This window comes from Salvelinus fontinalis, chromosome 22 (assembly GCF_029448725.1).
Source record: "Salvelinus fontinalis isolate EN_2023a chromosome 22, ASM2944872v1, whole genome shotgun sequence".
In the NCBI taxonomy this organism is placed as follows: Eukaryota; Metazoa; Chordata; class Actinopteri; order Salmoniformes; family Salmonidae; genus Salvelinus; species Salvelinus fontinalis.
In genome coordinates, this window is record NC_074686.1 from 11,561,818 (window position 1) to 11,705,996 (window position 144,179).

At 42.9% G+C, this 144,179-nt stretch overlaps 4 protein-coding genes across 7 annotated transcripts; 3 read left to right on the plus strand and 1 right to left on the minus strand.

The window, feature by feature from the left end:
* Window positions 1–18,191: 18,191 nt before the first annotated feature.
* LOC129819805 (retinol dehydrogenase 12-like) lies at window positions 18,192–24,006 on the plus strand. Its single transcript, XM_055876405.1, has 7 exons — window positions 18,192–18,717; window positions 19,703–19,837; window positions 20,135–20,326; window positions 20,505–20,666; window positions 20,758–20,877; window positions 21,557–21,761; window positions 23,592–24,006. Exons 1-7 carry the CDS (start codon window positions 18,651–18,653, stop codon window positions 23,686–23,688), a joined length of 978 nt encoding a protein of 325 aa, XP_055732380.1. The 5' UTR covers window positions 18,192–18,650; the 3' UTR covers window positions 23,689–24,006.
* Window positions 24,007–24,400: 394 nt separating this feature from the next.
* LOC129819808 (vacuolar protein sorting-associated protein 45-like) lies at window positions 24,401–51,443 on the plus strand. Of its 2 annotated transcripts, XM_055876409.1 has the most exons (15): window positions 24,402–24,685; window positions 26,280–26,414; window positions 27,089–27,149; window positions 29,280–29,359; window positions 29,608–29,676; window positions 29,852–29,989; window positions 30,066–30,176; window positions 32,335–32,469; window positions 33,044–33,157; window positions 33,403–33,570; window positions 35,897–36,055; window positions 36,322–36,429; window positions 36,546–36,667; window positions 38,737–38,868; window positions 50,752–51,443. In XM_055876409.1, exons 1-15 carry the CDS (start codon window positions 24,593–24,595, stop codon window positions 50,834–50,836), a joined length of 1,710 nt encoding a protein of 569 aa, XP_055732384.1. In that variant the 5' UTR covers window positions 24,402–24,592; the 3' UTR covers window positions 50,837–51,443. The 2 variants fall into 2 exon arrangements, with proteins under 2 accessions (XP_055732385.1, XP_055732384.1); XM_055876410.1 differs by lacking the exon at window positions 26,280–26,414 and having other exon boundaries at window positions 24,401–24,685.
* A 1,625-nt stretch (window positions 51,444–53,068) lies between these two features.
* Window positions 53,069–70,022, plus strand: LOC129819807 (pleckstrin homology domain-containing family O member 1-A-like). Its single transcript, XM_055876408.1, has 6 exons — window positions 53,069–53,355; window positions 53,975–54,121; window positions 63,619–63,759; window positions 65,651–65,755; window positions 66,474–66,575; window positions 66,726–70,022. Exons 1-6 carry the CDS (start codon window positions 53,329–53,331, stop codon window positions 68,034–68,036), a joined length of 1,833 nt encoding a protein of 610 aa, XP_055732383.1. The 5' UTR covers window positions 53,069–53,328; the 3' UTR covers window positions 68,037–70,022.
* A 13,500-nt stretch (window positions 70,023–83,522) lies between these two features.
* LOC129819809 (acidic leucine-rich nuclear phosphoprotein 32 family member E) lies at window positions 83,523–106,554 on the minus strand. Of its 3 annotated transcripts, none has more exons than XM_055876413.1 (7): window positions 106,428–106,554; window positions 93,975–94,124; window positions 93,696–93,818; window positions 89,616–89,778; window positions 89,416–89,537; window positions 89,259–89,301; window positions 83,523–86,639 (listed from the first exon to the last, which is right to left on the minus strand). In XM_055876413.1, exons 2-7 carry the CDS (start codon window positions 94,032–94,034, stop codon window positions 86,557–86,559), a joined length of 594 nt encoding a protein of 197 aa, XP_055732388.1. In that variant the 5' UTR covers window positions 94,035–94,124; window positions 106,428–106,554; the 3' UTR covers window positions 83,523–86,556. The 3 variants fall into 3 exon arrangements, with proteins under 3 accessions (XP_055732388.1, XP_055732387.1, XP_055732386.1); XM_055876412.1 differs by lacking the exon at window positions 106,428–106,554 and adding an exon at window positions 102,497–102,890; XM_055876411.1 differs by lacking the exon at window positions 106,428–106,554 and adding an exon at window positions 102,497–102,941 and having other exon boundaries at window positions 89,416–89,778.
* Window positions 106,555–144,179: the final 37,625 nt, after the last annotated feature.

A 144,179-nucleotide genomic window follows, 5' to 3' on the forward strand; every position in this document is an offset into this window, starting at 1 on the left:
GTTATTTACAAAGTCTTTAGTCTACAGTGTTGATGGAAAGAGACTGATTAATTGCATAAAACAGGTTAGTCATATTTAATATGATTTAACGTTAGGGTTACACGTAAGACAAAAACGTGTACCACAGCAGCTTGTGATATCCAAAAACACTTTCATTATGTGAATGTTCCACCCACAAAATAGCAAAAGTTACCTCACCTTCCCAAGAGAAAGGAATGAATGTGTGCACACAGTTAACAGGGGTTAGGTCAAGTCTCCAGAGCTATACCATCTCTGCTTCAAATGTCATGATTCCCTTGGTTTGAAACTGTGTTGAATGATCCATGTCAGTAGTCTCTACTGTGAGTTGCGAGTCCGCAAATGATCAATCTCAGTTTCCTCAAAGCCATGGAAAGATTCCAGATCGCTGTCCTTCTCAAACACCTGTTTAAGAGCTTGAGGGTTGGGTGTCGGCGAGGGCAAGGTGTACTCAGACGTAGTGTCCGAAACCACCCCTTTGTCCTCTGGCTCCACTTTCATTAGCACTTCAGAGCTCCTCTTTGCCGACTTTGCTTGAGAAAGCCCGACTAGAGCCTCGGTCAGGCTCTGCGCCAGTTCAGCTGGACCTTCCTCTCCTTCCTCCTGTGGCGGTGTGCTGACCATCATGAAGGACTGCTGGAGGATCTTGGGTTGCGTGGCCAAGCACGAGACCACGTCACCCAGACATTCCACCAGAAGTAGAGCCAGGTCGCCCGGCCCCAGAGCCACAGCTCCTTCATTCTGGGTGTACATCTCGCACCAGCGGGCCTGCAGGAACTCCTTCATAACAGGCACTACGCACAGCTCCAGGGGCTGCAGGCGACAGGAGCAGCCGATGGGGATCACTGCTGGCAGGGTGTTGCTGCTGTTGAGAGCGGCTAGGAAGTCATTGGCCAGGTGGCCGTGGTGGGTGTCCATGATCAACAGACCTTTCCCCCCCGCCTGGGGGTTAACGTGCTTCTGCCACACCTTAGAGAGCCACAACTGGAGCCGCTCGTTGTCCGTAAAGCCCTCTGGGCGCGCCTCCAGGAAGACAGAGTCCGGGATGGCCTTGTGAAGGTGTGGAGGGTTGCCTTTGAGGAACACCATGGTGGGCAGCATGGTGCCATCGGCCAGCCCTGCTAGGACCACCTCTATCAGGGGCTCCCCGGTGCCGATCAACTGGAACGCCTCAGGGCTCATCTTGAGCTTATCCAGGTCCAGGAATACAGAGAGCTCGTCGACGCATCCCATGGAGGGTGGCCGGAAACCGACATCTTTGACCTGCTTGCAGACAAAGCGAGTGAAGATGCGGACGCTCTCGTAGACGTTGCGCGGCAGCGGGCGCTTGGCCGAGCAGGTGGCCTGCAGGCTGAGGTTGTGGCGAAGCATGAACTCCACAGCCCACTCGTAGAACTCACCGATCTCGTGCGACTCCTCCAAGGCCTGCGTGGCTGTCTGGAGCAGGTTTTCCTCTGTGACTGGCATCTGCTGCTCCCGCTGGCACATCACCCACTCTGCGATGCGGTCTGTGCTCCAGATCCAGTCCTTCTGGAGGCGCTGGTTCTCCAGGTGCAGCATCCAGTCCTGGATGAGCTCTGGCTGGGTGCCAAAGCGCAGGGACGCCTGGGGGAAGCCGCTGCATAGGGCATAGAGCAACACCTTCAGCTGGCGCAGCGTCAATTTGGTTGCCCCTTCTTTCCTGGATTTGCCCATTCTGGCCTCTCCTCCATGGAACAGCTCTCCGTTGGACCCATGGGACTCCACTGCCTGGGGTTCCATCACATGGCCCAATCCTCCGACCTTGGGGGTTGTCCAGACACCATTGGATGCAGCAGTGGAGGGCATGGTTTTATTAGGACCAAGGACCGTGATAGTCATGCTGGACTTGGAGGATAGGAGCGGTTTGATAGAGAGCTGGGTGGAACTATTGCCAGCTGGCAGCAGATGGATAGGCACAAAGGACCCTCCTTGACCCGGGCTGATTTCCGTAATTACAAAGCTACAGGAGGAATGAAAACATGTTCATTATTACATTTTTCAGGAAGCTCAGTCAATGACACACACATTTGATAATGTAGCAATGGTGTCGAAGTGCAACCAAAGTGTAAATAGACTTGAGAGCCAACTCCAGGTCTGTCCAGCAGTAAGTAATTTCACTCAATATGTAAGAGGATATTAGATACCTTTGAGAAGCCTCCTCGGGAACTTCTGTATGGAAAAAATAAACATGAAAAAGGTTGTCATAGAAAAGTTTGACCTTATACAAAGATACTTAAATATCAGAAGGTGGAACTCAAAACAATGTCTGGTCTCGTGTGGCTCAGTTGGTAGAGCATGGCGCTAGGTTTGTGGATTTGATTCTCTGGATAAGAGCGTCTGCTATATGACTAAAATGTAATGTAATTACCTTCTACCTCCGGCTTGCTGAAGCTTGCAGCATCATGGTCTTGGTGATCCACCAGGTGGTTGGCCATCATATCTCCAACCTTGGTCTTGTAGTTACATGACGTGCACCTCATCTCATCCAGTCTGACCAACAGAGGGTTTAGAGCAGTCAGTATTAAATAAAAACACTACATTCAGTTAAATACTGTTCAACAAATTCAGACTAAATGATTGTTACCTTGGGTATGACTCGTACATGGCCAGGTATTGGGTGGTGCTCTTACGAGTCACGTGGTTACTGCAAGTGAAAAGAGACAGAACCTGTGTCATACACCTTTTTCCAAACCCACATATTTTCAATGACCCTCTATGATGGAAGAAATCATTTGGGAAATCTTGAGTTGACAAAATCTTGAGGTGTTGAGCGACATCACTCACTTGATCATGTGGTTTGCGTAGGCGCGGGAGCAGCATGTGCAATAACGACACAAGGAGCAGTGGACGTAGGTGGGGAAGTGGTTGGCAAAGTCAGGAATCTTAAAGGCGCACTCCATGCAGTTCTGTTGGGCCAGCGATGCACTGTGGGGAAGGAGGTGAAATGAAGGCAGAGGCAGGTTACCCATAGTGCACAGCGATGGAATGTCCAAGCTTATCCATTTTACACATTCAATTTCTAGTCTGCAGCATCCCAGAACACTGCTCCAAATTATAAACTGTCAACAGTTTTACTATACGACAAAGCTAAACACTGTTTACAGTATTTATTTAAACACAATGGAGTCTGAATAAAGCTTGGGAGTCAATTCCATTTCAAGTCAATCAAATGATGGGGGAAAAACATCAACCCTCTTCTACCTCATCTGGAACTTAGTGAGCAGCTCCATCAGGCTCTCGACAGGCTTCTTCTTGGGCTCAGGTGTTTGGGGAGCAGACGGAACGTCAATCACTTTGGAAGGCCGGAGGTCTCCTCGGCCAGAAGACTCCTGATGGAAGTACTGCTTACCCTGCAGCGCGTAGGCCCTGATGGTCACCTGGAACAGATAAATATTCTTAGACCACTCTATTAATATACATAACTAATATTCCCATTATGCACAGGGAAAATGCATACACCACAGCAATAGACTTTCCCATCACAGAGAAAGTACAGACAAAAATGACGATTATAAACTGGTGGGTCGAGCCCTTGAATGCTGATTGGCTGACTGCCATGGTATATCTGTCAATATACCACGGGTATGACAAAACATTTTTACTGCTCTAATTACGTTGGTAACCAGTTTATAATAGCAATAAGGCACCTCTGGGATATGTGGTATATGGCCAATATACCACGACAAAGGGCTGAATCCATCCTAATAACAGCCCTTAGTCGTGGTATATTGGCCATATACCACACCCCCTCGGGCCAAATTGCTTAAATATCCCACTCTAGCAATCACTCACACGTGCGCACATACATAGACAAACACACACTCCTCACCTTGGTCCCAGGCTTCAGGCCCTCCAGCTGCCGTGGCTTGAGGTGGGTCTTGTGGTACTGCACCTTGTGCTCTGCCCGGTCCTTGGCAAAGAGGAACTGCAGCCGGCACCGGTCGCATTGAAACACTGTTTTTTTCTGCACAAAAACACAAGGAGGGTTTCAGAAAGAAAATGGAGTGAATAGACTGGCTGCCAACGGCCATAGATGTAGCATGTCACCTCATTGGGTTTACCTGGTGGCGGCTGTAGTGGTTCTGGTAGTTGCTGCTGGAGCGGAACAACTTGAGGCAGTAGGGGCACAGCAGATTGGCCGTGCCGTTGTGGACCTCACGGAAGTGGGCGAAAACGTCCACATACAGGGACGAGCGGTAGTCGCACACCTTCACATGAAACCATGAGACTATTTTAAGGGTGAATTGCATTAGGGGACACTACATGTCGATATAGTGAGCTTTCCCCCAGGACAGGACATTGCATCTAAATATTTAGACTTGGTTTGGACATTTAGGCTTAGCCCTTAAGTGTTCACTCAAGTTGTGTAATAAAACAGCTCTCAAGTGATTAACGGTGAGTGAAAGTAAAAGAGAAAAGAGTGCAGAGAGATTCAGTGTGTGAAAGGAGGGCGAGTGGAAGAAACGGTACAAATATTGACCAAGTGGGCAACGTTTACCTGGCAAATGTAGGGCATCTCTCCTGGTTTGTGGGTACTCTTCATGTGCTGCAGGAAGACAGGCTCGCTCTCGTATGCCCACTCACAGATCTTACACTTAGCTGTGACGAACACAGAAAAAAGGCTGGCGTGTCACATAAGCATTCAAAGTTCTCAGTCCTCTTGCTGTATGGCCTTACTGAACGTCACGCTGAGTAAGAGTGACTGTTTACTAGAGTAGCAACGAAATGTCTTAAAATTCACCCAATTTCCAACAAGGTAATTCACCCAATACCCAACAAAGTGATATTTCAGCACCCAGTGCTGATTCAATGTGATTTCATTGTGGGTGCGTGTGGGAGAATGTTGGTGTGATGGCAAGTGCCGATAGATTCACTTTGTTTTAGCGACTGTATGTGGTAGGACAGTGGTTGGTGGGTGAGTGGGGAGCGAGTTAGTTCTCACCGGTAGACTCCAACTGGCTGTGGACGCTTTCCACGTGGCACTGCAGGCGGAAGGGCGTGGCCAAGTTGCGGAAGCAGTGCTGGCAGGCGGTGTGCGTGTCCACCTCGCCGTTCTGCTGCGCCGTCATCTCCACGTGGTGGCGCATGTGGTTCATCAGCCTGAAAGAGAGGAGAGGTGGAAAATGGAGGACAAAGAAAGCATACGATTTCAGTCAATTCAACAAAGCAGAATTGTTTAAGAACGTAACCTGAATTCTCGTTCCCCCACACTCTACCACTCACTTGATGTTAGTCTTCAGGGTCTTTTCGCAGTGGATGCACTTGAAGACGCCCGGCGGCTTCTCCACTGGTGCGCCACTCAGGCTGCGGCCCTTGTCTACGCCGTAGTAGAAGTCCTCCACCAGCATGATGAGCTTGCCCTGCTGGTCGGCCTCCAGGATGGGGCTGCCTTCCTCCTCCGGGCACACCGGTCGCACCGGCGTGGTGGGTGGCTCCTTGGAGGTCTTGGAGAAGGATGAAGAGGAGGTAGCTTTGGATGACTTGGACCTGGAAGATCTGGAGGGTTTGGAGGAGAGCTTGGCCGCGGCATTGATGGCATCCAGGCTCAGGGCGATCTGCTTGCTGCAGAGCTAGAAGGTAAGAGGGACCAGTGGGGTAAATATCAATATTCAGTCATCTCTATTACCATTATAAGAGTGTAATACTTCACAGGAAGGTTTTAGTCTAGATGTCATATCAGAGGATTTTGCCATATCAAGAGAAGCTTTTAACAACAGTCCTTCACGGTCAGGGCTAATAACATTAATACGTCACCCAAAAATCCACTAAATAAGTTCTATACGTTCCCCATAAGGAGAGTGTAAAGTACATCTAAGGCACACTTACACACATGAAGCCCCGGAGGGCGTTGACCAATTTGTACTCGGATCCACAGCGCTTGCACGTCTTTGGCTTGGCGGTGGCTGGTGCAATCACTGCAAAGGGAACACAACAGAACTCTGGATAAGAAGAAAAACTATTTAATGTGCCAAATCACAGAACACAACAGTGGGCTTGGTCAGTAGTAAATTACCTTTGACTTCAATAGGATGTTCTATTAGTATGGATCCTTTCTTGTTTGGAGTGATGAAAAAAACGATAGGCTACACAGTAGTAATATCTGAAAGATGAATGCAGTACCAACCTATTTCTATTAGCTGTTACAGGAAAGCGGTGTGTTCCTGGAGACTACTAACCTCTGAGGGGTGCACGAGGAGAGGGCGCCGTGCTCGGACCACTGGTAGCAGGGGAACTGGTAGAGCTGGGGGCTGGTTGCAGGGTTGGATACCGCTGTATTTTGGGGGTGACTGTGAGGGATGCAGTCCTCACAACATGGCTTCCTGCTGCACCTGAAGAACTGGCTGACACAATCCCTACACACACAAGAAAGCGGGATTAGTGTCCCAAGACAAAGCAATGATTCACCACAGATTACACAAATCAGAAGGTGGGTTTAAAAAAACTAAATAAAGATAGCCTTTACCCTCGGAGACTACACTTAAATTCATACTGACAATAATTAGCTGACACGGCAATTTAATTTATAATCCCTGTGTTCACTCGGGAGAGACTGATGGCCCACAAGGACTAGAGCCATCCTCACCTGTGACAGCCGCAGGGGAGGATGAGAGGGTGACCCCGCCGGAGGCCACAGTGCTGATGGTCTGGACTCCGTTGGTGGTGCGGATGGTGAGGGTGACAGGGATCCGCACTGTGGTGAAGCCGCTGGTGCCCGGCCCGCCCCTGGGCTGAGACAATACCTGCTGGGGCGGTAGCTGCAGCTGGGTTTCCTGAACTGGAGGAGACAGTAGTTAAGAGCCGCTCACAATAGACGGGTTTTCATTAACAGGTTTAATAGGCAACAGCAATGCCGCAAAAAAAAAAACAATGCGACAGGTAATGGAAACGGCAGATATAGGATAAATGTTCTCATGATCAACAACATTTGTATCTGTTTGACGGGTGGATTTTTATTTTATTAAACTGTCTCTATTTCTACAACTCATGACGGAAACCGTTTCCCCCGAATTCATTTGTATTGCCGAATAATTTTGATGGTATGTGGGGTACGTGATGTCATCACTAAGACCTACATTTGAAGTCGGAAGTTTACATACACTTAGGGTGGAGTCATTAAAACGCGTTTTTCAACCACTCCGCAAATTTCTTGTTAACAAACTATAGTTTTGGCAAGTCGGTTAGGACATCTACTTTGTGCATGACAAGTAATTGTTCCTACAATTGTTTACAGACAGATTATTTCACTTATAACTCACTGTATCACAATTCCAGTGGGTCAGAAGTTTACATGCACTATGTTGACTGTGCCTTTAAATAGCTTGGAAAATGTCATGGCTTTAGAAGCTTCTGATAGGCTAATTGACATTATTTGAGTCAACTGGAGGTGTACCTGTGGATGTATTTCAAGGCCTACCTTCAAACGCTGTGCCTCTTTGCTTGACATCATGGGAAAATCAAAAGAAATCAGCCAAGACCTCAGAAAACAAATCTGGTTCATCCTTGGGAGCAATTTCCAAACGCCTGAAGGTACCACGTTCATCTGTACAAACAATAGTATGCAAGTATAAACACCATGGGACCACGCATCCATCATACCGCTCAGGAAGGAGACGCGTTCTGTCTCCTAGAGATGAACGCACTTTGGTGCGAAAAGTGCAAATCAATCCCAGAACAACAGAAAAGGAACTTGTGAAGATGCTGGAGGAAACAGGTACAAAAGTATCTATATCCACAGTAAACAACGCCTATATCGACATAACCTGAAAGGCCGCTCAGCAAGGAAGAAGCCACTGCTCCAAAGCCACCATAAAAAAGCCAGACTACTGTTTGCAACTGCACATGGGGACAAAGATCGTACTTTTTGGAGAAATGTCCTCTGGTCTGATGAAACAGAAATGGAACTGTTTGGCCATAATGACCATCGTTATGTTTGGAGGAAAAAGGGGGAGGCTTGCAAGCAGAAGAACACCATCCCAACCGTGAAGCACGGGGGTGGCAGCATCATGTTGTGGGGGTGCTTTGTTGCAGGAGGGACTGGTGCACTTCACAAAATAGATGGCATCATGAGGGAGGCAAATTATGTGGATATATTGAAGCAATATCTCAAGACATCAGTCAGGAAGTTAAAGCTTGGTCGCAAATGGGTCTTCCAAATGGACAATGACCCCAAGCATATTTCCAAAGTTGTGGCAAAATGGACAACAAAGTCAAGGTATTGGAGTGGCCATGACAAAGCCCTGATCTCAATCCTATAGAAAATTTGTGGGAAGAACTGAAAAAGTGTGTGCGAGTAAGGAGGCCTACAAACCTGACTCAGTTACACCAGCTCTGTCAGGAGGAATGGGCCAAAATTCACCCAACTGATTGTGGGAAGCTTGTGGAAGGCTACCCGAAAAGTTTGACCCAAGTTAAACAATTTAAAGGCAATGCTACCAAATACTAATTGAGGGTATGTAAACTTCTGACCCACTGGGAATGTGATGAAAGAAATGAAAGCTGAAAGAAATAATTCACTCTACTATTATTCTGACATTTCACGTTCTTAAAATAAAGTGGTGATACTAACTGACCTAAGACAGGAAATTTTTACTAGGATTAAAATGTCAGGAATTGTGAAAAACTGAGTTTAAATGCATTTGGCTAAGGTGTATGTAAACTTCTGACTTCAACTGTATCTATAAAGCTCCACTACACATTTCATTCTAAATGCCAAAGCCGACTGCTTGCTAAATCTATATTTTCTATTATAACAATTATGTTTTTCTTTGCAGGAAAAGGATTGTCCTGACTTTTAAGAATGCCTAAAATTGCTACGCCTTGCTTTTCTGGGTTGGCTGGATGCAAGTTTCACCATCCAATTATTTCAGCTTTACAGGAGCGCAAGTTCCACCATGGCACGGACCGTGGCGATATGCTGGCACATGAGAATGATTAGAATATGGCAAAAATTAGTCCATTCTAGCATTCTATCAACGCTCTGAGGTCATTAAAGATCCCATGGCACTTATCGTAAGAGTAGGGGTGTTAACCCCGGTGTCCTGGCTAAATTCCCAATCTGGCCCTCAAACCATCATGGTCACCTAATAATCCCCAGTTTACAATTGGCTCATTCATCCCCCTCCTCTCCCCTGTAACTATTCCCCAGGTCGTTGCTGCAAATGAGAACGTGTTCTCAGTCAACTTACCTGGTAAAATAACGGTAAAATAAAATAAAATAAATTTTAAAAAACGGTGGCTTTTCCGGGCTACTGGAGACATGAAACAGTTAAGTGGGATGGCATACAGGCTGTTTCCAATTTATTAGTGTGCAAGGAACTCCATTTGTATTCAACACTAGGTTTTTGCGGGGGCCAACTGTTTTTATTGACACAAGACAGTTCATTGGAAACACACCATAGCAGGCAAGTGTAAGCATATTTTCTATGCATAAATTCTAAAATGTCAACAACAAAATTCACTGGAATAATAATGAAATCATACAGTAGCTATTGTCTATTTGCATTTTACAAAACACTACCCACGGATAAAATATACATTTCCGTTCTTTTATGACACAATAATAGAACAAACACATTTCTCTGGATCCCACTAAAGGTGGTTACTTCTAGGTTTCAGGTGGGCTGTGAACTACTTAGTTAGCCATCAGGACACTGATAAGATAACAAGAATAGACATGTCTAATGCAGTGGAGGCTGCTGAGGGGAGGACGGCCATCTACAATGGCTGGAATGGCGTGAATGGACTGGCATCAAACACATGGGAAACCATGTGTTTGATCTATTTGATACCATTCCACCTATTACGAGCCAGCCATTACCACAAGCCCGTCCTCCCCAATTAAACGTGCCACCAAACTCCTGTGGCTCTAATGTTAGCTACTTACCACCAGGCAGCACGGTAATGGGCTGGCCATTCAGGATATATCCTACTGGTTTGGCACTTATGGTCTGTCCCCCCCCTTGAATGTTCTGCACCACAAAAAGAGAACAATCACAGCAATGACTCGAGGCTCATTATTCCTGTAGCAAAACACAAGTCCATGAAGCGCTGCCCGGTCCACTATTGTCAATCTAAATGTTCGCTACTCAGCAGCAATCTAATGAGAACAATCAGGGCAGGGTTCAGATAGAAATATAGAATGAAGAACCAACACGTCTCTCACCTGTGTGGTGAATATGATGTTCTGCCCAGCGTTGCTGCCTGTGCTAGGCAACATAGTGGTCGGCATATGCAGCACCTGAGGCATGGAGGTCTGAAAAGGCTGCAGCACTTGAGTCATAGCCTGCGTCAAGACCATTGGTTTTGGTAGTAATGGTGCTGCAGAGATGGGCAAACGTCAATATACTCCCTATGAGGCTTACACCGATTGGTTACATGTGTCCATTGAACCGTGTTTTATTCTACTGTGACTACACGTCAGTAAGTAAAGAAATGAGTGAAATAATGGAAACATTTGAGTAAATGAGGGATACAAAGTATATTGAAAGCAGGCGCTTCCACACAGGTGTGGTTCCTGGGTTAATTAAGCAATTAGCATTGCATCATGCTAACGGTCATGTAGAAAAATGCTGGGAAATCCATTATTTTGGCTACCATGGCTATGCCCCCATAGGATGAAAATGGACCCAGCCTGAAAATGGACCCATCCACAAGGCCTGAGAATGAAAATGATGTAAACCATATGCCACGGCCGTCTCAGTCACCAGATCTAAACCTAATTTAACACTTATGGGAGATTCTGGAGCGGCGCCTGAGACATTTTATTTTGGAAGAATGGTGTCACATCCCTCCAATAGAGTTACAGAGTTACATGTAGAATCAATGCTAAGGTGCATTGAAGTGGTTCTGGCTTGTGATGGCCCAACGCCATATTAAGTCACTTATTTTGGCAGTTACCTCATATTCCTATATTTTTAAATACACTACATGACCAAAAGTATGTGGACACCTGCTCATTGAACATCTCATTTCAAAATGATGGGCATATATATGGAGTTGGTCCCCCCTTCGCTGCTTTAACAGCCACCACTCTCCTAGGAAGGCTTTCCACTTGATGTTGGAACATTGATTCGGGGACTTGCTTCCATTCAAACACATGAGCATTAGTAAGGTCGGGCACTGATGTTGGGCGATTAGGCATGGCTCGCAGTCGGCATTCCATTTCATCCCAAAGGCATTTGATGGGGTTTAGGTCAGGGCTCTGTACAGGCTAGTCAAGTTCTTCCACACTGATCTCAACAAACCATTTCTGTATGGACCTCGCTTTGTGCACCGGCGATGAATTGTCCTGCTCCTGAGTGGCGCAGCGGTCTAAGACACATGCAGTGTGTCCTGCTCCTGCGTGGCACAGCGGTCACTCAGGAGCAGGACAATTCATCGCCGGTGCACAAAGCGAGGTCCATACAGAAATGGTTTGTCAGTACATCTCAGTGCTAGAGGCGTCACTACAGACCCTGGTTCGATTCCAGGCTGTATCACAACTGGCCGTGATTGGGAGTCCCATAGGGCGACGCACAATTGGCCCAGCGTCATCCAGGTTAGGGTTTAGCCGTCATTGTAAACAATAATTTGTTATTAACTGACTTGCCTAGTTAAATAATCAAATGCTGAAACAGGAAAGGGCCTTCCCCAAAATGTTGCCACAAAGTTGGAAGCACAGAATCGTCTAGAATGTCATTGTATGCTGTAGCTTCAAGATTTCCTTTCACTGGAACTAAGGGGCCTAGCCCGAACCATGAAAAACAGCCCCAGACCATTATTCCTCCTCAACCAAACTTTACAGTTGGCACTATGCATTGGGGCAGGTAGCGTTCTCCTGGCATCCACCAAACCCAGATTCGTCCGTCGGACTGCCAGATGGTGAAGCGTGATTCATCACTCCAGAGAACTGGTTTCGACTGCTCCAGAATTCCATTGACGGCAAGCTTTACACCACTGTATCCGACGCTTGGCTTTATGCATGGTGATCTTAGGCTTGTGTGTGGCTGCTCAGCCATGGAAACCCATTTCATGAAGCTGGAGTTGCTTTGAGAAGCAGTTTGGTACTCAGTAGTGAATGTTGCAACCAAGGACAGACGATTGCTACGCACTTCAGCACTCGGAGGTCCCGTTCTGTGAGCTTGTGTGACCTACCACTTCGCGGCTCAGCCGTTGTTGCTCCTAGACGTTTCTGCTTCACAATACGAGCACTTACAGTTGACCAGGGCAGCTCTAGCAGGGCATAAATTTGACAGACTGACTTGTTGGAAAGGTGGCCACGTTGAAAGTCACTAAGCTCTTTAGTAAGGCCATTCTACTGCCAATGTTTGTCTATAGAGATTCCTTGGCGGTGTGCTCGATTTTATACACCTGTCAGCAGCGGCTTTGGCTGAAATAGCCAAATCCACTAATTTGAAGGGGTGTCCACATACTTTTGTATATATAGTGTACCATTCCAGAGCACTCACCAAGGGCAGACATAGGTTTGGTTGTGATGCTACTGCCGTCGCTGAGGGGTATCACTGAAGTGTCATCGGGAGGTGCTGGTACTGGGAAGGCGATTTAAAGAACCATGAACTGATGATAGAATATGACAATACAGACTCACCATTTACAGTTGTCTATTGTGAAACTGTTGCATGTGAGAATTGAGTCTCAAAACATACAAAATGACATGACCCAGGGAAGCAGGTTACAATGAGTCTGCAAACCGCACACTCACCTTTACTTGGGCCCTTGCTTGTTTCTTCCATTTCCTCTTCTGGTTGCTGTTGCCACGGCGCCAGATCCTCCTCCACACACTCCATGTGGAGCTCTGAGTCAGTCACATTGACATCAGAGTCTGTCATGTTGACATCTGAGTCCGCCATGCTCATAACTGTAGATTAGTTGATATAATAAGGACGTTATGATGATAATCTATGATCAAGTTTTAGGATATTGGCACATGATGTGGACAAGATGGTGCGGCAATCATCCAAAGTCAGAAAGTGGAGGATCAACTCTTGCTCCTTGTGTATGTTATTCACTGTGTATGTGTTGTCCAGTTTTAAAATGGACAGCCATTATGGTTGTAGTTAGAGGGGGGGGGGGGGGGGGGGGCGTAATTTTTATTGTCTTAACCAAATTGTATGCATAAACTGTGTGTATAAATTCCATTAATATAAGAATTAAAATATATTAAAGTTACAAATACACTAATAACAAATATTGAGGCATTCCAGTGAATATATATCTATATATTAAACATTCCAATTAAATAATGCACGGCCTAATAGAATAATGTTAAACAAAATGTACAGTATATTCTTTGTAATGCATCATTTAACATGATCAAAACGTAATCTCATTAGCATGACGCCACCATGTTTTCTGTAGAGGGCAAACAGCAAAGTTTTGATACTCCTGCTTGAATTATTCATAAGCAACGATCAAGTTTCAGTTATTAGCTACTAGCCGGCTACATTAGTTGGAAATAAAACATAGCTAGTTAGCAACGTTAAGCTAGCTACCAGTAACTCGAGGTGCGAGGAAAAAATGATGCTCATGCACGCCGGTCCAAGATCAGCTTACTGTCTTCTAATCTTCACCTTCCTTACAACAAGTAGTACAAAATAACTTGTCCTGGATCAGTAGTTAGTGACGTTCGGATATGTGCAGTGCGCGTGTGCATTGAATCCTGCAGAACACTCCGCAACATGGCTCCATGCAAATAGCAAGACGTGAGCTTGAGCTAACACAACTGCTAGCTAACTAGTTAGCAAGCAAGCTAACTGAGTTCAACAACTAGCAACATCTAAATCTATCCACGAAGCATGCCATGACTCTAACCTTGTTCACTCTTTTGCCAAAGTTAAATAAATAGGATGTAGTACAATAGAACGTGGATATACGTTACGTACCTCACCATGAAGTGAAAAACAGATCTGTAGAAGAATGGTGGCTGCTACCGTTTTTCCCTTTTCGGCTCGCTTAGGACGGAGCAAGCAAATGGCTACGTCACTTCCAGTTTTTGATGTAGACGCTCTGATTCGCTACAATCTTAAAAACAGGGGCGGGGTGCCCATCTCCATCCTGAAAAGCACACGATTATAACTTTGTTGATGTCTTCCAAAAATCTAATTTGCAACTCATAATACACCCGCAGATATATTTTGATAGATTGGTGTAAATTGTATGACTATTTCCACATTATGCATATTCACATTCGATGCGTTTCTTAGTACAAGTTGTCAGATTGTTTGTTACAATGTTGCAGCCAATGTAAAAGTCTCACCACTTTCGCTTTCAAAGTCGTAGAAACTGCGATTACCAGGATCAATAGTAGTATGGTAATATACCTTCTAACTAACGTTAATTTAGTCAATCTTCCATTTCAACATGTTTTGAAGAATGATCTGCATACTTGCACAATCATCTTAACCAGCACTGCTCTCAAACGCCAACCCGCGAGAACGTTTAGCTAGTTTATACTTCTGAATGTCTTTCCTAAAATGTTGGGGGATTTGTGTGTATTGTTAGGTATTACTGCACCGTTGCAGAAATACATATAAGCATTTCACTGCACCTGGGATAACATCTGCAAAATATGTTTTAAAATAACATTAGATTTGAGCTAGGCCAAACCAGAGACTTGGCGGAACAATTCAGACAAAACGTAGCTAGCTCGTGCTTGTGTGTGGGTTCATTGAAATAGACGACGACGTAGGTGTTGGCTAGCTAACTAATTTAGCTAGCTAACAATCTGTATGTAGCCTTGAACACCAGTCCAGCTGCCCGATATAAAACCAGGGTCGAGTGACAACTGGAGGTATTAGCAGTGGCTGACTAACGAAGCTAGTTAACTAACAAACCGACAAAGTTGGTTAGCAAACTGCTAGCTAGCTAACATCATTGCTAGCTAGCTAATAATTCACGCATCGAACTGGCTGGATAACGACAGTATAACTCAAGTTAGCTAGCTGAGCTATCTATCTAATATTGTTCTGTATGTGAACATGAACCATAGCTAGCGATATGGGCAACCGCCTAAAACAAATATAGCTTTACATGGCTAGGCAAAGCGAAAGCTAGCTAGTAGCTAGGTACCGGTAAGCGTAATTTTACGCGGTGGCGCCGGTATACGTACAGGAGCGCCACCCTCTGGTAGATGATGGGTTTAGCTCAGCTACCTAGCTATATAAACTAAATTACAAAATTCACGCGACCAACCATCAACCCCAGTAATTCAATCAAACAATGTTTACGCATATTTCCTCAATGTTGCATTTGATTAGATGATTTCCAAATGCACTACTAACTCGATATCAGTGTAGCTTGCCAATCAAATGTCAATAGTATGATTACCAGATGTTTACTTATAATAAAATAACTTAGATGAATTATGAATAATTAGCCAATGCAAAATCTAGCTATATCTTTTTGTCCATTTGCCTTGACTATCGCTCTTTTAAAATGGTAGCCCTACAATAGGCCAGTAGGTGGCACACTAGGTCCTACCCATTCCTCAGTGGGTCCTACCATGTGTCATAGCAAAAGTGGATTTAGTAGTAGTACACTCAAACACAGGTACTATGCCACTACTACTACCAATGTCGAAATTGAGGGGGAGCAGCTGGACCATGGTTAAATGGAATAGTAATTGAAATATGGAAACTGACTGTAGACCTAAACTCCGCAAAAAAAGAAACGTCCCTTTTTCAGGACCCTGTCAAAGATAATTCGTAAAAATCCAAATAACTTCACAGATTGTCATTGTAAAGGGTTTAAACACTGTTTCCCATGCTTGTAGAACAGTCGTTAAGACACTTACAGCTTACAGACGGTAGGCAATTAAGGTCACAGTTATGAAAACGTAGGACACTAAAGAGGCCTTTCTACTGACTCTGAAAAACACCAAAAGAAAGATGCCCATTATGCGTGAATGTGCCTTAGGCATGCTGCAAGGAGGCATGAGGACTGCAGATGTGGCCAGGGTAATAAATTGCAATGTCCATACTGTGAGACGCCTAAGACAGCGCGTCAGGGACCTGTTGGATCGGAGGGTGAGGGCTAGGGCCATTCCCCCCAGAAATGTCCAGGAACTTGCAGGTGCCTTGGTGGAAGAGTGGGGTAACATCTCACACCAAGAACAGGCAAATCTGGGGCAGTCCATGAGGAGATGCACCGCAGTACTTAATGCAGCTGGTGGCCACACCAGATATTGACTGTTACTTTTGATTTTGACCCCCCCCCTTTGTTCAGGGACACATTATTCCATTTCTGTTAGTCACATGTCTGGGGAACTTGTTCAGTTTATGTCTCAGTTGTTGAATCTTGTTATGTTCATACAAATATATACACATGTTAAGTTTGCTGAAAAAAAACACAGTTGACAGTGAGAGGATGTTTCTTATTTGCTGAGTTTATAACCTCTCACATGTAGTGTAATATAAGAACTCCTGCAGATTTATGCATTCTTTGCAGTTAAATGATACAACAAATATACATTTTGTCTCAGTAACAGCAGAGAATAAATATTATCTCTTGAGAAAATGCTAAGGTCGTGTAATGTGTGTTTTTGACACTGTTATACAAGTAGACAGTATTTCAACCACATAAAATAATAGTTGTAACGGTTGTCGTTGGTGGAAGGAGAAGAGGACCAAAGTGCAGCGTGGTACGTAGTCATAATAATTTAATAAAGAATGAATACTGAACAAAAACAACAAACCGACAAACGAACAGTTCTGTAAGGTGCAAACAAAAACACTAAACAGAAAATAACTACCCACAGTGGGAAAACAAGCTACCTAAGTATGATTCTCAATCAGAGACAACGATTGACACCTGCCTCTGATTGAGAACCATACTAGGCCAAACACATAGAAATATAACGACTAGAACAAAACATACAAAAACAACATAGAATGCCCACCGCAACTCACGCCCTGACCAAACTAAAATAAAGACATAAAAAAGGAACTAAGGTCAGAACGTGACAATAGTGCCCAAGACGAACTGAAGTCTAATCAGAAACGTGTTTCATTGTTTTCTCAGCTTTTCACTTCCTTAAAACCGGTCAAACTCATTACATTGGGAATTTTGCACATGATCTTTCCACTGTTTTGGAGTTATTGCGTTTTCTCCCGGTCCTTAAAGGAAACAGACAACTTTACCGGTGTTAACTCGATTGTTCCATTCATTCTATCAATGTAAGACATTATTCTGGTGAGCACTACTTCTAGGGCAACAAGTAATGACTGAAGAAAAGCTTCATGTATCTATACTGAACAAAAATATAAACACAACATGTAAAGTGTTGGTCCCATGTTTCATGAGCTGAAAAAAAAGATCCCAGAAACTTTCCATACGCACAAAAAGCTTAATTCCCTCAAATGTTCTGCACAAATTTGTTTAGATCTCTGTTTGTGAGCATTTCTCCTTTGCCAAGATAATCCATCCACCTGACAGGTGTGGCCTATCAATAAGCTGATTAAATGGCATGGTCATTACACAGGTGCACCTTGTGCTGGGGCCAATAAAAGGCCACTCTAAAATGTGCAGTTTTGTCACAACACAATGCCACAGATGTCTCAATTGTTGAGCGAGCGTGCAGTTGGCATGCTGACTGTAGGAATGTCCACCAGAGCTGTTGCCAGATAATTTAATATTCATTTCTCTACCATAAGCAACAACTCCAATGTTGTTTTAAAGAATATGGCAGTACAGTGTTTGAGGAGTATTTCTGTCTTTAATAAAGCCCTTTTTTTGGAGAAAAAATCATTCTGATTGGCTTGGCCTGGCTCCCAAGTGAGTGGGCATATGCCCTCCCAGGCCCACCCATGGCTGCGCCCATGCCCAGTCATGTGAAATCCATTGCTTAGGGTCTAATGAATTTATTTAAATTGACTGATTTCCTTATACGTACTGTAACTCGTTGATATTGTTTCATGTTGCGTTTATATTTCTGTTCAGTAAAAGTATAGTTGACAAACAAATGGCCTACCAAACGTCGGAAATTATAAGCAGAAACTTGAAAGTAGTCAGAATGCTATACGGTCCAGTCTGGAGTATCAGCAAAACAAAAGATTATGGTAGATCGAACTGTGCAGTTAGCCTACTTTTTGAAGTCATCACACAACACCATAGGCTGCACAACACCCATAATATGCGCGACTGAGCCTGCGCAGACAGCGAAAACAACATCAAACGGGATAAGATGTTTACATGCCACAGTATCCCATCTAAAATCAACATATCCCAGGCATCTTGTCCTGGTTTCACATAACCGGGATACACGCTTTTTCGGGTTATTGTAAACGGGATATGATGTTTATATGCATCAACTCAAAAACAGAATACTTAAGTATCCCGAATAATAACGGGATATTGGTGTGCATGTAAACGTGGTCACTGACTGGTCAAGGGAGTAGTCCTGGTTTAATCGGACTATAAGACTTTAAACCTCGTATGAAAGATAATTAGACCTATTAATAGCTACTCGATCTGTATTACTGCTTGTGCAATAACAACATTTAAAGCAACCAGTTCAAGAAGACGAGCCAGACTCGATAAGCTCATGATTTACCAGGCTAAAATGTAATTGTCTTGTCTGGGGTGGTCAAATTATTTTGGCAACAACAGCTGATAAGATGTGGAAAGAATTGAAGAAAAACCAGCTAGTCATGTACGGCGCTGTGACCACAGTGTCAACCATCAGTAAGTCACAGCTCTACTGCTTTGCAAGTTATCTTGATGTATTGTAGGTTTCAGACCTCATTTCAATTACTTGTACAGTTTTCTGTAATGGTAAAATAGTTTCTAACATTTCTACATGGACATATAGTCTCGGTAAATTGTAGCCTAATTTCAACAAAACCAGGTTAACACTAATAAACTACCCACAGAGAGTGTTGTATATCAAAACTGACCGTATGACATATGTTGTGACATACGGGATGTACAATTCTTCAGATTGTATTATACATTTATCTTGATTTACATGGAAATCAACAGAATCACTGAAGGATGACTGACCGTGGTATGTGGTTCATTTGTATTGTAGTGTCTATTTAAGGGTTGTGATTTTAAACGTGTTTATTCCCTGTAGCTCCAAGATCCTGATATATACTATTATGTGTGTAAATACTTTACAATTGCACATACAGTATATTCTACCGTGTCCATTAAGTATGTTAACAATTCCTACTCCCACAACAAAGGGTCTAAAATGTTTGAAAAATGTTAAACCTGGATTAAATCTCATTTGGTAGAGAGATTTTAATCGTGATAGATTAGGGTTTGTGAAATTCCTCCCTTGTGGAACCAGAGTCACTGTCTTTTGAACTGTTATCTCAACAGCACCTATTTAGATGCTGTCCCGTAACAAAGGTTGTGCCCTCAGTTGCCCTCAGTTGCTCGATCTTTCCCTGTCCATGGATTGATCACATTGGTGCGCCAAAATGAGGATGTTTTCTCTTCCACATATTCCATATATAGTTCCATGAGTAAAAGCGACAAGTAGCAAAAGCATTGTGGGCCAATGTGACCAATGACCATGCTTTCTATTCCCATGAGTTAGGCAGCTGACCTGTCTGTTCTCACACAATCAATAGTCATGGTGCCTCTAGTGCAAGGTTCATAGGTCAACATAAGAAGAAGTAAGAGTGATATTTTGTCTCCGTACCGTTTGTCTCCAAATCAGGCTATGTTTTACTGAGAAAGTGGATCGCCGGTGGGATATGCCGCAGCCGTGCCAAACTGCATGGAAGGACTGTGGTGATCACTGGTGCCAACACTGGTATCGGCAAGGAGACGGCCTGGGATATGGCCATGAGAGGTACAGTAGGCATATACCACTTCTTTATTGGACTGTAACTGTGTTGTGATTTGCATTACCTTTCATGGGATGTTGCTTTTGAACACAAACGAGTTACAATGCAATCTGAGGAAAATTGGGGTTTAAGGGCAATTGTGGAGGCTATTCAATGGGAAGGCATGAGTATAGGGGGTTTAGTGATGGGGTGTGGTACATTTGTGGATGTTGTTCAGCTGATGATAGGGCTGATCCTATATATTCTATTGGAAGGGAATGTGATGAGCGTGTTCTCAGACAGACAGTACTGCGTGTTCTCAGGAGCCCGGGTGATCATGGCTTGCCGAGACCTTACCAGGGGAGAGGCCGCTGCAACAGAGATCCGCAGTTCTACTGGAAATACTAACGTGGTGGTGCAACAACTAAACCTGGCCTCCCTCGGGTCAGTACGACAGTTTGCCAGGGAATTCATTGCCACGGAGACCCGTCTGGACATACTTATCAACAACGCAGGTGAAACTGATGCATTTACCCAACATGCTTTGAGAGCCTGAATTGTGTTGGTGTTGTCATCGAAGATCCTCCTTACTCTGGGTATGTTTTGAACTATAGTATGTTTTTTGTTGTCAAAGTTGTGGGCTTGATTTTTTTTATTTTATCCGTTAAATACTCAACCCTCTACTCCTCACAGGTATAATGCTATGTCCCAAAAGTTTCACAGTGGACGGGTTTGAGAGTCAATTTGCTGTCAATCACCTAGGTCACTTCCTATTGACCAATCTGCTCCTGGACATGCTGAAAGCCTCTACCCCCAGCCGCGTCGTCATTGTGTCTAGCATCGCTCATCAAGGCGGTAAGCCCATTCTGACCAGGTATTTTTGTAATAAAACAAATATCATCAATTGAGTTATAGCTTTATCTGGCTATACCTCATTCTCTTTCAGGGAAAATCCACTATGATGACCTTAACTTTGATAAGAAGGGGTACAACTCAGTAATTGCCTACAAGCAGAGCAAACTGGCCAACCTCCTCTTCTCTAGGGAGCTGGCACGAAGGACCAAAGGTGAGGGGTTGGCTTATTACACCTCTATTACGTATTTTTCCATTTCCACTACATATCCTGTTCAATGGCTAAATGTACTGTAATGGTAATGGACCCCAGTTAACCAATACATGGAAATACAATACCAATGGGCCATAACTTTGTGCGGGTTCAGAAAACACCATAATAAATGCTTCAACACATACACTGTTAGTTTACATTTATTGGTTAACAATCAATGTGGATTTTACCGTAGTTATGGATGGATTTTACTGTACTTTATGGTGGTTTAGCAATGCATGGCTAAAGATAAGGGAACTAATGTTTATTAGTGGATTCAAGCCCGTACCAGTTGGCTGAGAGGGGTGGTGTCAAGGCTAATCTTTTGTTTTTGTAATGTGCATTGGGGTGCGGAGTGATTTGAGGCCGTTGTTGCAGAGTATTCATCAAGTATCTTGGAGTTAACCGTAAAAATAATCGGACCTATGCAATTACTGTATTTAACGATTCTTTACCTATTAATGCTGTTTTCCCCCAGTCACAGTAGCAGTCTTAGTATGCACAACAAACATACAAACAAATCATGTTGCTTCAAAATCAGGTCATAACTCGTGTACAGTGCATTGCTCTCTGCCACATGATGTCTCTGAATGTCAACATTTTAAGGTTAGTGGCCCTATCCCTACACTCACCCCATCAGGTACTGGAGTGACGTCGTATTCCCTGCACCCCGGGGTTATCCGGACAGAGCTGTGGCGCCACTCTCAGTCAAAGTACCCCACGCTGAGTTCCATGCTGTCAGCCCCTGCCTGGCTCCTGATGAAGACCCCCAGGGAGGGGGCCCAGACCACCATCTACTGCGCCGTCACTGAGGGGCTGGAGGAGAAGAGCGGCTACTACTTCAGGTAGTAGCATCCCAGTGTGTAGAGTGAATTAGCCTAAATCAATCTCTCTCTTTGTGTGTGTGTGTTTGTGTGTTAATTGGAGGGGGATGATTTTCATTTACAGTGGGAGTGTATCTTGTGTGTGTGTATGTGTTTGTGATAGTTAAGCATCCCATCAAAAGTATGTGTGTACAATGCGGTATATATTCTGAGTGTAGACAATATACACTGAACAAAAATATAAACACAACATTTAAAGTGTTGGTCCCATATCATGAGCTGAAATAAAAGATCCCAGAAATGTTCGATACGCACAAATAGCTTGTTTCTGTCAAATTCGGTGCAAAAATGTGTTTACATCCTTTTTAGTGAGCATTTCTCCACCTGTTAAGTGTGGTATATCAAGAAGCTGATTAAACAGCATGATCATTACACAGGTTCACCTTGTGCTGTGGACAATAAAAGGCCACTCTAAAATGGGTTGTTTTGTCAAACAACACAATGCCACAGATTTCTCAAGTTTTGAGGGAGTGTGCAATTGGCATGCTGACTGCAGGAATGTCCACCAGAGCTGTTGCCAGATAATTTAATGTTAATTTCTCTACCATAAGCCAATGTTGTTTAAAAGAATATGGCAGTACGTCCAACCGACCTCACAACCGCAGACCACGTTTAACCACGGCAGCCCAGGACCTCCACATCCGCCTTCTTCACCTGCGGTATTGTCTGAGACCAGCCACCAGGAGAGCTGATGAAACTGTGGGTTTGCACAACTGCAGCATTTCTCCTCAAACTGTCAGAAACTGTCTCAGGGAAACTCATCTGCACGTCCTCATCAGGGTCTGGACCTGACTGCAGTTCCACTTCATAACCAACTTCAGTGGGAAAATGCTCACCTTCGATGGCCACTGTCATGCTGGAGAAGTGTGCTCTTCACAGATGAATCCCGGTTTCAACAGTATCGGGCATTGTGTGGGTGAGCGGTTTGCTGATGTCAACATTGTGAACAGAGTGCCACATGGTGATGGTGGGGTTATGGTATGGGCTGGCATAAGCTACGGACAATGAACACAATTGCATTTTATCGATGGCAATTTTAATGCACAGAGAAACCGCAACTAGATCCTGAGGCCCATTGTCATGCCATTCATCCGCCGCCATCAAATCAAATTTTATTTGTTACATGCGCCGAATACAATAGTGAAATGCTTACTTACAAGCCTTTAACCAATAACGCAGTTTTAAGAAAAATAAGTGTTAAGTAAAAAATAGATATGTAAAAAAAATTGAAATAAAATTAACAAATAATTAGAGAGCAGCAGTAAAATAACAATAGTGAGGCTATATACAGGGTGTACCAGTACAGAGTCATTGTGCGGGGGTACCGGTTAGTCGAGGTAATTGAGGTAATATGTACATGTAGGTAGAGTTAAAGTGACTATGCATAGATAATAAACAGAGAGTAGCAGCAGTGTAAAAATTTGCCATTGAAGAGGAGTGGGACAACATTCCACAGGCCACAGTCAGCAGCCTGATCAACTCTATACGAAGGAGATGTATCGCGCTGCATGAAGCAAATGGTGGTCACACCAGATACTGACTGGTTTTCTGATCCACGCCCCTAACATTTTTTTAAGGTTTCTGGGACAAACAGATGCAAATCTGTATTCCCAGTCAGTTGAAATCCATAGATTATGGGCTAATACTTTTATTTCAATTGACTGATTACTTTATATGAACTGTAAAGCAGTAAAATCTTTGAAATTGTTGCATGTTGCCTTTATTTTTTTGTTCAGTGTAAATAACTATGTGTTTAGGTGAGCTTTAAGTTAGGATGTGTTTGTTTCTCAGTGACTGTCAGGTAAAGGAGCCAGCTCTTGAGGGGAGAGATGATCTTGCAGCACTGAGACTATGGGGCGTTAGCGCCGGGCTTGTGGGACTCAATTAGAACAACTGAACAACTCGCCTGAACAACTTGCAACACGGTGCCACTCCCAACCCCACCTGCCAGAACACCCCGGATACTGACATTTTTTTTAACGTTGGGTCTTAACTTTCATATCAGAAGATATCCTGTATTCTATATATATCCTGTATTCTACACATTTTCTATATTCTATATTTTTTGATGTTGTATTATAATACAGTATGTTTTGATCAAAATTTTTTTCTGTATTTTATTGTATTGAAGCTTATTCTCGTTACAATGGTCTTCATGCTGAAATTCTGTATTTTTCATGTTTTCATAAAAAAAAATGGTATTTTGCTTCAGAATTCTTTGTGTGAGTAATAGTGTAGTTTTATTAATTGTAATTTTACACCCCAGTTATTTTATCAGTTTAGCTAAACTACCTTTAAAAAGTGTTACTTATTTTAAAGACTTGATAAATTATATGCTATTTGTACATCTCAATATTTAGCAATGTTTTCAGAAGTTGCTTGCATGCATGACATATTTCTCAAAATAACAAAATATATCTGTTTCATTTGAATGGTCTGCCCTTACCAAAATGGCGTCCTCGTCGTGCAACCATTAGCTGAGCATTGTGGGATATAACAAACACATGCTGACTTTGGGTCAGTGAAATGCATGCTCAGTTTATGCTTTTGCATGTGCTTTGCTCTACAAACTGGTCGTAGATCAGTCGTTACACTCTTCAGTTGACCAATTCTTCACCCGGAAATGTAACTCGGGTTCATTTCGAAGCTGAGCTGAATATTTGTCAACAATAGACTAATTTAACATAAAACGAATTGAAGCGTTGCCTGGTGCAAGAGATCTTTAGTTCATAGAATTCGGCCTTTGGGTATTTTTCAAGCTATCATTGCTAGAATTTCAGAACGTTGTCAAAATGAATGTGACACTTGCTGTCAAGCAGTATATCTCCAAAATGATAGAAAACAGCGGGCCAGGAATGAAGGTTCTGCTCATGGATAAAGAGACGGTAAGTAATGTAGATAGAATGGTTACAATGTAGTGTTTCAAACGATGGACAGTGGTTACAATGTATCAGGTTACTTTTGTTGTTACACTACATGCCCAAAAGTATGTGGACACCTACTCGTCAGACATCTCATTCCAAAATCATGGGCATTAATATGGAGTTGGTCACCCTTTGCTGCTATAACAGCCTCCATGGTGCAGGGACTTGTTTCCGTTTTGCCACATGAACATTAGTGAGGTCGGGCACTGATGTTGGTCGATTAGGCCTGGCTCGCAGTCAACGTTCTAATTCATCCCAAATATGTTCGATGGGTTTGAGATCAGGGCTCTGCAGCCTAGTCAAATTCTTCCACACTGATCTCAACATTTTTGTATGGACCTCGCTTTGTGCACGGGGGCATTGTCATGTTGAAACAGGAAGGGGCCAAACTGTTGCCACAAAGTTGGAAACACAGAATCGTCTAGAATGTCATTGTATGCTGTAGCGTTAAAATTTCCCTTCACTGGAACTTAGGCGCCTGGCCTGAACCATGAAAAACAGCCCCATTATTCCTCCTCCACCAAACTTTACAGTTGGCACTATTAATTCGGGTAGGTAGCATTCTCATGGCATCCGCCAATGCCAGATTTGTCCGTTGGAATGCCAGATGGTGAAGCGTGATTCATTACTCCAGAGAAAGCGTTTCCACTGCTCCAGAGTCCAATAGCGGCCAGCTTTACACCACTCCAGCCGACGATTGGCACTGCACATGGTGATCTTAGGCTTGTGTGCTGCTCGGCAATGGAAACCTATTTCATGAAGCTCCCGAAGAACAGTTCATGTGCTGTTGTTGCTTCCAGAGGCAGTTTGGAACTCGGTATGTTGTAATCGAGGACAGACGCATTTTACACGCAACAGCACTTGGCGGTCCCGTTCTGTGAGCTTGTGTGGCCTACCACTTCGCTGCTGAGCCATTGTCACTCCTAGACATTTCCACTTCACAATAACAGCACTTACAATTGACCAGGGCAGCTCTATCAGAGCAGAAATTGAATGAACCGACTTGTTGGGAAGGTGGCATCCTATGACGGTGCGAAGGTTGAAAGTCACTGAGCTCTTCAATACGGGCCATTCTACTGCCAATGTTTGTCTATTGAGATTTATACACCTGTCAGCAACGGGTGTGGCTGAAATAGCCTGAATATTTATATAAATTAGCCCCTTATTTGAAGGGATGTCCACATACTTTTGGCCATGTAGTGTATGTGTTGTCTATCTGAGACGGACACATTGAAGGAACAGAACCTTAATTTATTCAAAAATTCCCGATTTTAATTTATTTATTTATTTTTATTTTTTAAACATGTGAAATCACAAAAAAGTCTCTGGACCCGTCTCTAAAATGCCATTCATATCAAATGGAGAGATTAGGTTATAAAAAAGGAAACTTCTCCTTTTATAATATAGATACGAGAACCAAGCTTTTGATAAAGTCATACTGTCAGCAGCTCCTCCCATTGGAAGATGACAAATCTTTGGCTCATGTAGAAACAAATTTACTGCATTACAGTTGCGTTTTGTCATCATGCCTATTTGTTTGTGCTTGTCTCATCAGACCAGCATCGTCAGTGTGGTCTACACTCAATCCGAGATCCTACAGAAGGAGGTCTACTTGTTTGAAAGAATTGACTCACAGAATCGAGACAACATGAAGCACCTCAAAGCCATCTGCTTCCTCAGGCCAACCAAGGTGCCCCAGTCACTGTATAGACATTGCAGCCAGCCTTTGCTCTGCATTAAAGATCCAATGCAACCATTTTTATTTCTATATCAAACCATTTCTGGGTAACAACTGAGTACCTTACTGTGATTGTTTTCAATTAAAATGGTCAAAAAGAATGTTGCTAGGACATGAATGTTGATAGTACTGTCTTGGAGTGGTCTGAGTAGAGAGGATAAAACAACTGAAAATGTGCTGTTATTGGCAGAGGGGTTTGGAACTCTTTGTTATTGGTATATTAACTTAAATTATCTGCATGGCGATGTCAACATGGAAGGCCGAAACTCCATTCCACCAAAACAGACTGAAATTTACAAACAGCTGTTACACTAAAAACGATTATCATAATTTTCACAATTTCACAGTATTATTCCAACCTCATAGTGTGGAAATATAAATAAAACACAGGCAAATCATATTTTTGACTGCACTGGGCCTTTAAGACTTTGTTACTTACCATTTACACACATTGTATCTACTGGATTGTGTCCATCCACAACCTTATGAATGCATATGTCAACTACATTGTACCTATACTGAATATTGCATTGTATCACTATGCACTATTTGGAGGCAAGGTACTTTAGTCATGCTCAGTTTTGGATTTGTATGACACCCCGACTTTCTCTCTGTCCTCTTTACAGGAGAATGTGGAAAATCTGATACAGGAGCTCCGGCGACCAAAGTACAGTGTCTACTTCATCTGTAAGGAGTTCTGCGCTGTTGTTTAAATCGTATGGTTCTCTGTTCTGATTCTTGTGCAGGTTTTTAGACAGATCAAATACAGATAAAGTGAATTACGATGTTATGTCCCTGGCTCGTTTATATGGTTTAGACCTAAAAGACTCAAAATTGATTGACATTGCGATTGACCACACATCAACATTTCACGGTGGCGGCTATTGCCCATACAGAAAAATTATATATGGACATATATTTCAACAACATGTTTGTAAATTACAGATATCTAAATATTTAAATATACAAAAATATATGGACATATTCCAAAATTGTCCGTTTTCAAATACGATCAGTGGTCCGTTTGTTAGGTGCACCACCCCGTTCACGAAAATGGTTTTCTCCTATGGACAGTGAGTCATGTGGCTGTGGCTTGCTATATAAAGCATTGACGCATTCTGTTACGGTTCGATTGAACAATAGAATGGGCAAAACTATTGACCTTTTGAGTGTGGTATGATCATCGGTGCCAAGTGCGCCGGTTTCTCGATCTAAGAAACAGCCGTCCTCCTAGGCTTTTCACTCATTACAGTGTCTAGGACAGGGTACTCCAACCTTTTCTAGCATTAGAGCTACTTTTAAAAAAACTATACATTTCGTGAGCTACACATTTTTTTTCAAGCTTCCAAATAGGCACATTCTTCTCTTCTCCCCTGCAGCACTTCCCCGGGTACTTAGTGTACAAGAGAAAGTAGTGCACTATGTTTTCTGTCAATATACCTCATAAAATAATGGTTAATAAACAACTCTAAGGTGGGGGCCCTATAAAATTTCCTCCAAATTAGGTTCTCTGTTACCTTTTCCCTGGTTTTAGATTTAATCTTAAAATTACAATTTTTCCTAGAGAAAAAACTAAATAGGATGTTATGGGTCCATGTCAATGCTTAAATCACATCAGAAGACACATTTTATTTAGGTGTGTAAGTAAACATTAAGATGTGAGTGTAATTCCTCTTTAATTGTGCATCTAGCGAGTGAGGAAGAGTGAGGAATGTGCGTCTAATGCGCCGGTCTAGCGATTGTTCTGTACTGCTGCTGCTCATTTCATGGCAAAGTTTGCAAATAATAGATACAAATGAAATGCTTATATACATAATATACAGTGTCACTAACTAGAAAGCTAGCTAGGAGGCGGGTGCGACCGGTAGACAGTGTCCTTTGACCCCTGCCTGTCGGGCACTGTTTTCCAGCGGTTTTGTTAACAACAGTGAGGGCAGGTGGGAGCGAAAAACACTGTCTACTGCTAGCTAGGAAGGAGGAGTCTGGTAAGGCAGGGGTGAAAAAACTCAGATAATTCTTTAAACCCACCTGTCTTCAAGTATTGTGGTGGCAGCATCATGTTATGGGTATGCTTGTCATCAGCAGGGACTGGTGAATTTGTCAGGATCAAAAGAAATATGAAAGGAGTTAAGCACAGGAAAAAAAGTTGGAGGGAAACCCACCTCAGTCTTCTGAAAACCTAACCCTGCGATAGTTTTATTTTTCAGCTATGAAATTTAATACCAAAGACACAGCAGAATGGCTTTCCAAGAGGTGTTGAGTGTTCCTGAACGGTCTAGTCTCAGTCCTGACTTAAATCTGCTCAAAAAAAATCTGAGACACGGTTTAAATATCACTGTCCATAAATGATCCCCAACCAAATTTACGAAGCCTGAACATTTTTGACAAAAATGATTGAACATTACAAATTGTGATTGAGAGATCAGGAAAATATATTTTAATCTATTTAAAAAATATATTTACAGATATGGTCTACGTTCAAGTGTCTTTTCGAAATTAACCTCATTTAATTTTTTATATTTTTCATATAATATATTCAAGTGGCAGGTAGGCTATACCTCAATAGCTGCAGAATTAATTTTCAATTACAACTCAATGATCCAACTTTTGCATGCAAAATAACTCTTTGGGAACTTAATGCTAAGGTACCAGAGGTCAATAGAAACTCAACGTTGTCATTGGGGTAGAGAAGGTTGTGAGACGTGAGCGTGTATTTATTTTATATATTTGGTAAATACATTTTCCCAATATATTTAAATATATTCCAGTATATAATTTTTCCTTTATGGGTGACATCCTCCTCATAATCCTTTCTAGACTTCAGCAACGTCATCAGTAAGAGTGAGATAAAAGCCCTGGCTGAGGCGGATGAACAGGAGGTGGTTGCAGAAGTGCAGGTAAGTTAACTCTAAGGGCAGTACTGTAGGACAGTATCCATCAGTGAGGTACACAACTATTAGTATTTGTATACATTTATTTTTTTTGGTGGAAGGTTTTTCTTACTAGTCCTGAATCCACATTTTTCATAATTTCTATTTCTAGTCATAACCACTTTACAGTACACGTAGACTTGTAATAACCAGGTTATCCTTTGGCGTTTAAACTTTAAACTAATCATTCAAATTTCTCTCATATATGACTGCAGGAGTTCTATGGAGACTTCATTGCTGTGAACCCACACCTTTTCTCCCTCAACCTCAGTGGTGTGGCAAGGGTAGGACATGCAAATATGCCATGACGCTTTGGATATGTGACAATCTATAAAGGGGTTTATTATTCATCAGCATTGATTTTAGTTTAACGTTTTTTGTTTGTCTCTACACATTACATATTTCCTCTGTATTTTGGATCTGTTTACAGAGTGCATTCCCATCTCGTGTGTGTTGCAGGGTCGTAGCTGGGAGCCCACGCTCCTACCCCGTACCACCCAGGGTCTGACCTCGGTGCTGTTGGCCCTCAAGAAATGTCCCATGATCCGCTACCAGCTGTCCTCAGACATGGCCAAGAGACTGGGAGAAAGCGTGAAGGTGACTAATATCACATGAACAAATATCACACGCGCATACGCACGCACGCAATCTCACTACCCCTCTCCTCCTCCAGCAAATCATCACCAAGGAGTATGAGCTGTTTGACTTCAGGAAGACAGAGGTGCCTCCTCTCCTGCTCATCATGGACCGCAGCGATGACGCCATCACCCCACTACTCAACCAGGTCAGAACTACACTACCGTTCAAAAGTTTGGGGTCACTTAGAAATGTCAGTGTTTTTGAAAGAAAAGCACATTTCTTTGTCCATAAAAATAACATAAAATTGATCAGGAATACAGTGTAGACATTGTTAATGTTGTAAATGACTATTGTAGCTGGAAATGGCATATTTTTTTAATGGAATATCTACATAGGCGTACAGAGGTCCATTATCAGCAACCATCACTCCTGTGTTCCAATGGCACATTGTGTTAGCTAATCCAAGTTTATAATTTGAAGTCTTATTGATCATTAGAAAACCCTTTTGCAATTATGTTAGCACAGCTGAAAACTCTTGTTCTGATTTAAAGAAGCAATAAAACTGTCCTTCTTTACTTCTTATGGCTGGGGGCAGTATTGAGTAGCTTGGATGAATAAGGTGCCCAGAGTAAATGGCCTGCTACTCAGTCCCAGTTGCTAATATATGCATATTATTAGTATATTTGGATAGAAAACACTCTGAAGTTTCTAAAACTGTTTGAATGATGTCTGTGAGTATAACAGAACTCATATGGCAGGCAAAAACCTGAGAAAAAATCCAACCAGGAAGTGGGAAATCTGAGGTTGGTCGTTTTTCAACTCATTCCCTATTGAAGATACAGTGGGATATTGGTCATGTTGCACTTCCTAAGGCTTCCACTAGATGTCAACAGTCTTTAGAAACTTGTTTGAGCCTTCTACTGTAAAGGAGGGGCTCATAAGGGCTCTTTGAGTCAGTGGTCTGGCAGAGTGCCACAGGCTCGTGACGCTTGTTCACGTGAGAGGTAGCTCACATTCCATTGCTTTTCTACAGACAAACGAATTCTCCGGTTGGAACATTATTGAAGATTTATGTTAAAAACATCCTAAAGATTGATTCTATACATCGTTTGACATGTTTCTACGGACTGTAACGGAACTTTTTGACATTCCGTCTGCTCCTAGTGAACGTGCTTCGTGACTTTGGATTTGTTTACAAAACGCGCTAACAAAAGTAGCTATTTGGACATAAATTATGGACATTATCGAACAAAACAAACATTTATTGTAGAACTGGGATTCCTGGGAGTGCATTCTGATGAAGATCATCAAAGGTAAGTGAATGTTTATCATGTTATTTCTGACTTCTCTTGACTGCACAATATGGCGAATATCTTTTTGGCTGGTTTGGGCTCTGAGCGCCGTACTCAGATTATTGCATGGTTTGCTTTTTCCGTAAAGCTTTTTTGAAATCTGACACAGCGGTTGCATTAAGGAGAAGTGGATCTAAAATTCCATGTGTAACACTTGTATCTTTGATCAATGTTTATTATGAGTATTTCTGGAAATTGATGTGGCTCTCTGCAAAATCACTGGATGTTTTTGGAACTACTGAACATAACGCGCCAATGGATAATGAGATTTTTTGATATAAATATGAACTTTACCGAACAAAACATACATGTATTGTGTAACATGAAGTCCTATGAGCGTCATCTGATGAAGATCATCAAAGGTTAGTGATTTAATTTTATCTCTATTTCTGCTTTTTGTATCACCTGTCTTTGGCTGGAAAAATGACTGTGTTTTTCTGTGACTTGGCGGTGACCTAACATAATCGTTTGTGGTGCTTTCGCTGTAAAGTCTTTTTGAAATCGGACACTGTGGTGGGATTAACAGCAAGATTACCTTTAAAATGGTATAAGATACTTGTATGTTTGAGGAATTTTAATTATGAGATTTCTGTTGTTTGATTTTGGCGCCCTGCACTTTCACTGGCTGTTGTCATATCGATCCCGTTAGCGGGATCTCAGCCATAAGAAGTTAAAAAAGGTAGGCAATAACCAGGTCATCTAGTCAAACGACATACCTGTAGAATATTCACATCATTCTGATGTGTACTGCAGCCTCTGGTCACTTGGGGGCAGCAGCGTCTTATACATACCAGGCCTGCAACCTGCACACTAAACTAGGTCATGTACTCAAGGCCCTTTGTGTCACATGTAATGCACCAATCTTTAGCGCACATTAGAAAAGCTAATCAATTGGTGAAAACCTCATACACCCCTCATCGCTGAATGGAATTAGTAGAGATTAAATGTACTTTATTTGAATTGTGGGTTTCATTGTTTTGGGTTCATTGTTTGTTGCCCTGCTCCCTCTAGTGGACGTACCAGGCCATGGTGCACGAGCTGCTTGGCCTCAACAACAACCGTATTGACCTGTCCCGAGTCCCAGGGATCAGCAAGGAGCTGAAGGAGGTGGTGCTGTCTGCAGAGAACGATGAGTTCTATGCCAACGTGAGTCCCAGTCTCTAGGCCTGGTTCCAATTCTACACAAATGTTCCCTTCGGCATTGAGACAGTCTCATTTGAGCAGGCTGGCAGGTAGCGCAGTGCAGGGTTCTCCCACTGGCTGAATTTGTTTTCTTTTTGCTGGACATAAGACTGTAAAAAAGACAGCATTTCAGCACCAAGTGATTTTACTTTTGGAAATCTGTTCCAAAGTATTCCCACGCATAATAGAGAGATATGTGATTGTATACAAATGCAGGCAATATTTGAAAGGATTAATGTTATAATCAAATGTTATATCTATTTGGTCTTCTTGTGGTAAATTTGCAGTCTACAAATTATTTGTAATTATGTTCCGGCCCCCTGACCATTCGCTCAAGAAAAAAAAATCGTCCCGCGGCTGAATCTAGATGATGATTCCTGGCCTAGAGGTTAGGAAGGCGTCCAGCAACCCTCTGTAACAAGACTCTGAAGGAAAAAAGTCGGGCAGAATGTGGTGCAGTCGGTCAGTGAGGGAAGGTTAAAGAAATCCGACGGCCAGTCGTTAGCTGACAACTTCCAATTCACATTCTCTTATTCAGAATCTGTACCTGAACTTTGGAGAGATCGGCACAAACATCAAGAACCTGATGGAGGACTTTCAGAAGAAGAAGCCCAAGGAGCAACAGAAGCTGGAGTCCATCTCTGATATGAAGGTGAGAGCTGGGCACTGTAGGAACTCAATTTCCCAGTACAGGAACTCAATTTCCCAGCATGTCCTGTTGCAGTTGCTCATTTAGGACCACTAACACATCTCAGCCTCATTAGTTAATAACCACTCACAACTAGATGAATTATCTCTTAATTACAATAATGATACAAGCTATAAATAATTGCTGCAAGTTTAAGAAATCTCTTTCTGTTTTCTTTTTTTAATAATTCCCTCTGTTTTTCTCTGCAGGCGTTTGTGGACAACTACCCCCAGTTCAAAAAGATGTCTGGCACAGTGTCGAAGCATGTGACTGTGGTGGGCGAGCTGTCTCGCCTGGTGAGCGAGAGGCACCTGATGGAGGTGTCAGAGGTGGAGCAGGAGCTTGCCTGCCAGAATGACCACTCAAGCGCGTCACAGGTAAGACTCTGCTCTGGGGTTGAAGGGGTACTTCGGGATTTTGGCAACAAGGTTCTTTATCTACTTCCCCAGAGTCAGATGAACTAGTGGATACCGTTTTTATGTCTCGATGTCCAGTATGTAGGAAGTTAGAATTAGGTCTGCAACCCAATGCTAACTAGCGTTATTTTTACATTTACCGGTAGGAAACACATTTCTATTATTACCAATTGAATTTCTGTCTGAAATTAATCAACACTCCAATCCTGCTCTGCACTGACTTGATGCCAGAGACTGACTAGAAATACACTACTAGATACAGTGCATTCGGAAAGTATTCAGACCCCTTGACATTTTCCACATTGTTACGTTACAGCCTTATTCTGAAATGGTTAAATTGTTATTTTTCCTCATCAATCTCTACACACTACCCCATAATGACAAAGCAAAAACAAATTAGTGTACTTTTTTTTGAAATATCACTTACATAAGTATTCAGACCCTTTACTCAGTACTTTGTTGAAGCACCTTTGGCAGAGATTACAGCATGGAGTCTTCTTGGGTATGATGCTACATGCTTGGCACACCTGTATTTGGGGAGTTTCTCCCCATTCCTCTCAAGCTCTGTCAGGTTGGATGGGGAGCGTTGCTGCACAGCTAATTTCAGGTCTCCAGAGATGTTCGATCGGGTTCAAGTCCAGTCTCTGGCTGGGCCACTCAAGGATTTTCAGAGACTTGTCCTGAAGCTACTCCTGCGTTGTCTTGGCTGTATGCTTAGGGTCTTTGTCCTGTTGGAAGATAAACCTTTGGCCCAGTCTGAGGTCATGAGCGCTCTGGTGCAGGTTTTCATCAAGGATCTCTGTACATTGCTCCGTTCATATTTGCCTTGATCCTGAAAAGTCTCCCAGTCCATCCTGCTGAAAAAAATCCCCACAGCAAGATGCTGCCACCACCATACTTCACCGTAGGGATGGAGCCAGGTTTCCGCCAGACGTGACGCTTGGCATTCAGGCCAAAGCATTCAATCTTGGTTTCATCAGACCAGAGAATCTGGTTTCTCATGGTCTGAGAGTCTTTAGGTGCCTTTTGGCAAACTCCACGCGGGCTGTCATATGCCTTTTACAGAAGAGTGGCTTCCGTCTGGCCACTACTATAAAGGCCTGATTGGTGGAGTTTTGCAGAGATGGTTGTCCTTGTGGAAGGTTCTCCCATCTCCACAGAGGAACTCTAGAGCTCTGTCAGAGTGACCATCAGGTTCTTGGTCACCTCCCTGACCAAGGCCCTTCTCCCCCAATTGCTCAGTTTGGCCGGGCGGCCAGCTCTGGGAAGACTCTTGGTGGTTCCAAACTTCTTCCATTTAAGAATGATGGAGGCCACTGTGTTCTTGGGGACCTTCAATGCTGCAGACATTTTTTGGTACCCTTCAATTGATCTGTGCCTCAAAACAATCCTGTCTAGGAGCTCTAAGGACAATTCTTTCAACCTCATGGCTTGGTATTTTCTCTGATATGCACTCTCAACTGTGGGACCTTTTTATATAGACAGGTGTGTGCCTTTACAAATCATGTCCAGTCAATTGCATTTACCACAGGTGGACTCAAATCAAGTTGTAGAAACATCTCAAGGATGATCAATGGAAACAGGATGCACCTGAGCTCAATTTCGTGTCTCATAGCAAAGGGTCTGAATACTTATGTAAATAAGATATTTCATTTTTTTTGTTTTTTTTATTAGCAAAAATGTATAAAAACCTGTTTTTGCTTTGTCGTTATGGGTTATTGTGTGTAGATTGCTGAGAAAATATATATTTAATCAATTTTAGAATAAGGCCGTAACTTATCAAAATGTGGAAAAAGTCAAGGGGTCTGAATACTCTCCGAAGGCACTAGATAGATGGAAACACAAGTCAACTATGAACCAGACAGAGAAAAGACACTGACCAGACACAGTACTGAAATAGACATAACATGTGGTAGACAGGTAGACAAAGAGAAGACACCAGACAGAACTGCCCAATATGTAAATGTAGGGGTCCAATCACTGACACCAATGGAAATGTGACATGGGGGAGGGGCCTACAGCTCAATGTTCTATTATACAATGACACCAATAGTTCACATGAAAGCATTCAGAAAGACACAATATTATGAATATTAATATTGTGTTGGCTGAAGAAGAATACAACCCACTGCTGTATCGTATATCGAGTTGGCCACTTATAATAATAGTGACTTTCAGAGTACAATAAAACACTGCACATAGAAACCATAGTGAAGTAGCATTAAAACATAAAGAATTCAAGTCTGTATTAAAGTCTATATAAAATGTACTCCCTGTTTTTCCACAGAATGTGCGTCGGCTGCTGCAGAACCCGCGGGTGAGCGAGCTGGACGCGGTGCGCCTGGTGATGCTGTACGCACTGCGCTACGAGAGACACAGCAGCAGCATCCTGCCGGGCCTCATGGAGGAGCTCAACAGGAAGGGCGTGTCAGAGAGGCATCGCAGGGTAGGAAACATTCTATACTGTACCACTACTTGGCCCTTGGGGAAATATGAGGACTGTATACTGTTGTTGTACTCAACTTATATTATGTAGAAGATGTTATTATTTGGGGATTTTTCGATGCCCCTGTGAGTATAAATAAATATACAACTCAACAATGTCCATACGGTATGTTGGTATGTTTGATGCGTCTGTTTTATCAATCTAGACGGGGTTAGAAGAAGCAAAGGATGCCTTTTATCTTGTTTAACCGGCATCTTTTACCTCAGATGGTAACATCCATGGTGGAGTATGGAGGGAAGAGGGTGAGAGGAAGTGACCTCATCAACCCCCAAGACGCGGTCGCCATCACCAAACAGTTCTTCAAGGGGCTGAAGGTACACCATTCGCCTCACAATTTAGACAGATACTAGCTGTAGTTTTGTGTCCAACTAGCCATTCTCAACTAGATTCTAATAAAACACCTTTGTTTTGTATGCGTGCATGTTTCCAGGGAGTTGAGAATGTGTACACGCAGCATGCACCGTTACTGCAGGAGACATTGGACCAGCTGATCAAGGGGCGGCTGAAGGACAGTCAGTTCCCCTACCTAGGACCCAGCTCCCTTCGAGACAGGTAGGGTGATATATACACTGCTCAAAAAAATAAAGGGAACACTTAAACAACACAATGTAACTCCAAGTCAATCACACTTCTGTGAAATCAAACTGTCCACTTAAGAAGCAACACTGATTGACAATAAATTTCACATGCTGTTGTGCAAATGGAATAGACAAAAGGTGGAAATTATAGGCAATTAGCAAGACACCCCCCAAAACAGGAGTGATTCTGCAGGTGGTGACCACAGACCACTTCTCAGTTCCTATGCTTCCTGGCTGATGTTTTGGTCACTTTTGAATGCTGGCGGTGCTCTCACTCTAGTGGTAGCATGAGACGGAGTCTACAACCCACACAAGTGGCTCAGGTAGTGCATTTCATCCAGGATGGCACATCAATGCGAGCTGTGGCAAAAAGGTTTGCTGTGTCTGTCAGCGTAGTGTCCAGAGCATGCAGGCGCTACCAGGAGACAGGCCAGTACATCAGGAGACGTGGAGGAGCCCGTAGGAGGGCAACAACCCAGCAGCAGGACCGCTACCTCCGCCTTTGTGCAAGGAGGTGCACTGCCAGAGCCCTGCAAAATGACCTCCAGCAGGCCACAAATGTGCATGTGTCTGCTCAAACGGTCAGAAACAGACTCCATGAGGGTGGTATGAGGGCCCGACGTCCACAGGTGGGGGTTGTGCTTACAGCCCAACACCGTACAGGACGTTTGGCATTTGCCAGAGAACACCAAGATTGGCAAATTCGCCACTGGCGCCCTGTGCTCTTCACAGATGAAAGCAGGTTCACACTGAGCACATGAGCACATGTGACAGACGTGACAGAGTCTGGAGACGCCGTGGAGAACGTTCTGCTGCCTGCAACATCCTCCAGCATGACCGGTTTGGCGATGGGTCAGTCATGGTGTGGGGTGGCATTTCTTTGTTGGGCCGCACAGCCCTCCATGTGCTCGCCAGAGGTAGCCTGACTGCCATTAGGTACCGAGATGAGATCCTCAGACCCCTTGTGAGACCATATGCTGACACATACACATTTGTGGCCTGCTGAAGGTCATTTTGCAGGGCTCTGGCAGTGCACCTCCTTGCACTAAGGCGGAGGTAGCGGTCCTGCTGCTGGGTTGTTGCCCTCCTACAGCCTCCTCCACATCTCCTGATGTACTGGCCTGTCTCCTGGTAGCGCCTGCATGCTCTGGACACTACGCTGACAGACACAGCAAACCTTTTTGCCACAGTTCGCATTGATGTGCCATCCTGGATGAAATGCACTACCTGAGCCACTTGTGTGGGTTGTAGACTCCGTCTCATGCTACCACTAGAGTGAGAGCACCGCCAGCATTCAAAAGTGACCAAAACATCAGCCAGGAAGCATAGGAACTGAGAAGTGGTCTGTGGTCACCACCTGCAGAATCACTCCTGTTTTGGGGGGTGTCTTGCTAATTGCCTATAATTTCCACCTTTTGTCTATTCCATTTGCACAACAGCATGTGAAATTTATTGTCAATCAGTGTTGCTTCCTAAGTGGACAGTTTGATTTCACAGAAGTGTGATTGACTTGGAGTTACATTGTGTTGTTTAAGTGTTCCCTTTATTTTTTTTGAGCAGCATATATATATATATAGATATAGATATATATATATAGATATAGATATAGATAGATATATATATATATATATATATATATATAGATATATATATATATATAGATATATAGATATATATATATATATAGATATATATAGATATATAGATATATAGATATATATATAGATATATATATAGATATATAGATATATATATATATATATATATACACACACACACACACACACACACACACACACACACACACACACACACACACACACACACACACACACACAGTTAAAGACACAACCTCAGACCCTACACCTGAATAGCCAAACACACACACTTCTACACACTATCGATGATATGTAAAAAAAATAAAAATAAATAAATAAACATATTCTGTGTGTATAAGCACATAACCCCACAGTTCATCACCGTTATTGGATGAGCCCAACTGGATGTTAGCCTATCAGTGATTACCATGTATTTCCTCTTCAGGCCACAGGATATCATAGTGTTCGTCATCGGAGGGGCCACCTATGAGGAGGCGCTGGCAGTCTACAACCTGAACCGCACCATGCCAGGTGTTCGGATCGTACTGGGCGGCACCACCATCCACAACACCAAGAGGTCAGTATCATCATCCGCTCCTGGTGACCTACTGTAGTCGCCTCAGTCAAATTCCATCTAGACATAGCCACCAGACATCCATTGTCTGTTACCAGGTCAACACATATGATCAAAATGGCTTAACCCCCTAGAGTCGACGGCCACGTGGAAATCTAATTAGCATAATACAAAAATCCCCATTAAAAAAATCTGTTTAATCTAGAGATATCTGTTTTTGCATGGGCTGCGTCTCCAATCCACTACGTACGACAGTGGCGGCCTTCCGCATCGGCGAGGGGAGGTGGCTGAGCTACGGCGGTGTTTGTCAGATCATGAGTCTTCCCTAAAATCGGTCTTCTCACGAATATGTCTGTAGCGTCCGAACGGTTCGGGATAACTGGGGATAACTCCAATGGAATGATGAGACTCTCCCAAACACGATGGTGTTCTCCGTTTTGCTCTACAACCCCCTCAAGCGTCACAGGACTCGTCTGAAGTCGGCACCACCGATATGTCAACTTCTGTCTATAGCATTTGAACAGTTTAGGCTGCACACTGATATGACCCATCTATGAAAAGGTGAGACTCTCACAAACGCATACATGTCAGTGCTGTAGGGCCTCCACATGCCTCACTTGACCTGTCTGAAGGTAGCCCGGAACCAGTTTTAAAAAATGAATGGAAGTATACACGGGAGTATATAAAACATTAGGAACACCTTTCTTATATTGAATTGCAACCCCTTTTGCCCTCAGAACAGCCTCAATTTGTCGGGCATGGACTCTACAAGGTGTCAAGCGTTCCACAGTGATGTTGACTCCAGTGATTCCCACAGTTGTGTCAAGTTGGTTTGATGTCCTTTGGGTGGTGGACAATTCTTGATACACACAGGAAACCTTTTTTCACAGGAGAGTGAAAAACCCAGCAGCGTTGCAGTTCTTGAAACACTCAAACCGGTGTGCCTGGCACCTACTGCCATACACTGTTCAAAGGCACATAAATCTTTTGTCTTGCCTATTCACCCTCTGAATCATCACCTCATCATTGGGTGAGTCAGTGTTACTGTAAGTTTTATTTTCTAGCCTACTGTAGCCTATATTATATACGGTGCCTTCAGAAAGTATTCAGACCCCTTGACATTTTCCACATCTTGTTATCGTTCAGCCTTATTTTAAAATTGATTAAATAAAATAGAATCCTCAGCAATCTACACACAATACCTACCCCATAGTGACGAAGCAAAAACAGGTTTTTAGAAATTGGCAAATGTATAGAAAATGTGCACCTAAGCACGCTGTCATGTGCCTTTTACTGAAGAGTGGCTTCCGTCTGGCCACTCTACCATAAAGGTCTAATTGGCTGAGTTCTGCAGAGATGGTTGTCCTTGCGGAAGTTTCTCCCATCTCCACAGAGGAACTCTGGAGCTCTGTCAGAGTGACCATCGGGTTCTTGGTCACCTCCCTGACTAAGGCCCTTCTCGCCCGATTGCTCCGTTTGGCCAGACGGCCAGCTCTAAGAAGAGTCTTGGTGGTTCCAAACTTCTTCCATTTAAGACTGATGGAGGCCACAATGCTGCAGACATTTTTTTGGTACCCTTCCCCAGATCTGTGCCTCAACACAAGCCTGTCTCGGAGCTCTACAGACAATTCCTTCAACCTCATGGCTGTGGGACCTTATATAAACAGTTGTGTGCCTTTCCAAATCATGTCCAATCAATTGAATTTACCAAAGTTTGACTCCAATCAAGTTGTAGAAACATCTCAAGGAAGATCAATGGAATCAGGATGCACCTGAGCTCAATTTCGATTTTCATAGCGAAGGGTCTGAATACATACAGTACCAGTAAAAAGTACCCAATCGAGATGGTTTAGGATGAGTTGGACCGCAGAGTGAAGGAAAAGCAGCCAACAAGTGCTCAGCATATGTGGGAACACCTTCAAGACTGTTGGAAAAGCATTCCAGGTAAAGCTGGTTGAGAGAATGCCAAGAGTGTGCAAAATTGTCATCAAGGCAAAGGGTGGCTACTTTGAAGAATCTCAAATATAAAATTATATTTAGTATTGTTTAACACTTTTTTGGTTACTACATGATTCCATATGTGTTATTTCCTAGTTTTGATGTCTTCACTATTATTCTACAATGTAGAAAATAGTAAAAATAAAGAAAAACCCTTGAATGAGTAGGTGTGTCCAAGCTTTTGACTCGTACTGTATGTAAATGTTTTTTAATACATTCGATTTGTTATTATGGGGTATTGTGTGTAGATTTCTGAGGATTTTTATAAGGCTGTAAAATAGCAAAATTTGGAAAAAGTCAAGGGGTCTGAATACTTTCCGAAGACACTGTATATAATATAGGCTAAAGTAGGCTAGAAAATAAAGCTTCCAGTGACACTGACTCACCCAATGATGAAGATGAAGCATAGGCTACTCACCGGTGATGGGCGATGGGTTTGTGCCAATATGTCAAGATAAGCTACTTTGAAAAACAGTGCTGTTCACTCAAAAGTTGTTCAGAATAATCTTTTTAGCTTCTTTAGACAGATTACTCTTCTCTTTTTCAGCAGCAGGCATTTGCTTTTCAAACGGTAGGCCTAAATGTTTCTCGAGATTGTATTTAGAAATTTGGGAAAGGCAAACTGACAGCCGCAACCAATCATAGAAATATAATCCATAGATGGCAGTTCCCATTCAAGTCAGGACTGTCTGCCGATGCTAGTGTACCTATGAGTTTAACAGTAAAAGTAGGGGCGGCAGGTAGCCTCGTGGTTAGAGCGTTGGGCCAGTAACCGAAAGGTTGCTAGATCTTATCCCTGAGCTGACATGGTAAAAATCTGTCGTTCTGCCCCTGAACAAGGCAGTTAACCCACTGTTCCTAGGCCGTCATTGTAAATAAGAATTTGTTGTTAACTGACTTGTCTAGTTAAATAAAGGTTAAATAAAAATAAAAAGTGCCAGGGTTAGAGGTTCCAAAATCCTTCTATGGATTATATCTATGGCCACAACGCAACGAGCTGTTCTATATTTGGAGCGCTTTCTGCCCTAACTGCGGCTTTCTCGACTGTAAATGCTTGTGATTAAACTTAATCCACAGATATTTCTTAGAAGCTATTAATCCACTATCAAAATTATGCTTTCTGGTGTAGTATTTTGAATACTTTTATCTATGTCTGGTCAGACAGGAGTATTATAATGTTGGGGGGGAAAAAATGTTGCAGCACCCCTATTTCCCACGGCTATGGTCCCAGTCAGTATTAGATGGAATGTCATGGACCCGCATGCCTGTGGGGAAAACAACCTGTGGGTACCCGATCGGCTCACTGCAAACACTTAACCTTTTTCAAATGCAATTTTCTTCTTGTCTCTTGTTTTAGTCAATTACAAAACTGCATTTTAAGATAAGTACAACATGTCTAAAGATGACTCAACATTACCTGCTCCCGAGCGTTCTCAATACTCAATGTTATAAAGTCATATTGTAGGGCTTCCCTCATGGTCCTTTTCATGATGGTGCTAGCAGCCACGTGAGTGAATCCTAGCTACAGTACCTTCAGAAAGGATTCACACCCCTTGATTTTTTTCACATTTTGTTGTGTTACAGCCTGAATTCAAAATGGGATTCAATTTAGATTTTGTGCCACTGGCCAACACACAATACCCCATAATGTCTAAGTGGAATTATGTTTTTAGATTAAAAAGTTTTTTTAATTAAAAATGAAAAACTGAAATGTGTTGAGTCAATAAGTATTCAACCCCTTTGTTATGGCAAGCCTAAATAAGTTCAGGAGTAAAAATGTGTTTTACAAGTCACATAATAATTTGCATGGACTCACTCTGTGTGCAATAATAGTGTTTCCTAGAAAAAAATGATGACTACCCCATCTCTGTACCTCACGCATACAATTATCTCTAAGATCCCTCAGTCAAGCAGTGAATTTCAAACACATTCAACCACAAAGACCAGGGATGTTTTTCAATGGAATACAAAGAAGGGCACCTATTGGTAGATGGGAAAAAAAAAGAAGACACTGAATATCCCTTTGAGCATGGTGAATTACACTTTGGATGATGTATCAAGAATCCCACTCACTACAAAAGATACAGGCGTCCCTCCTAACTCAGTTGCCGGAGAGGAAGACAACCGCTCAGGGATTTTACCATGAAGCCAATGGTGACTTTAAAACAGTTAGAGTTTAATGGCTGTGATTGAGAATGGATCAACAACATTGTAATTACTCCACAATACTAACCTAAATGACAGAGTGGAAAAAAGGAAGCTTGTACAGAATAAATATATTCCAAAACGTGTCCTGTTTGCAACAAGGCACTAAAGTAATACTGCTAAAAGTTTGGCAAAGCAATTAACATTTTGTCCTGAATATAAAGTGTTATGTTTGGGGCAAATTCAATACAACACATTATTTAGTACCGCTCTCAGTATTTTCAAGCATGGTGGTGGCTGCATCATGTTATGGGTATGCTTGTAATCATCAAGGATAAAAAAAATAATACGGAATGGAGCTAAGCATAGGCCAAATCATAGAGGAAAACCTTGTTCAGTCTGCTTTCCATCAAACATTCGGAGATGAATTCACCTTTCAGCAAGACAATAACCGAAAACAAAAGCCAAATCTACACTAGTTGCTTAGACGACATTGAATGTTCCTGAGTGGCCGAATTACAGTTTTGACTTAAATCGGCATGAAAATCTATGGAAAGACCTGAAAATGGTTGTCTTGCAATGATCAAGAACCAACTTGAGAGCTTGAAGAATTTTGAAAATAATAATTTATCCAGGTGTGGAATGCTTTTGGAGACTAAACCAGAAAGACTCACAGCTGTAATCGCTGCCAAAGGGGCTTCTGCAAAGTATTGACTTGGGTGTGAATACTTATGTAAATTAGATATTTCTGTATTTAATTTAGATTAAATTGGCAAAAATGTCAAAAACATGTTTTCATGTTGTCATTATAGGATAGTGTGTTTAGATTGGTGCGTAATTTTTAAAAATTGAATCCATTTTGAATTCAGGCTGTAACACAACAAAATGTGGAATAAGTCAAGGGGTATGAATACTTTCTGAAGGCACTGTAGCTACCGATGGGAACATTAAGCTAGCCAAGACCAGCAACACAAACGGACTATACAGCTACAAATAGTACTCCTGGAATTACAAATGGCCTATATTAAACAAGTTAAATGTCTTACCTGTGAATATATGTTTTCCACACGTAAAGCTAAGTGTAGCCTACTTGGACACTTCCAACTCTCCCATGCCGAATAGCCTGAAGCCATAGGACTCTTCTCGCAGGCTCTATTTCCCTGCATGGGAGCATTGCAAACTGTAGGTTGGGATTTCTGACCTGGTTACAGGTACATTGAACAACACAGTAGCTTTCTGAAAAGTTTTGCAATTCATGTATAACAAAAAATCGACAACGAAGTTGGGAAAGAATGGTTTTGTTTTCCCCAATTTGTTGTAATGGTCGAGGGGGATTCCTTCTTATGACGTGAATATCGACTCGGAGTCAGCCTACACTTTACGTGCAGAACACTAAGTTTATATTCAATTTACTGAAATGACTTCACTAATGTTAAAGGGGCATTTACATTTTTATACAATTTACTGAGATAACTTCAACAATTTTAAAAGGGAATTTTACTTGATAAACATTTCACTCGTTACATTATAATTTTTTTGTTCAAATGTCCCTTTAATATCTAACTTTTCTGCTCATGGTGGTTCACTGTTCAGATGACGACTACGGATATTAGTTGTGATAGGTATGGTTTACCATGTTATCCCTAGCTTGAATGGAGTTACCTAAAGTAATTTAGCTTGCATACCTTCCTCTTTTGAACCTTAATAGTTATTTGTGTTGCTTTGTGAGGCCCTTCTTTGGAAAAGCAGTTTTTGGTTGACCAGGTATTTACCGAATCGCTACTCTCTCTCTCGTTCTCTCTCCCTTTCTCTCTGACTGTTTGCTGAATGAAGATTTTGTCTACTCATAGCCTTTCTTTCCCTCTCCCTCCATCTATCTGTCTGTCCGACTGACTGTGTTGGCTGAATAAATAATTGTTTATCTATCTATGCATATTTCTCTCTCTCAGGCTGAGCTGAATAGAACTTTGTGTGATCACGTGACACAGGGGTGCTCAGGAGATGCGTCAGCGCTCTTTTTGCAGTGCCGCTTCTGACACTCCTGTATGGGATCACCCCTGTTCTCTTTCGTCACTGGGTCTGGACATACACACCCACACACAGACGTCAAACCCTGACGTCAAACCATGCACTTCTCTGCCGGTTATATGACAACTTAGTGCTCCTCATCAGCCTTTTATGAGATTCCAACCTGAGCAGGCACGAGATTGACCAGGTCTTACACGACAAGGGATTTAGGCAAGAGAGACCAGTGCGATAACGTTGCCTGGGTTGCTAAGCAGCACCTATGTGCTGAGTGAGGATGCGCCTTTGACATTTATAGCACTTGCTGATGCAACTCAGGTGAAGTGTCTCTCGCTCTCGGTTATGCAACACCATCTAACAATGTCCACCTCTGGGAATTGAACTTGCAACTTTCTTTCTCTGATCCTGAGGCGTTTCGTGTTGTACTGCAGCACTCACTTTTGTGCTGCCGAAGATGATAGGTGCACCTGTGTGTGTTGTGAGGTTTATTTTTAGCGTGCTGTTGCCGTCCCATGCTAGGGAAATGCTGATACTCGCTATAAATGGGTTGTTTACATTTTAGTGTCTTGATGTTGTCTCTGTTTTGTCTGTCACAGGCAGGCTTGTTTATATAAGCTGACCTTGACATACTGTCACATGATCATATTTCAATTATCTGGTGCTAGCTGTATTTTAATTGTTATGTTTTCCAAGATTCAAAATTCTGGCAGTTTATATTTGAGCTCTTAGGGCAGATTCTAGTGACCCTAGACAGACGCAGTCTCCTGTCGTTGTGACATTAAGACACTTAACCCATAGGTTGCACAGGGTGGCAGGACAAGGTATTGCCCTCCTGACTGGTTGATCCTAGCTTCCAACTCTTCTGGGCATTGGTGTGTGTTGCTTGGAAGTTTGGGTTAAAAGCTTAAAAAAAAAACGAAATTCTATGATCGGAAAATGTTAATGCACATTGAAGTACTCTTCGAAACATCTACTTGCCCATTATTTATCCTTTTAATGTTGGCTGTGACGGCACGTCCCATGCTTTGTTTTTTAGCTCATAGCGCAGCGTGTGGGCATTTGAACCATGTTCTACCCCCTCACCCAGAGGCACTGTAAGCCAATAGGAATGGGGCTCTTGAATGCATCTTTAAGCTTCTCCTCTGTGTCTTTCCCCCCTTTTGTACTGCATGAGTTGCTCGCTGCCCATTTGGTACTCACTCACAAGTTGTTTCATGATAATGTTCCCTACAACCAGCCACACAAAGACACAGTAAACCCCTTTGGGAGATTGGTTCTAGGCCACCCTCTACTGCTGTGTACCGCCTCAGTGGGCCAAAAGCTGGAAATACAGTGCCTTCAGAAAGTATTCATACCCCATGACTTATTCCACATTTTGTTGTGTTACAGTGCAATTCAACATTTATTAAATATATTTTTTGAAATCTCACCCATCTACACACTATACTTCATAATGGCAAAGTGAAAACATGTTTTTATAATTTTTAGCAAATGTATTTACAATATTTGAACATTATTCTTTTTAAAGTTCTTCAGGCTCTGTCAAGTTGGTTGTTGATCATTGCTGGACAGACATTTTCAAGTCTTGCCATAGATTTTCAAGCTGATTTAAGTCAAAACTGTAACTCTGCCACTCAGGAACATTCACTGGCTTCTTGGTAAGCAACTACAGTGTATATGTTTCAGGTTATTGTCCTGTTGAAAGGTGAATTTGTCTCCCAGTGTCTGTTGGAAAGCAGACTGAACCAGGTTTTCTTGTAGAATTTTTCCTGTGCTTATCTCTGTTCCGTTTCTTTTTATCCCCCAAAAAACTTGCCATTCCTTGCCGATAACATGATGCAGCCACAACCATGCTTGGTAGTTTGAAGAGTGGTACTCAGTGATGTGTTGGATTTATCCCAATAATAATGCTTTGTATTCAGGACATGAAGTTAATTTCTTTGCCACCTTTTTTGCAGTTTTACTTTAGTGCGTTATACAAACCGGGTGCATGTTTTGGAGTTTTAAAAAAAATGATATACCGGCTTCCTTCTTTAAACTCTGTCATTTAGGTTAGTATTGTGGAGTAACTACAATGTTCCCTGATATATCCTCCGTTTTCTCTTATCAGGGCAATTATTCCAACAATTGTTTACAGACAGATAATTTCACTTATAATTCACTGTATCACAATTCCAGTAGGTCAGAAGTTTACATACACTAAGTTGACTGTGCCTTTAAACAGCTTAGAAAATTCCAGAAAATTATGTCATGGTTTTAGAAGCTTCTGATAGGCTATTGACATCATTTGAGCCAATTGGAGGTGTACCTGTGGATTTATTTCAAGGCATACCATCAAACTCAGTGCCTCTTTGCTTTGACATCATGGGAAAATCAAAAGAAATCAGCCAAGACCTCAGAAAAAAATTGTAGACCTCCAAAAGTCTGGTTCATCCTTGGGAGCAATTTCCAAATGCCTAAAGGTACCACGTTCATCTGTACAAACAATAGTACGCAAGTATAAACACCATGGGACCACGCAGCCATCATACCGCTCAGGAAGTAGACGAGTTCTGTCTCCTAGAGATGAACGTACTTTGGTGCGAAAAGTGCAAATCAATCCCAGAACTACAGCAAAATACCTTGTGAAGATGCTGGAGGAAACAGGTACAAAAGTATCTATATCCACAGTAAACCAAGTCCTATATCGATATAACCTGAAAGGCCGCTGAGCAAGGAAGAAGCCACTGCTCCAAAACCGCCATAAAAAAAGCCAGACTACGGTTTGCAACTGCACATGGGGACAAAGATTGTGCTTTTTGGAGAAATATCCTCTGGTTTGATGAAACAAAAATAGAGCTGTTTGTCCATAATGACCATCATTATATTTGGAGGAAAAAGGGTGAAGCTTGTAAGACGAAGAACACCATCCAAACAGTGAAACACGGGGTTGGCAGCATCATGTTGTGGGGGTGCTTTGCTGCAGGAGGGACTGGTGCACTTCACAAAATAGATGGCCTCATGAGGCAGGAAAATTATGTTGATATATTGAAGCAACATGTCAAGACATCTTTCAGGAAGTTAAAGCTTGGTTGCAAATGGGTCTTCCAAATGGATAATGACCCCAGCATACTTCCAAAGTTGTGGGAAAATGGCTTAAGACCAACAAAGTCAAGGTATTGGAGTGGCCATCACTAAGCCCTGACCTGAATCCTATAGAAAATTTGTGGGCAGAACTGAAAAAGCGTGTGCGAGCAAGGAGGCCTGCAACCTGACTCAGTTACACCAGCTCTGTCAGGAGGAATGGGCCAAAATTCACCCAACTTATTGTGGGAAGCTTGTGGAAGGCTACCCAAAACGTTTGACTCAAGTTAAACAATTTAAAGGCAACGCTACCAAATACTAATTGAGTGTATGTAAACTTCTGACCCACTGGGAATGTGATGAAAGAAATAAAAGCTGAAATAAATAATTCTCTCTAGTGTTATTCTTACATTTCACGTTCTTAAAATAAAGTGGTGATCCTAACTGACCTAAGACAGGTCATTTTTACTAATATTAAATGTCAGGAATTGTGATAAACTGAGTTTAAATGAATTTGGCTAAGGTGTATGTAAACTTCTGACTTATATATATATATATATATATATATATAATTTAAAACCTTTAACTAGGCAAGTCAGTTAAGAACAAATTCTTATTTTACAATGACGGCCTACCCCGGCCAAACCCTTCCCTAACCCGGATGACGCTGGGCCAATTGTGCACTGCCCTATGGGACTCCCAATCACGGACGGTTGTGATACAGCCGGGGATCGAACCAGGGTACTACTAAGCTATATGGAATTGTTTTAAGGTCATACCTATGATCATTTTGCTATTTAATTTAGAATTCTAAGACCCCTTGAGGTATATATATATATATATTTTTTTTTTTATTTTTTTTTTGAGGGGGGGTGATTACTGCTATTAACCCATACAAACGCATTGTATAACAGATTCCCAACATGGAATAACAGGTAGTGCCTCACAAAATATTTTGAAGTAAGTTTGTTCTGAAGTTTTGCATTTAACATTGTATTTTTGGCACTAAACAGTCTCCATATATACTGTACTTCCATTCATTTTTGTCTCATGGTCTGACAAACACCGCTCTAGCTCTGTCACCTTTGTTAAGTAGGCGTATGCGATGGATTGAGATGTATCCAATGCAAAAAAACAGATACAGTATCTCTAGCTTAAATGGACAGATTTTGATGGGGATTATTTTATTATGCTAATTTGATTTCCGCTGGGGTGCGGACATCGACCTTAGGGGGTTTTAAAGTCAAGGCGAAGAACGCCTGTATCTTTGTAGTGACTGGGTGTATTAATACACCATCCAAAGTGTAGTTAATAACTTCACCATGCTCAAAGGGATATTCAGTGTCTGCTTTTTTTATTTTTACACATCTACCAATAGGTGCCCTTTTTTGCGAGACATAGGTATACCTCCCTGGTCTTTGTGGTTGAATCTGTGTTTGAAATTCACTGCTTGGCGGAGGGACCTTACAGATAATTGTATTTGTGGGGTACAGAGATGAGGTAGTCATTAAAAAATCACGTTAAACACTATTATTGCACACAGAATGAGTCCATGCAACTTATGTGACTTGTTAAGCAAAGTTCTACTCCTGAACTTATTTAGGCATGCCTTAACAAAGGGGTCAAAAACTTACTGAGCTTTTCATTTTTTATTAATTTGGTAAAATTCCACTTTGACATTATGGGGTATTGTGTGTAGGACAGTGACACAAAATCTTTACATTTTTTCAATTTTAAATTCAGGCTGTAACACAACAAAATGTGTAAAAAGTTGAGGGGTGTGAATACTTTCTGAAGGCACCCATACAATATATGCCAACCGCTAAAATCATACCGCAGGGGTCTGAATCTGCCTTTTGATAACCAGGGCTGTTATTGAACTCTAATATGGCTGGTTGAATGAGACCCAATCTTGGCAACATTGTTCCAAAAACAGCATATTTATGACCTGAAGGTTGTAGGTTCAATACCATGTTGCTTTCTTGTGCCTTTTGAACTTAAACATCAGGATAAAAAAATCAATTTTTTTTCATAGTTGGGTGGATGGTAGGCTGACCTAGGTCCTAGACCATGTGTTTAGTCACTCATTGATATAGGCTAGTCACCCAGAGGAGGCTGCGTGAATGGAAACGGACTGCGAACAGATTAGCATTAACATCAGCAAATGTCACACTTATCTCTGATATATCACTATAGTACTCTGTAATTACTGCTCTATCAAAAGTCAACATTTTTGGTCTGTAAGAGAGACAAGATGGCTGCTCTTTAAAACCTTGCCTTTTGTTGACAGTAAGCCTAAGTCTCTCTTGTTTCAAATCTCAAATGTTTTGGGTTGATCAGCTAACAGAAATAGGTATTTTGACATTTCTCTAGAGGGTCTCTTATTTTTGTTGTTGCCATGTCTCAGCCCTATCCTTGCTTTACAGACCAAATGAAACACACACACTGACACAATAATTGTGTGTCTGTAACAAGGGGCTAGGACTGAGGTAATCGTGTCTGCAAGTATACTTCTGTCACATGGGCTTCTGTTTTTAGATGAAAATATATTTTGTGAGTCACAGAGATGATGCTGATGTACCGGCAATACTGCTCATGCTTCTCTCAGCCTCGTGAGGAATGATATCATAATGTCCCTTTTCTGACCTCTCACAGCTTCCTGGAGGAAGTGACATTGACGGCTGGTGCGGGCCAGGCCGAGAGGGTGCAGAGAGCGGGTGGTCATCCCAACAGACGCTGAATGTTTGTTGACACGCACACACTCTCACTATATATTGTGTCTGTTCCTTATTGTTATTACTAGCCCATGCTTTAATTAATGGATGTGTCCCACTAAAAACATTCCAGTGCTGTCAGCTTTCCCCACCACACAGCTGGACTCTTTATCGACCCCTTAAAAACTTGTTGTAACTAGGCCAATTAACTCCAGCCAAATGAACATGTGACCCAATTAGAAAGCCAGGTTACCTAACCCTGGGTACCAAAGCAAACTGACTTGTGACTGAACAGAGCACAACACTCTCAATGTTAGTGTCCAACATTTGAACATATTGCAGTGTAACATTTCCCCTTAAATTGGAGTTAAGTGGAAAACTCTAGTCTGCTCCTATATTAGACCTTTATTTAATTTCTGGAAACAGAAGTGACACATACTTTTGAGTCTTAAAAGTTCCTATTTGGGCCCAGCATATTAAAAAAATTATCTCTAAGATTACATGATGTACAGTGTATGTTCTCCTTCCTTGCCTATGTACATTTCCCCATGTTAAATACATGTCGTCCAAACCTACTGATTTTGAAATGACTGTGAATATTTTGTGGAAAATACCAATAAATGTAAAGAGTGATGTGTTGTGTTCCTTGTTTATCTTGTACACATTTCCTGTTATGTTGTAATTCTTTGCCATAACCCATTTATTGTTGCAGATAATGGAATTAGCCCTCAATGTTTTGATTTCATTCATGTGTATTGTTATTGTGCACGAATGTCCACCTTAGATCAATAATGATAACATCATCATCTTCCTCCATCCAAGTCCATTATGCCAAGCCACACTCTCTTTGAATATCTTTGAGAAATGACCCTCTGTTGTACTTTAATTTGAACAGTATTTCCTGCACCATGTTTCTGCTATGACTTGAAAGTACAGTTTGTTTGGTCTTTTTTTGTGGGCTAGTGTGATGGCTCTGGTTCCACTCAGAGATGTCATGTTTGGGTAAGAAATTGAATGCAGATTATCTAAATCCAAGGTGGAGTCTTTGGGTTCCCCCCCCCCCACACGACAAACAACCCAAATGTTTGGCAGCCCATGTTTGGCAGTTGATTGATTCTTTGCCAAGTGCCTACCCCCACTACCAGCCACATGGGCCACAGATATTCAGCCTGCCTCCCTATAAAACCTCTCCAAACCCCCCACCACCACCCCCAAATCAGATCCTCTAATCCTCTGCCACAACAACAACATTGCATGGGTTCATAAGGAATACAACAGAAAGTGTTTTTGATAGGTAATGGAAATGAATGTTTCTTATTGCAGCCTCGCCCTGTTTAAGTAAATGTTTTTCCGTTTGCTGCCTTAGGAACAAGACGCTGTTCACCATAACACAGCAGCAACTCCAGTCAGAGTGCATTCCCTGGAGATTGTGGGTGTGTGTTCTGAAAGATCAGGAAAAGGCTCAGAGTTTGTGCTCTGAGCAGCTTAAAGCCGAATACTTACACAACACTGCTTTTCTTATCGGACTTCCAGAAATGCGTGGTTCAGTCGTTTCAGTTTATTTAGAGGATAAGTAGATGGGAATATATGACTACTAGGAAAGTTGCCCCAGGATGTCTCTAATTTGCCAACAACCTCCATCTGAACCCAAGAGACATGAGTCTTAGGACAGGAGAATTTGCCCAATTTGTGTTTGTTTTCGAATGACCACGGTAACTCTGTGCAGTCATATGTACAGCATTTGTCTCTTCTTACTTGTGGATCCTGTTTGAGGAGAGGAGAGGGAATTGGCACAGCTGAAAATAGAGTGAAAACAATAGATGACAGAAAACCACTGTCTAGGGTGCATGCAACCGTCATTTAAAGGTCTCCATCACGAGACAAAATGTGGTCTCCTAGAAATATAATGGAAAGAATAAATTATATTTCTATGGTGGTCTCCAAATACTCACCTCCCCCTATGTAATATGATTTAAATTGAAATGTTGTATGGATAAATCTAGTAGGCCAATGCAAGAATGTATACAGGTTCTATTGAAAATCAATGATCATTATCATAATGATATCAATTGTGGATTTTAGTTTATTTTTCCCATATGGGCAGGTTATGGATTTGAGATGTATTACTCTCAACTGACCCTTGCTCTTCTATTTCCCAAACGTACTGTAAGAGCGCTTTGACTTCCTCGGTCTTGGTGACATCACGCCGACAGCGCAATAGATGGAGCTGTCGAGCGCTTTAATAACGGGAATGCCCTTTCAGCCCGCTTGTTTGAGATCAGTGTAGCCTACCTACCGAGGTGGAGGGACGATGCCACCGTCTCGTAATAACGGACAGTGCACGAACAGACCGCGTCATCGAAATTAAGAATATAAACCGTTATTGAAACAGATTGGGGAGAAAATAAAGGGAAAGACATTTTATGCAATTTAAAAAAATATCTTCTCCGAAAGAAAGGAAAATACTTAAAACTGTAGGAACTCCCTGGCTCACATCCACAAAAGTGATTCTGTCATTATGAAGAAGAACAATTTAGCCAAACGGGTGAGATATAGTTTTTTTTTTCAATTATTGGGTGAAAGTTTTTGGCCATGCATCTTTGCATTAGGCTATACATTTTCTAGGATATAACTGGCAATATGCCCATATAATCGGGCATTATGCGCGCTTTGACACGACAGCACACATTAGCCGCTAAATCACACACATTGTCTATATCACACTTGATAGCCTACAATTCCTAAATAATGGTCGTCTGGCACCTCCTTATGCGTTCCACATTCAATGTGTAGCCTATCAATTTCCTTGTGTGCCATTACACGGATTTCCTCAACATACGGCTTCAACCATCCAGTGAAGAGTACAATGTGTTGTCAGATGTCCGTTGCGCTGTATCGGTTGGTAGCTTTCAGATATTTTATTTGCCACACCCTGGATGTTATAAGACATGCACTTCAATTTTACGCACAGAAGAGCGCACCGTTATCCTTTTTGGGGGAAAAGACGCGAGGAGGCTGATAGTTGCCAGAGTGGACTTACTGAGGCTCAGATTGAAAAGTCATTTGCCTTTGAAAGAGCTCTTATTTTCTCTGTACTCTCGCGAACATCTTGTTACGTAAGCTAAACTAGGTTTTAACGGATTTATCCCACTTTTAACATGCAGGGTCCTCAAGATGTCAACCAGCTGTCATCGCAGCCAGACAAAGTAGGCTGGATCCGCAAGTTCTGTGGCAAAGGGATTTTCAGGGAAATATGGAAAAACCGTTTCGTGATACTGAGAGGAGACCATCTGTACATCTCTGAGAAAGAGGTATGCACTTCTCTTTCACCTCCACAGTGGAGGCTGCTGAGGGGAGGACGGCTCATAACAGTGGCTGGAATGGAACAAATGGAATGGCATCAAACCATGTGTTTGTTGTATTTGATACGTTCCACTAATTCCGCTCCAGCCATTACCATGAGCCCGTCCTCCCAGTTAAGGTGCCACCAACCTCCCGTGCTCCAATATTATGTGTAGGCCAGTGGAGGCTGCTGAGGAGAGGACGGCTCATAATAATGACTGGAATAGAGACGATGGAATGGCATCAAACACATCATATGTGGTTTCCATGTGGTTGATGTCACTCCATTGACTCCATTCCAGCCATTATTATGACTCATCCTCTCCTCAGCAGCCTCCACTGGTGAAGGCTATAATTGTGTCTACAGTGGGCGCACCTGTACTTGAAATTGTTAAACGGACAACCTGGCTGCCTGTGTGTGTGCATGCGTGTGCGTGTGTGCGGCCTGTACTGCTGTAGACATTTCAGGTTTCCTTTGTTGCATGCTCGCTCCCCTTGCTCAGTAGAGATGCTTTGTGTGTGTGTCTGTGTAGGTGTCTGTCTGAGCACCACACAGTTGAAAACCAATGAACCACAAATACCACACAGCCTGTTTAAGATGCACCTTTTAGATGACAGCTTTGACAGCAAACATGGATTTGACCTTTTGGCGTGTGGAAGGACATCTTGGGTTTCTCAAGTTTCAGAGTTCTGAGGAACTTGTTTTGTGAAATGTGAAATGCCTTTAATGTAAGCTACACCTGAGCTCTCAGCTCTTGGTCTGTTGTTTCCAGCAACACATTTAACCAAGAGTCCCCTGGTTTTGAATAGACAGATGTTGTTAGAAGTCTGGAAATCAAGGCCATGGAAATGGGACAAAATCTGATTGAATTTCCTTGGCTGTTGAAAATAAATATGCTCAATTGTCAAATCTAAGCACAAATCACCATGCAAGCCAAAAAAATGATGTGCTGAATTCAGATTACTTTCACTGACGCAAACGTTCCCACCTTCTGAGGTCAACAAAATGCCCACTGGGCACAGGCGTCAATTCAACGTCTATTTCACGTTGGTTCAACATAATTTCATTGAAATGACATGGAAACAACGTGGATTCAACCAGTGTGTACTACTATGGGCATTGGTGGCAGATGGTGACTCAGTATAATCGTTGGGCAGATTTAGAACACTGCCCATTACAATACAACAGGTTTTTGGCCATGGCATAGAAAGATAACTATTCTGTTTGACCGAAAGTAATGGCTTATGTCCAAGTGCTTTAATCACATGAAAGGTTCCAGTGAACAGCCTCATTATCAGTACAAGTTTCGAGATCAAATGGCCTCGGTGTTAAACCTTGAGATGTAGCGAATTCACACCCTTTCGTTCTGTGGAAAGGCACTGCACCATCATTTCTGGGGAGTAGCGCTGGTATCTTTTTGTTGTTGATAATGACCACACTATAGGGCATGGACAATCAGCCATCCATCTCTGTATTCTCTATTCTTTTCTGTCTTCTTTGTTTTTGAGGTCAGATTCTGTTTGATATCACTGTTTCAATACTCCCCCTCTCAAGCAGTAATCATGGAGGTAAACGCTACTGACAGCTGAGAGGGCACAGGTCTTTCTGAAAGTGGAATAATGCCCTTTAAATTATTCCTCTATGGGATTCTCAGAACAGCGAATTAAAGTTCCACATAAGGGTCTGCATTTCTCTATTGGTCTAATGAAAGACAAACATTTAAAGATAATAACTCCTCGACATGCACTTAGTTCATTTCAGGTTCAGTTAAGGCTAACCTTGTTCGTAAAATGTGTATCTGGTTCAGTTGTGGTTGTAGGTGTCACGCTTGCTAATGAAACAAACAAGCCAATGACAACATTGCAGGTTCACTTGACGATTCAGTCACATGCAATGCCTCTCTCGCCTTATCTTCAAGCCCCAAAGGCCTGACTGAGTGCTCCGCTGTCCATTCCAGAACCCCCGAATAAGACCGTGGACAATGCTCCAGCAGGGTACCCACAGGCTTCCCTTGAAGGGAGAGAGCGGGACTGAGGGCTCCATGCCAGTTTCCCTGATCATTTTAGAACCAAAGGTTGAAAAGTTTTTTTTTTTCTTCTGTGAACCTACTCCCTTACAGCCTGCTGGATGAGCAACAAACACGTGTCAGAATCTCATAAGACCGCGGCTGACGCAGCTGCGCCTCTCGCTGTGCCTGAGGATCCCCAAGCGCCCAATGCCCCTACCCCTCAACCCTACCCTATACACACAGACACAGAAACACACACACGCTGAAGCTGAGGTTCAGTTGCTGTGTAATGCCATCACCATCCTCACCTGTGGTACGGGACGCATCAATTCAGTGTAGTTAACGTTCTCTCTCTTTTTTAGTCTCTTTATCGTGTCTCACACATGCTCTCTAATTTCTTGGATGTTTTAGCTCTGTTATGTAATGCATCGATGACTCCTTTTACACTTAATACAATTCTATTTTTGATAAGGAGATATTTTTATATTAGGGTAATTGGTAAGTGGCATGCTAGCTATTTGTCAGGTGAAGGTAACTGCTCCCTCAGTGCTGTTTGACCTGCGTGTCATGTGCTCCGCTGCAACTTCTTAACCACAATTAATGGTGGTGCATTATTCAAATGTGAACTTTGAAAAGACAAGCACGCTGTTCATGAAGTAGGCCAGAAGGCTAAGATGAACACTAAGGCTTTTGTATCTCTGACACTCAGCGTAACTACAGCTGTACGGCCTCTTTGGGCCCGGAATAATCTTTTCATTTTCCTATAGAGTGCCCTCTTTGAGTTTGATTTAATGGCTTATCGACTTTGAGTGCCACCATTTTGTTAGCGAAGTTACAGCACAAATTACACTTTTGAACCACAATCACTGAATGAATTGCCTCAATCATTTCTATTAATCCCAGATGAAGGACACTCATACTGTGAGTTCACTCCAACACGTTATACTGTATTTCAAAGCAGGTCTGGTGTTGAATCAACATAATCAAGCGTCCACAAAATATACAACTTGCTTGTACTTGCTTAAATGTGTTAAAAACACTTGCGTTAAAACGTGACCAGCATTGTAGTTGAACTTTATCTGCAATTGATTGAATTGTGGCATGAGTGTGTGTGCAAGCTGGCCAATTGTCTGCTGCCTCATAAGATTAGCTACATAAGCTTGGGGAAGCAGAGTAAGCAGGTATACTGTTCTATTACCTCGAAGCATCTTCACACGGGGCACCGGTTCGATGTGTCAGAGATTCTCATAAGAGGATTTGCAGCCATGCAACTGGGAATCTGAGACGTCACCTGCTGGTGACATTACTCTGTACTTCCCCAGATTCAAACTTACTTCATCATTTGACCACTAATACAAACATGTATCTATCTGTTCTCTTGTCAATTTTTTCAATGTTTGATTGTGGGGGTGATACTGTATTTAGAGGGAAGTTCACAGAGAGAACTAAAGCGTAAGCTGAGATGAACTCTTGCCGCAGGAGGACATATAGTCCTACTCATTCAAGGGTTTTTCTTTATTTTTTATTATTTTTAACATTGAAGAATAATAATGAAGACATCAAAACTATGAAATAACACATATGGAATCATGTAGTAACCAAAAAAGTGTTAATCAAATCAAAATGTATTTTATATTTGAGATTCTTCAAATAGCCACCGTTGCATTGATGACAGCTTTGCACACTCTTGACATTCTCTCAACCAGCTTCATGAGGAATGGAAGACCTGGAATGAATTTCAATTAACAGGTGTGCATTCTTAAAAGTTAATTTGTGGAATTTCTTTCCTTCTTAATGCATTTTAGCCAATCAGTTGTGTTGTGACAAGGTAGGAGTGATATACAGAAGATAGCCCTATTTGGTGAAAGACCAAGTCCATATGGCAAGAACAGCTCAAATAACCAAAGAGAAACGAGTCCATCATTACTTTAAGACATGAGGGTCAGTCAATATGGAACATTTAAAAAACTTTGAAAGTTTATTCAAGTGCAGTCGCAAAAACCATCAAGCGTTATGATGACACTGGCTCTCATGAGGACTGCCACAGGAATGGAAGACCTAGAGTTATCTCTTGTGCAAAGGATAAGTTCATTAGAGTTACCAGCCTCAGAAATTTCAGCCCAAATAAATGCTTCACAGAGTTGAAGTAACAGACACATCTCAACATTAACTGTTCAGAGGAGACTGTGAATCAGGCCTTCATGGTCGAATTGCTGCAAAGAAACCACTACTAAAGGACACCAATAAAAAGCAGAGACTTGCTTGGGCCAAGAAACACGAGCAATGGACATTAGACCGGTGGAAATTTGTCATTTGGTCTGGAGTCCAAATTGGACATTTTTGGTTCCAACCGCCGTGTCTTTGTGAGCAGCGGTGTGGGTGAACGGATGATCTCCGCATGTGTATTTCCCACCGTAAAGCATGGAGGAGGAGGTGTTATGGTGTGGGGGTGCTTTGCTGGTGACACTGTCTGTGATTTATTTAGAATTCTTACCAGCATGTTTACCACGATATTCTGCAGCAATACGCCATCCCATCTGGGTTGGGCTTAGTGGGACTATCATTTGTTTTTCAGCAGGACAATAACCCAACACACCTCCAGGCTGTGTAAGGGCTATTTTACCAAGAAGGAGAGTGATTGAGTGCTGCATATGATGACCTGGCCTCCACAATCCCCTCAACCAAATTGAGATGGTTTGGGATGAGTCGGACCGCAAAGTGAAGGAAAAGCAGCCAACAATATTCAGCATATGTGGGAACTCCTTCAAGACTGTTGGAAAAGCATTCCAGGTGAAGCTGGTTGAAAGAATGCCAAGAGTGTGAAAAGCTGTCATCAAGACAAAGGGTGGCTATTTGAAGATTCTCAAATATAAAATATATATAGATTTGTTTAACACTTTTTTGGTTACTACATGATTCCATATGTGTTATTTCATAGTTGTGATGTCTTCACTATTATTCTACAATGTAGAAAATAGTAAAAATAACGAAAAAACTCTTGAATGAGTAGGTGTTCTAAAACTTTTGACCGGTAGTGTATATTGAGTGTACAAAACATTAGGAACACAACATGACATAGACTGACCAGGTGAATCCAGGTGAAAGCATTATCCTTTATTGATGTAACTTGTTAAATCCACTTCAATCAGTGTAGATGAAGGGGAGGAGACAGGATAAAGAAGGATTTTTAAGCCTTGAGACAATTGAGACATGGATTGTGTATGTGTGCCATTCGGAGGGTGAATGGGCAAGACAAAATATTTAAGTGCTTTTGAATGGGGTATGGTAGTAGGTGCCAGGCACACCGGTTTGTGTATGTCAATAACTGGGTTTTTCACACTCAACGGTTTTCCGTGTGTATCAAGAATGGTCTACCACCCAAAGGACATCCAGCCAATTTGACACAACTTTGGGAAGCATTGGAGTCAACATGGGCCAGCATCCCTGTGGAATGCTTTCGACACCTTTTAGAGTCCATGCCCCCAATGAATTGAGGCTGTTCTGAGGGCAAAAGGGGGTGCAACTCAATATTAGGAAGGTGTTTCTAATGTTTTGTACACTTAGTGTATTTTAAGACTATTGAATTTCATCACCTCCCTGTTACTTTGCAGTGTCAGGGGAAACTACTCAGGGAACAGCTCCAGTATTTTTGTGTTGAACATTTCAAGATATCATTAAAGGTTTCATCATCTCAAAGAGCCTGTTAACTGCGGTGTATCTTTCATATTATGCCCACTCAGCTACTGCTCAACGCAGGAGTTTGAATAATTTTGATCATCTTCCCATAATTCCCTGCAGAACCATAGCTCGGAGAGCCTCAATTGGCCAGACGGACATGCTGCTATAAGAACGTGTATTACACAGCACAGGAACTGCATAGATGCGTGTGTTACAGAGAGGTCTGGTCGTCCATAGAAGGCTGCTGTTGTGTGTGAAGTGTACAGTAGCGTATGCTGTCATAGTTGAGAATAAGATGTGTGGCTGTGTGCTGTGAGAGCAGGTTAAGGAGGTGCCTGTTCTCTGCTCCGACCATATCAACCCTGCGCATCGCTCTGTTCTTATCTTACAGCTGTGCTATTGGCTGCAGGTTACACACATCATACACCTTTCATAAGAGCACTCTCTGTTCTCTTCTGTAGTCTTGGCACGTGCAGACAGAGAGATGCTCCTGTAGAATGCTCAAAGTGCTTCCACTCGAGCACTCAATCTATGATCTCTGTGAATAATTGATGGGATTTCCGTCCATGTTTATATACTGTATATATAGAGTTATGGTTTTCAGTGGTGACTTGCACGACATATGAAAGAGGACACAAACAAAACAGGATTTTGTGAGAGAGAGTGAGGGAAGCTTGTATTCATCGGATACCAAGGGGTACCTGAGGTAAGATTTTAGGCCATGCATTGAAGAAATATGGTGACATAGTTGGACAAGTGTTTTGTAGTTGGTCAAGATCTTTGTGATTGACGTAGCTTACAGATACTGCAATGTGATTGGCTCAACATCTGTGACAGAAGGCGAATGTGTGACCAAGTTTAGTGGTTGAGAGAGAATCCCTCTGACTGGGGGAGCTTAGCATGACATTGGACTAACACACCTCTGAAATTGGTCAAGGACCAGACAAGTGTTGTTACTGGTCCGATGGATCAATGTGATCAGTGGAGAACTGGGTTATTGGTGGAAACCCGTATGTAATTGGAAATAGTGCAAGATGACAATTGGCTCAAGTTTACAATTGGCTCATTCATCCCCCTCCTCTCCCCTGTAACTATTCCCCAGGTCGTTGCTGCAAATGAGAACGTGTTCTCAGTCAACTTACCTGGTAAAATAATGGTAAATAAATAATGACTGGTCATCAAGCATATCATATGGTCAATGTAACAAAGCTATATGATTGGTGCAGGGAGGCCATGGTGGTTTAGCTTTCCATACTTGTTACACTAGTTATTTCAGGAAAGCCTCCTCGCCACTTCTGAGAATATTATATACGTATATGTAGTATTACATTATAAATAAACCAGCCTCTTTCAACTCCCCAGCTCTAAACTGCATTACATTTTCCAGAGTGATTGAAAAGATGCTTTTAATCCCTTTCTCCTTTTAATTCCAACCTGGTTTATATAAAATCCTCTCGGGCTTGATTACAGGATATTTCAGGCATGTCCACCAGATTTTGGAGTGTGACCAAAGGGACATCGCCTTTCCATTCGCTCTAGGGTTTCCCCTGCATTCTACTGTTGGATGGGCTGCGGCCGGCTAGTATAGACTTTCTGTATCTTTGCGTTTCAGGGCTGTATGTTACTGGGTTATTCTCAGTGGTTCAGTGCAGCATTTAACCCAGACTGACACCTCCAACTCTGCTTTTCCATATAGGGAGCAGGAGAGGTGCAGGAGGGCCACAGCAGGGGTGCAGGAGGGGCGCAGGAGCGGTACAGGAGGGGAGCAGGAGGGGGGCAGGAGGGGGGGCAAGAGGGGAGGGAAATATTGATGGGAGGGTGGGGTTCCAGAATGGATCCTCAGAGCTTCTTTTGCCCCATATTAGTCTCTCTCACACACACACACACACACAAACACACACAAACACACACACACACACACACACAAACACACACACACACACACACACACACACACACACACACACACACACACACACACACACACACACACACACACACACACACACACACACATACAAACACACACACACACACACACACACACACACACACACACACACACACACACACACACACACACACACACACACATACAAACACACACACACACACACACACACACACACACACACACACACACACACACACACACACACACACACACACACACACACAGCTCATGCTTATCTTCTACATTTTAAATGCAGTTCGGGTGGCTAATGTAGAGGTAGCAGCATGTGGGTGGGACACAGTTTGGATTTATGTTTTGTCAGGAAGAAATTGGACTACACTTTGATGTATGTATTGTGCTCATACAGTATACTGTATATCGCTAGGCATAATAGAGTTCCTCAATGAAATTAAAGACAAATATGGCCAAATGTAGCCCTAACAAGTGCATTTCAGGCTGCTAGTGGTTTAATAGTGGTTGATACTAGGCTGCGACACATTATGTAATGAGACCGTATGTGGTGGTTTCTTTGATCACAGAAGCTCTCAGTTGCTCCGTGTCTCGTTCGAACGTTGGCAGATTCCTCTGATGCAGGGCTCTGTTGCTGTGGAAAATCTCTATGCATCAAGATGAAAGTGGAACACCCCTGCCCCTTCCAAAAACACACTCACATCCACCCACACACACCATTGCTATGTGTTCCAATGACGTTCAACCTTTATTTCTCTGCGTCTCCTTTAGTTCTCACAAGAGGCCTACACACAGGCTTGTACCCATGTCAATAACCAACCCCCAACACCACCAAACACACACACCTGCCTTGACCCCCATTGAGCCCGTTGGTGTGTAGAATCTAATGGGGCTCTCTGGGAGGTCCCACCACCCCTGGGGTTGTATGTAATCACCTGTCAGTCAGGCTCAGTGCAGGGGTCGATGTCTCTGCCACCAGCGCTGTTGATTACAATTGATCTGTGTTTAAACAGACACTTTCCTGCGGGGCCACGAGACCAATAATGGGAGGCAGGGGAGTAACACAGGAACACCCGCTCCAAGACTACATTTTTCTACCAATTTGTCTGGCTATTGCTTTTTGACGGTATTGGGAAGCAGGTTTTGAAAATAAACACATTTTTCAATGCTCTGTGTAAAAGTATGATCATAACATGGTGACATTATGATGTCAGGCCTGTAATGGATTTTTTTATATAGACATTTGGACTTAAAAAGACCTTTGTTACACCTACAGACAGCTTCTGTATATGCATTTAAGGCCTGATATTTCAGAACCTGTCATTTGAAACCTCAATAACGTAATGGATGATACGAATGTGAGAAGTGGCTGATTTTTACCCAGGCACCGTGGTGTGTCTCTGTGCTGTTGAAAGCTGCTGGATAACAGAGAGTGGCAATTAAGCAATAAGGCATGGAGGGAGGTGTGGTTTATGGCCAATATACCACAGCTAAGGGCTGTTCTTAGGTACGACGCATCGCGGAAGTGCTTTATTGTTATTATAAACTGGTTACCAACGTAGTTAGAGCAGTAAAAATATACGATCTTATATACCACGGCTGTCAGCCAATCAGCATTCAGGGCTGGAACCACCCAGTTTATAATTAGTATTTTCCCTTGGGTTAAACTCAAGATGACCTGCTGTAATGCACAGTAGGTTGTTCTGTGTGTGTGTGTGCATATGTGTGCATTATTGTGGTAGACAGATGTTTTAAGGTTCAAAACAAATTGACAAAGCTAATTTGCCAGTGCCATCTTGCACATCTGTATAGACATGAGTTGTAACTACTTCCTGTTTTGTCTGTGTGTTTCCAGGTGAAGGATGAGAGGAAGGTCCAGGAGTTGTTTGACCTGGCTGACTACGAACGCTCTGAGGAGCTGCGCAAGGCCAAGAGTCGCAGTAAGAAGAACCACAGCAGGTTCACCCTGCTTCGCTGCAAGCAGCCTGGGAACATGGTGGGTCCTTCTGCCCAGGGAGAGTGAAGGAGTCAGGCAGGGAGGCTGCACAGGGCCTGGGGTCCGAAGGCCTCAGTAAGAAGCCCTTACTGCAGGTGTCAATTTTAGCTGAAAATGCACTTAGAAGTTTTATTTAGCTGAAAACTAAAATTTGAGCATAGTTTATCCTAAGACATATTTTGTGGTTTTCTGTGAAGAGAGAGTATTGTATATAGAGTACACGTTCAAATCAATGGGCCCTTTTCCAACTTATGGGCCCTTTTCCAACAATGCAGAATTAAAGATAACGGAGTGGCTACAGACACCGAGATTTTGTATCTCCATAGAGATAAATAGTAACAGCGTATTTTTTTAGGAACTATCTCTGCCATGGTTCGTTGGACAAAGCCTATGGGGAAATGAATAGCGTTTTGGGATAAACGCCAAAAATAAGGACGAAAAGGCTTCATAATTCATAAAGGTCACGTTAACATGACATATTATCTCATAGAAACCAAACGTATAACGTATCTCCTAAGCCTGTGTTAACCTCAGACCTTGTTTTCTGCTGTGTCTACTCCGCTACCTGCGTAGCTGCTGTGCTGACTGCTTCGCTGCCGGTCCCCCTCCTTGATGATCGCCTTTGTCCGGTAGCTGGTGTAGCCTACAAACTTCATGTTGTACACAAAACTGGTCGCACTATTGTATTCCCTCAGTCGGCTATTAAGCATAAGCGCAATTACCTACAAATGTCATGTTGTGCACCAAACTGTTCAAACTACTGCATTTCATGCCTCAGTAAGCATAAGCGGGATTTCCTGTTCTTTTTTGAGGGGAGTAGGCTACATGTAGCTATTTACATGTTTACACAAATACACTATCGACATGTACAAACTTTGTTGTCGGTATTGGTGTCAACGGTACAGGCTGGTGTCGGCGGTGGTGTAATGGTGTGGTGAATGTTTTCCTGGCACACGTTAGGTCCCTTGATACCAATTGAGCAACGTTTCCATGCCCTGAAGAATTCAGGCTGTTCTGGAGTCTGACCCGGTACTAGATAGTTGTACCTAATAAACTGGCCACTGAGTGTATGTGTTGAAAGTGTGTGTGTGTATGTGTGTTTTGGGGTGTCAGTGTGTGGGTAGAGTCCAGTGTGTGTGCATAGTCCGTTCAAGAGAGGTGCAAAGAATTTGTCTAGCTGATGGCATTTCTTCCATTTTCTCTCTGGGAGATGATATGGTTGTGTTGCCTCATTGGATTGAACACTAACACACCCCCACCACAGACCGGGATTGGTGGATTTCTCCAGAAAGACATAATCCACAGAATCCCATTACCACTCAAGAGGCATTCTCTATAACGGCCAAATCCTATAGAGATTCCACCCACAGTTGTCACTTCTGACCCACTGCAGTTCCTTTCGATCTCGGCACCAGCTGCTGGTTCATTTTACTTCATTGTTCTCTGTCTTAGTGTGATATTCTGTAACTTCGTTTCAGGAATGGAGTGTGTGTTTGAGAGAAGATTTTAATTATATACAAGAAGATGTAACTGGATTAAAGGCAGATGCTCAATTTACCTATTTGTGTCAAGCTTTGCAGAGATTCTTCCTCCAGTTTACAGCTTAGACCCTGCTTTAGATAAGAACCATCTTTAACATTTAGTGAGACGCAATCTCCTTTTCAAGGCGATTTAGGCAAAGCCGCCCCATTAAGCTTTCTGTCCCCCTTTCCATCTCCCACACACTGGCTACGTTTCCACTCTCCCTCCAGCCAATGCTTCCACTCATTTATTGCTTTTAAATCCACAATGAGAGTGTGCAAGTGCACACTTACTGTAGGAAGAAGGGTGAATATTGGGCGAATCCCTTTCTCTTCTTTCAACCACTCAATCGATTCTGTCCTTTCCTCAGGTGCCCAATCTTGTGTTTTTGGCCGTTAGCCCCGAGGACAAGGAGTCGTGGGTCAATGCCCTCAATACAGCCATCATCAAAGCCAAGAACCGCATCTTTGACGAGGTAGGTCAGTCACTCTTCTCCTCCCCTCCTCTGTCCCTATGTCGCCAGCTCTCACTTCTCCCCAGCTTTCTACAGCTTCACTTCTTTTTCTCTCTCATTAACATGTCTCTCATGCAACATTTATGATTTCAAATGAAACCACCGACACTCAAAACGCCCCCACGGCCAGCCTTAAAAAGTTTCCAGACAAATGTAGCCGTTGCAGTTGCTAAGCCCACTATGTAAAATTGGTGAATTTAGACAAAAGTGAAAGTAAGTGGCATCTCCCCAGGCGTGGATGAGAGATCAAAGTGTTTCCTCGCTGACTCATCCATCTCCGTCGGGAACAGTCCTCGTTAACACTCCGTCCCTGCCGACGCCCACCGGTTTTCCTCGTGCCTCTCGATCAAACAGTGTCTCCCTCCCCATCACACACTATAGGGTGAAAATCCATCTTCCGTATTTAGAGATCGTCGAGAAGTGAGAATGAACTCTGCAGCCACCATAGTGTGAAGTACCTGCTTCCGCACAGCAGGTTGAATTCCAACACCCAACAATGTACTCTACTCTAATGCCCTCTACTGTTTTCTACATTACATCCTCAGCTCAGGCTAAGGGGAAGTTACGTGTTGCTCCTATAACCTTATACTCTTTCATCCATTCCCAACTCTCCCTCCACAAATATACATTTATGTTATTCTGAATGTAAAAAAACATCTATTTCTGATTGTCTCCATAGGTCACAATTGAAGAGGACAGTGTCCTGGTGCACCCTACACGTGATCGTGCCAAGATTCCCCATGCACGGCGCTTGCCCACCCGGGGACACCTCATGGCTGTGGTGGGTGTTGCTACCGTGGCTAACACTGACATTTTAGTTCCAAGTCAATATTTTATTTGTGAAAGGCAAATAAGAAATTGTACTGTTTGTATTGTAAGGATTTATCATGGTCTGTTTCATTGAATGCTAAACTCTCGTTGCTCTCCCTAGGCATCCACCTCTTCAGACGGAATGTTGACCCTTGACCTTGTCCACGAGGAAGATGACTCCACCCCAGATGATGAGGAAGAAGGCTTCTGGGAAAATAACTTCCGGGTTGACCTAGACAAACGGACCACAGGTCGTCAGCGTTCTGGCACAGATGTCTCCAAACTCTGTGTCACCACAAGGGACCCAAGGGTACCCAAGACGGGCAGCCTGCCTCGCGGGAGCGAGCTCTCCTGGGGCCGGGCGCACCATCTTGAGGCTCAATCCCACACTCCTCAACCAGGGAAGAGGTTCAGTGCCCAGGGTAGGAGCCGCTGCGCCTCCATGGACGAGGTCCTTTCCTCACGGCCAGTCAGAGGTGTCCTTCGCCCTCGTCCCACAGATGAACCTGTCCAGCCTGTTGGACAACTGCAGAGTCTTATCGCCCAGAAAATGCAGAGGGCTCAGGAACTGCTGGAAGAAATGCGATTGGAGGAACTGCAACATGCAAAGGGCATTGACTCGCCCTATCTGAAGAGCATTGACTCGCCCCGCTTGCACCATCTGAGAGGGTCTGAGTCTCCTCACTCCAGGGCCTCAGGCTCACCTCGCAGTAAGAATAGTGACTCCCCACGTTTGAGGGTAAAAGACTCGCCTCGTTTGAAGGGGAAAGACTCACCTCGTATGAAGGGCAAGAAGTCCCGCTCAAAAGGTACAGACTCACTCCATTCAAAGAGTGATGACTCTCCTAATTTGAGGGGTAAGGACTCTCCCCGTCTCAGGGTTACTGACTCTCCCCGTCTCAGGGCTGCTGATTCTTCCCGTTTCATGGAAACACACTTGCCAAGTCTGAAGGGTTCTGACTCCCCACGTCTCAAGAACATTGGTTCACCCTTTTCAAAAAGTTTTGACTCATCTAGTCTGAAGGACTCTGTCTCGCCTCGCATCAAGGATACTGATTCTCCTGTTCTGAGGGGTAAGGACTCGCTAAATATAATTGGCAAGAATTCTCAGAGTCTGAAGAGTATCGGCTCAACTTATCCTAAGGGTGCTGACTCGCCCTGTCTGAAGGGTGCTGACTCGCCCCGTCTGAAGGGTAATGACTCGCTCCATAGTAAGAGTGCACACTCACTTATCAGTGACTGTGATTTGGAGAGTAGACGGGCAGAGGCGGAGCGTCTTCTGCAGGAAGCCGTCTCCTCCTGGCGTCAGGCTAAGGAGGTGCTGGAGGAGGTGAAGGAGCTGCAGACGCAGTCACTAAACCGCCGCTCCGAAAAGAAAACAGTAGAGAGGCCCCCAACACCGCCCCAGGACTATAGGCTGGAGGACCAGTGACTCTGTCGCCAACACAGCTGGAAAGCATGCTGCCTTCTCTCCAAACAAAGACAATTAGAAAGAGCACTAGGGGCATGGAGTACCTTCAGTACATTTTCTGTCACGGTTTTGTTGTCATTACTTGCCAGTGTTGAAGCACAAAGCTTTTAGGGTCTACTGCTCATTCTACACTGTTTTATATTGATCCTTGTTTCCATACCGTATACTAGTCAAATTAAGCTGAGCAAGTAATGACAGAAATATTTTATTAGCACTGCTGTTTCCTTGCTGGTGTGAATAGGTTAGATGGACCTTGACCCCATAATATGATTCTGGGCATTAGTTTTTGTTCCCTTTGTCAAAGGCTCTGTGGTCCACTCTGTGGATGGAGGGATGGGCGTCTGGGCTGTAGGAGCAGAGCAGAGCTTTATCCTGGTTTGTGGATGGGGGGTGACTCAGACTGAGAAGCATAAACAGGGCAAGAGTGGGGGCGCCGTGCCTCGGTGACACTGACACGCCCAAGGAAAGTCATGCTGTTCATGTATTTACATTTATTATCTGCCAGAGGTCGATTAGGTTTCATTGCAAAATGCTTTGTACTGTAAATATAAGCATGAAATGCTTTTTTATAATGGACAAATGGAATGAGAATTTTTGCGTGGAAACATTGTCTGAGGAGCATTATTTCAGTCTGAAATGCATATATGGAGAAGATGCCTGGGATTTCTCTCTTTCGGTTAGCTTCAGTTATTGACGACTTGCAGTCAAGTCCAATGACCTTGAAGCATCAAGATTTTCCCCAGTCAGAAACCTAGTATTGTAGTTGTTGGTCTTCTCAGAGACTGAATACAAAGGCAATCTTTCTCTTACTGTGAGCGTGTTATGTCCTCTTTCCCTCTGTGTCCTAAACTGAGCAATAATAATCCAGGGACAGATTCAAGATGCCTGTTAACATTATGCAATCAAACTGATTCATTTGACAAGTTGGATTCCTGACATGTTTAGCTAAAACTCACAGACCACTTTAATTGAAAGGATATCAAGTAACTAACTGCTTTGCTTTATTAAATGCACTTCTATTTTCGGGTCATGTAACATGGTCTCTTGCTTGTACTCAGAATTCCTCTATTGTTTTGGTTAATTGGGGTTCTGTGGTCTACCAAAGACTGCATGTGAGTGATTCAGCGGAAGCGAGCAAGAGAACATGCTCATTAACTCTGATCAGCATCTGAGGAGAAATGCTATTATGGGATTATAATTGCAGGCGTCATGTTGGGTCTCTGTAGTGTTTGTTGCTCTTCTAATCAGGTGGGAAGATGATTTTAACAGTTCTTCTGTTTCTCTTCCAAAAGGTGCACAGGGTAATCTCACAACAAGAGGATCAATGATTTAATGAGAGAGAGAGATGATGAAAGCTTCTGAAAGGTTTTCAGAGCACAAAGATGGGAGCACAAAACATTTGGAGATTTAAGGATGGGTTAGTTGCACTGCACTATTTCATACCAAAATAGGGTGGAAATCAATGTTCTTAGTGGCATGTCCTGGTTTAGTCACATGGTCAGTATTTCCCACCATGCCATTGGCTGACTGCCAAAATGTGACTCATAGGTCACTGAGTTGATATTAACATGCACAGTGCATCTAGGACAGGACAAACATCGCTCAATTACACCAGGCTCACCTCACATACGGTTACAATCACTCATGTGTGATTGCGGTTTATCAGTTTATTTGATTATGTGTACGTGTGTGTCCCTTCAGCAGCAATTATATGGCTTTGGTGCACATGACAACATGCAATACAGTAGGCCTAATGTTGATAACGAAAGAGATCTCCACCACTGCTTTGTAATCTGACCTAAGCCAAAGACCAGCGTATAGCAACTCCGCCAGAAAGAGGTGAAAAGTGGTTCAAATGTCTCAAGAAATCTGCATAAATAGATTTTATTTACAGCAATTGAGAAATTACTAATGTATGCATAAGTTAAATAAATAATTTACACCGAATTCCCTTTGTCTTTCATCACTTCCCTTTTAACTACTGATTTGCGTCCCTAGGGGCAGAATTGCAGTTTTATCATACTACCCATTAGGACTGAATTAAGTATTCAAATTTAATTATACATGATTACGAACGTGAAGCATGGCTCCATCTTTACTGCTGTGCATTCGCAACGAGGATTCAATTCATTTTGCACCCCATCCATTTTGAATTAGAGGAGTGTTACTGCATGTTCTTGCCAGTAGCCCTGTTTAAGCAGAGGGATTAACAGTTTAAAGGTTATATGGTTGAGCAGATGTGACTGTGTAGAAGATTCCTATCACCTGACTCCTCTGTTAGAGGGGAGGGAGGGAGAGAGAGAGAGTAGAGGAGTATGGGTTGAGGGGGGAGGGGCTGCTCCGTGCTCCATTGTGACTCAATAGCCTTGCAGCATCTGGCTATGGCGTGGCCCCACTGAATCAAATGGATTAATAAGGACGCTCCAGTGATGGCATTAGTAATACTGGAGCCTGGAGCAAAAATGCTACTGCCTGGCCCCCGTTTTCAGTGGTTTCTTTTATAGGAGAGGACTTCATAATGATAATAGCTAAATATGACCCAAATACATGTGAATGGATGAAAGATGACAACTACAGACAGGTAGTTACTGCACACTACTGTAACCAACAAGAGCGGGAATACTGAAGTACAACATCAGGTCATAGCATGTATAAAAGAACCCAATGACTACATTGGGATGCAGGAGAGAGAAAAATGATTTCCTCACTCACTGCTCCACGTTGCCATGCTTGCCTCGGAGGAGGAGAACTTGTTCATTTGGAGGGTGGTTGCTACTTGCTCCTTGTCATGGCCCAGCGAGGGACGTTAGCAACAGCACAAAAAATGCATCATACTTATTACAACCACGGCACAACAAACCAACGGCACGTTCAGAAGCTGTATAGGAGGAACCATGTCTCTGAAGCGAATGTGTCGTTCCTATGCAGATGAACGCACCGCGCACATGGTTGCTTAGAAAAATAACATGACAACGAAAGGCTTTTAGGGACACAAGAGACTGAATATTTCAGAAGCAGTAACGTGGGACTGCGGCGATATGATAGCATGCTATCTCTGCTGTTATAAACCCCTTGATGTGGCTAAGCTACGGGAATGCTCAGCTGGCCGGTCCACTCACTTCAGACGGGCTGGGCATGTTCTGTTGTGCATTGGCTGACACTAGGCCAAAGGCATATTTCAATTTGATTGTGTGTTTAACACTATTTTGTGGTTTATATGTTCATATCCTCGTTTTTGGTTAAAAGGACTCTGGTCATGGTTTTTATATTTTTGGTGTTATAACGACACTAAATGGATTAAACATACAACTCTCAGAGAGTTGCTTAAATGTAACTCAAATTGTCAATTGACTCTTTTCAGTGTCATTTTTAACCGACTCCCTTGCCATTTGACACTTTCCTGTGTTGTTTAAACATAACAATCAACTCCAGCAGAGTACATTTCTCTTTCAGTTTACTTCCTTTGAGTTACAAAGGTGTACAGCCTCATTCTATTTCTTAACGTGTCACATTATGGTGGTTTGCAATGTGATATTCAATCTCTGTTGGAAGCCAATTTACAGCAAGACATCCAGCCCTCACAACTTGCATTTAGAGTGGGGACTAATGCCAGTCAGAGTAGGGAAGAAAATACAGTACATGAAGACTACCTACATCATGTAAACTGGGACAACTATAAATCCAACCACTTACAGTGCCTTCAGAAAGTATTCACACCCCTAGACTTTTTCCACATGTTGCTGTATTACAAAGTGGGATTAAAAATTATGAAATATAATTTTGGGGGCTTCAATGATCTACACACAAATTATAGATTGTTTTTTAATCAAAAATAAAACACTAATTTATCTTCATTAGATAAGTATTCAACCCCCTGAGTCAATACATGTTGGAATCACCTTTCTGGGTAAGTCTCGATTTAAGTCAAAACTGTAACTAGGCCACTCAGGAACATTCAATGTCATCTTGGTAAGCAATCCCAGTGTATATTTGGCCTTGTGTTTTAGGTTATTGTCTTGCTGAAAGGTGAATTTGTCTCCCAGTATTTGTTGGAAAGCAGACAACCAGGATTTCCTCCAGCATTTTGCCTTTGCTTAGCTCTATTACATTTATTTTTATCCTTAAAAAAACTCCCAAGTCCTTGCTGATGACAAGCATACACATAACATGTTGCAACCACCACTATTCTTGAAAATATGAAGAGTGGTACTCAGTTATCTCCTCTCACAGCTATTAAACTGTTTTAATGATGAAATCCCTGAGCGGTTTTCTTCCTCTCCGGCAACTGAGTAAGGAAGGACTCCTGTATCTATGAAGTGACTGGCTATATTGATACACCATCCAACGTGTAAAATTAATAACTGCACCACGCTCAAAGGGATATTCAATGTCTTCTTTTTTTACCATCTATCTAACAATAGGTGCCCTTCTTTGCGAACCATAGGAACACCTCCCTGGACCTTGTGGTTGAATCAGTGCTTGAAATTCACTGCTGGACTTAGAAATCTTACAAGTGCGGGATACAGTGATGGTGTAGTCATTTAACAATCATGTTAAACACCATTATAGCGCACAGAGTGAGTCCATGCAACTTATTATGTAACTAATTAAGCACATTTTTACTCCTGAAGTTACTTAGGCTTTCCATAACAAAATAATTGAATACTTAATGACTCAAGACATTACAGCTTACATTTTTAAATTAATTTGTAAGGATTTCTAAAAACAGAATTCCACTTTGACATTATGGGGTATTGTGTGTAGATTAGTGACACACAATCTTAATTGAATTCATTTTAAATTCTTTCAGGCTGTAACGCAACAAAATGTGGAAAAAGTGAAGGGGGGTGAATACTTTCTGAAGGCGCAGTACAGTTTGGATTAGTATAGAAAACAAAAACAATCAATGTACATGTGAAAACACAGATATTGGAACAAACCATTTAAAAAAATCCACTTTCAACAGAGCATGCTGGGAAATATGACAAATATGACAAGCTGTATTGTTCAGATGGATTGATGTACATGAATGGGCATTTAGTCACAGGTGCATTTCTGGTGTACCTTTTAGAGCATGAATGAATATCAAGTCCCTTTTTGCGTTAACAGGCACCTTCTAATTTGTACTTCACATATTATGCTACATTGCCCTCACATGCAACACACCACACTATTTATTTCAAGTTTCACGTTTTTAATATCACTTGCACAAGAACAGTGAAATGACTTTCTTGCATTCTCAAAACCCAACAATACAATAATCAATAACAACGTAATACTAGAAAAATACACAATAAATAATAAGAAATATGAAGAACACAATAAGTAAGTAAGTAAGCATACTATATACAGGGTCAGATCAAAATCACATCACATTTTATTGGCCACGTACACATGTTTAGCAGATATTATTGCGGTTGTAGCGAAGTGCTTATTTACGATGTGCAGGGATACTGGAGTGATGGAGGTAGATACTGTATGTATAGAGGTAAGGTGACTAGGAAACAGGATATAAGATTAACAGAGTAGCAGCAGCTTGCATGTGAGTGGGTGTGCGGGTGTGTAGAGTCAGTATAAATGTATGTGCATATTATAGGGTCCTGTGAGTGTGTAGGGTCCTGTGAGTGTGTAGGGTCCTGTGAGTGTGTAAGGTCCTGTGAGTGTGTAGGGTCCTGTGAGTGTGTAGGGTCCTGTGAGTGTGTAGGGTCCTGTGAGTGTGTAGGGTCCTGTGAGTGTGTAGGGTCCTGTGAGTGTGTAGAGTCCTGTGAGTGTGTAAGGTCCTGTGAGTGTTTAGGGCCCTGTGAGTGTGTAGGGTCCTGTGAGTGTGTATATATGTAACAGTATAACTTTAGTACGTCCCCTCGCCCCGACCTCGGGCGCGAACCAGGGACCCTCTGCACACATCAACAACAGTCACCCACGAAGCAGCGTTACCCATCGCTCCACAAAAGCCGCGGCCCTTGCAGAGCAAGGGGCAACACTACTAATAGGTTTCAGAGCAAGTGACGTAACTGATTGAAACGCTACTAGCGCGTACCCGCTAACTAGCTAGCCATTTCACATCCGTTACATATAGACAATGCAAAAATAAAAATAAAAGGCCAAGAACGATACAAGGTTAACTCAGATAGTCCATGTAGCTATTTTGTTAGCTATTTATCAGTCTTATGAAGCTGTTGGTGTCAGACTTGATGTACCGGTAACACCTGCCGTGTGGAAGCAGAGAGAATAGTCTACAGCTTGGGTGCTTGAAGTCTTTAACAATTTTCCAGGCCTTCCTTCCACACCACCTGGTCCTGGATGGCAGGGAACTTGGCCCCATTGATGTACTGGGCTGTCCGCACCACCCTTTGTAGCGCCATGCGATCGAAGGCGGTGCTATTGCCATACCAGGCAGTGATGTAGTCAGTCAAGATGCTCTCAATGGTATAACTGTAGAACTTTTGGAGGATTTGAAGGCCCATGCCAAACTTTTCAACTTCCTGAGGGGGACATGCTCAACCCCCCCTGTAGTCCTGTGGTCCACGATCAGCTCCTCGGTCTTACTGACGTTAAAGGAGAGGTTGTTGCTCTTGCACCACACTGCCAGGACACTGACCTCCTCCCTGTAGGCTGAATCATCGTTGTGTCGTCAGCAAACCTGATGATAGTGTTGGAGTCGTGCGTGGCCGCGCAGACGGGGGTGAACAGGGAGTATAGGAGGGGACTTAGCACACACCCTTGTGGGCCCCTGTGTTGATCGTCTGCGTGGCAGAGGTGAGGTTGCCTACTCTCACCACCTGGAGTCGGCCCGTCAGGAAGTCCAGGATCCAGTTGCAGTGGGAGGTGCTCAGACCCAGAGTCCTAAGCTTCACACCATCCCTGCTCTTCTCCCCATCATCATAATCATCATATCATGTTCTCTCAGATTTCATTGAGGTTATTATGCTTCACAGGCTGATTTTCCCATCCATCACACCCGAATTGGAGCACATCCTCTATGCACTGAAATCTGTCGGCATGCACTCCAGAATCCACATTGACTCACAGAGAAATCAAGTGTGTGTCTGGAACGTGACAGTGGATCAATTGGTAATGAGAGACTGGCTGCAAGATTCCTTTAGATTCTTTAGGCTCCCCTCACATGGTGTCTCATCATTCACACAACATAAACCTATTTCATAGCACACAAGGAGGCACCCTCTTGCAATGGCTCCAGTGGCAAAAACCCTTGAGTTTTAAATTTCATATTACACCTTTGATACATAGGTTGAACTACGAGAGGACTTCTGGTGCTAGCCTTGACCTTTGTAGCACAGCGTTTGTCACTGAAATTTGTGGGCTTTAAGCTGAATCCTCTCCAGTCAGTTGAGGCCCTGTCTCCTCATGTAGTATTCATGAGCTACAGATTGCCTTGTCTGTAATTATAGGTTTACCATTGAGACAGAATTTAGCATCCCTTACTATTGGTAGTTGTTGACTGTCGGGACAGTTGCTATCACTTTTTAATCAGAAGTCATCACCTCACCCGATTTACCTACGTCAGTACGCTAATCTCTGATTGATGTTTTGGTAATGTCATTTGATGAGGCTGATAGTAGGGCTGGAGAGATACCAGGTGGGGTCCAGTGCAGTGATTGGGTGTGGGAGGGAGAAGGGCGTAGTGGGTTCCCAGGGGGATGGTGGCAGGGGACTCTTGAGGGTAGTAATGGAGGGGGATGGGGTGTCACAGCTGTTTGGCTTTTGTCCCTTAGTGCCTCGTTGGATCATTTATCTGGGGCAATTGTCGTCCATTTTGAAATCTGGGCTGTGATTAACATACCCTTAAGTGGTATCTCTAATAGCATGCTGCTTTCTTTGCATTGCTATAAGCATTATGTGTTAGAAGTCTTTTGATTTAATTAGCCATTATCTGCTTGAGTGCAGCTTGAGTGCAGTGTGCATTAGGGTACACTTATATGTACGTGTGTCCATATGAACAGTAATCTTCAGGATTAGTGAAAAAGGTTTCCTCCACACTGTTTAACAGGAAACCAGTGTTGTCTTAGTCTTGCTATGCTGTGCACATCACAATCAAAAATACTTTCTAATTTTCAACTGTAGGTCTATGGTGTGTGTGTGTATCTCTTGATACTGAAATAGAGATTATGTGATGTCCTCGTGGGAAGTGTGAAGAGAGACGCTGTGACACAACGGAAGCCAAAACGGCATGCTTTACCGCTTGAGCGATGCATTCCCATTACAACCTAGACTTTCAATATAAGGCGTAAAGAGGCCCTTGCTCCTAAAATAGTACCAAAGGGAAGGGTAGTGGAGGTAGATTGTAACATATGTGTATACGTGTTTGTCGTGTCAGACGTGCATAGACGAAATTATCACTCATTATTTCAGAGGTAAATCATTGAACATCTATTGTTTTAAGGTGGAAGAAAAGACAATAGTTAATTGTAAAGGGATTGGCTTGAATGTTGTTTTCAAAAAATATATTTGCATTCTGAAGTAGGCTTCTTAGGCTACGTTTAGACAGGCAGACCAATTCTGATATTTTTCCCACTAAATTGGTATTTTGACCAATCACATCAGATCTTTTCACGTCAGATCTTTTTCAGAGCTGATCTGATTGGTTGAAAGAATTTGATGAAGCCCTTCTTACATCAGCAGTTGTTACACAGGGCTTTACAGATACCCAGCCTAAAACCCCAAAGAGCAAGCGATGCAGAAGCACAATGCAGAGAGATATTGTGAGGTCTGGGGTCCACTCACCAACCAAGAATTCACAAAATGGGACAAACACCAAAAATATCCTCCGTGTACAACGTAAAACACCAAATAATGCACGCAGAGCAGAATTAAGCCGATACCCGCTATTGATCAAAATCCAGAAAAGAGACGTTAAATTCTACAACCACCTAAAAGGGAGCGAATCCCAAACCTTCCATAACAAAGCAACATCAGCAACACAATTAGACCCAACCAAATCGTGAGAAAATAAAAAGATAATTACTTGACATATTGGAATGAATATACAAAAAAACTGAACAAACTAGAATGCTATTTGGCTCTAAACAGAGAGTATACAGTGGCAGAATACCTGACCACTGTGACTGACCCAAACTTAAGGAAAGCTTTGACTATGTACAGACTATGTCAGTGAGCATAGACTTGCTAACGAGCCACAGACCTGGCTCTCAAGAGAAGGCAGACTATGTGCACACTGCCACAAAATGAGGTGGAAACTGAGCTGCACTTCCTAACCTCCTGCCAAATGTATGACCATATTAGAGACACATATTTCCCTCAGATTACACAGATCCACAAAGAATTCGAAAAACAAACCCAATTTTGATAAACTCCCATATCTACTGGGTGAAATACCACAGTGTGCCATCACAGCAGCAATATTTGTGACCTGTTGCCACAAGAAAAGTTGTTTTTGTTGTACTTTCCCCCCCCTTTTGTACTTTAGCTATTTGCACATCGTTACAACACTGTATATAGACATAATATGACATTGAAATGTCTTTATTCTTTTGGAACTTCTGTGAGTGTAATGTTTACTGTAAATTGTGTTGTTTATTTCACTTTTGTTTATAATATATTTCACTTGCTTTGGCAATGTTAACATATGTTTCCCATGCCAATAAAGCCCTTGAATTGAATTGAGAGAGAGAGACAGAGCCAGAGAGAGACAGGGAGAGAGAGAGAGAGAGAGAGAGAGAGAGAGAGAGAGAGAGAGAGAGAGAGAGAGAGAGACAGGGAGAGAGAGAGAGAGAGAGCGAGAGAGAGAGAGACACAGCGAGAGAGAGAGACAGGGAGAGACAGGGAGAGAGAGAGAGAGAGAGAGAGAGAGAGAGACAGTGAGAGAGAGAGAGACACAGCGAGAGAGAGAGACAGAGAGAGAGAGAGAGAGAGAGAGAGAGAGAGAGAGAGAGAGAGAGAGAGAGAGAGAGAGAGAGAGAGAGATTGAGAGAGAAAGTCGCAATTTGGTAAATGCCTGGCAGCTGTAGCAGATCAAAACAGCAGGTCTGGGACAAAGTAACACATCCGATGAAACAGATCAGGGTTCCATAGCCGCAAGGAGAACTGAATCGGCAGCACGACCGGATAGACTGGGGATTGTTGATGTATTTGGATTTCAAAATGTAGGTTTATTTAATGTCACATCATTTTAAAATAGAATTATTGTCGGAATATGGTCCAGTAATCGTCTGGACATATGTTGAGCTGACAAATACAAGGTCTCTAGTTTGATCCCAGCTGCTATCCCACAGATTTGCTACAGATTGAAGGAAGAATATCAAACCAGGACAAACCATCTATACCTGAACCTCAGGTGTTGAGTCTCTATCTCTCCCTCATCCAACAAACCCCAGGGTAAGAGAGATGGTAACAGAAGGGTTACAGTGCCCCCCATGGGTTAAGACAAGCACAAACACACAAGTGAGGTCAGGCTTCAATACACATCAATAAACATAAACTTCACACAAACAAACCTAGGCAATGACTATATACTGTTTAAAGCAACCCAACCAAAAATGTTTAACTTGTGAAAGTAATTAGGCCAGAAAACAACCTTTACCATAACAGTCAAAACTGGAATCAGACAACTGGATGAACAGATTTTTCTGTATAATTGTACATGCACACAGATGTAGGACCTTAATTTGATCCCCCGTTGCAGGAGAACTTTCCTGCAATGCAGGAAATGTTAAACTTGTAGTGTATATCCACTTTGATATTTCAACCCCTACAAAAATGTCCATTAAATATAATACACATAATAATTCACATTTCTTGTAGCTGCAGGATTATTTTCCTGCTGTAGCAAACTGTCTCAAATTAAGATCCCACATCTGTGCACAGAGAGGGGATGTTTCTCTGGATGCTTACGTTAGTTGGTAGGCATAAATTGAAGGAGTCTGACCTGTCAGCACAGCAGTGTATTCAACTGGCCTCTGGTTGTCTAATGCAGCAGCTGTGCCTTGCAGCTGCCCACTTATCGTCTGGATACCATTACAGAGAATATCAGGTTAGCCAGTGCGCCTAATATGCAGGAGGCTCCTATGTATTCCCATTCCATCTTCAGCTCCATAAAACTGGCTGAATGTGGTGTAGTTTGGTGATTAGTATAATGAGTGTGTATTTGTGTAAGTGTATTCGAGTGCATAGGTGTGATTGAGTGTGTGTGTGACATGCATGTGTGCTTTAGCGCACGTATGTGTGTACAGTAGTGACCAGGCACGTGTGAGTTGAATGTGGGTCAAAGCATCAACTAAACAGATGTTTTTCTTCCTCTGGACAGGCTGTTTTGTGTGTTTCTGACTTGTATTGAGAAAGAGGGATGAGGACTCCTGATCCCTTCAGACCCATTTCATCGAAGAGGCCGACTCCTCTGAGAGGTCTGGTAGGGTCAAAGGGTCAAGCTGTTGTTCCCCTGTTTTAGAAATAACAATCAGCCAACGGTGCTTAGGTTTAAGTAGTAACTAGTAGTAATTACAGTGTGTGTGCATTTATGAATGTGGGAATGTAATACAAGCTAATGTCTGAAAATGTTTTGGGCAATACTGGTGTGCGTGTGTGTCTGTGTGCGTACACGTGTGTGTGTGCGCGCATGTGTGCGTGTGTGTGTATGCGCACATGCAAGTGTGCTACAGCCTCTGTTACTCAACCAGATGTGGCTGATCTGAATATGGAAAGGCAATCATATTTTAGCCGCACGGTTTCCAATGAGCCAGTGCTGACTGACACAGTCATACCAAAACAAAGATTGGAGCTGAACATAATATGTGATTAAATAGCCTTAAAAGTTGGTATCTATAAACTTAAAATGTCCTTTGATGTGTAGTGCCAAATGAGAATCTAAGGTAATTAATGAATAAATGAATCTACATTTTAATAAATGTAACTGAAATAATATTTTAAGTGAAATATAGAAAACCTTATGTTAGGTTGTTAATCGCTACTGGTGGGATGCTATTAGAGCATTCACACTCGCCTCAGACAGTCCAAAGGGATAAAAAAAGTATACAAAAATGATGGTAACAACAGAACAAAATTACATCAAATAAATACATTTGGACTGGATAAATGAGAACCTGGGATGACCCACATAACCTTTCGTGTCAATATTCTCTATCAAGCCTGAGCAGCAAACACCAGCTCCTTTGACATCAGAAGTGGTAGCCATCGGTTACAGTACCGACAATATTGCCATCTAGTGGGACAGTGAAGACAGTGCTACATGCGCTTCATTCTGGATTCAGTTTCATTTGTTTTTTAACATGGCACTCACTCCACAGTTTTCAACATGATTTAATAGTATTGTATTTCACTTACTGTGATGCATTAGGGGAAATATTAAATCACACTGAACATAAATATGAACGCAACATGTAAAGTCTTAGTCCCATGTTTCATGACCTGAAATAAAAGATCCCAGAAATGTTCCATACGCACAAAAAGCTTATTTCTCTCAAATGTTGGGCACAAATTTGTTTACATCCTTGTTAGTGAGCATTTCTCCTTTGCCAAGATAATCCATCCACCTGACAAGTGTGGCATATCAAGAAGTTGATTAAACAGCATGATCATTACTCAAGTGCACCTTGTGTTGGGGAAAATAAAAGGCCACTCTAAAATGTGCAGTTTTGTCACACAACACAATGCCACAGATCTCTCAAGTTTTGAGGGAGTGTGCAATTGGCATACTGACTGTAGGAATGTCCACTAGAGCTTTTGCCAGATAATTGAATGTTAATTTCTCTACCATAAGCTGCCTCCAACATAATTTTATAGAATTTGGCAGTACGTCCAAACGGCCTCACAACCGCAGACCATGTGTAACCACGCCAGCCCGGGACCTCCACATCCAGCTTCTTCACCTGCGGGATCGTCTGAGACCAGCCACCCAGACAGCTGATGAAACCGAGTATTTATGTCTGTAATAAACCCCTTTTGTGGGGAAAAACTCATTCTGATTGCCTGCCTGGGCCTGGCTCCCCAGTGGGTGGGCCTTCCCAGGTCCACCCATGGCTGTGCCCTTGCCCAGTCATGTGAAATTCATAGATTAGGGCCTAATGCATTTATTTAAATTGACTGATTTCCTTATATGAACTGTAACAGTAAAATTGTTGAAATTGTTGCATGTTGCGTTTATATTTTTGTTCAGTATAAATATACTGTTACTGAAATGTATGTGAGACCATGCTAAAGTTGGTTTGATATTGGATAGCCTATCTCTGGGGCTAGTTAGGGGCCGTCAATAAATTACACTGTAAGGTTCTGTATTTATTTTCATAGTCAAACCTTGTGTTCTGTTTCGTTGTGTTCTTGAACGTAGCCCTGTTTCTTTCTGTTCTTGAACGTAGCCCTGTCTTTCATTTTTGTTCAATGATTGATTTCACCTGTGTTAGTTACTCATCTGGTCTCATCAGCTCCTTATTTAGTTCAGTTCATTCTGTTTGTGCCTTTGTGAGGTATTGTTTGTTTTGACTCTAGTAAGCCTTTTCCTAGCTCGTTTGTGAGAACCAGTTACAGCCTTCAGTCCTAGTTTTGATTCACCTGCCTGTTTGCCTACCTGTGTATGGCCATTGCCTGCCTGTGACCATGATTCCTGCCTTCTGCCAAGGTGTAATAAACACCTGCCACGATCTGCGTGGGAATCTACACCTTTTTCTCCCTGATTATTCATTACATGCACAACATAAATGAGACAATATTTTCATATTGCACATCTTTTTGTCTCATTAAATGCCTTCAATATTTGTATGTGAATTTCTACAATTTATAGTTGGTTTGAGGTTAAGTCATTGAAATTTGGAGCTATTGACATTGAAAAAATATTGTCCCATGTACATTGTGTAATTTACTGATCGTCCCTAACTAGCCCAAAAGAGATATTGAATGTCAAACCAAACTGACCATGGGCATTATAATCAGGTCTCATGCAGCTTCGCTCAGAATGGATGATTACGTGGATGCTGCCAGCTGTGGACATGTGGGTAGGATTGAAATAAACCCAACACGAGGAAAACTGTTACCCTTCATTTTGTGACATTCCATTTTCTTCTGTCATCTCTCAAATCCTATTTACACTTTGTAGTCGACTTTGATGCTCGAATATATGTTGCTGACTTATAATCGATGTCACATAGGCCGTTTTCAAGGCGAGAAGTTGCTTTCCAGGAACAATCACTCTAAGTTTTCTGTGGGTTTGGTTATTGATAGAGGAAAATCTGAGATGTTTCTTACCGTTAGCAGTAAAACAGCAATTCACCCCCCCATATGCAGATCAAATCAAACTTTATTGGTCACATACACATGGTTAGCAGATGTTAATGCGAGTGTAGCGAAATGCTTGTGCTTCTAGTTCTGACCGTGCAGTAATATCTAACAAGTAATCGAACAAATTCACAACAACTACCTTATGCACAGAAATGTAAAGGGATGTATAAGAATATGTACACATAAATATATGGATGAGCGATGGCGTGCTGCATAGGCAAGATGCATTAGATGGTGTAGAATACAGTATATACATATGCGATGAGTAACGTAGGATATGTAAACATTATTAAAGTGGTGTTATTTAAAATGACTAGTGATACCTCTATATAAACATTATTAAAGTGGCGTTATTTAAAGTGACTAGTGATACAGCCCGTCAGGCTGCTCTCGATTGTGCATCTGTAAAAGATTGTGAGTGTTTTAGATGACAAGCCGGATTTCTTCAGCCTCCTGAGGTTGAAGAGGCGCTGTTGCGCCTTCTTCACCACTGTGTGGGTGGACCATTTCAGTTTGTCCGTGATGTGTACGCAGAGGAACTTAAAAAATGTTCCACCTTCCCCACTACTGTCCCGTCGATGTGGATGGGGGGGGGGGGGGACTGACACCACACTCCGAGGGCCCTTACCTCCTCCCTGTAGGCCGTCTCGTCGTTGTTGGTAATCAAGCAGTCTACTGCTGTAGTGTTGTCTGCAAACATGATGGTGGAGTTGGAGGCGTGCATGGCCACACAGTCATGGGTGAACAGGGAGTACAGGAGGGGACTGAGAACGCACCCGTGTGGGGCCCCAGTGTCGAGGATCAGCGGGGTGGAGATGTTGTTTCCTACCTTCACCACCTGGGGGCGGTCCGTCAGAAAGTACAGGACCCAGTTGCACAGGGCGGGGTCGAGACCCAGGGTCTCGAGCTTAATGACGAGTTTGGAGGGTACTATGGTGTTAAATGCTGAGCTGTAGTCAATGAACAGCATTCTCAGGTATTCCTCTTGTCCAGATGGGATAGGGCAGTGTGCAGTGTGATGGCAATTGCATCGTCAGTGGACCTATTGGGGCGGTAAGCAAATTGGAGTGGGTCTAGGGTATCAGGTAGGGTGGAGGTGATATGGTCCTTAACTAGTCTTTCAAAGCACTCATATAATCGGGCCTGTGTGTAGCTGGTGTAGAGAGTCAGGCGCAGGATAGCAGATATGAGTAATCAACGTATTTACTCAAGTATTCACAAATACAACACAATATTCCCGATCCCACAATAACGGACCGTATACAAGACAAACAATCACTCAAAAATAACCATGGGGGAACAGAGGGTTAAATAATGAACAAGTAATTGGGGGATTGAAACCAGGTGTGTAAAACAAAGACAAAACAAATGGAAAATGAAAAGTGGATAGGCGATGGCTAGAAAGCTGGTGACGTCGACCGCCGAACGCCGCCCGAACAAGGATAGGGACCGGCTTCGGCGGAAGTCGTGACACTTCATGATGACAGAAGTGAGTGCAATGGGGCGATAGTCATTTAGTTCAGTTACCTTAGCTTTCTTGGGAACAGGAACAATGGTGGCCATCTTGAAGCGTGTGGGAACAACAGACTGGGATAGGGATGTGGCTAGGGATGCCGTCTGGGCCGGCAGCCTTGCAAGGGTTAACACGTTTAAATGTTTACCTCTCGTTGGCCACGGAGAAGGAGAGCCCACAAGCTTTGGTAGTGGGCCTTGTCAGTGGCACTGTATTGTCCTCAAAGCGCGCAAATAAGTTGTTTAATTTGTCTGGGAGCAAGACGTCGAATTCCGCGACGGGGCTGGTTTTCTTTTTGTAATCCGTGATTGACCGTAGACCCTGCCACATACATCTCGTGTCTGAGCCGTTGACTTGCAACTCTACTTTGTCTCTATACTGACGCTTTGCTTGTTTGATTGCCTTGCGGAGGGAATAGCTGCATGGCACTAAGCAACCTAAGACCAGTATAATAAATTGTTCATGGAATGTTCCAGTGGCACCACCCCTGCATCTCTGACATAACCCCACCCCCTTCATGTCCGATGTCCTCTAACTACCAAGACCTCCCTCATGAATTATTCATGCCTGTGACGCCCAGCAGATGGCACCTGTGTGTGGTATTAGACGCTGAGCCAGCAGACTGTTCGTGAGGAACTGTAACTCATAGGCCTTACGGGTCACATTACACTCCCACTCCTCACATCTCACTGAATACCTTTTTATAAACAGAGAAACAGTTTGGATGGTTTTGTGAAACATTTCTCATGCATGAATTGGTGACGGCCAAAGACGTTTGGTCTAGCCAATGTAATATAGTGAAATTCTCCCTCTTTTGGCCACTTGTTGGTAAATTGTACATCATTTGTACATAAATTGTTGCTACGTGTGATATAATGTCCCTCATACTGCCTAGCAGTGAATAACATTTGTGTAATTAGGTAATCATTTTCTGAAGACAAAAAACGATCCATTTATTTTAATTAAAGCATTCTCTTTTCTGTTTATATATTGTTTTATTCAAAATCCTTCTTTTAAGATGTTTACACCACACAAAACACGTGTCACAACAGCCAAGGATGGAAAATAATCTATATTGAGTGTGTTAGGTCAGAGTTTGGCCCCTTGACCTGTGCTTTATATTAAAACAAAATGACGAAAAATGTCATAAAAACCCCCACAAAAAAACCACATGAAACATCAAACTGTTGGAACTGAAACTATTTACATATTGCCTTACAAATAATAGATTAAAGTTCCTGCTATGTAAAATACCAGTACAATTATAAACTAACTTGCATCAACAGCAAGACAAAGGTAAAAATTTACTTCGGGATGCGGTTCATTCCTACACCGAAGCGGTTTGACCTTAACTTTTTCAATATAAACATTATGGCCGTGCCACTCTATCACCGCAACAACAACATTAATAGTCAGGTTACAGAATTTAAAGCTGTTAACAGATATGGCCTGTTGAACCAGAAGGAAATATATTGGTTTGCATCCGTTAAGGACAGATAAGGTTAAGGCCAAACCGCTAGGTTTGATTTAGAATACAGATTACCAGCCCCAGTCCTGGAAAGCCACAGCTCTATGGCCCTAACAAATGTTGTGGTCGGTTTGCAGGGCTAACGCTGGTATTGAAACTGCTAGAAACTGCTAACTACTTTTCTGGATCTCCCAACCTCCCACTATTTCAAATATTCCTAAAACAAGTCATGTACTGTGTGAGGGATCTAACACAGTCTTTGCTATGCTTACGGGAGACAGGACTTTCATTGATGGCTGGAAACTATCTGGTACAAATGAGTTGGGGGGGGGGAGAAAGAGGAGACTGCTTGTGGCAGACAGTGATGACGGTAGAGGTTCCTAAACTTCATGGTGCCTTTTATTCTAGCCTGGTATCCCTGGCCGCCTGAGTAGTGAGGGTGGTTCTGTGTAGAGTTTTGTCCTGTAGGGTGCATTCTCTTCTCACCGTGGCCCAGAGAGGTAGATGAGACTTGGCTGGGCCATAGAGAATGATAGAGGCCTCTAGTGGCCAAAAGGCCGTGTTAGCATTGGCAGCGCCATTGAGGGCTCCACCATTTTAATGTAGTCAACTGGGTAGGACTTTTAACTTCATTGGCTGATCCCTCCTGGTGACCCTGTTGCGAGTCATCAGGAGGGATCAGCCAATCGTGAAGAAAAATGACTGCTTCAAAATGGAGATTGCCTTAATGGCGCTGCCCATGCAGTCACAGATGCTATAATGGCACAGATACAAAGATGAGTCCTCTATCTCTTTGGGCTGGACTGGACTCTGGGTTGCCGGGCCTGTCATGGGTCTTGGAACGTCACTGGAGGTTTGTTGAACACTGATGTCAACGAGGGACAGCGCGGGCCACTTCTGTTGTGCGGATGGCTGGTCATTGCAGCGACAGCCCTTCTTAAATTAGCCCATAACATAAATCCAGCCCCACCCACTCCCCTACATCCATTTATTTTAACCTGCCTGCATATTGACAAGATTTTTGGAGTGGTAATTTAACTTAGAATGATGAACAAATTATTTGTCGATAAAATCTCCTTTTCGTATAGTATCTCATATATATATTTATATATAAAAGAAACAGCCTCTACAGTGATATCTATGGTATACAAAGAGAAACAATCTGCAAGATCACACTTTTTTTGTGGTTATTGTTCTACTTGGATCTGGATCCAGAGGTTCGCAGGGGAAAGACAAGCCTAGTCGTCGTCATCATCATCCTCCTCCCCTTCATCCTCAGCATCCCTCTTCCTCTTCTCCCCTTTGACTCCTGCCTTCTCCTCTGCACAGGGCACAAGCCAATCAAAAAGTCAGAATTTGTCGGATTGTAAAAAAGGTGGCAACAATCACTTCTAATCAGGACCAAGTAAAAACAACAGCAGCAATCAAATCCAATTGGCATTTCCCTTCATTCTGAAATCGGCATCCTTATGAAATTGTATCCACAGGCAATGTGGGAGTTGATACAAGAGCCACCGTATGTTCCGCCCAACGACAAGTCTCAAAAACACCAGAGGGGGAAAACAAAACACAGCACCACTAGTATACATCTTTTCAGTCAAGTAACAAAGGCCACTTTGTAGACTGAATTACCATTAGCGAAACAATGTAGAGGCTAAACCATTTTGGTTTAATGTTAATGCGGTTCTCTTACATCAAAGTCTACTTTCAAAGGATCCCCAAGACCTCAGATCTACTGCTTACGTATAATATAGTAGCTAAGTATTTCCCCTGGCATGTTATATAGGAAAGGGGTGATTTATACTCCTTGCACACACATACAAGTGCGCTGCTTACTGATGTCATCTCACAGTAGGCACAGCTTCCCACTCAGAGTCCTGAAGGAGTAGTTCACGTACAGTGCATTCGGAAAGTTTTCAGACCTCTTGACTTTTTCCACTTTGTTGCGTTACAGCCTTATTCTAAAATGGATTAAATACATACAAATGCTCATGAATCTACACATAATACACCATAATTACAAAGTGAAAACAGATTTTTAGACATTTTTGCAAATTGAAAAAAATAACTAAACTAAAATATTACATTTACATAAGTATTCAAACCATTTGCTATGAGACTCGAAATTGAGCTCAGCTCATCCTGTTTGATTCCATTGATCATCCTTGAGATGTTTCTACAACTTGGTTGGAGTCCAACTGTGGTAAATTCAATTGATTGGATATGATTTGGAAAGGCACACACCTGTCTATATAAGGTCCTACAGTTAACTTGACAGTGCATGTCAGAGCAAAAATCCAGAATTGTCCATAGAGCACAGAGACAGGACTGTGCAGAGGCACAGATCTGGGGAAGGCTACCAAAACATTTCTCCAGCATTGAAGGTCCCCAAGAACACAGTGGCCTCCATCAATCTTAACTGGAAGCTTGGAACCAACAAGACTCTTCCTAGAGCTGGCCACCCGGCCAAACTGAGCAATCGGGGGAGAAAGGCTTTGGTCGGGGAGGTGACCAAGAACCCGATGGTCACTGACAGAGCTCCAGAGTTCTTCTGTGGAGATGGGAAAACCTTCCAGAAGGAAGACCATCTCTGCAGCACTCCACCAATCAGGCCTTTATGGTAGAGTGGCCAGACCGAAGCCACTCCTCAGTAAAAAGGCACATGAAAGCCTATTTGGAGTTTGCCAAAAGGCACCTAAAGACTATCAGACCATGAGAAACAAGATTATCTGGTCTGATGAAACCAAGATTAAACTCTTTGGCCTGAATGCCAAGCATTACGTCTGGAGGAAACCTGACACCATCCCTACAGTGAAGCATGGTGGTGGCAGCATCAGCTGAGGGGATGTTTTTCAGTGGCAGGGACTGGGAGACTAGTCAGGATCGAGGGAAAGATGAACGGAGAAAAGTACAGAGAGATCCTTGATGAAAACCAGCTCAAGAGCACTCAGGACCTCAGACTGGGGTGAAGGTTCCCTTTCCAACAGCACAACGACCCTAAGCACACAACCAAGACAACACAGGAGTGGCTTTGGGACAAGTCTCTGAATATCCTTGAGTGGCCCAGCCAGAGCCCGGACTTGAACCCCATTGAACATCTCTGGAGAGACCTGAAAATAGCTGTGCAGCAACACTCTCCATCCATCCTGACAGAGCTTGAGAGGATCTACAGAGGAAAATGGGAGAAACTCTCCAAATACAGGTGTGCCAAGCTTGTAGCGTCATACCCAAGAAGACCTGAGGCTGTAATCGCTGCCAAAGGTGCTTCAACAAAGTACTGAGTAAAGGGTCTGAATACTGTCATATTTCAGTATAAAAAATAAAAAAAATCACTTGCAAAAATTACTAAAAACCTGTTTTTGCTTTGTCATTATGGGGTATTATGTGTAGATTGATGAGGGGAAAAAACAATGTAATCTATTTTAGATTAAGACTGCAACGCAACAAAATGTGGAAAAAATACTTTACTGAATACTTTACGAATGCACTGTATACACATGGGGACTTTGGCTGCATTCACAAGGTAACAACTAAATGGCCTGAACCATCTCTGGATTACATGTACACAACCTACGATACCTGTAAAGCCCAAAGGATTTATCTGCCTACTGTGTAGTGAGGACTCTAACCTTGTTTTAAGTGTTGAAGTTAGACCTAGCTTGGCTCCAAAACACAGATAAGTGACAAATGAACAGTCACACAGGGCTGAGGAACGGATCAATAGAAGTCAAACCCTCCTGGGTCAAAGAGCCAATGCCCCTTTTCACAGAGTCATTGCCACAAATTGAGTAACAGCCAGCATGGAGCCGATGTCAATAGAGATGTTGATGGTTGATTCCATCAGGAGATCTGTGACAGGCAAACATATCTGCCACTTCCAGGCTAGAGTACTTGGGTTTGATTACTAGTGACAGGTCAACACAACAATTCTTGTCCTCACCTTCTTCCTCCTCCTCTGCGTAGTCGTCATCATCTTCTTCGTCCTGTGTGTGGAGAGGGGGGTTAAGATTCTTTAAATGAAGTGTCGACTCGAGTCGGCGGAAGTAAAACATTATGAGGTTTTGGATAAAATATGACAGACATTTCAGTTGTCTCACCTGGATCTTTTCCTTCATCAGGTAGGAGAGCCCAACCTCTCCTCCTTCCGAGCCCTCCTCATCCTCATCTTCATCATCATAGTCCCCTGTGGGCCCGGCTCCGTCCTCCCCCTCATCATCATCTATGAATGAAGAAGTATTTTGTTCAAGAAAGTTAGGCTGAAATATCACCAACCCCACCATGTGGTAGCCATGCTCACCATCGTCGTCTGCCTCTGAGTCAGGGGCCTCGTTGTCCTCCTGGTCGAAGCCGTCCAGGTAGGTGACCTGAGGCAGCAGCTCAAAGATGCTCTCACGGTACTCCTCCAGTGTGGTAATCTCACAGTTAAACAGGTCCAGGCTCTTCAGGTTCTTCAGATTTTGCTGTGGTTTTAGAAAGCAGAGGTTAGAGTTTACCAGACAATCCTGATTAACAAATTCTCTCCATGCACAAGGCTGGCAAGCATAGCCACATATCTCCTTGTGAATGGGATGATTAGTTTACAAATATATATATATATCTTTTTTTAAAGCACTTATTTCAAAAAATGCAATTCTACAAATGTTGCCATGGGGCAGACAGATTTAATTTCAGTTTTAAAGAATTTCCTGCAATTCTACACATTTTGCCATGACTAATGTTATGTTAATGATATGAGTGGGTGACTAGCAAAATCAATAGAGGCCGCCTGGATGTCAGAGGCACTAGTAATGCGTGGGTTGACTCATAACCCGCAGTTCACGCCTTCATTTCCCCGGGGCGGACAGGTTTAGGGTCATTAAATATTGTGTGGATGAAGGGCGGGTGGATGGCGGACAGGCAGAATCAAGAGAAAACAATACTTGAAATTCATAATTGTATCATTTATTTTACCAGGTGACTGAAAACACATTCTCATGTACAGCAACGACCTGGGGAATAGGTACAGGGGAGACGAGGGGGGATGAATGAGCCAATTGGAAACTGGGGATGATTAGGTGGTGAAGGTAGAATGAGGGCCAGATTGGGAATTTAGCCAGGACACCAGGGTTAACACCTCTACTCTTACGATAAGTGCAATGGGTTGGTGAAGTGGTAAAAGAGGAGGATAGCAGTGCTGGCTATGTTATGTGTGATGATTGTGAGGCGCTATACAAATTCTATAGTCAAAAGACAGGGACTTCAAATAGGCTTATGACACGTCAAGGGAACTGTAGCCTACAGTTCAGACGGGTTACATGGAAACTGAAATCTGGACAATGACTATAGGTCTATAACCTCTCACATAGCCTTAATATTAACTCCTGCAGAATTAAGCATTTCTTGCAGCAAAATTATACACAAAATGTAGGCAAAATGTTTACTCGGGAACAGGAGTGGAGAAATAGGATTTCTTTCTCTCAGCATCTTGAGAGGATGCAAATGCTCAGATACCATCTGTAGAGGTGCCATCTTTATCAGCATCATAGAAGCTGCTATTATTTCAACCACATAAAATGTGCATCCAAGCCGAACTGAAATCTTATCAGAAACATGTTGGGTCATTTTCTACAGCTTTCTATTTCCTTACAACAGGTCAAACTAATGTCATTTGGAAATTTTTCACAAAAAATCTTTCCATTTCTTTTTTTACATTGCATTTTCTCCCCGGTGCCTAAATGTCTTTGCTCCGTGAAAGATGATGACAGAAAACTTTACTGATGTCAACTAGATTGAAGCATTCGTTCTCTGATTCATGACATTATTCTGGTGAGAAAAGGTTTATTTTGTCTTCTAGAGCAAAATATAATGACAGAAGAGAAGCTGCATGTAAGGTGCATTTGGAAAGTACTCAGACCCCTTCACATTTACCACATTTTCTTACAATACAGCCTTATTCTAAAATGTATTAAATTATTTTTCCCTCATTAATCTACACACAATACCCCATAATGACAAAGCAAAAACATGTTTTTAGAAATGTTCGCAAAATTAAAAATGAAAAAACAGAAATACCTTATTTAGATAAGTATTCAGAACCTTTGCTATGAGACTCGAAATTGAGCTCAAGTGCATCCTGTTTCAATTGACTATCCTTGAGATGTTTCTACAATTTGATTGAAGTCCACCTATGGTAAATTCAATTGCTTGGACATGATTTTAAAAGGCACACACCTGTCTATATAAAGGTCCCACAGTTGACAGTGCATGTCAGAGCAAAAACCAAGTCATGAGGTCGAAGGAATTGTCCATAGAGCTCCGAGACAAGATTGTGTCGAAGGTACAGATTTGGGGAAGGCTACCAAAACATTCCTGCAGCATTTAAGGTCCCCAAGAACACAGTGGCCTCCATCATTCTGAAATGTAAGAAGTTTGGAACCACCAAGACTCTTCCCAGAGCTGGCCACCCGGCCAAACTGAGCAATCGGGGGAGAAAGGCTTTGGTCAGGGAGGTGACCAAGATCCCGATGGTCACTCTGACAGAGCTCCAGAGTTCTTATGTGGAGATGGGAGAACCTTCCAGAATGACAACCATCTCTGCAGCACTCCATCAATCAGGCCTTTATGGTAGAGTGGACTGACGGAAGCCCTCCTCAGTAAAAGGCACATGACAGCCCGCTTGGAGTTTGCCAAAAGGCACATAAATGACTCTCAGACCATGAGAAACAAGATTCACATATGGAGGAAACCTGGCAACATCTCTGCGGTGAACCATGGTGATGGCAGCATCATGCTGTGAGGATGTTTTTCAGTGGCTAGTCAGGATCGAGGGAAAGATGAGCGGAGCAAAGTACAGAGAGATCCTTGATGAAAACTTGCTCCAGAGCGCGGCAACAGGACAACGACCCAAAGCACACAGCCAAGACAACGCAGGAATGGCTTGGACAAGTCTCTGAATATCCTTGAGTGGCCCAGCCAGAGCCCGGACTTGAACCCGATCGGACATCCCTGGAGAGACCTGAAAAGAACTGTGAAAAGATGCTCCCCATTCAACCTGACAGAGGTTGAGAGGATCTGCATAGAAGTATGGGAGAAACTCCCCAAATACAGGTGTGCCAAGCTTGTTAGCGTCATACCCAAGAAGACTTAAGGCTGTAATCGCTGCCAAAGTAGCTTCAACAAAGTACTGAGTAAGGGTCTGAATATATGTGATTTCAGTTTTTTTATTTTGAATAAATAAGCAAAAAATTCTAAAAACCTGTTTTTGCTTTGTCATTATGGGGTTGTGTGTGTTGATTGATGAAGGGAAAAATGATTTTGTCACGTTCTGACCATAGTTCTTTTGTGTTTTCTTTGTTTTAGTGTTGGTCAGGACGTGAGTTGAGTGGGCATTCTATGTTGTGTGTCTAGTTTTCTATGTTTGGCCTGATATGGTTCTCAATCAGAGGTAGGTGTTAGTCATTGTCTCTGATTGGGAACCATATTTAGGTAGCCTGTTTTGTGTTGGGGTTTGTGGGTGGTTGTCTTCTGTCTTTGTGTCTATGCACCAGATAGGACTGTTTCGGTTTTTCACATATTTTGTAGTGTTCACGTTTATTGTCTTAATTAAAGTCATGATGAACACTAACCACGCTGCGCTTTGGTCCGATCCCTGCTACACCTCCTCTTCAGACGAAGAGGAGGAAATCTGCCGTTACAGATTTAATACATCTTATAATTAGGCTGTAATGTAACAAAATGTAGAAAAAGTCAAGGGGTCTGAATGCACTGTATCTAACTATAGAAAAGTTGACTAACAAATAGCCTACCAAAATGTCAGAAATTATAAATAGAAACATATCTAAATCAGGCAACAACAAAAAAAACGCCACCCACTGTTAAAAAATTGTTCTGCCGTCTTTGACTGTAGCCTACAGTGCATTTTCTATATTAGTGGGTTAGGGTCGGGTGCAAGCCATATATTTTCACTTTATTACATATAGTCGGGCGGTTGAGGATGGGTTATTAGCAATTGCGGGTGAACAAACAGCTGACCCGCAACCACTACTGTGCAGGTGCTGTGCATGCCCGGTAAGATATTCGGCCATATTTACTACGAGTTTAGATATCTGGCTAGAATATCTTACCAATCTAAAAATGGTTAGCTGACATGGCTAATTGTGTGAATGATAAAAATTGCAGATCCACAACAACATTTCTAAATTGCACCTTGTGTATTCTACCTCAACAGTAAGTTGAGACCCTGACTGAATCCCAGAAGTAGCCTTAACGACCAGCCCAGAAGTAGCCTTAACGACCAGCCCTGAATAGCCTTAACGACCAGCCCAGAAGTAGCCTTAACGACCAGCCCAGAAGTAGCCTTAACGACCAGCCCAGAAGTAGCCTTAACGACTCAACTAACCAGGGCCTCAACGTTGTTCAGCCCCTTGATCTTGTTGCCACTCAGGTTTAGATACGTCAGGTTGGGGCACTTCTCTGAAAGTGTCTCCAAATGACCTGAGATGTTGTTGTCACTCAGCTCCAACTGTGAGGAAAGAACACACAATTTCCTGATGAATCGCTTGAAAAATGTAATCCTGCATATCAAAATAAAAAGCCAGAGTTTCTTATAATTTTGCAAACTTCAATTATTTTGATTGAGATAATCAATTGCTCAAAAGGATCCAGCTTCCCTATTCACCTTGCGCAGTTTGGGTAGTGAGGGTATTTTGGCCAGGGAGGTGAGTCCAACGTTGACCATGCTGAGGAATTCCAGCTCCTTGAAATCATCTGTCAGGCCCTCTACTTCACCATCACTGGTGCGGCAATTATCCACCACCAGTTCTTCCACCTGTAGGAACAGTAATCAAGATCAATTGGACACTTGACAATGAGGTGGTGCATCAAGAGATTTCATCCTGCACATGTTAATGAATGAAACCAAATGAAATGCATAGCTAGTTTGTTGCATTTCCCCCCCATTTGTTTGGGTTAATTCACCATGTAATTTTGTAATCTTATTACATGTTGATTGGAAAAGCTGATCCTTGACCTAAAGTCCGCTGTTTCCTGTGAGAGCACACGCCTTTCTCAATTATTCTCTGCTTGAATGCTTTGTAGTGTGGACACAAGACGGAGGACCTATGTCTGAAAAACGCCATGGCTGGAGTAGCTAAAAAGCTACAAGGCTTCAAAAGAGGTAACAAAATAAAGTGCATAAACCCTTGGGTGACTGACAGCCATCTTGGCACTCCTCCATTGTAGAAAAGAATTTGGAAGCTATAGCTATGCATTTATTAATGTCTAAATTCATTTTTTATACATATATTCTATTAGACATCTTAATGCATACTTTTTTATTATATTATGGAGCTATACATAAAACAATTATAAAAAGATATACACTGAGTTACAGTTGATTTATGGAAAGTCAATTGAAATAAATTCATTATGCTCTGGGTATACAGATTTGCATCTGTTGGTCACAGATACCTTCAAAAAATGATAAGGGTGTTGATCAGAAAACCAGTCAGTATCTGGTGTGAACACCATTTGCCTCATGCAACGAGACACATATGCTTTGCATAGAGTTGATCAGGCTGTTGATTGTGTTGATTCCTGACGTCAGCATGACAATTGTACATGACCTCAAAACTTGAGACATCTGTGGCATTGTGTTGCGTGACAAAACAACACATTTTAAAGTGGCCTTTTATTGTCCCCAGCACAAGGTGCACCTGTAATGATCATACTGTTTAATCAGCTTCTTGATATGCCACACCTGTCTGTTGGATGGATTATCTAGGCAATGGGGAAAGGCTTATTAACAAAGAGAAATAAGCTTGTTGTGCGTATGGATATGGAATATCTTATTTCAGCTCATGAAACATGGTACTAACACTTTAGATGTTGCGTTTATATTTTTATTAAGTGTATTATATATATATATATATATATATATATATATATATATATATATATATATATATATATATATATATATATATATATATATATATATATATATATATATATATATACACACAGTGGGGCAAAAAAAGTATTTAGTCAGCCACCAATTGTGCAATTTCTCCCACTTAAAAAGATGAGAGAGGTCTGTAATTTTCATCATAGGTACACTTCAACTATGACAGACAAAATGAGAAAAAAAATCCAGAAAATCACATTGTAGGATTTTTTATGAATTTATTTGCAAATTATGGTGGAAAATAAGTATTTGGTCACCTACAAACAAGCATGATTTCTGGCTCTCACAGACCTGTAACTTCTTCTTTAAGAGGCTCCTCTGTCCTCCACTCATTACCTGTATTAATGGCACATGTTTGAACTTGTTATCAGTATAAAAGACACCTGTCCACAACCTCAAACAGTCACACTCCAAACTCCACTATGGCCAAGACCAAAGAGCTGTCAAAGGAAACCAGAAACAAAATTGTAGACCTGCACCAGGCTGGGAAGACTGAATCTGCAATAGGTAAGCAGCTTGGTTTGAAGAAATCAACTGTGGGAGCAATTATTAGGAAATGGAAGACATACAAGACCACTGATAATCTCCCTCGATCTGGGGCTCCACGCAAGATCTCACCCCGTGGGGTCAAAATGATCACAAGAGCGGTGAGCAAAAATCCCAGAACCACACGGGGGGACCTAGTGAATGACCTGCAGAGAGCTGGGACCAAAGTAACAAAGCCTACCATCAGTAACACACTACGCCGCCAGGGACTCAAATCCTGCAGTGCCAGACGTGTCCCCCTGCTTAAGCCAGTACATGTCCAGGCCCGTCTGAAGTTTGCTAGAGAGCATTTGGATGATCCAGAAGAAGATTGGGAGAATGTCATATGGTCAGATGAAACCAAAATATAACTTTTTGGTAAAAACTCAACTCGTCGTGTTTGGAGGACAAAGAATGCTGAGTTGCATCCAAAGAACACCATACCTACTGTGAAGCATGGGGGTGGAAACATCATGCTTTGGGGCTGTTTTTCTGCAAAGGGACAAGGACGACTGATCCGTGTAAAGGAAAGAATGAATGGGGCCATGTATCGTGAGATTTTGAGTGAAAACCTCCTTCCATCAGCAAGGGCATTGAAGATGAAACGTGGCTGGGTCTTTCAGCATGACAATGATCCTAAACACACCGCCCGGACAACGAAGGAGTGGCTTCGTAAGAAGCATTTCAATGTCCTGGAGTGGCCTAGCCAGTCTCCAGATCTCAAACCCCATAGAAAATCTTTGGAGGGAGTTGAAAGTCTGTGTTGCCCAGCAACAGCCCCAAAACATCACTGCTCTAGAGGAGATCTGCATGGAGGAATGGGCCAAAATACCAGCAACAGTGTGTGAAAACCTTGTGAAGACTTACAGAAAACGTTTGACCTCTGTCATTGCCAACAAAGGATATATAACAAAGTATTGAGATAAACTTTTGTTCTTGACCAAATACTTATTTTCCACCATCATTTGCAAATAAATAAATTAAAAATCCTACAATGAACGCATGGCTTTCAACCTTCATCTCTCCCGAGCCCGTACGGGAGTTGTAGCGATGAGACAAGATAGTAATTACTAGCGATTGGATACCACGAAAATTGGGGAGAAAAGGGGGTAATTTAAAAAAATATAAAAAAATAAAATAAAAAAAAAAAATCCTACAATGTGATTTTCTGGATTTTTTTTTCTCATTTTGTCTGTCATAGTTGAAGTGTACCTATGAAAATTACAGGCCTCTCTCATCTTTTTAAGTGGGAGAACTCGCACAATTGGTGGCTGACTAAATACTTTTTTGCCCCACATATATATATATATATATATATATATATATATATATATATATATATATATATATATATATATATATATATATATGTTTTTTTTAGTATTAATGCTACGGTCACCACTAAAACAAATACATGTAATGGTGTCCTTAAAACATTTAATTGAAATAGTGTAAAATTACATTCATTCGTATGGCGGACTGTTCCTACTGGGGAGTGCCAATATGGCCGACCGGTGACTTCAAAGCCTCGCAATGGCCAATACATAACATCAACAATTAAGGGTTTATATACATAATTGGTGCTAACCCATAGCAAGCCCTAGTTATCGTCTAGCAGCTCAACATTTATTAATGACAGGTTAGCTAAGCTACAGTTAGCAAACGCACTAGCTCGCTAACAAGAGGTCTAGCTAGCTGGGGAGCAAAAAAAAAGTATTCCACATTTCCTAGTTTTTACCCAAGGGGTAAACATGTTTACTTAACACGACAGGTGGGAATATTTTGCTATTTAGTTAAGTTATTTGGACAGAAAACAGGAGACAGTGAGTCTGGAAGCCAACTACTAGCCAAGATGTCAGCTAGATAGTAGTCATGCTAACTAGTTAGCAAAAAACCAATTGTGACAATGATTGTCGTGGTTGACTCATTGTTAAGAAATTGAACGATGTTTTTTAATATTCGTACAAGCTACAATTTTTATATCAGCATGTGTGGGATATTTTGTTTTTACTGCGTTAGATCTTCTCGGTGTGATGGTTGGGATAACGGGACAATTCGGAGTACAACGCATTTCTCATCCCTGGATTGAGGTACACGTTTCCCGAGCCATATCTCGTGCCGGCTCTGCGGTGTCTTAATCTACACAGGAAACCTTTCCAACCTTAGTGCAGCTGTAAACCAGCGGGTTGGATCTGCTGGCTATAATTATCCCAGACCAACCCTGGGGTTTTTACCCATGCATTTTTACCAATGCTACTCTATAATGCATTAGATATTTAGTTTTTACTGCTGATACTGTATCAGGTAGCAAAACTGCTGGTGGCCTAGCGGTTAGAGCGTTGGGATGGTAACCAAACAGTTGCTGGTTTGAATCCACAATCCAAATAGGTGAAAAATCTGTCGATGTGCCCATGAGCAAGGTCCTTAACCCTAATTGCTCCTGTAAGTCGCTCTGGATAGGACAGTCTGCTAAATTACAAAAAAATGTTTTTTAAATTAATTGTCACAGAGACTCAGAGTCCGGGAATGTAATTGCGTGAATAGTGTAGGAATGGATAAACGACAGCCAGAAGGGCTACGAGACTGACGGACAGCTTGTCTCTCATCCCTGTTTAGCTAGCTAGCTACTTTTCATTGTCGCCAGAAGTTGTGATCACTGTGACATTGACAGGCATGAAACATCAAGTGCCAGTCTCTTCAGTAAAAAATACATTTTTTGTTTTAACAAATTTAACAGGATAATTCCAAAATGTGTATTCATAAAATGAGTCCCAGTTTTTTTGTGTACTATTTCATCCAATTGTGTACTATGACGTCCATTTCGTATGATACGTTACGTCCTGCTATTTTTTTTAATGTGTGTACAATTGGTACGATATGATACAAATCCAATTTGTACAAGATGTTACGAATTTGTTGTCCTTAAGATCCCGGACTACATCTTTAAGAGACTGATAACAAGAAACGTGTTATTGCAGTCGAGATAGGACAAGTATATATTGTCCTTTTACACCATCTCAGATATGCTATCCCAGACTGTACTAACAAGAAGATACTAGGAAGACAATCTCTTGCGGAAGGATCAAGTCCTTTTACTGCAGAGGAGCGGGAGTGTGGTCACCTTTGTTATTAATAGCCTATTTCCTACACCACCTGATGGGCACCTTTCGCGACTGTCAAAGCTGGAATTCAACGAGGTAAATTGCGCACAGCAACACCCTCTCATGGAAGCCCTCTGCTCTTAACTGAAACAAAAACTAGGTGACCAGTTGTCCAGTTATCCGTAAAATCAGATTGAGTAGTTCTCTTACTTAACAGTTGCTCTGTTATTGGCCCTGTAGGGGCCCCCTGTCCAGCATTGGGGAACAACCCCCCCCCACACTTTCTAAGGGCACAAGCACTGTACGAAAATTGTGCCGTTAAAGAGGGCAGCCGTGCTTCTAGCCCCTAGGCAACTTTATAGTGTTTTGTTTTTTTGTGTTATTTCTTACATTATTAGGCCAGAATGTGTTTTGTGTTATTACATACCGCCGGGAATAACAGCCGGGAATAACTTTATCACAAGCATTTTGCTACACCCGCAATAACATCTGCTAAACACGTGTATGCAACCAATCAAATTTGGTGGGGAGAATTTTGCAGGTTATTTCGTACAATATTTCGTACAATTCGGAGCAAATAGTAAGTCTGCTTCGTGTTTTCATTTTTGTCATACATACACAGCCCTAGTTGTTATCACTAATGCTGGCCAAATGAAATGTGGCTTTGGTCAGAGAAGAGGAAGAGAGAGGCCCAACTCGGCGGAAAATATTTCCCTCCAGCAGGTGGCGTTTTTTTATTGTTTCGCCCACCAAGCATGGAGTTTGGTGGACAACGACTCCCATTGTTAGGGCAGAGAAACCTCTCTCGTCGATATATCTATAATCTTTGCTATGGTGTGTTCCGCTTGCGACTAGCGACCTCAGTTCTTAGTGAGTGGGGAACTATTGTGGCAAAAATCTAAATAACACCCTTCTCATTGACTTCAGTACCAAGTACAAAATAATACAATACAGTGACTAATAAACGATTATTTATAATAACATGTTACAACTACAAATCATCTTGGCTTTTGATTCAGTTTGTAGCTTGACAGCCTTCAGGGCCGAGGTTCGCAAGTTTACGGCCCTCAATTTTTTAAATATATATATTTTTATTTAACCTTTATTTAACTGGGCAAGTCAGTTAAGAACAAATTCTTATTTACAATGACGGCCTACATTTCCAGCAGTATCATTATGATGTATATTCTTATTCAAAATAAGTAATGATACAAACAAAAAATACAAACAACCTCTAAAGCCTTTGTCATATTTCTTAAACGTTTTTAACGTGGTAGACAGGGTCTCAAATGCATTCTCAGAAGCATGTTTGTTTCAGCACCCTCTTACGGTACAAAACTCTGCTGCAACAAGGCCTTGAGATTATTGTGTAACCAGTATGTAGTTTCAGTTGTGGTAGTCAGTCATTTTTTCTATACTTGGCTGCACAGGGGCCTTGGAGAGTGATGGTTAGGAGGGATGGCTAAGTAAGTTGAAGTGTTACATTTAATATTGGCATCAGGGAAATTGACTCCAGTTGACTTGCACTTGTACAGCCTACATGTGATATGTGAGTTGTATTCAAGAAACACTGAATAATTCCAAGCATGATGCTACCCTTTTTGTCTATAGGCACTCATCAGGGTGGTTATTCGGATGTTGCACAAAGTAGCACTGTACTTGTACCAAACAGGGTTGTGGTCAATTCAGAAAGTACACTGGAATTCCAATTCCCTTCAATGCTTTTTAATTAGGAAAATGTGGAACTGGAATTTGGTTGACTTTCTGAATTGACTGGAATTTAAATGAATTGACCCTAACCCTGGTACCAAGTTATATATGGCAAAATGTTTTAATGTTTTAACAATGTTATTTATCATCAACAAAATGTGTATACAATGTGTATATAAATCGTACCACTAAGATATAAATAACACGCTCCTCAAAACCAGAGATGGCATTGTCACTGTTTTAGCCTGGTTTTATCTTCACGTAATACCTCGATTGTGAATGAACAGAGTTCTGTGCGCATCGTCTCGATATTGTGGTCGAGAGAGACATCGGTTGAGATGTAGCCTACATCCTATACAGACTTCACTGCCGAATGCACAGCAGAGTTCTGTAACTATAGAAATTGTAAGAGAAATGAGATTTGCCGAATGAAGGCTAGAGTCAGTGGCATGAATGAATGGGTTTTGTCAACCCTCAGACAAGCGCCGTCTCTGAGGGTTGGGGGGTTTACTGTAGCCTAATCTACTAAATAGGGGCGGAGGTCTGAGCCCCGCACGCCATCTGCCATATTACTTAAATTCGTAAAACGCAGAGCAGGACCACAAACTCTGCTACACTTGAATGCGTGTATATATATATACACACACACATATTTTACAAAGACGTCGTCGTTTCATACCGAGGAAAAGCCTGTTGTTACATAATCACTATAACATGGAGGCGAAAGACAACTTGCTTTTCGATCGGAGTACAGTAGGCTATGGCCGGCTGGGTGAGTCGTATAGGCTATCGGAAATTCGTTTGGAAGTTGACTTTCTACATTTGGATTTAGGCCTACTATAAAATACGCATCATTTATCAATTTGCGTGTGTCTAAATTTAGTTAAACCGGTTATAGCAGTCAAAATGGGCTCGTGTATAGATGCAACAAAATGACTTCCACTCCCCGCACGTCAGAAATAGGGCTCAAAAGCCTGCACTGTACAAAAAAAAACACACAAAAAAAACAGCTACACTGACGCCACCGTAGTCATTGCCTGCGCGTCTCGCTCCGAGAACGGTCAACTCGCGTGCGTGCTGGTTATAAATTGCGTATACATTCTTGCAGGCGTTGTTCATATAACATCGAAGTATTGATGTTTACATCCCGTGGACTTTAGAAAAATACTATGGTAAAAGAATTGGGTATTAGCTAAACCCATTCGATTAGTAAAATGTCCGCTCAGAGAAACCAACCAGCTCCTTGTGCCATTTGGTTAACCCGGTAAGACCGGTCAAAACGCTCGTTACGCATGGAAAGCTTACGTTTTTACATTCGACTTAAATAGTTATTTGCATCGGCATCCATATGGAATAACATCAGGGAACTTTCAAGACAAACCAATTAATCGCGTCTCAAAAGTTATTTCACATTTCCACGGCAGTCGTGAATTCTCTGTATTTGGATTAGCCTGCTATACTACAGGAGTCAACACGACGTCAGCAGAGCCTTATTACGATGTTATTGGCTTTTCACAATTGAATTACTCTCACAAAAATAGCATAATGTTCTTCATAAGTATGCCCGCTCCGCCACCTTGAACGTTCAATGGATCTCTGGCCGGGCGCAAGACAAGGAGGATGATGGCAAAGACAGTGTTAACATAAAATGTTATTAGAATCACAAAGCGATCAAAATTGCTTTGTGGATACTTGCAGTTCGTTTTTGTACAGCAACCAACATATATTGTGATAGGACGAATAATCAGAATCCCCCAAAACTAAAAAAAAAAAAAAAACTTGTACTCGTACTCGCATCCTCTCTTGTTGTCCATGTGCAGAGCGGAACCTCGCAAGAAGTCCGCTCTTCTCTGGGTTATCGGCTCGTATAGTTATCTCCTCATTTTTAAGATAACTTACCTCCGCTGGTGTCCTATTCCTCAATTCTAAACTGATCCTCTTCTTCATCTCCATTATTAATAAAATATAAAACACTACGTTAACGTAAAAAAAATGCCAATCAAATTTTCTGAAACTCCAGTGCTTGGACCCACAGCTCAGCTTTCTTGGATGGCCACAGTTCTCTTACTGATCCTCCATGATACTTCGCACACAGCCCCCTCTATCAAATCCCGCCCTGTGGAGTTCTTGATAGGCCAGTCCTGTCTTCCCTAATTTTAATCGGATGATCGACACACCAATCAAACAGATCATGCCGATCAACATAAGCCGCCGGAGGTGATTGGTTGTGATTGCGCGCGCAGTAGCTTTAGATGGGTCAATGCGAACGTCAATATCTTCTTTCAAACCGTCGGGGTCGTCACTAGTTAACACAGCCACAAAGTCATAATTATGGACAAGCCACGCCCATAATTATGGATAAACCACGCCCATTTCTAAAATGTATCGTCTTAAACCTAACCCTAACTTTAACCACACTGCTCACTGTAAGCCTAACATTAAAAAGGGCCAAATGCCTTATTTTTGTAGCCAATTTTGACTTTCTGACTGTGTCATCTGGCGGAAACCAAGATTAGAGTGGCTGCCGATCCGACTTTTCTCTGACCTTTTTCCCTCCGGACAAAAAATCCTGATGCTTCTGCACATGTGCGGTTCACGTTCTACGCATGTGTTTAAATTCTACTTTACGTACAGGCTGTGTTCGAGAGGATCAAAACCGTAATGTATCATGGGAAAATTGTGACTGATTGATCTACAAATAATAATGAGTACTAGTTATTTATAATACAAGGTTCTTTGTAGATTAGTCAATCGGAGGTCGCCTGTACTGTCGTCTACAAACAAGCCCATAGTCTCTGCTCTACCAGAAATCTGTAGCCTACAGACGTAATGATGAGATGCTCATGTCTCCACCCTAGCAATGGGAGTCGTTGTCCCATTGCGGGGAGGCAAAATAAGCACACAGAAACGTTTTGGTCTAATTTTGGACAGATTTTGGTACGAGTGAAACCTCTCGCTTCACCTCTTCCTCTCTGGCTCTACTCGTAGAGAACAGGCTACTCTGGCAATGGTGTTAATTTAATAAAGTTAGATCAAAGCTGAATCAATGGGCGCATTCGAGCAGACCACTTTTGTCAAATTGGTGACCCAATGATCACGCCTTGTGTTGCATTATGGGGATAGAAATTGTCCGATTTGCGACTACATGACAACTGCATGAACTTTACAAAAAAATATGTGATCAAAGGTCATTAAGTTTTGACTGCAGTCTACTGCAAATCTCTGCAGTTGCTCTTCACAACTTCATCATGCATCCATCTTTAAATATATATTTTATTATTAACAGCAAATCAATACAAAAAGTACATTGGGGAACACAAGTATATATAAAGAACATACAAAGGACAATTGGGCTAGGCGGTACAATAGCAGCCGTCACCTGCATAGAGTACCATAGTTTGAGTCATAATACCCATAAAACCTAGCGGTCAAACAAGGAAATTGTTCCAATTGGTTTTTCCACCATTCATTTTTCCCGTAGGGGATTTTAGAAACACTTACAATAAGGGCTGTGTTTTGTGTAGGCTTACCCTGGCGTGACGTTTTGATAACCATGTAAATCTCTTTAGGACAAGGTGACTTTTATCAAGATATTTGCCTGTATTTACCCCCTAAAAATGAAATGCTAATTAGCTCCTAATGTGGCTATCATAAAGAACTACAAATGTCATGATGATCTGGACTATCTAATGTTAGCTAAAGTTAGTCATTCATAAATTGGCTTTTCTTTTTTTGTTGACAATTCTGTGAACTGTCTTGTGCAAGTTTTAAATTGACACAATACCTGTTAGCAAAGGTGTCAGCTAGAGATATCTACGGGATTCATAGTCTTGCATTATGTCTACTTTGACGCTAATTAGCATTTTCGGATCTGAGCGTAGATAGAGCTGAATATATTGATTAAAGTCGCCTTGTCCGAAGAGATTGACATGGTTATCAAAACGTCATGCCACGGTAAGCTTACATGAAACACATCCCTTGTTTTTTTTTTTACACAGTTATCAAAACGTCACGGCAGGGTAAGCCTACACGAAACACAGCCATTAAATTCCCCATGGGAAAAATTAATGGTGTAAAAACGATTGGAATCATTTCCGTGTTTGACCGCTAGGTTTTGTGGGTATTATGACACCCCCACTGTGGGGCTCTACTGTCAACCACTCATTAGGGTGTTTTTGTTTGCTCACGTAAATGTGACCAAAGACATAACTGAAACAGGAACTAACTTCGCATGATTCATGTATACAGTGGGTATGTGAATGTGATATTTGAGTCTCTCCAATTGGTAGTACAACGTACACACATCAAATCAATTTATATAACCCTTCTTACATCAGCTGATATCTCAAAGTGCTGTACAGAAATACACACATGTATTTATATATTTATTTAAACACTACAAATAAAAACGTATAAACAATGGCAGCAATGCCATGTTGCACTGAGCCTTGCTGTTGGAAAACCACATCAGTGTCAGACTTTCGGCTGTCACAGATGCATACCCCCGACTTCACTCCTGGACTTTCGTATACTCTAGTCGGTTGCTTTTGCCTTACCATTCAAACGAGCCCACTGCAAGATCGAATCATAATACTATTCTACATAACAAAACCAAATATATATATATTTGGTTCTGTTATGTAGAATACTATTATATATATAACAGAACTGAATATAATAGCGTAGTATTACTTTACTGTAGGACAAAAACGCCACCGCACTTTCCCCTCGTGTGGCCAAAATTCAACAGCGCGCGTCACTAGGCAAAATACACAGGTAAACCATCTGCTCTAAAATTCGTTCACTGTACATCATTAAAAACAGCACTGAAGGCTACTTCGAAACAACAATGTACAACTCAAGAAGATCTAAATGCATATCTCCATGAAACTGATTGAGATCAAATGGTTGGTATGCAGATGCTGCATGGACGTTTTACCGGTAAAACTTGTAGAATTATAATTCACGATTAACAGTGGGAAATGTGAAGGGAAGGAGACCACAAAAAAAATGTTTGCGTAAAGTAGAGGTAAAGAAACATATGCTCAGAACCTGAAATATCTGACCCGCAGCCTTAAACCAGAACTCCACCCACTCTTTGTTCTCTTTGGTGCCTTTTTTCAAGCGCAACAGCCCTTGTCACCCCACCACCCTTTAATTCCCTCACATTTTATGTATCGGTCAGGAACCTGAGGTTTAAGGTCTAGAATGTAAAACATATTCGAATGCATTTTATATACAAGGATTTGAGTTTCATAACCCCCCAATATGTTTTTTTAAATAGGGAGTCCAAGGCAGCCAACAGACTTGCTCTACCATTTGATATGCAAGGCAGAATATCCAGTTGAAACTCTTAACAAAATGGCTGACCATGAACCACCCCAAGCATGGGGGCTTAAAGAGGACAGGCAGTAAGCCACACCATCTGTGCAATGTTGCTTTGCTCTCATAGACCAAAGTCCTTTGCACTCAGTCTTGCATCATATCAAGAATGTGGTGTTTTAAAAGCTATGCGTGCACTCTAATCTTTCATTATTGATCAAATGGGGATGGAGACTCAAAATGGCATGTCTGTTCGATGGTATTACTATAAATCTGTGTAGGCCTATTTTGTGTATTTGTCTTGGACAAATGTGTGGTCTTACATTGCAGGAAACATAATCTATTCCAAAGCATGCAAATTAGGCTCAAGCTCTATTGATTTAGTATGTCAGATTATCATAAAGTATCTGCTAACCCATTGTAAAAAATTAAATAATAATGTTTATAGAATGAAAAAGGATGAATGCAATGCCTCAAGGTGACCACCAGAGGGACAACCCACACTGACCTCTGAGAGGAGTGAATATCCGGAGTCTTACTCGCTAAGCTGATTTGTTCATCAAGTTACCAGAATGGAGTTTGATATCCAACATTGCTCTGTCGCCACAAGCTATTTTTTAGTATCACTTATGGATCCACAGATATTGCACACCCAGTCATGAGAAATGTAATTGTGGCGCAGCGGTCTAAGGCACTGCATCTCATCTCAATCACCGGCCGTGATTGGGAGTCCCATAGGGCGGCGCACAATTGGCACAACAGCAACTCTGGTAACTGTACAGGAGGAAGTTATCCTCCAAAAAACAGTGTGCTGTACTATCAGTGTCCACAAGATGGCAGACGGCGCAAGGATGAAGTCAAAACCAGATGAAACTGGATATGTGTAATCACAATGCACAGACATTGCAATGCCTTGTATCCTGGTACATGTATTTTTAATTGCAAATCTCTAGAGGGTGCAATAATGCTTCAACCAACGAGTTTATCTGCCTTGTCAACTTTGTCTTTGAATAGAGGCATAATAATGCTGTTATAACATTAACATAATGTTTACCACAACTTAGCAGTTATTCTAGGTACTAAAACAGTGTTTTTTCTCTCTGCCATTCCACTTCTCATTGAGTACTTGTCAATAATCTTGATTGGTTAATATTCCAGCACTGATTAGGGCAGCTATACATGCTTTGTGACCCAAAAATATTCAGAAGTGCTATAACTTTCAAGGTAGTAAGATGTTATAGACCTTTTGATTTAAGTTTTGAAATGATCATTTCAGAAACATAGCAGGTCAGGGGTCAAATTCTAGGACTCATTGCGATGGAATGCCATTCATGGTGGAACCCCAGTGATTCTCCTCCTTGACCCTGATAGTGGACTGTTCTCACATAGTTGCAGCGTTTCCTACAGTCCTTTGTCCGCCGGCAACGTTGTGACCTACTGCTGTTCATAGACGGTGGGGGTTGAGGTGAGATCAAACTAGAACAATGCTAAACACACACTGGTGTATTCTCATGGAAAACCTCAACAAGGGGCAGCTGCAACAATGACTCTCTTGGGTTGAAAATGGGATTAAAATGCATTGAGACACAAAGGAATAAGAAGCTACCACTGCATTTCCTCAACTATAAGTATTGTCATTGAGTTAATTGAATGTGTATGTTAAATCACAGCAGGTTAGTGGCACCTTAATTGGGAGGACAGGTAATGGCTGGAGCGGAATCAGTGGAATGGTATCAAACACATGGTTTCCATTCCATTTGCTCCGTTCCGGACGTTATTGTGAGCCGTCCTCCCCTCAGCAGCCTCCTGTGGTTAAATTATGAACGACCCTAAGACAATGTGATGGCCGTGTATCACACCGTGTATGACTTGTCCAGGGGATTTGCGAGCTGTTGTATTGTAGTTTTGTATTTTAAAACCACAAGCTATAACTGTTTCTTCAGCCAAACGGCAGCCCCGCCACATTGTTGCTATAAAGCTTTGGGATTGGGTTTGACAAATGTAATCACTCTCAAATGTATAGATGGAGTATGAATGCAAGACTGACGGTCCATGACATTAACATAAGCATTTTAAGCATATTTTTCCAGTAAGGTTAAAAATGTACTTATAAAAAATCCTCTGGACTTTTCATAACATGTACAATTATTGTTCAATATGAAAACGTATGACTACATTCCCAAAGCTGTAAAACATTCCCCTCCTAAATGAAACTATGTGTGTAGTATATGTATGCTATTTCGATCAACCTGATAAAAAGTCAAATGATTTGCAAATAAAACTGATTTAAAGAGTCAAACTTTAATGTAAATGCAATGCAAAACACAGCAAACAAATGGGGAAATAAGCTAAAAGTTCAAAGAAGTTGAAATAGGCCTATACATTTTCAAATACATTTTGTGGTGGGACCGCTTAACCTGAGGTGATGAATGAGAGTGCTGTCTTCTAAGTCTTTCATTGTGTAGCATAACCAACGAAACATGAATGACTATTGTAGTAAGTTGTAGTGTGGATGCACAGGGTCTTTTCCTGCGCCCAGGGTTCACCGAGGCAAGAGCTTGGCTGCAATCAGGCAGTTTGAGTAGGCTTGGAACAGGCACGACTGGCTTAGACAGCTCACTAGAGTTGGTGCTACTGGGCTGCTCAGCAGAGACCGATTAAGAGTCTGCGGGAGAGATGTTAGCAAAGTTATCACCAGTCTTCAATTATCTCTATGACTGACATTTGTTAGCTAGCTAGCAGTCCAGGGCATTCAGACCCAGTGATATTCAAGGTGTGTAAATCCACTCACAGAACCCATCTCATTGTGATAACATAGGCAAGCCAAAATAGAACTCTTTCATTACTTGATAAATCTGTAGGCTTGGGCTCAGTGTGGAAGGAGAGCAGCAGGCTGGGTTTGTCCTCATGGTCCTGAAATAAGATGAAACTGCAGTTTAACAAGCAGCATTGATAGTCTAATTGTTGTCCTCTTAGGCCAGCTATGGTATATAGAGCAAGAGCAAGAGAAGGCCTCAAGCTGACACTGGTTAATGTAAGAAAATATATTTTGTAACAGATTGAATAACATTTTCCATAAGAAAACAAATCTTAGAGAGGCAGGGAATGCTATGAGCTTTTTGTAAAAAACAACAACTGCAGTATCAGGTGCATTGGTGTAGAACAAACAAACACACAACCAAACAAATGTAGCTTTACTCACCATTGTAGAAACTCCGATTTTTCTTGTTTCTTTGTCTGAAAACAATTGAATGGTCTGATGTGCAGTACTACTGCACCTGAAGATGTTTACTGACTACAGCTACTTCTAGTTACATGGTTACGCTAGTTACACGGCTACGCTAGTTACACGGTTACGCTAGTTACACGGTTATGCTAGTTACATGGTTACGCTAGTTACATGGCTACGCTAGTTACATGGTTACGCTAGTTACATGGCTACGCTAGTTACATGGCTACGCTAGTTACATGGTTACGCTAGTTACATGGCTACGCTAGTTACATGGCTACGCTAGTTACATGGCTACGCTAGTTACATGGTTACGCTAGTTACACATATCGGAGGGTCTGTTGTCCGGACCTCTGGCAGTCTCTATGGGGGTGCCACAGGGTTCAATTCTTGGACCGACTCTCTTCTCTGTATACATCAATGATGTCGCTCTTGCTGCTGGTGAGTCTCTGATCCACCTCTACGCAGACGACACTATTCTGTATACTTCTGGCCCTTCTTTTGACACTGTGTTAACAACCCTCCAGGCGAGCTTCAATGCCATACAACTCTCCTTCCGTGGCCTCCAATTGCTCTTAAATACAAGTAAAACCAAATGCATGCTCTTCAACCGATCGCTGCCTGCACCTGCCCGCCTGTCCAACATCACTACTCTGGACGGCTCTGACTTAGAATATGTGGACAGCTACAAATACCTAGGTGTCTGGTTAGACTGTAAACTCTCCTTCCAGACTCACATCAAACATCTCCAATCCAAAGTTAAATCTAGAATTGGCTTCCTATTCCGCAACAAAGCATCCTTCACTCATGCTGCCAAACATACCCTTGTAAAACTGACCATCCTACCAATCCTCGACTTCGGTGATGTCATTTACAAAATGGCCTCCAAAACCCTACTCAATAAATTGGATGCAGTCTATCACAGTGCCGTCCGTTTTGTCACCAAAGCCCCATATACTACCCACCACTGCGACCTGTACACTCTCGTTGGCTGGCCCTCGCTTCATACTCGTCGCCAAACCCACTGGCTCCAGGTCATCTACAAAACCCTGCTAGGTAAAGTCCCCCCTTATCTCAGCTCGCTGGTCACCATAGCAGCACCTACCTGTAGCACGCGCTCCAGCAGGTATATCTCTCTGGTCACCCCCAAAACCAATTCTTCCTTTGGCCGCCTCTCCTTCCAGTTCTCTGCTGCCAATGACTGGAACGAACTACAAAAATCTCTGAAACTGGAAACACTTATCTCCCTCACTAGCTTTAAGCACCAGCTGTCAGAGCAGCTCATAGATTACTGCACCTGTACATAGCCCATCTATAATTTAGCCCAAACAACTACCTCTTTACCTACTGTATTTATTTATTTTGCTCCTTTGCACCCCTTTATTTCTATCTCTACTTTGCACCTTCTTCCACTGCAAACCAACCATTCCAGTGTTTTTTTGTTGTTTTTTTTACTTGCTATATTGTATTTACTATATTTTTATTTATATATATATTTTATTTGCCTTCACCTCCCTTATCTCACCTCACTTGCTCACATTGTATATAGGCTTATTTTTCACTGTATTATTGACTGTATGCTTGTTTTACTCCATGTGTAACTATGTGTTGTTGTATGTGTCGAACTGCTTTGCTTTATCTTGGCCAGGTCGCAATTGTAAATGAGAACGTGTTCTCAATTTGCCTACCTGGTTAAATAAAGGTGAAATTAAAAATTAAAAATATAAACATGGCTACGCTAGTTACATGGCATAGAAGTCCATTCGAGGATCCAATACCTAAATAAAGTCTGCGGCTTCAGTCAGATTCTCCACCTTTATCCCCAAGTGTGCACTTGTACACTCCCCTTCATGAATTCAGCCGTTTGTGCACCAGTCCAAACCTTTAAATGCACGAGGAGTGACCGAGTGCAGACTTCTGGCTGAATGGTAGATCATTGTAATATACAACCTGCATGCCACACCCCTCCCCATTGTAATGGATGATGTCATTTAAAACAATGGCTGTATAAAATGCTCTCGTGCTTAAAAACAAAAAAGGAATGGATGTGGTTGGTGTGAGTCATCACAGGTGAGTTCAAAGCTCTTTTACTCTGAGCATTTATGTCAACGACTCACCCTGAATAGAAACACAAACCCAGCAGAAAACACCTATTTGCATCAGCTTGACTTGTAACTTTACAATGTGCCAGACAGTGCTGAAAGAGGTACTACAGCTCCCCCCAAAACGTCCCCACATGGTCCCTTTACGCGAGCCTGGTATCAGCTGATTAGTAGTTACATTTTGACCGTCCTTAGTGTTACTGTTTTGAACGGTTCCAGATGTGGTTCCATGTCTTGTATCCCATGTGAAGAGATCTGTGTGAAGGATCTTAAATCAAGTCAGAAATGAGCAGCGGTTAAGGAGATGGCCTTGTCCCTGGAGTTGTGCCATTGTGTAAAATGCACCACTATTACCATAATTCATGAAGAGAGTGATTTCTGTACCGCACAGACTGTCTTCAAATCATTCTAGCGTAACGTACAGTATACAGTATGGTGAGTATAGAGGTGTTCTATATGTACAGTTTGATAGTGACTCAGTCCTTTCAGACTGCCTGTGTGTTCTTTAACTCTTCCAAGTCCCATCAGCAGTTAGACTGGCCAGGACTCCCGCAAGCTTTAGAACCATTTTCAAACCTAAATCAATAGTTAGGCCTAACTTCTGACATATGGAACACTAACTAACTCATAACAGTGAGTCAACATGCCTTTTGATTTAATTTGTCTGGCTACGGCTCATGATTTGGCAATGGCCATTTATCCCCGGTGTAGGGCAACGTGCCAAGGGCAACGTGCCAATGACATGCATTCACCATTACACAGATGGCATACCCCAAAGAGGAAAACATCTTGACCAGCCAAGTGATGTCATTGTCTATACAGGCGCTCTTGCTGTGAATGAACACTGCCATTCATTATATCATAGATAGAGGAAGTGGAGTGATTCATGTACTCAGGTATGGGGTTTGTGTGTAGCCAGGCATGTGCGTGTTATGTAGGAAGGTGAGCTATAAAAAGGACTGCCTGAAACCTTTTAGGGTTTTTCATTTTCTCACGCTAAACAGCACAAAATTGTGGGAAAAGCTGCATAGCACAATATAATTGTACAGCCAGGGTTGGGGATTCCAAAAAAAACGGTAACTGTAATCCGTTTATACTTTGAGGATTGTAATCCGTAATACTTTGAGGATTACTTTTAATTTCAGAAAGGATGTTTGCGAGAAAAAAAATCTTTGACACTTCTCTTTTTTCTCAATGACATTCAAAAATAGCATTGAAAAAAGGCGCAAGTTTAAGTTTGTTCCACCTGAGTGAGTCTGACCACAAGTCAGAGACCACTATGATGACATACCAAATATGTTTGATGGATTGCGTGAAATTCGCAGGAATAGGCTTTTGTAGGCTACAGTCCAAGCTATGACTTCCAATGGTACGACTGCTGTTGGCATCCAAAGATTATTCAACTTGAATAAATGCTTGGAGATAAGGATGACAGCAGTGGTGTAGTCTACGGCTATACGGATATCACTTATTATTGTACATAGCGCATTGATGTGAATCACACTGCTGTTCTGTCAATTAGCTATTTGCACCTAACGGATTGTGGTTGTTGTGGATGGCTGTTCACAAATCTAAATGTGTATTCGAACCTAATAATGGTTGAATTCAAGAAGTTTAAGCTGCCTATCAATCATTGTTTTTGAAACCAGTGGACAGTCAGGGAAAAATGCCCTGCACAGGATCCCACAGGATTACTCAATCTAATTCATGCTGATACGTTTTCTTAAATCCATAGGCCTATTGGGCATGTGTTCAAACTCACACACTTTTGATAGATTTAAAGGGGCAATCTGTAGTTGCTACATAAATTTTTGGACTTACATATATACATTATATATATGTATATACAGTGGGGAAAACAAGTATTTGATACACTGCCGATTTTGCAGGTTTTCCTACTTACAAATTATGTAGAGGTCTGTAATTTATATACACTTCAACTGTGAGAGACGGAATCTAAAACAAAAATCCAGAAAATCACATTGTATGATTTTTAAATAATTAATTTGCATTTTATTGCATGACATAAGTATTTGATACATCAGAAAAGCAGAACTTAATATTTGGCACAGAAACCTTTGTTTGCAATTACAGAGATCATACGTTTCCTGTAGTTCTTGACCAGGTTTGCACACAGTGGAGCAGGGATTTTGGCCCACTCCTCCAAACAGACCTTCTCCAGATCCTTCAGGTTTCGGGGCTGTCTGTCACGCCCTGGCCTTATTATTCTTTGTTTTCTTTATTATTTTAGTTAGGTCAGGGTGTGACATGGGGAATGTTTATGTTTTGTTGTTTTGGGTGTTTATTTGGTAAAGGGGTTAATGGGTGTAGTATATGGTTTTGTGTTGAGTGTAGATGTTTAGCATTGTCTATGGTGGTTAGTTATCTAGGAGAGTCTATGGTTACCTGAATGAGTTCCCAATTAGAGACAGCTGATTTCGGTTGTCTCTGATTGGGAGCCTTATTTAGGGTAGCCATAGGCTCTCATGGGTTGTGGGTAATTGTCTATGTAAGAACGTTTGTAGCCAGTGTGTGTAAGTGCACAACGTTTGTAGCTTCACGGTCGTTTTGTTATTTTGTTGTTTTGTTAAAGTGTTTTTGTGTCGTGTTCATCTTCGTGTTATAATTAAAGAAGATGGCTTATTTTCCAACTGCTGCATTTTGGTCCGTTAATCCGCCACACGATCGTGACAGAATTACCCACCATAGGACCAAGCGGCATGGAAGGCGGCAACAGGACATACCTACACAGGATCTCTGGAGTTGGGAGGACGAATTGGAAAGAGATGGACCTTGGGATCAACCTGGAGAATATCGCCTCCCTCGTGAAGAGCTGGAGGCAGCGAAAGCCGAGAGGAGGCGATATGAGGAGGCAGCACGGAGACAAGGCTGGAAACCCGTGAGTACACCCCAAAAATTTCTTGGGGGGGGCCTTAAAGGGAGTGTGGCGAAGTCAGGTAGGAAACCTGCGCCTACTCCCTGTACTTACCGTGGAGAGCGGGAGTACGGGCAGACACCGTGTTACGCAGTAGAGCGCACGGTGTCTCCTGTACGCGTGCATAGCCCGGTTCGGTACATTTCAGCTCCACGTATCGGCCGGGCTAGACTGAGCGTTGAGCCATATGTCATGAAGCCGGCCCAACGCATCTGGTCACCAGTGCGTCTCCTCGGGCCGGTGTACATGGCACCAGCCTTACGCATGGTGTCCCCGGTTCGCCTACATAGGCCGGTGCGGGTTATTCCACCTCCCCGCACTGGTCAGGCGACGGGGAGCATAGAACCAGGTAAGGTTGGGCAGGCTCGGCGTTCAAGGGAGCCAGTACGCCTGCACGGTCCGGTATTTCCGGCGCCACCTCCCCGCCCCAACCCAGTACCACCAGTGCCTCCTCCACGCACTAGCTATATGGTGCGTGTCTCCAGCCCTTTACCACCAGTGTCTAAACCACGCACCAAGCCTCCTGTGTGTCCCCAGAGTCCTGTGCGTCCTGTTGCTGTTCCCCGCACTAGCCCTGAGATGCGTGTCCCCAGCCCGGTGCCACCAGTGTCTAAACCACGCACCAAGCCTCCTGTGTGTCCCCAGAGTCCTGTGCGTCCTGTTGCTGTTCCCCGCACTAGCCCTGAGATGCGTGTCCCCAGCCCGGTGCCACCAGTCCCGGCACCACGCACCAGGCCTACAGTGCGCCTCAGCCGGCAGGAGTCTGCCGTCTGCACTGCAATGACTGAACTGCCCGTCTGCCAAGCGCCATCTGAGCCATCCGTCTCCCCAGCGCCATCTGAGCCATCCGTCTCCCCAGCGCCATCTGAGCCATCCGTCTGCAATGAGCCTGCAAAGCCGCCCGTCTGCCATGAGCCTGCAAAGCCGCCCGTCTGCCATGAGCCCACTGAGCCGCCAGCCAGACAGGAGCCGCTAGAGCCGCCAGCCAGACAGGAGCCGCTAGAGCCGTCCGTCAGACAGGATCTGCCAGAGCCGCCAACCAGACAGGATCTGCCAGAGCCGCCAACCAGACAGGATCTGCCAGAGCCGCCAACCAGACAGGATCTGCCAGAGCCGCCAACCAGACAGGAGCAGCCAGATCAGTCAGCCAGCCATGAGCAGCCAGATCCGTCAGCTAGCCATGAGCAGCCAGATCCGTCAGCTAGCCATGAGCAGCCAGATCCGTCAGCTAGCCATGAGCAGCCAGATCCGTCAGTTAGCCATGAGCAGCCAGATCCGTCAGCTAGCCATGAGCAGCCAGATCCGTCAGCTAGCCATGAGCAGCCAGATCCGTCAGCTAGCCATGAGCAGCCAGATCCGTCAGCTAGCCATGAGCAGCCAGATCCGTCAGCTAGCCATGAGCAGCCAGATCCGTCAGCCAGCCATGAGCAGCCAGATCCGTCAGCTAGCCATGAGCAGCCAGATCCGTCAGCCAGCCATGAGCAGCCAGATCCGTCAGCCAGCCATGAGCAGCCAGATCAGTTAGCCAGCCATGAGCAGCCAGATCAGTTAGCCAGCCATGAGCAGCCAGATCCGTTAGCCAGCCATGAGCAGCCAGATCTGTCAGCCAACCATGGGCCGTCCCTCAGTCCGGAGCTGCAGTCCCTCAGTCCGGAGCTGCAGTCCCTCAGTCCGGAGCTGCCATTCCTCAGTCCGGAGCTGCCCCTTACCCTGGAGCTGCCCCTTACCCTGGTGCTGCCCCTTACCCTGGTGCTGCCCCTTACCCTGGTGCTGCCCCTTACCCTGGTGCTGCCCCTTACCCTGGTGCTGCCCCTTACCCTGGTGCTGCCCCTTATCCTGGTACTGCCCCTTATCCTGGTACTGTCCCTTACCCTGGTACTGTCCTTTAGTCCGGAACTGCCCCTTAATGCAATGGGGTTAATGTGGAGGGGGGTCGTTTGGAGAAAGCCTAGGAGGTGGTTAGGTACTGTGGTGACGAGGGGACTACGACCAGAGCCGGAGCCGCCACCGTGGAGGGGAGCCCACCCAGACCCTCCCCTAGACTGTGTATGGTGCGCCCGGAGTTCGCGCCTCAAGGGGGGGGTTATGTCACACCCTGGCCTTATTATTCTTTGTTTTCTTTATTATTTTAGTTAGGTCAGGGTGTGACATGGGGAATGTTTATGTTTTGTTGTTTTGGGTGTTTATTTGGTAAAGGGGTTAATGGGTGTAGTATATGGTTTTGTGTTGAGTGTAGATGTTTAGCATTGTCTATGGTGGTTAGTTATCTAGGAGAGTCTATGGTTACCTGAATGAGTTCCCAATTAGAGACAGCTGATTTCGGTTGTCTCTGATTGGGAGCCTTATTTAGGGTAGCCATAGGCTCTCATGGGTTGTGGGTAATTGTCTATGTAAGAACGTTTGTAGCCAGTGTGTGTAAGTGCACAACGTTTGTAGCTTCACGGTCGTTTTGTTGTTTTGTTAAAGTGTTTTTGTGTCGTGTTCATCTTCGTGTTATAATTAAAGAAGATGGCTTATTTTCCAACTGCTGCATTTTGGTCCGTTAATCCGCCACACGATCGTGACACTGTCGCTGGTTAATACAGACTTTCAGCTCCCTCCAAAGATTTTCTATTGGGTTCAGGTCTGGAGACTGGCTAGGCCACTCCAGGACCTTGAGATGCTTCTTAAGGAGCCACTCCTTAGTTGCCCTGGCTGTGTGTTTCGGGTCGTTGTCATGCTGGAAGACACAGCCACGACCCATCTTCAATGCTCTTACTGAGGGAAGGAGGTTGTTGGCCAAGATCTCACGATACATGGCCCCATCCATCCTCCCCTCAATACGGTGCAGTCGTCCTGTCCCCTTTGCAGAAAAGCATCCCCAAAGAATGATGTTTCCACCTCCATGCTTCACGGTTGGGATGATGTTCTTGGGGTTGTACTCGTCCTTCTTCTTCCTCCAACCACGGCGAGTGGAGTTTAGACCAAAAAGCTCTATTTTTGTCTCATCAGACCACATGACCCTCTCCCATTCCTCCTCTGGATTATCCAGATGGTCATTGGCAAACTTCAGATGGGCCTGGACATGCGCTGGCTTGAGCAGGGGGACCTTGCGTGCGCTGCAGGATTTTATTCCATGACGGTGTAGTGTGTTACTAATGGTTTTCTTTGAGACTGTGGTCCCAGCTCTCTTCAGGTCATTGACCAGGTCCTGCCGTGTAGTTCTGGGCTGATCCCTCACCTTCCTCATGATCATTGATGCCCCACGAGGTGAGATCTTGCATGGAGCCCCAGACCGAGGGTGTTGACCGTCATCTTGAACTTCTTCCATTTTCTAATAATTGCGCCAACAGTTGTTGCCTTCTCACCAAGCTGCTTGCCTATTGTCCTGTAGCCCATCCCAGCCTTGTGCAGGTCTACAATTTTATCCCTGATGTCCTTACACAGCTCTCTGGTCTTGGCCATTGTGGAGAGGTTGGAGTCTGTTTGATTGAGTGTGTGGACAGGTGTCTTTTATACAGGTAACGAGATCAAACAGGTGCAGTTAATACAGGTAATGAGTGGAGAACAGGAGGGCTTCTTAAAGAAAAACTAACAGGTCTGTGAGAGCCGGAATTCTTACTGGTTGGTAGGTGATCAAATACTTATGTCATGCAATAAAATGCAAATTAATTAATTACAAATCATACAATGTGATTTTCTGGATTTTTGTTTCTCACAGTTGAAGTGTACCTATGATAAAAAAGACAGACCTCTACATGCTTTGTAAGTAGGAAAACCTGCAAAATCGGCAGTATTTCAAATACTTGTTCTCCCCACTGTATATATATACATTGATTCTTGAGGAATATAACTTAGAAATGCCTCATGAGCATAGTTCAACTGTCACACTCCACGAGAACCCAAAATATAAGCTTGTTTTTCTCCATTGTTTGTAAACATTGTACATGTAAACAAACACGGTATAGCCTCATAACATTGTTAAAACAATCATTTTGATATCATGGATGGTCAGTCCTTGCATCCATAGCTCTGTCTATTAATCTGAGAGTGGTTACATTTCTCCAGGCCCATCCCTCAGCTTTTTACCAAAACAGAGGCGGGGCAACCGTTTTGTTATTGTTTCATCTGTGGATTTGCCCTTTTAAACAGCTGCACATGATCAAGATATCAAAGTGTCACCAACAGGAAGTTAAACAATAGGACTATAGCAAATGCAGCATATGACATTCATTTTCACATGTAAATGGCATTTTTTTCAGTAACAAAGCATGCCATTCGATGAGCGCAGCATTTATTTTTCAACTCGAATCAATGAGCTCAGTCAGTCCTCCATGAAAACAAAATCATAAACAACAGAGCAGAGCTGGCTAATAAGTCCTTAGTTTTGGGGTTATGATCAGATAAAACAATTTGTCTAATCTATACTTCCATATTTCCAAGTCCTATTCTTGAAGATCAAGGGGTATAACATTTATTGGAATGACTGGAATTCTGATAGACTTTGGTTTTTAATGTAAAACAGAATGTAATCAGATTACGTTGCTGAGTTTGTGTAATCCAAAAGTTATGTTACTGATTACAATTTTGGACAAGTAACTAGTGACTGTAACGGATTACATTTACAAAGTAACCTACCCAACTCCGGCTACAGCACAATGTATGGTGCAACTTTATTTCATGATGTTCGCGGTGGCAACACATTGCACGCCATGCAATCACTAGCTACAGTATTTGAAACTCAACTTGGATTGTGCTTTCTCCATTTCTGAAACTATTTGGTTTGCAGCTTGATTCCTGGAATTGAACAGTTGTGACTCTCACCCTCACCCTTCACCCTCTTCGTCTTATGATGTAATAATTGTATGATCTCCCTAAATTGGCCCCCATCCACTAGCCTTACAGAGACCATGTCCCTGACCTGCCATAGGGAGGGCAAGAATGTGGCAAGTTTTCATTCCCTGATCCTTGTAGTGGTCACCGAAGGGAGCAACCAGTGTTAGAGAAGTGAGTAAGGGTACATGCCTTACAGCCCAGCCCGGCGAGTGGGGGATATGGACCTTGAACGTCTACCTTGTAGGTAACTTGGAATGTTCTCAATGTAAGGTCAAATATAGGCTATGATGGGGGATAGCCAACTGTCATGTAGGTCTACGTGCACATCTTGGTAAAAGCATAGTTTGTGGTCCGTTGACTACGGTCTCACTGACCACCTCCTGAACTCTGCTTGACTTGTGCTGGCATTCAATCAAATCAGTACTGAAACGTTGTTAAAACTGCACCACGAATACAATTGTGTCTGTAGACATTGTCCAAGCAGTTATAACAACATCAGAGTTACAATGTCATTACCTATCCAACTATCATGTAAACTAACTAGGTTTGTGGACAGTGGGATCTTTGCAGAATATACAGTACTTTCGGAAAGTATTCAGACCCCTTGACTTTTTCCACATTTCGTTACGTTACTGGCTCATTCTAAAATTGATTAAATGTCTTTTTTCCCCTCATCTATCTACACACAAAACCCATAATGACAAAGCAAAAACAGGTTTTTAGACATTTTTGCTAAACAACTGAAATATTACATTTACATAAGTATTCAGACCCTTGACTCAGTACTATGTTGAAGGACCTTTGGCAGCGTCGAGTCTTCTTGGGTATGACGCTACAAGCTTGGCACACTTGTATTTGGGGAGATTCTCCCATTCTTCTCTGCAGATCCTCTCAAGCTCTGTAAGGTTGGATGGGGAGTGTCGCTGCCCCACTCTGAGGTCCTGAGCGCTCTGGAGCAGGTTTTCATCAAGGATCTCTCTGTACTTTGCTCCGTTGATCTTTGCTTCGATCCTGACTAATCTCCCAGTCCCTGCCGCTGAAAAACATCCCCACAGTATGATGCTGCCACAACCATGATTCACCGTAGGCATGGTGCCAGGTTTCCTCCAGACGTGAGGCTTGGCATTCAGGCCAAAGAGTTCAATCTTGGTTTCATCAGACCATGTTTCTCATGGTCTGTGAGTCTTTAGGTGCCTTTTGGCAAACTCCAAGCGGGCTGTCATGTGCCTTTTACTGAGGAGTGGCTTCGGTCTGGTCACTCTACCATAAAGGCCTGATTGGTGGAGAGCTGCAGAGATGGTTGTCCTTGTGGAAGGTTCTCCCATCTCCACAGAGGAACTCTAGAGCTCTGTCAGAGTGACCATTGCGTTCCTAGTCACCTCCCTGATCAAGGCCCTTCTCCCCTGATTTCTCAGTTTGGCCGGACGGCCAGCTCTAGGAAGAGTCTTGGTGGTCCCAAACTTCTTCCATTTATGAATGATAGAGGCCACTGTTCTTGGACTTTCAATGCTGCACACAATCCACAATCCAACAAAGCTCAACAGACAATTCCTTCGACCTCATGGCTTGGTTTTTGCTCTGACATGCGCTGTCAACTGTGGGACCTTATATAGACAGGTGTGTGCCTTTCCAAATCATGTCCAATCAATTAAATGTACCACAGGTGGACTCCAATCAAGTTGTAGAAACATCTCAAGGATGATCAATGGAAACAGGATGCACCTGAGCTCAATTTCGAGTCTCATAGAAAAGGGTCTGAATACTTACACTACTGTTCAAAAGTTTGGGATCACATAGAAATGTCCTTGTTTTTGAAAGAAATCAAATGTTTTGTCCATTAAAATAACATAAAATTGATCAGAAAACAGTGTAGATATTGTTAATGTTGTAAATGACTATTGTAGTTGGAAACGGCAGATTTTTTCTACATAGGCGTATGTAACAATATAACTTTACGTCCGTCCCCTCGCCCATACCCGGGCGCGAACCAGGGACACTCTGCACACATCAACAACAGTCACCCACGAAGCATCGTTACCCATCGCTCCACAAAAGCCGCGCCCCTTGCAGAGCAAGGGGAACCACTACTTCAAGGTCTCAAAGCGAGTGATGTAACCGATTGAAACGCTATTAGCGCGCACCACCGCTAACTAGCTAGCCATTTCACATCCGTTACACGTACAGAGGCCCATTATCAGCAACCATCACTCCTGTGTTCCAATGGCACGTTGTGTTAGCTAATCCTAGTTTAACATTTTAAAAGGCTAATTGATCATTAGAAAACCCTTTTGCAATTATGTTAGCACAGCTGAAAACGGCTGTGCAGATTAAAGAAGCAATAAAACTGGCCTTCTTTAGACTAGTTGAGTTTTCTGGCTCAAAATGGCCAGAAACAAAAAACTTTCTTCTGAAACTCGTCAGTCTATTCTTGTTCTGAGAAATTAAGGCTATTCCATACGAGAAATTGCCAAGAAACTGAAGATCTCGTATAACGCTGTGTACTACTCCCTTCACAGAACAGCTCAAACGGGCTCTAACCAGAATAGAAAGAGGAGTGGGAGGCCCCGGTGAACAATTGAACAAGAGGACAAGTACATTAGAGTGTCTAGTTTTGAGAAACAGACACCTCACAAGTCCTCAACTGGCAGCTTCATTAAATAGTACCCGCAAAACACCAGTCTCAACGTCAACAGTGAAGAGGCGACTCCCGGGATGCTGGCCTTCTAAACCTGTTTTCCCTTTGTCCCTTTGTCACACACAATACCCCATAATGACAAAGGAAAAACAGTTTTAGAAGGCCAGCATTCCGGCAGTCGCCTCTTCACTGTTGACGTTGAGACTGGTGTTTTGCGGGTACTATTTAATGAAGCTGCCAGTCGAGGACTTGTGAGGTGTCTGTTTCTCAAACTAGACACCGAGGGGAAAAAAAATATTTATCCATTTTAGAATAAGGCTGTTACGTAACAAAATGTGGAAAAAGTCTAGGGGTCTGAATACTTTCCGAAGGCACTGTATTTGCACGTCTTTACTTTCACTGATCTAATGGGGGGAAATACCAAACGCCCTCAAAGGAAGGGTACAACATTAATCAGACTTTAAAACGAAGGCATTCATTTGTGTGCAATTGTCTCAACAGCAACAATAAACTGGAGTTTGTGGATTCTTACCATTGTCCCTAGGGGGCTATCCAATTAAATGACACTAATATATTTGTATAGTTCATCCCGGAGTGCGACACCACCCAGCTGGGCCGGCAGCCGGAGTGCTGCGCTGCTCACCACGGAGAGGTCTCGTCTGAAGTCCCAGTTCCAATTCCATTCATGTTGGATCTGTATGCCTGTTAGTTCTCAACCACTTCTGCCACTATGACTATATTTAGGCAGCTCAATGTCATGTGCACCTCTGTCGTAAAACCAGTGGTTCACCAGGAAACCCTTCACAGTATATGCACATTACCCTCGTCTGATCAACATAATAGGCCTTAAAAGTTGTAGTGGATTTATTTGTAATGAGAGCAGCTGATGTATTAATTCATAAGAATAAGTAGCTTGTTTGGTATCACAATAAGCCCAGAGGGACTATTGAGTCATTTTCACAGCTGGGGGATTTTATACACATCCTCAACACGTCAGACCAAGGACTAAAAAAAGTCTCACTCTTAAACTCTTGGTCAGACAAACATCTGGTCAATTAATTTCACACTTCCTTTAGTTTATTGTAATACAGTTGTACATTCATGATTCCAAGTTGTCCTCTATTGTGGGGAAAATTTACATTTATTTATTGTAATGGATGCTGCTGCTATGTACAGGATACTCCTTTCTTCCCAGAGAAGCCATCAATAATATCTTTATGTACCTCCTACCAATGTACTGTAGTGATTTTCATGACGTCCTACTCAGTGTTTGGGGAGTAGTGAACTACATGTAGCTCAACTAGTAATGTAACTACATTTTGCAGTAGCTTGGTGGTTCGTATTTTACCTAAATTCAAATCTAGGTAGTGTTTTCAGTAGCTAATTCGTTTTTTTGGGGCCATGTAGCGGTGTAGCTAACTACTAGAACTACAAACTACTTTTTTGTCTAAAATAAAATATTGGTAAAATAGGCAATTTACTTCATTTTTCTTCATCAGACCTGCCTAATTCTCACTTGAAAATCATCTTAGTGTTTTAATAGGCTAAATGACAGATTCTGTTAACATATGACCTCAAAGTGATCTGTCTTGCAATTTGTCGTCTATGACATTTCAGATTTAAATATGACAATCTTTCACAAAGTCGTTTTTTTTCACAACGTAATTCAAAGTAACTTTAGTTAAGTAAACTATATATATTTTTTAAAGGTGGCTTTAGTGTAGCTTAATTTCTTCCAGTGTGAAGTAATTGGTAGCTTGGTAAACTACATTTCCAAAGTAGCTTCCCCAACACTCTTCATAGTCAAAATATGCTTTAGTCTCCTGTAATGGCATAATAGGTCTATAACTCAAGGGAGCGTCACTTTCTTCTCAGATAAGCCCATTGACGATGTATTAAATGTTATCTTTACCATGACAATGTTTAACTTCTTTTGAAAAAAACGCTACAGCCTACATTTCAAATAATTAATCCTTGTGCTTGACAGTTTACACTGCGACACATTTCCTTTACCAACATTTGTGGGAACGGGAGGCCTTGCAGGTGCCTGAGTCTGGGCCCTCATCCAACTCCCAGTCCCCCCACTCTTCTTTCACTTCATAGCCTCAGTCCTTTGCCTCTGTGGGCAGCTTTGACAAATAATGGGAACAGACATTTCAGAGCCTAACATACCCACAGGCAAAACCCCCTATCAAATTCCATTTGAATCAGTTTTTTATCCCACCTAATTATTCTATTAAAATACTGTAGCAATTGATCTTTATCCACACAATGATTAGAGATTTGTTGAATGAGACCGTCTGCAAATTTAATCCTGCCATGGTAATGACTGAACTACATTGCCTCAACATTTGGAAATAGTTTCCAAGTTTTTTTCTTCCACCCACATCAGATGTTGGGGATAGGGTTGGATCGGGAGGGGCTGAACAATATATTTCAGAGGTTTTTTCTCCTGGGTTTCTGTTCGGTTATGTGCTGAGTTCTCCAGTGAAGGGAGTTGCATTCCCCTTCTACGTATATATTGTTTAAAATGAACCCATCTGTATAAGTCACAAAGAATTAAAGTGAAGGGTAGTCCCAGTTTACCACCATTGAATCCTATCATTGTCTTCCCTCCTTTGTGTTTATGCTTCCCTGTATCTCCTAGATCACGAGTCTGATGGCTATTCTTATCACTGGCGTAAGTTCCCATCCATCAGCTTTAGTTTCAGAGGATGTCTTGAGGATGGCAAACAGGCACTACTATCTGAGGCTAGATTTTATTCATGGCTCTAAGAAAAGAGGCGGATAGGTGTGACTTCCTCTTTATGGTAGTAGCCAAAGTCTGTCCCTAATTTTGAACAATAATTGCAAATCTGTGCATGTTTAACACTGCAGTACAGACTCTAATTCATGTGTTTACTTGAAAATATAAGCCTAGTGCTCATTATAGGCTTACTCTCAGATATCAACAGTTCATTATTCTCAAGTATCAAAAATCCTTTTAGTCTCATTTGAGAAAGCCTTGGCTATTAGTTGGGCCACTATGGGTGTATTACAGGCTCACTGATCTTTCATGTAGATAATGAGCATTGGGAAGATTTTATATGAGGAGATGATTGAGAAACCATGATGGAGAGGGAGTGCACGTATGGAAAACAGTTGCTGGAACCGTGCCCAGATTCCATGCAAATGTCCAATGGTAAACATTCACAAATGTGTTCTCCCGCTGGGTTGGACCCTCTGCAAGCACAACAGATCCATCACAACCCCACCCCCAGGGGCCCCCTGGAGCCCAGAGAATTATCTTCTGGATGCTCCCACGGAAAAAAAATATTGTAGAATTCCCTCACACCCACACACGTTTTTCTGTGGGAGAGAACAAAAGCTGACTCAGTCTTCAGGGAGAGCTCTGATATTTATAGTTACACAGGGTGTTTGGACTTTATGGTAGTAGGAAGTTGGGATAATGAATGGGGGATTGAGTGTTGTGTGGATTTAAGAGTGAATATGATCCAAGTCTCTAAGAACTTGGATCATATTGTCGAACTTTCAACGAATGTCCAACAGGACCATCCATCAACGCATACAGTAGAGAGTGCCGACAAGGAATCCCTAGAAAGGAAATAACATCTCATTACCTGCTACCCAAACACATCATTAAACTACCATTCACCAGCCTCCAGGGGTCCTCTCATCTGCCTTTCATATTTGTACTTCATTGGTAAATAGCACTGCAAACTGGGCTAGGTTACACTTGCTCAAAAGGAGCACACTCTTGCAGGATGCTGACAAGCCATATGGATTAAATGAGATTCTTTGGAATATGTATGTCAGCCTGCAAAGCCGACACAGTGACAACCACAAAACCAGTCCCAGGACATGGCCTTGAACCAAGTTTTGTCCACTTCATTGAACACTGCCTTACAGCCAGCCTGGGGCATGTTGGGCATCCCTGCCAATCCCCCTGTCCATGACTATTTTCAAAACCCTTTCCCCCACTTCTGTCCCATATCTCTCCGTCAGGGTGTCAGCAGCGTGAATTGTTTGCAAGCCCATCCCCACCACGTTGTGAATGCTGAGGTCAGGGATGTCACTCTTACTCTCGGGGATGGTTTTCCAAACATCCCCCGGTCACCCTGCAGTCCTGAAACTGGAGACTTGGAGAAGGGTGCATTTGTGCGTATTCCGTTCGTACCATCTGCCCCTGGCAGTGGACCATTCACATCCCTTGACCAGCGGTTCTCTGTGCAAAAAAGAACAAATAGGACAGTTCTATAAAGGTTTTTCCAGGCTGCTGCACTCGCCCTTGCCAACTCTGCAGGGAAATAGACGAGACCCTTGGGGTTTAGGCATTTGTTCACATGGGGAAATAAAACAGGCCTCAAGGAGAGAGGGAGCAAGAAAAGAGTTTAAGACCGAACCAAACTCTGACCCCGAGATGTTCTTTGGAACTAAACCCCTGTCGGAGTCGAAGCTGATCTCGTGAGGAAAGTTTGACTTGGCTCTGGGTAGGTGTACTCTAGGTCATTGCCTGTACACTCCCCTATGCACAACAGTGTCCTTGCTCTCGTACCCATGCAAATGATATGAGATTTTATCCCTTGCAGTTTGTGGGGTCTCTTAGTTTATTGTGATGTGATGCAAACAGATGGGTTGGACTCGGACACCAGTCAGACCCTGACACTCACGGCGGTGAGAAACAAGAGCTGCTTGTAGTAGGCGATGGCTCACGTATACACTACCGTAGCCAGTCACCTACATGGTCCCTCGGTCCTGTTCACAGCCGGAGGTGCTTACAGCAACAACAGAAACCAGGCCAACTCTCACTGAGTCATAGAGCTGACAGGGGAACACAGCCAAGACACAATCATCAGGAGAGCTGAGAGAGCCATGGGATGGAGGGGGCAGGATTTAGGCATACCACCCCTCCTATGCCTACCCAACCCCCTTCTCTTCCTCACGGGGCACACTTAAATATACCTTACTCTGCGACCCCCCTGCTGACTGGAGAGGATGGGGGGCAATCGAAACCCCCACCTCTCCTATGTAAAACTCAAGAACATCTGGCATTTGCTAAAGAGCATTTCCTCTACTACAGATACAATAGGGAGAGGGTAGTTGCTTGTGTCTTAACTGGCCAGTTCACAGCAAGATGTCCAAACAACAATGGCTTTTCTATAGGCACAATTTAAACATATGTAAAATATGGATGACTGGATATGCGTCGTTATACTATGTTATCTAATGATCATATTAGAATGTATATTCATGTATTGTGTAAATGATATGAAACACAGGATATTATTCCTAAACTCTCCACTAATTGTGAAAGGCAGATCCGTTTCAGGGCCTTTTGTACTGGAGTCTGTTTAACTGAACACTTTGTTCATTTAGTGGACCCACTGACTTGACAATTGACCACAACTCCATGTCCTTTATAACCCAGAATCAAGTCATCCAAATATAATCCCTAACCCCAACTACAGTTTGTAAAAAGTGGTACTGACTCAAAATCTGATTAATCTACTGTAATCCTGACCTCAACCCATCAGTGTTAAAAGGTCATGATGGATCCGGAATAATTTTTACCTCACCCTAATCCAGACCACAGCCACTTTGTGTGCCACTGACAATTGTTGAGTATGTTTGGTTTACACCCCTTGGCACATTGAGGCAAAGGAGAGCTCCCCCTTACTACCGCCTTCCTCCTTTCCCTCTTCCCCCACTCCTTACTCCCTCCCCTATCACACACACACACTCACACCACATTCATTCAGAGCCCAGTTTGGAGTCTGATCACTCACTCTCACTCTCTCTGTCTGGAGCAACATGCACAGGCTTACCCACTACCGCTTTCTCTTGTTCTGCTTGACTGGAGTGCTGTTGTTGCTACCTCTGTGCTGGGGTGAGTACTGCAATAGGCAGGGTGTTTGTTTGTGGGTGCGTAGTACGGTTGTCTGTGCGGAGATTGAGTAACATGAAAAAACAGAATGTAAGAATTGAGAACCTGTGGCATGTGTATCTGTTTGCATTGACCTCTGACAGAGACAGACATGTGTGTTAGAGTATTATTGGGTGATCTAGAACATAGCTTGAGTGAGTACTGAGGGGGGCAGGTGTAAGAGCTTTCCCACTGGTCACACACTGGTTGAATCAATCTTGTTTCCATGTCATTTCAATGAAATTACATTGAACCAATGTGGAATAGAAGTTGAATTGATGTCTTTGCCCAGTGGGTTGTGTATTTAGGTGAATTTTAAGAAACTGTGAACTTGCTGCAAGATCATTTCAGTGTTTTTTTTAACCTGAATGTATTGCCAGACTTGTACAATTGGAATTACAGGGTAATAGCAGGATGAGGTATTGCCGACTATCAGATTTACAAATCTAGTTAATTACCATCAAAATATTTTATCAGAGGGCTACTCAGCTAAAACGCTTAAAAGTCTGTGAAAAGTCTGAAAACACACAAGTCAGTGAATCAAGCCGAACGTAACAATTAACGTTGCCCTGTCTTAAGCACAAGAGAACCCTGGGGGCAGAACAATCAGCCGGCGATGTAATCCCACTGCACTTCCCAGCACAGCTGTTTTGTGTAGACATGTTTGTAAAGTGAGCACGCTATCCCAGCATCCTCCTTCACTCCCCCTCACACCAATGTCCCACCGTGGGCTGAGCTGGCTTTTAGTCAGTGAGTGGGAAGTTCAATTGTTCTCAGGATATGTCTGCAAGTCCCTGTCAAACCCTCGGCCCAAACGGATAGCAGTTGTGGTTTCAAGTCTGGATGAAAAACATGTTGCATCTTCTGACATGACCGGATGCTACTCATCTTAATGATGGTGAATGGCATGTGTTACTTGACGGTTGCCTTTTTGTTTTGAAATCTCAGTACACGGTGCACATAGTGTTTCATTGTTTTTCCCCATTTCATTATGGTTGGAGGCTTAACATGGCATGGGGTTTTTATGAGGCTTGGCAACTTCCTCTTGTGGGGGTGTGACAGATTGTACCGACAGGGATTTTTTCTTTTTTATTAATCATAAAAGATTAGATTAGAGCGAATGAGGGGAAAATGTAATGTGTCACGCTAACCCTGTTTGCCGGTCTCAAATGTTGTTGGTGAGAATATTTTCCCCGTGCTTTGCAATGTTCAGGCTCTTTTCATGACCAGCCTTTCAAAGCACTTCATGGCTACCGACGTCAGTGCCACGGGGCGGTTGTAAAGGCAGTCAATGTTGTTCTCCCCCTTAGACGAGAAGGAGCATGGATAGGACCAAGATGCGGATTGAGGGAAATAAGCCATCTTTTAATGAAAACAGCAAACAAGACACTACAAAACTACAAAAGAACAAACGTGACTAACCTTCAACCGTCCATGTGTGGACACAGGAACAAACACCCACCAAAACCCCAGTGAAACCCTGGCTGCCTTAGTATGACTCTCAATTAGAGACAAACGATACACACCTGTCTCTAATTGAGAATCATACCAGGCCGAACACAAAAACCCAACCTAGAAATACAAAACATAGACTGCCCACCCAAAACACACGCCCTGACCATAAACACATACCAAAACAACATAAAACAGGTCAGGACCGTTACAGAACCCCCCCCTCAAGGTGCGAACGCCGGGCGCACCAGCACAAAGTCCAGGGGAGGGTCTGGGTGGGCAGTTGACCACGGTGGTGGCTCAGGCTCTGGACGCTGTCCCCACACCACCATAGTCACTCCCCGCTTCTGTCTTCCCCTCCCAATGACCACCCTAAAACTAACATCCCCTAAATGAGCGGCCAGCACCGGGAGAAGGGGCAGCACCGGGACAAGGGGCAGCACCGGGACAAGGGGCAGCACCGGGACAAGGGGCAGCACCGGGACAAGGGGCAGTACCGGGACAAGGGGCAGCACCGGGACAAGGGGCAGCACCGGGACAAGGGGCGGCAGGTCCTGGCTGAGGGACTCCGGCAGGTCCTGGCTGAGGGACTCCGGCAGGTCCTGGCTGAGGGACTCCGGCAGGTCCTGGCTGAGGGACTCCGGCAGGTCCTGGCTGAGGGACTCCGGCAGGTCCTGGCTGAGGGACTCCGGCAGGTCCTGGTTTAGGGACTCCGGCAGGTCCTGGTTTAGGGACTCCGGCAGGTCCTGGCTGGACGGCTCTGGCAGGTCCTGGCTGGACGGCTCTGGCAGGTCCTGGCTGGACGGCTCTGGCAGGTCCTGGCTGGACGGCTCTGGCAGGTCCTGGCTGGACGGCTCTGGCAGGTCCTGGCTGGACGGCTCTGGCAGGTCATAGCAGGACGGCTCTGGCAGGTCATGGCAGGGCGGCTCTGGCTGGTCATGGCAGGACGGCTCTGGCTGGTCATGGCAGGACGGCTCTGGCGCTAGGCAGACGGCAGACTCTGGCCGGCTGAGACGCACTATAGGCCTGGTGCGTGGTACCGGAACTGGAGGTACCGGGCTGAGGGCACGCACCTCAGGGCGAGTGCGGGGAACAGGAACTGGGCACACTGGACTCTCGTGGCGCACTCTAGGCCTGGTGCGTGGTACCGGAACTGGAGGTACCGGGCTGGAGACACGCACCATAGGGAGAGTGCGTGGAAGAGGAACAGGGCTCTGGAGATGCACTGGAAGCCTGGTGCGTGGTGTAGGCACTGGTGGTACTGAGCTGGGGTGGGAAGGTGGCGCCGGATATACCGGACCGTGAAGGAGGACACGTGCTCTTGAGCACCGAGCCTCCCCAACCTTACCAGGTTGAATGTTCCCCGTAGCCCTGCCAGTGCGGCGAGGTGGAATAGCCCACACTGGGCTATGCAGGCGAACCGGGGACACCACCTGTAAGGCTGGTGCCATGTACGCCGGCCCGAGGAGACGTACTGGAGACCAGATACGTTGGGCCGGCTTCATGGCACTCGGCTCGATGCCCAACCTAGCCCTCCCAGTGCGGCAAGGTGGAATAGCCCGCACTGGGCTAAGCACGCGTACTGGGGACACCGTGCGCTTTACCGCATAACACGGTGTCTGACCAGTACGACGCCCTCTTACTCCACGGCAAGCCCGGGGAGTTGGCTCAGGTATCCAACCCGGCTTCGCCACACCCCCCTTTAGCCCCCCCCCCCAAGAAATTTTTGGGTGAGCCTCTCGGGCTTCCGGCCTCTCCTATGTGCTGCCTCCTCATACCAGCGCTCCTGGGCTGTGGCTGCCTTCCTCTCCTCCCGAGAGCGGCGATTCTCTCCAACCCTTCCCCAGGGTCCCTTTCCGTCCATGATCTCCCAAGACCATTCCTCCTGTGTCCAGTGCCTTAGGTCCTTTTCTCTCTCCTCAATCCGCTTGGTCCTGTTATGGTGGGTGTTTCTGTAAAGGCAGTCAATGTTGTTCTCCCCCTTAGACGAGAAGGAGCATGGATAGGACCAAGATGCGGATTGAGGGAAATAAGCCATCTTTTAATGAAAACAGCAAACAAGACACTACAAAACTACAAAACAACAAATGTGACTAACCTTCAACCGTCCATGTGTGGACACAGGAACAAACACCCACCAAAACCCCAGTGAAACCCTGGCTGCCTTAGTATGACTCTCAATTAGAGACAAACGATACACACCTGTCTCTAATTGAGAATCATACCAGGCCGAACACAAAAACCCAACCTAGAAATACAAAACATAGACTGCCCACCCAAAACACACGCCCTGACCATAAACACATACCAAAACAACATAAAACAGGTCAGGACCGTTACAGCGGTAATCATTTAGACAGGTTGTCTTCACTTCGTTGTGCACAAGGACTATGGTGGTCTGCTTGAAACATGTAGGTATTACAGACTCGGTCAGGGAGAGGTTGAAAATGTCAGTGAAGACACTTGACAGTTGGTCCGCAAATGCTTTGAGTATACGTCCTGGCAATCCGTCTGGCCCAGTGGCTTTGTGAATGTTGACCTGTTTAAAGGTTTTGTTCACGTCGGCTACCGAGAGCGTTATCACACAGTCATCCAGAACAGCTGGTGCTCTTGTGCATGCTTCAGTGTTGCTTGCCTCAAAGCATAAAAGGCATTTAGCTCATTTGGTAGGCTCGCGTCCCTGGGCAGCTGGCGTCTGGGTTTCCCTTTGTAGTCCATAATAGTTTTCAAGCCCTGCCACATCCGACGACTATCCGAGCCGGTGTAGTAGGATTCAATCTTAATCCTGAACTAACGCTTTGCTTGTTTGATGGTTCGTCTGAGGGAATAGCGGGATTTCTTACAAGCGTCCGGATTAGTCTCCCGCTCCTTGAAGCGGCAGCTCTAGCCTTTAGCTCAATGCGGATGTTGCCTGTAATCCATGGCTTCTGTTTGGGATATGTATGTACAGTCACTGTGGGGACGACTTCATCGATGCACTTATTGATGAAGCCGATGACTGATGTGGTTTATTCTTCAATGCCATTGGATGAATCCCGGAACATATTTCAGTCTGTGCTAGCAAAACAGTCCTGTAGTGTAGCATCCGCGTCATCTGACCACTTCTGTATTGAGCGAGTCACTGGTACTTCCTGCTTTAGTTTTTGCTTGTAAGCAGGAATCAGGAGGATAGAATTGTGGTCAGATTTGCAAAATGGAGGGCGGGGGAGAGCTTTGTATGCATCTCTGTGTGTGGCGTAAAGGTGGTCTAGGATTTGTTTTTCCTGGTTGCACATGTGACATGCTGGTAAAAATTTGCTCAAACTGATTTAAGTTTGCCTGCATTAAAGTCCCCGGCCACTAGGAGCGCTGCTTCTGGGTGAGCATTTCTTCTTTGCTTATAGCCTTATAGAGTTGGTTGAGAGCGGTCTTAGTGCCAGCTTCACTTTGTGGTGGTAAATAGATGGCTACGAATAATACAGATGAGAACTCTCTTGGTAGACAGTGTGTTCCTTAAGCAAGGGGGGAGGCTGATGACATCACGTCTCCCCATCAGTCCAACTCAATGAATGCCCTACTCCTTGAAGTTTGAAATTGTGTTTAAAACACACTTCTTTGTCAAATGTTTTTCTTTACCCTTTAGTGTGTGTGCTGTACTGTATTTAGACTTGCGATTAAAAACATTGATGGAGGACGTCTTTAAGCTGATGCCTAATTAAAATCTCAGACACACTGGTAGGATTGTCAAATGTTTGCCTGCTGACAGTATTTAGCACCTCTGAACAGACCCCTACGGAAAAAGATTGCAGTCAGAGTGCAGTACACTGCAGTTATTCTGCAATTACTGCGTCCAAAATACCACAGTTGACTGCAGTTACTGCACTTTTACTGCAGTTTCAAAACGGCATAATTCTTTTTGTGAGGGGAGTGTCGGCAGTCAATCTCTTTTTTGTTCACACAGCAAAGACCTTGGAAGTCTTCAGTAACTCAGCATTATTAAAATACTCCAAACCAGAAGGTGGCAGTAGTGTTGTTTGGCAATCCATATCCGTGCGTATTGCTTATGGTCTAGATTCCAAGCTATCTGCGCTAATGTTGCTATTTTGTAGAAACCCCTTGTTGGTACTAGCTAGATGGCCACAGCTGGATAACTACCTAGCAAGATGACGAAGAAACAATTCAATTCACCCTCCATAATCCCATAATGCCATTGCAAGGCCATAACAAAATGTTTAGCTAGCTAGCTAACGTTAGCATATTCGCTAGCTAGCACAACACTCGGCAGCTAACACAGGCAGCAATTTCATGGAAACTAACTAATCCATTGTAATTAAATTATAATGTAAATACTACATACAGTGGTTAACTAGCTTGGAGGAAGTATTAAGTGTTGTGTGCATTGTGTCTACCATCCCATAGCCTACATTACATATGAAGTGTGACTGGCCCATCCATGGATGTACGGAGAAAATGCCCTACTTTTCTTAATTTTTTTGTTGGCTCCCAGTGTTTCATGCGAGGCAACATTTTGAGTGACTTCATTAATGTTCCCTGTTGGAGGGAGACATGAAAGGACCACTCCTTTAATAATAGGGTGTGTGAAAACAGTCCTTCCAGACCTCACTGTCTGTTTGCTAATATCTTTTCCCCTACGGGCTTAGCATGTGATGTGGTGGGTATTCTGAACTTGTATCTATGGTATCAGAGCCCACGAGGTGAATCAGCTGAACCTGCAGCATTAAAAGCAGCAGGAGTGAGGTTCCCTTCCCACAGTTCTTTCCCTGTACAACACATACAGTGACCACAATGGGACCTTGTCTTCCTAAACTGGAGGGCACGGTTAAAACAAGCAGGCTGTCTTCTCAGATGAAGCACAGATCCACTTATACTCACTATTTAAAGGGTTGTGTCACTCACGGTTGTGTATGGGAGGGTTTTTCAACACTTGTTCATTGACTTTCATAGAGGTAGCATAAATCTTGGTCCTGAGAGGAGACTGTGACTCCCAAGCATTGTGGAGGGATTGAATATAGAGAACAGGAGGCCACACACGGCCTCATTAATGATGCATGTGAGCTTCAACGTAGTTAGCCTTGACCCGAGATTCAACGGTTTTCTTAAGTGGTCCACACAATGCCAATGATACTAGTGCATTGGTGTTTAGTTCCGCGTAGCACTCCGCTGCCGGTGGAGTCGTGGCGTGTTTAAAGAGAATGGGATTGTATATCTGAAGTCACGATGGCAGCCTGCCACAAGCTAAGGAGTATGGTTCATCTCTGGGTTCAACTTCTTTTTTTTTTAAGTTTCAAAAAGAGAAGCTAGAATCAAAGCCCATCTGATACTATTTCTTTGGTAATAACATTTCCCACATGTATCTTATCGTTTTATACTGACCCTCCCCATCAGTCATTGTAATGTAGGCTATCTTTTCTACTTCAAGGCAGTCATTATGACTTCACCAGAAACAGACGATCAGGGAGCGGGACTGGTGCATGATTTATTGGGGTCGGCTCAAGTAGACAAATTGAAGCAGGAGGATGTTTGCGGCAGTGGTTGCATGTGGGAAACTGGAATGAGGAGGGAAATTAGCACAGAAAAAATGATAAACTAGTCCACCCAGATGATCATGATAAGTCTCACTGATATTGAGAGCAATTGAACACATCTGTAAAAAAGCTGAAGTAAACTTAATAGCAGGGAGTCCCAGTTCAAATAACAGAGGCAGACAGATACAGTATATATTGTGTTCTTGGGAAATGCACTCGACTCACAGTGAAACTAATACAGCTGTATAAATTAATCACGTGCAACTGGTGGATCCCTATTTAGATAGACATTTTTGGGGACAAGGAAGTGGGGGTCAGTTCAGTTCCCATCGTCTGTTCTTCAGAACCTCCAAACCACAGAGGAGGGTACAGAGCTTCTGTGAGTTCTAATAGTCCCAGAACCACCAGAGCGTTAGCGGGCAGGGTGACCCCTGTCCTGAGGTCTCCCATATCTCTCATGCGGGACAGCCAGGATTTTTTTTTTTTTAGAAGCAGCAAATCATGTCTTCTTTTCCTGGACTCTAGCCCTGGTTCGCATGACCTAAGTGATGTGTGACTTTCCTAAACGTTTGATGACCAGATGTCCCCTGGCTGCCATCATCTTTCCCTGATGTCCAGGTGACTGGATGGAAGTCCTGCAGCTTGAATGATGTTATAGGGAGGGTTTACTGATTCTCTTGAGTATCTTCACAGACTTGAATGCTTGAGGAAGTTAGGGGTCACAGTAACTTTGAGGTGGACAGATCGCTGGTGAAAAATGTTGGTGCAGTAAAGAAAAGTGCCGACTGCACTTTCAAAGTGTCACTTATTTAATTCCAATGTTTCGGCCTTACAATCTTTGTCAGACCTACAAAGGTAAACTAATCAAACAAAATACTCTCAACTGAGCGAGACCGATTCATAAATGGTTCAACACAACATTTGGGGATGCAGTGAAATGAATGACAGACGGATTGTCACGCCCTGACCCTAGAGAGCCATTGTTTCTCTATGGTGAAGTAGATCAGGGCGTTACTGGGGGTGATCTAGTTTATTTATTTCTATGTGGTGTTCTAGTTTATTGTCTATGTTGGTGATTTGTACGATTCCCAAATAGAGGCAGCTGGTAATCGTTGTCTCTAATTGGGGATCCATATTTAAGTAGCTGTTTTTCCCACCTGTGTTTGTGCGATATTATTTTGTGTTTTGTGCATGTGCACCACTTAGTCATGTTTCGCTGTTTCTTTATTGTTTTGTTTTGCTTAAGTTTCACTTAGAAATAAAGATGTGTAACTCAAGCTCCGCTGTGCCTTGGTCTGTCTCTACACACGGTTGTGACACGGATATTCTAACAAAACAATTATGTCAATACTTATATTGGGGTAGTACATTATTTCCTTGAGTGACATCAGTGCTGTCCAGATAAAAGCTGACTTCCTGTAACCCTTTTTCCACGTGTCCACCATCATGATTGACTGACAGAACCAGCTTTGCTGTGGCTTTTGTTGTCGCTTCTTTATTTATTTACCTGACCCACCTTAATAACCCGAGTTTGTCTCAAATATTGCCTTAACCGTTAAGCTGTTCTAAATTAAGTTTGAGCAACAGCTGACAGACCATTTTGTGAAACCACTGCTTTTAAGTGTAAAATATGCAGAGATTTTACATGTACGTACATTTTAGTAATTTAGCAGACGCTCTTATCCAGAGCGACGTACAATTAGAGATGTCATTCAACACCCGGTATATCTAAGACATATCGTGAGAGAGAGAATTTTCCCTCACAGAAACGTCTGTTGGCCAGGCACGATTCATGGATCCCATGCTAAGCTCCCCCCTCACACCCCTGCTTGTGTGACAAAACTAAGCATGATTTCCCTTGAGTCAGCTTCTGTTTTTGAGTCGATCAGCTTTGTTTAGCACTGGATTCTACATACATGAATCGTCGTAAATTATTAAGACTGTCATTAACGTTCAACAGCCTCTGCTGAATCTTTACTGACCAAATGGCATTAGATTATTCCGAATATAAAGGTTCATCACATAATTTTAGGAGTGTTAATGGGGTGACTGTAAATACTGATTTAAAAACACTTTAATAATGCTTGACGATTAAAGAGCTTAGGGAATTTAGACAGAGGGCGAGATGGATTAACCCATTTTAAAGGTTTACTGAGATTCAGGATTGGCACCATGATCTATTTCCCCCTTTTTTTTACTGTCCATTTGGGATCATTTACTCTAAAATCACTGTTTGCGAGACATTTTCAGACCTCTGAAGTCCCAAGCTATCGGTTGTATATATATACAGCTATATGCCTCAACCCTAAATGTCTAATTTACAGATTTTATTTGGTGCCTATCTTTCTCATTCTTTTGGAATTGAGGCATATAGCTGTAATCTATACAACCGATAGCTTGGGACTCGTCTTAACATTAGACTCCTTTTTAGGTCTGGAAATATCTGATAAACTTTGCATTTTGAGTGGACTATCCCTTTAAGCAATGCTGATGCTAGCCGTGTGCCAGTCAGCACATGGGAAATTAAACATTGTAGGTCAGCTTTCCCCCTCTCATCTTTGACCTTGATTTTCTTTAAAGCCTTTTATTTGTTTTTTGTTTTTTAGACCCAAACACAATCTGTTCTTGACTCACTGCATTGACATAACCTTGTGTTTCTGCTCCTTCCCTACAGGCCAAAATGAATATGATGACTACGGTGAGACAACGCCGACACCGGACTACGACTACAATGCCACCTTTTTATACACCTTTTTTAGTATGTTAAAACCTTTACTTTTATACATTTTGACCGATGTGTTTATCCTGGTTGGGGACAACATAATTACAAACAAAAATCTTTAATCTGCTTATTTGTGTTTGTGTTTAATTCTTTGAAATACAGTAAGTACTGGAAAGTTACCTCACAAATAAAATGTGTTGTTCACTAGGTAACACTAGTACTGAGGACCTGGACAAGTTTCTAAGTGGAAGTGAAGAGGAGGATGATAAGGGAGAGGATATGGAGGAAGAGGAAGACACAACCTTCCCGACCACTATGTCGACCACAGACAGCAGCATAGTCATGGCGAAGGTATCCCATCATATTGCTGCAGTCGTTTGTGTCTGATTAGGCTCCCTTTTATCTCCCAAATGAAAGGTCTATCATATATATTTGACCTTTGAGTCATATATGGTTGACCTTTGAGTCATATATCTTTTAAGACGGCGGCTTAAACCAAAACCACATACCTCTGCCCTGAGAACACTGATGTCACACTGACCTGTTTCATGCTTGCGGAAGTAACGAGGATGGTTACTTGTGTTTTACGTGGATGTGTGGATTACTCAGGGGCAAACCAGCACTGGAGAGATTTGATCGGTTCTTTGGAACAATAAAATTACTAGGAATCACAGCAATTTTTGGAGCCACTTCTCCTGCTATTTCCATTGCAGTATTGTGTTTTTGTTCATTTCAAATAAACAGCATTTCTACATCCAAATCTTAACTGACGGCACGAACAAACTATGACAACCCACTTTTGTTGAGTTAACCTAGTCCTATTTCAAAATGAGTGGATAGCTTTACCAAAATGATAACGGTACTTGATTATTAAGCGTTTAAGTCCTCATACTTTCCCTGGAAAGACAATACAACTTAATGATGACATCTGATACATATTGCTTTGAGGGTACTTATTTTAGAAGTACAAATTCAGCACATTTCAGTGGCTTAGTCAAGATCTCAACAGGTGGATCCTATTATCGAAACGGGTCTGTCTGAAAGCCCCATCCGCTTTATATCTGTTAACTCAAGTCCAGGAAACCCTTATCAACAAACACTCTGGGATTTGTCCAAAGCCTCCCAACCATGAGAAAGCAGGAGGACCTTCTGCCAAAAAGCTATTTCAATCCCCAACAGTGAGTCTGTGTGTGTGTGTGTGTGTGTGTGTGTGTGTGTGTGTGTGTGTGTGTGTGTGTGTGTGTGTGTGTGTGTGTGTGTGTGTGTGTGTGTGTGTGTGTGTGTGTGTGTGTGTGTGTGTGTGTGTGTTACTACTTTGTCACTATTTTATGTTGGTCCTCTTGTATTCCTTTACTATTCATACAAACATGAATTCCAATAATAATAGTGATAAAATAGTAAACCCCCTAGAGTTTACATTAAGAGATACCACAAACGTTTATGTGTAAGGTATTACAGCTGGTCACACACATTCACACGCACTTATAACATCAATAAGATGAGATCACTTTATTGGTCAGTTGCACACGGGGTCCAACCAAAATTTGACTTCCGCTCATAACCCAACCCCTCGGAAAGACACACATACACGTACATTTACAGGTTTTAGACAGGCTGTACTACCACACTGGGTGCCTCCCCTTTTGGAGGGGTGGGTTATAAGCGGAAGTCCAATTTTGGTTGGACCCCGTGTGCAATTGACCATTGGAATTCATGTTTGATAGAAACTCTTCCTTGTCTGTGCAAGAATAAAGAGAGTGTGGGATGGCCACCTTGCTCATACAGGACCTTTCCAAGAATTGTCTAGTATATATAACACTAAGGTTAAGTAACAATCCAGCACCACATCTTTAGTGGGTGTGTGATAAATCATTTGAGCATTGCACATTCATATAGAGCTAGCGCTGAAAGTGCAGACTGCAATACACAGAATATAGACACTGACTATACGAAACGTTAAGAACACCTGCATTGGAGTCAACATTGGCCAGAATCCCTGTGGAACGCTTTCAACATTTTGCAGAGACCATGCCCCGATGAATTGAGGCTGTTCTGAGTGCAAACGGGGAAGGGGTGCAACTAAATATTAATGTGTTCCTAATGTTTGGTGTACTCAGTGTATTATATACATAGTAAATGGTATGCATACACATAGATGCAAACACATTCACATAACTGTATGAATGGCAACTGTTATTATTGTCTTCTAGCCCAACAAAAACATACTGTATTTATAAGACAGACTTGAACCATAAATCTCTCCCACATTAGATTACGTCGAACCTTTTCAGCTGAACATTCAGCTGTTCATGGCAATGGTGGACATTGGTGGCAGTGGTTGCATCTTACTCAGTTCTCGTCTGGTCACCTTGCCACTCAGTTTATAACTCTGTTGCACGGTTATCTTTTGTTTTATCCTTGGCAGGACTATTTTATCTTGTTACGGTTGAGAAGGACTTACATTGGTGTTGTGTATTGGTTTGTACAGGGCTCCAGGACCGCTCGTCGTTGTTTGCTGCTGGCCGTGGGCTTAACCGTGCACCACCTGGGCCAACTCCTATGAGAGGGTCGGGACCAACGACGTTATAGGACACACACTTAGGAGGTGGGTCAGACCCACGCTAAAATACATGTACTGAATACACACTTGAACATACAGTATGTATACACATTGGCGGGTCAAAGACACTAATGCATAATAGTGCATACTACAGATTTAAGTGTGAAAGGTTCTAATAAGTGTGTACTACAGTTATAATAATAACATGGTAGGTAGATGTAGTGATATTTTGATAAAGTAGATGGTGCTTTCTGCACACTAAATGTGGTGAATATGTCTGATTGCTACAGAGCTATTTGCAACCTATGTGTTGATTATGAAGTGGACGCCATTAGTAGCATGCCTCTTTCTCAACCTATGTGCATTACATCGTGTATAGTGTGATGAGTTCATTCTTATTTGGCGGAAAACATGACTGTTTTTCCTGGAACATTTCAGATATCCATGGATCTAAGCATGAAGACAAGAGCGTGAAAGGACAGCAGTGACTCTGGGGGACATTTCACCTAAATACTGTGAACTCAAACATTCTTATGTAAAGAACACCTCAGTCTATGACTGCGCCCCCTCAGGACCTGAAGCCCAAACCGGGGACTCAAACCACTGCTCCCACTGGACATGTCACTACAACACATCAACCGTAGTATTTTATAGCAGTCAAGAGACGAAAACCACTACATAGGATAAATCACTTCACATCCTGTTGTTTTTATGTGATAAGATGCACGCAACACTGCTTATCTTGCAAAAGCTACCACCGCACAATATTCATATGGTTTTGCATCATTCAGGGAGGTAGCTGATCTGTGACGTTGGTATTGTCAATATTAAGCTGATAGAAAGAAATGCCCAACGCCGATTTATTAAATGGCAGAAAGTCTTAGATGTGAAAGGAAGCCGGTTAATGAGAGGATATTAAAATGTTGCTCAAAAAGTAAGAAACAGATTGGAAATATCTACAATCCCACAGCAACGCATTACCTGTTACGCGCTTTGCCCATCAGGATGGTCAATCGTATTTTTCTTCTGTTTTGGAACTACTTTGATTCATGTGGCTTTGTGTTGAGAAAATGTGTCATTCTGTTAACGAAAAGCTCCCAAAAGACCATTTTGAAAAGATTGTGAATCTCGATACCATTAGCTCAAATATATTTGATGTTCCGTTTTACACGTGTTCATTCCAAGCTTCACTACTTCCCGTGTGTGGCACATTTACCCTGGTTTGTCTGTGTTTAAGATGTAAGAAACATCACACACAAACATGGCATAGCTTCCTAATCTGAGCCATGCTGTTTACCACACACACAGGCACTTTCCTTAGAAAATGGCACTTTTGCATCACCAGTCACCCCCTCATGAGGGCCGGTGACCCTCTGCAGCACAGTCTCATTGCCATGTTGTGTTTTCTATCATTCTTACAAGTGTTTTATGAATGTTTTATAGACAGTGAATAAATGAACTCTACAGAGGCGGTCATACCGACTACTCAAATGCACACAGGGTTAATCAGGTCAACTGGTTAATGGTTTTGTCAATGTAGTGTATGCATTTATACATATGTTAATATTTCATAATTCATATTTTTGAATACATTTGTTCTCCTTTTTAATGATTGTTATTTGTCTGATGGACCTATTCATTTTCATATTATATAATGCATTTTTGTGTATTCAAAAGATTAAACTCTGTGAAATTCCACAAAGATGTGTTAAATTCTGACTTCCTACATTGAGTAATCCACCTGGTTTCATGTATTTGTTAAGGGAAGCCTTTGTGTACTTTCTCGTATTTTGTGAATTTCTCAACTGATACATTCAGCAAATTTCAGCACCTGGGTACACTTGTGCATTCCACTCATGACAGCTTAAGTGAAGAAAAGGGGAAAATAATTGTTTATCTTGACTTTGTTTTTATGAATATCAGTTTGTGCAATCATGTTACATTTTTTCCCATTGACTATTCCACTAAACTATTGCACCATAAATGGTGACTGTGGGGAGGGAGACTTGGGCAGGCTTTGCGGTGTAGAACTACAGTACCAGTCAAAAGTTTGGACACACCTACTCATTCAAGGGTTTTTCTTTTTACTATTTTCTCCATTGTAGAATAATAGTGAAGACATCAAAACTATGAAAAAACACACATGGAATCATGTAGTAACCAAAAAAGTGTTAAACAAATCAAAATATATTTTAGATTTGAGATTCTTCAAAGTCGCCACCCTTTGCCTTGATGACATTTTTGCACACTCTTGACATTCTCTCAACCAGCTTCATGAGGTAGTCACCTAGAATACATATCAATTAACAGGTGTGCCTTGTTAAAAGTTCATTTGTGGAATTTCTTTCCGTCTTAATGCGTTTGAGCCAATCAGTTTACAGAAGATAGCCCTATTTGGTAAAAGACCAAGTCCATATTATGGAAAGAACAGCTCAAATAAGCAAATGGAAACGACAGTCCATCATTACTTTAAGACATGAAGGTCAGTCAATACGGAAAGTTTTAAGAACTTTGAAAGTTTCTTCAAGTGCAGTCCTAAAAACCATCAAGCGGTATGATGAAACTGGCTCTCATGAGGACTGCCACAGCTGCAGAGGATAAATTCAGAATTTCAGCAAAACATAAAGCGCAAATCACCGCATTTAACCATGGAAAGGTGACTGGGAATATGGACCAATACCAATACAAACAGTGTAGTTATTCCCTCCATATGGCAATCATACAGGCAAAACTTCAGTACAGAGACAAAGTGGAGTCGCAATTCAACGGCTCAGACATGAGACAAATGTGGCAGGGACTACAAACAATCACAGATTACAAAGGGAAAGCCAGCCACGTCGCGGACACTAACGTCTTACTTCCGAACCTTCTTCACCCGCATTGAGGATAAAAAGTGCCACCGGCGCGGCCCTCTACCAAGGACTGTGGGCTCTACTTCTCTGTGGCCGACATGAGTAAGACATTTAAGCGTGTTAACCCTCGAAAGGCTGCCGGCCCAGATGGCATCCCCTGTCGCATCCTCAAGGCATGCGCAGACCAGCTGGCTGGAGTGTTTACAGACATATTCAATCTCCCTATCCCAGGCTGCTGATTCCACTTGCTTCAAGATGTCCACCATTGTTCCTGTACCCAAGAAAGCAACAATAACTGAACTAAATGACTAGCGCACTGTAGCACTCACTTCCGTCATCATGAAGTGCTTTGAGAGGCTAGTTAAGGATCATATCACCTCTACCTTACCTGACAACCTAGACCCACTTCAATTTGCTTACCGCCCCAACAGATCCACAGACGATGCAATTGCCATTGCACTGCACACTGCCCTATCCCATCTGGACAAGAGGAATACCTATGTAAGAATGCTGTTCATTGATTATAGCTCAGCATTCAACACCATAGTGCAATCCAAGCTCATCATTAAGCTCGGGGCCCTGGGTCTGTCCCCCGCACTGTGCAACTGGGTCCTGGACTTCCTGACGGGCCCTTCCTGACAGGCCGCCCCCAGGTGATGCAGGTAGGAAACACTTTGCTGATCCTCAACACAGGGGCCCCACAAGGGTGCGCGCTTAGCCCCCTCCTGTACACACGCCTCCAACTTAATCATGAAGTTTGTAGATGACACAACAGTAGTAGGCAGCCTACATGGAGGAGGTGAGGGCCCTGGGAGACTGGACCCGGGAAAATAACCTCTCACTCAAAGTCAACAAAACAAAGGAGATGATCGTGGACTTCAGGAAACAGCAGAGGGAGCACGCCGCTATCCACATCGATGGGACCGCAGTGGAGAAGGTGAAAACGTACACATCACTGACGATCTGAAATGGTCCACCGACACAGACAGTGTGGTGAGGAAGGTGCAACAGCTCGTCTTCAACCTCAGGAGGCTGAAGAAATGTGGCTTGGCCACTAAAACCCTCACAAACGTTTACAGATGTACAATTGAGAGCATCCTGTTGGGCTGTATCCCCGCCTGGTGCGGCAACTACACCGCCCGAAACTGTAGGGCTCTCCAGAGGGTGGTGCGATCTCCCAACGCATCACTGTGGGAAAACTACCTGCCCTCCAGGAGACCTACAGCACCCGATGTCACAGGAAGGCCAAAAAGATCATCAAGGACATTAATCACCCAAGCCATGGCCTGTTCACACCGCTATCATCCAGAAGGCGAGGTCAGTACAGGTGCATTAAAGCTGGGACCGAGAGACTGAAAAACAGCTTCTATCTCAAGGCCATCAGACTGTTAAATAGCCATCTCTTGCCGGCTTCCACCCGGTTACGCAACCCTGCACCTTAGAGACTGCTGCCCTATATACATAGACTTGGAATCACTGGCCACTTTAACAATGGAACACTAGACACTTT

Excerpts from the sequence above, each read along its gene's own strand:
- LOC129819805 (XM_055876405.1), top strand. The coding sequence starts at position 18,651 with ATGTGGAAAGAATTGAAGAAAAACCAGCTAGTCATGTACGGCGCTGTG. Across the intron at positions 18,718-19,702 it reads GACCACAGTGTCAACCATCA|GCTATGTTTTACTGAGAAAG; the intron begins GTAAGTCACAGC and ends TCTCCAAATCAG. Across the intron at positions 21,762-23,591 it reads AAGAGCGGCTACTACTTCAG|TGACTGTCAGGTAAAGGAGC; the intron begins GTAGTAGCATCC and ends TTTGTTTCTCAG.
- LOC129819807 (XM_055876408.1), top strand. The coding sequence starts at position 53,329 with ATGAAGAAGAACAATTTAGCCAAACGG. Across the intron at positions 53,356-53,974 it reads AGAACAATTTAGCCAAACGG|GGTCCTCAAGATGTCAACCA; the intron begins GTGAGATATAGT and ends TTTAACATGCAG. Across the intron at positions 66,576-66,725 it reads GGGGACACCTCATGGCTGTG|GCATCCACCTCTTCAGACGG; the intron begins GTGGGTGTTGCT and ends TGCTCTCCCTAG.
- LOC129819808 (XM_055876409.1), top strand. The coding sequence starts at position 24,593 with ATGAATGTGACACTTGCTGTCAAGCAGTATATCTCCAAAATGATAGAA. Across the intron at positions 30,177-32,334 it reads TCACCCCACTACTCAACCAG|TGGACGTACCAGGCCATGGT; the intron begins GTCAGAACTACA and ends TGCTCCCTCTAG. Across the intron at positions 38,869-50,751 it reads ACCATCCACAACACCAAGAG|CTTCCTGGAGGAAGTGACAT; the intron begins GTCAGTATCATC and ends GACCTCTCACAG.
- LOC129819809 (XM_055876411.1), bottom strand. The coding sequence starts at position 102,550 with ATGGAGATGAAGAAGAGGATCAGTTTAGAATTGAGGAATAGGACACCA. Across the intron at positions 93,819-93,974 it reads CACTACCCAAACTGCGCAAG|TTGGAGCTGAGTGACAACAA; the intron begins GTGAATAGGGAA and ends CTTTCCTCACAG. Across the intron at positions 89,302-89,415 it reads TGATGAAGGAAAAGATCCAG|GACGAAGAAGATGATGACGA; the intron begins GTGAGACAACTG and ends CTCCACACACAG.